At 42.7% G+C, this 131,551-nt stretch overlaps 1 protein-coding gene and 1 long non-coding RNA gene across 4 annotated transcripts; one reads left to right on the forward strand and one right to left on the reverse strand.

The window, feature by feature from the left end:
• Positions 1-19,769: 19,769 nt before the first annotated feature.
• On the reverse strand, positions 19,770-121,645 carry RASEF (RAS and EF-hand domain containing). The gene is made up of 17 exons (XM_075852286.1): positions 121,076-121,645; positions 96,493-96,639; positions 93,060-93,150; positions 64,764-64,859; positions 62,988-63,065; positions 62,525-62,640; positions 62,374-62,442; positions 55,593-55,677; positions 53,771-53,850; positions 49,385-49,619; positions 45,654-45,800; positions 43,339-43,489; positions 37,188-37,269; positions 30,064-30,178; positions 29,260-29,379; positions 20,624-20,700; positions 19,770-20,310 (listed from the first exon to the last, which is right to left on the reverse strand). The coding sequence occupies exons 1-17, from the start codon at positions 121,447-121,449 to the stop codon at positions 20,202-20,204; spliced, it is 2,172 nt and encodes a 723-aa protein (XP_075708401.1). The 5' UTR covers positions 121,450-121,645; the 3' UTR covers positions 19,770-20,201.
• Positions 68,239-94,576, forward strand: LOC142742498 (uncharacterized). 3 transcript variants are annotated; one of them, XR_012881400.1, is made up of 4 exons: positions 68,239-68,352; positions 68,553-68,707; positions 93,083-93,340; positions 94,391-94,576. It is a non-coding gene; the product is annotated as an uncharacterized LOC142742498 (long non-coding RNA). The 3 variants fall into 3 exon arrangements; XR_012881396.1 differs by lacking the exon at positions 68,239-68,352 and adding an exon at positions 70,499-70,611 and having other exon boundaries at positions 68,363-68,707; XR_012881395.1 differs by lacking the exon at positions 68,239-68,352 and having other exon boundaries at positions 68,363-68,707.
• Positions 121,646-131,551: the final 9,906 nt, after the last annotated feature.

Here is a 131,551-nt window from a genome sequence, read left to right on the forward strand (position 1 = left end):
GTTCGGGTACGCGACGTCAGGAGACAGTCACTGTCCACGGTGCTGAAAGCGTTAAACTGGTTCAGCACCATGGACAGTGACTTCCGCTCCGAAAATCCATGAACCTGTAAAAAAAAAAAGACGTTCTGACTTACCGATAACTCCGGTCCGACCTCCCGGGATGACAGTTCAGTCCAAGTGACAGCTGCAGCCAATCACAGGCCAAGCACAGGCTGCAGCCAATCACAGGCTGCAGCGGTCTCATGGACTGCGGCGTCATCCTGGGAGGTGGGGCCGGATGACAAGAGAGGGACGCGTCACCAAGGCAACGGCCGGGAGCCCGGACTGGGGGAAGCAGGAAGTTCTTGGTAAGTATGAAAGTCTTTTTTTATTCACAGGTTGGTGTATATTGTGTTCGGCATTCACTGTCGAGGGTGCTGAAAGAGTTACTGCCGATCAGTTAGCTCTTTCAGCACCTTGGACAGTGACGGGCGTCGACTAGCCTCATCTCTATGATGGCGGCTGCGCGAAAATCACGCAGCCGCGCATCATACACGGATGACACACGGAGCTGCCAAGTGCCTTTTGCGCGCGCAAAACGCAGCGTTTTTTACGCGCGCAAAACGCACACGCTCGTGTAAATGAGGCCTTTCACTGTGTCACTGAAAAGTATTTTCTCCAATTTAGAAATACCAGGAAAAATGGTGGTGATAAGACATTAACATTACAAAAGTAGAAGACTTCATTTAGACTCGACAAAACCCAGCAGTCCGTCTTATTCTTCTTTCCAAACAGTTTCTTTTCCACAAAGATAGTTTGAGAGATAAGTGAGAGCATAACAAAGAATGATAAACTTACATAGGAAGAATTCAGAAAACGGCATATGTGCCCCTAGTTCAGATCATCTAGGCATGGTTTTGAATACTTATGAAGTATTAGTAGCTGAAAGAGACATCAAGTTTGGGAGTGTAAATCTCTGACTCAGACTCCCGAAAAAGAACAAAAAAAAACTGAATCACCAAATTAAAAAAAATAAAGAAATGACAGGTGTAATGTTATTGTCCTTGTTCAGTTTATGTTTTTAATTTGCTTAATGCTAATACCATTCTGATAAAATTATATCGGATATCAAATCCTCTGCCGCCCAACGGTTTCCAGGTCTATCTGTATTTGTTTACACTATTGCAGTGATGATGTCATCCTGGCACATGACCACGACAGTCAATCACTGACCACAGGAGTAATGTCAGTATGGACGACACCAGTGACTTGCTACAATGTATGTGTCGCGACTTAAAACCAAAAGGTTTTCTGTTTCATTGTGTGAACGTGATTTGGCCTCAATAATGGCATCTTAGGATGCAAAATGGCCATTGGCCATATACAAGTCACCTACTTGTATATGTCATCTTTCATATTCTCCACTTACGATTAAATACACTATCGTACAGCAGCTGATGCTTCTTCTATCTTCTGAATGTATTTTTTTGCAGTTTGAAAGATGAAGAGGACAGAAGATAGTTATAGTATAAGTCATAGTATAGATAGATAGTATAGTATAAGCCATTCCACTGTGTGTCTTAATCCTTTCTGCCTTTAATATTGGGGAAACCTCCGATACTCTTGGCAGAACTCAGAGTTACCTGGCTGGACACCTTGTTTAAAAAACCCTACTTCATAAGTTTGCTCTTCGTTTCACATTAGACAACACATTAACCAAGTACCATCACCTTGTACTACTTTCTGTTCTTAACCTCTTGAAACTTGGCCTCATAACAGCTAAAATTCAGCCATGTGTAAGTCAATTACACTGTCTGCATGAGGTCTACTGCTCCCAAAGATACTGTCCTGTATGGCACAATTTGGATATCCACTGTTAAGTTTTATCAACCTCCTCCCTTTACTGATTATATTCGGGAATAAAACAGATCATTTAGCAGATCCAGGCTTGAAGCGCCAAAAAAGTTGCTTATTTTACAAGATTGAATCAATGGCATATGGAATGAGGAAGAATTTATTACAGCAATTTAGGACCTTCACGAGACAAAACACAAGCAAGTAATCATGGCAGTATAATGACAGCCTTTCACTTACATTTTGCTGCAAGTTATACTGGTAATAGAGATGAACAACATCCAATCAAGGTTGTGTCCCAGTATTAAATGTTATAGTAATATAATTCAGCATTAAAAAAAATAATTACTTTTGTAATTTACCTTATGTTACAAAAAAGATCCAGTTGCGAGATATTCCCTTTACTTCATTATAATGGCGCCCCTTAGTGTTCAACCTGTTTGGTAATGTGTACGTCCTCCTACTGAGCTGAATAAGGGAGGACACCCATGCTTAGCTACACTCCGCAACTGCCACCAGCCAATAGAAAATGCCTCCTCTGCTTGTCAGTAAAGAAGTAGAGAAGACGTGTTATTCAGAAACACAGCTTGTAGTGTGGATTGAGACTCTCACAGGAGAGCCAGTAGTTTGCTTAGATGGAGAGCGCCTGCATACAGCACTGCTTACATACAGCATTGCGCTCTCCCTCTCCCGCTTTTCCTCATTGTGTGTAAGCTGCAGGCTCTCCCTCTTCTTCAGTTATATAGGGCTGGGCTCTCCCTCTAAAAAGACATGTACTAGGATAATTTGTAAAGCTTCTCCTAGAGAGGAGGCAGATCCAGTGAAACACAATTATCTGGCTATAGAAGCTATGACAGGAAGGGGGAGGAGCTGCAGCAGAAAGGACACGCCCCCTGAGCTACCAGCCTGATAAAAATTTAGCATAGCAATTGGAGCAATGAATTGGGAGAACTCTGGATCCATGTGAGATACTGGGCAGGTTCTAGCTTTGTTATAAAGAGAGCGTCACAAACTATATTATGTCTGATTCGTTTTTTTATTAATTGTGGGAGAACCCATTTAACACTGACATGTCTTCAACCCTGCAAACAGGATTTCATGTGAATCAGGTATGGTGGCCGTGACGTAAATAAATAATAGCCCGTCCCTGGCACCAACCATTAGCGCTACACATGTGAGACTGGCCTTGGCCTTCATAACTGTTTCATCTGTATTGTTTTCTTTCTGCTTTGTGTACTTCAAACCATCCTGAACCAGAACGGATTTCTCTCAGGAATCATCTGCTTCAGAACCATACACTCATCTCCTGACCTGCAGGCAAATTAAGCCATCCAAATATTTGCTTATCTTGTCATCTGTTCTCATCAGACCTTGCAATTCCTGTCATGCCCCACATGTCAGTTTAAAGCATAACGTCATTAATACCTCCAGTACTCTAATGGATGCTTCACACATGAATGCATTAATGAAATGTGTTATTGTTTCCCTTCACAGGACATTAACAATCTCACTCACGCTGAGCCCCTGAAACCCTGCAGTGCAGCTAGAAACCGCTAGCTATCAAATGAACCCTCAGTTCCGCCTCAGTAAATTTAAGTTCAAGTTTATCACTGAATTGTCATTCATGTGAGGAGAAGATACAAGCCTCAGAGGCCTTTTGGGCCCAGCTTCAATTACCATAAAGAGTAACGAGAGGCAATCGCTGCAGGGAAAAAAACACCATGCTATAAACGAATTCCTGTCAAGATAAAATAAGAGAGATTTCAGCGTCACTGTAATGATTTGTTTTGGGGTTTTTTCCTTGTTGCCTACTGACTTACAGCTTAAATTCTGAAGTCTCTATTGGTTTTTGCTCGCAGTTTGCAAGCATGGGTGTCCTTATTTCCTCACGGTGGGCACATAGGTTAAATGGGGCTTACATTTTGCTGCAGGGTCTATGATTATATCAGTTCTGTAAAATCAAAGGTAAATTGTTTTGAGCCATATAGCAGTGAAAAGCGGACGGCCTGCGACGGATTCAGAGATGTTCCATTTGCTTACAGATCTTGTTAAGAACTTTGATTAAATACAGCGGTTGCAGACGGAATTAATTTACTCAGTCATTTAGAAATTAATAAAATTAGATGAACCAGTCACAATGTGCAGGCATGATTACTTGCTAAAATGCATCTGATTAAATGTTTCTCCTTCCTTAGTCATACTCAATAGCACCGGAGACGAAGGGTAAAAACCAAACACAATCTCTATTCATAACACTTGTAAGATCACTGAAACTAACGTCTGTCTGGTCTCAAGTTAGGCTTCGTTCACATCTGCGTCAGGGCTCCGTTCCGAAGTTCCGTCAGAGCTTTCCGTCGGAACAAAGCCATGACTGACACAAACTGATACCAAAGGTTTCCGTTTACATCACCATTGATTTCAATGGTGATGAATCCGGTGACAATGGTTTCAGTTTGTCTCCGTTGTACAAGGGTTCCGACGTTTTGACGGGATGAATACCATAGTCGACTATGCTATTGATTCCGTCAAAATGATGGAACCCTTGCATAACAGAGACAAATGGAAACCATTGCACAATCGTAAAAAGGAGACCCTGGTAGTTGGCGGGCAATTAAACAACATATATACTGAATGGATGCCAACCGGCGGAAGAAACCCTATTTCCCAACTACCATAACAGTGATTACTATCTTTATTAGGCTATGAAAGCAACTAAACGAACCACATAAATGATTAAAAATGACCATGCGCGCTGCTGGAATGTAACACTATAAGACTATGCTTGTATTGAAAGTGGTGCAGAGCACTGATTGACAACTATCTGGGAGGCCAGCGGCTGCAGAACGCTGAGCTATATCGACAGCTGAGTGAGAATAAAACCAGCAACAAGGCACGTTTAAAAAAATCAAAGGAGCCCCCCCCCCCCCCCCCCCCGAGATGTTTAGAGTATTCAGGGGTGCTGGGGCTAAAGGAAACCATTGGCACCGGATCCGTCACCATTGAAATCAATGGTGATGGAAACGGAAACCTTTGGTTTCAGTTTGTGACGGTCAGGGCTCCGTTCCGACGGAAAGCTCCGACGCAATTGAGCCCTGACGCAGATGTGAACGAAGCCTTTACTGTCTCATCTTTCAAAAGTCTAATCAACATTTCCTTTCACAACAAAATAAAGTTATAATCAAAAATATTTATCTTATGAAACACAGCTGTAGTGGGCAGCATTTGTCTAAAAAATTCTCCTCCAAATGGTCGCGATCTATACCTGAATACCTATAGATGTATCTCATATCACTGGTTGTACATGTGACAAAAAGGAATAATCTCAATGAGCGGACCTAACATAAAACACCAACAAAAACATAAAAACTAGCCATCCTGCTTGGATTAACCAGATATCACCAGGATTTGCTCCCATCTGTATGATGCCCTATCAAAGCTGAACTAAACTGATTTCATTATGCCCACTAACAAGGGGAGCAAAGGCTAAAAAGTAACCATATGGACCATAGTAGCTATGCCCACTAACCCTTCAAGTGTAAATCAGGAGGTCAAATGTACCTACTTTGCCACCCATTCACTGACTTAAAAACAGAGGCCTGATTAGTGCCAAATGACACTTCCCCCAATAGACGATAAATATTGGCAAAGGTGCCACCAAATTTAGGGGAAATGTGGAGGGTGGTTGGTGAACATTAGCATTTAGCTACTGGTCTAGGATATTCACGAGTGGCAGTTGTTTATGGGTGGATGTCATAGTTTAAGAATGTTGTCGCTTTATGAGAGTCATTTCAAATAGGAAACAGCATAAAACAATATGACAACATAAACACAATATCATTGGAAAATAAATCCATACCAAATCACAGTATACATCACAAATGTATAATATTGCTAGCGCATTGGCATCATAATAAATCTGCATATTACATTGATATGCCAATTTATTGCTATAAACCACTTTCATTATGCATTATAAACAATTTATATGTAAAAATAATTGTTTCAACCAAAAAGTTTCTTGACAATTTCATTTATAAATATTTAAATACCTAGAATAGACTGCAATATTTTGACTGTATCGTATCAGGAAATCACTGAGGCGCGAGGGCTGTATAATCATTGAAGCAGAAGGCCATACTATTACATGGATAAATGCTCGGGAGTTACTGAAGCAACACAAAACAATCATATGAACATGACTTTCTAAAGCAGACTTTAAAAAACGAATTCTTTCAGAAGGACCATAAAGCAGACAAAAACATTAAGGACATAGCGCTTGCCTTATCAAATCCAAACATACATGCTGCACATATATCACGCATGGAAGCTTATTTCATATTATGGAGAAAATAAACACAAATGTGATATCTCCTAGAAACCAATATAGGCCCAATGCATATTACACAATTAATGTAATGATCTGATTGGCTGTCACGTGATAAAGTGCATCTTATTTTACATTCAAGATGTGACCAGTATAAAATAATAACCAGTTCATCTAAGCCACGACGATAGATTGTTCTCTGATCATATAATACAGGGACAATATACATTATAAACATGTACATGCAGTGGAGTGGATTACAGTCTTGTCATTAACATGGAGATCCATTTAGAAGCACACAAAAGTAAATCATACCCAAAGGAAAGTGTCAATTACGGAAGAAGATGCATATAATTACCATCCGCTGTGTAATCATTTATTTACAATTAGGATCATAGCTCACAATCTCTTGTCAGTGATAATACAGAACCCGCCGCATCGGCACATGTAGTAAAAAAAAATGATGATAATAATAATTAAGACATATCTGTCATATATTTGGTCAGTATGGCTTGAGATATTACTGTTTCTATTATTACCGGTATGTAATAAAATAATAGAAACAAATCAAGTGTTCTGGACACAGGAAAGGCCCTGACAAATGAAGTGGTGAAAATTGGTAATCAAAGTCTAGATCAAAGGACAAGTTTTGCTATGGGGTGTGTATTGCAATTTGGGTGGCATTAATAATTTTACTGGGCGTGTAATAACATATAAGGGGTATGTCCAATTGTTCCTGCTGCTGAATTCAGGAAATCTGACAGTTATGCACAAATATTTAACTTTTTGCTTCCATTGTGACTTGTAAAAAATTACTAAAACAACAAAATAGGTTAATCCAGGTTGAAGAGGATCTGTCACTCGTTTAGTAATGCCCAATCTCCTAGCTAATCTAATAGGCGCTGTCGTGCTGATAATACCAGTGAAAATTGTGTACCAAAATGTTAATTATTTTAAAAGTTTAGCTTTTTTCTAAATATGCAAATGAGGCTATACTAGACAAGTGGTGTCAACACCAGTGTTTCTCCTGAGGTGGAGCGACGTCACAGCCTCTGACGCTGACCTATCAGCATGAAGCTGCTTCACACAGTGTGAGAGACTGGAGGGAAGGGGAATCACTTCAAATAGCCATATCTCCTGCTGCGGACCACCTAGAACAGTGCTTATGGTGGCATATGAAAGATGAGATTCTAATTTATGGCACCAGGATCACAGTTCTAGCTGTGAAACAACTGGAGGAATTACCAGTTAAAAACAGTCGGGAATGTAAGCTGTATACTATATGATCACACTGTGTTTCTGGGCTGGAAAGAGGAGAACTGTATGACTCTGATTGGACAGCGTCATACAGAAAACATTACACCGCCCAGAGTGAAAAGAAAGTTAACTCCCATTTGGCTATTAGAGCCACATTAACATATTTAGAAAAATGCTCATAACTTTGCAAATAATAAAAGTTTTAAAAAAAATCACACTGTAGTTATCAGCAGAAAAACGCCTATTAGATTAGTTATGGGATAGGGAATGAATAAACTAGTGACAGATTCTGTTGTGAATATATTGACCGGGTAAACTGCGAGAAATGTGGGTAAAGTAGGAAGCCATATAGAACTATATACTACAAATATGGAGTAAATAATACACTAACATTATAATAAATGTCTATATGTCCATCTAGAATGATTCCTGCAAAGTCATAAGATATGAGTGTATTAGCTACATATGCCATAGACAAATAATTGCACACGTACTTGTTAGAGACAGTCAGTACCTTCATTATAAACTGAACAAATAATGTCATCATACAGTGCATGTAGATTGTGATGCCACCACTCAGTACACATGACTAACACTGGCATGATGTACATATAAATAATGCCCCTATATAGTGCACAAATAACATATAACAAAAGCCATCACACCCAAGATGACTGCGCAACCAGAATATCTATATTATCGCCATCTGAGTGCTGTATGAACAGTGCCAACTGAATTCCACCCATACACAATAGTACCAGCATAGTGTTGCAGTATGCAACAGATGCAGTATCAACTTAGATGTGATTGTTATTAGCTGGATACTGCATTTCAGACACCCGCAGGACCAGCTTTCAGACGAGCCATCAGTTCAGCTGAACTGACGGAATCAGCTGAAATAGAACAATACAGCTTGTATGTGTACTGGACACATAAAAGCTGTATCTGACGGCCGTGGCTTTGACAGAATGATACATCTTCTATGTATACAGGATACATAGAAGCTGTATCTAAAAAAGTACAAAAAAAAGTTTCATTAAAGTAAATTTAAATGTTGTTTTTAATCGCTTAAAACATTGATTTATTTAAAAGAAAAAAATGTTGGGTTCAAAGGTGTGCATAGCCTTTAAGTTTCACACAAGTATTGTTCAGGATTATGCAATATAGCGGTTATCTTGTTTCTCTCCAATGTGAGAGCAAGAAGAGCAAGGGGAAATCGCCCATAGAGCCCTCTGCCTCCGTATTTAACCCTTCATTCACTATTTTTCAAAATCATTTGAATTAGATTAGAATAATGTCACTGAGCCCTCTGTGTAAATCCTAACTGTTCACTATGATACTATGCTATTGAATTGCAATCTCTCCCTAAACATACACTGTAGGGTTAACAGTGTTAAGTATAAATATCAGGTAGGTTTGAACATAGTACAGTAAGTGCAAATCCCTAGTGATATAGAAAGTCATCAATAAAACATGGAATACATAATAAGATCGAACATTATATATTTTTGCTGAATCTTAGAGAAATACCCCAGGCAAAATATATAATGTTCACTGTGTTATGTTTAATGCAGGGCCTAAGGGGGCGGTGCATGACACGGGTATTCAAAGAACAGCAAGCAGAGTATTCTTGTTCATACACCTCCCTCTCAGGCTTTGCATTAGGCATAAAACAGTGAATCAGTTTTACCCGGAGTATTCCTTTAATGACTATATCCTAAATATAATCTGCCATCAGATTGACGTCTGGGAGCGTGTGAGCTGGCAGCCAGTTAAGCACCAAGAGAGCTTACATGACTATGTTTTCCCATTCCTAGACTCTTTAGAACTCGATGAGTAGTAAGATGCTCCACAGCACCCTGCCTTTTAATAAAAAAACAACTCATCGCTTAATGTTTACACCTAGTGACTTAAAACCTCACTGGATCCATGCTTCATAAGTGATGACAAATATTTTACACTGGCATATTGCTTCTTTATGGCTTTGTAACATTTGTAATATATTTTTACATTAGTTTTTCATTTACTGTCTATGCAGTCATTCAAACATTATCCAGAGCACATTTCATCAGCATAGTCGCCCTGATTGATTTGACTAATATATATCCCACGCTTTAAATACTGTCTGACAGTCACATTATACCATTACAGAGTATAATCTGCAAGAAGAAAGGAAGCTACTTTGTTTAGACATTGCTGCCCTCTGGTGGCTGTCTATGGCCTCACAGTCTATTGACAATCTTAAATAGTGTCAGGAAGTTCACTCTGATCAAATACTAAATAAATATATTTCAAATGTGCTGTTGTTTTATGTCAGCTGCTTAGGATCTTAAAAAAAATATGCAATGTTCAAGTAATTAGGCAAAATATTTCCATTCCCTTGAAAGATTAATAAATTCAGCACCATATCATGCTTCCGTGCCTCTTTTCATTAAGCGTTCAAGGTCAGATTTGATTTGCAGCTTGAATGACAATGACACAAAATCATTTCCAATTGATTAGTGCACAGGACGAACATTGCACAGGATGTGACCTATAAAAAAAAAAATTCTCGCTAATCTGATATAGATGTAGAATTGTAAAAAACAAATCTGGAAAAACTTATGATGAGAACTGTAAAAGACTAATGAGAATTGTAGAAGAATTTCTAAATAATTATACAGCAAGGAGAATGAAAGGTTAAAAAAAAAAAAAAAGTGAAAGATGGATTTAATAGAGTTACCATTTAAAATGCATTACCCTCACAGGCGAGTGTCCTTAGCTGCCAAGCTGGGTGTTTGATTATTTCTGGTTCCATTGTGTTATTAATGGGCAGGCGTACGCTCATAAATAACAATCTGAAGCCACCTGTGCCGCGCCGTCCTCATCAGCCGCAGTAAATGTGCAAACACAACCTTGTTAAAGCTCAGATAGGAAAGTGAGGCACGGGATTGGAAGCAAATAGCCCTTAACCGAGCATGATAAAGTGATGTTATCAGAGTATGCAATTTGAAAAATAACATGAAAAATGAGGGCCAATCCGAACTTGCTTGTTAAGGACTCCATATTCTCCAGGCAGCCTGAATAAACTATTTACTCTTGCATAAAAAAAACGAAAAAAACTAGCAATGCAATTTATGGACTGTATTTACTTATTTATTTTGCTGAGCTGTATATTATTTGTGCTATAAGAGACTTTCCATTTCCGGTATGGCTGCCCCCTTTAGCTGTAATATACAGCATCTGTTTTATCTTCTAATTGTTTCATGACGGAATGCATCAGACATTACAATAAGATAGTCGGAAAGAGAAGAAAGGGCAAATATAAATGTGTGAGGCTTGCGGAGGAGGCTCGCACGATGAAGAGCTAGGTAATAATGCTCAGGTATTGGAACAATTGATCACTCCCGTCATTATTTGTTTTGATGGACATATAGCGGATAGTGACACACTGATCATTTATCTCTATGGGAAGATGTATTGTCTACGCAGGAATAAAAGTGTTCCTATGCCATCCATATTTTATACAGCTAGTGCCCAGGTCTTCAATCTTACCACAGAAATGAATGATGTCTGCCCCTGCTCTGATTTCTGGTTTCTTTCTCTGCTAGACGTGTCTTATTGGGTTCTCATATAATACAGCAGAATCCACAGCACTCAATAAATGGAATATTTGATCGTTTGATGCATAAATGGGTTATAGATTTATTCTGACATACATGAAGGTAAACAGATATCAGCGTTTGCAACGTTTCGATCTGGGTAAGATTTTTTTCAAGAATATCTGAAAATAAAATACATAGCGTAAGTACATGGTAAAAAGACAACAACAAAGCACAGAGTAGTGTATGTCACAAATCATATATACGGTACATATAAAGATATATAGATTCTAATTAGGAGATATTTTAGCAAGTAGTGTTATGTGTGGCATTAACACACTAGAAAAATCCTATAAGACACCAGGAGGCAGGAATATACAGTAAGAGGACGATGCCTTATATATTGAGGGAAGTCTGGGGCTATTAGCCTGAAGTAGCAGTAAAGGAAGGAGCTAAAGGCAAGATACATATAAGAAAATGCAGGCAGCTGTATAATGAAGTCGGCAGGGGAATCAGCGGTGTGGTGAAGTGTGTAGCGGCATATAGCAGCATGTGTCTGAGATCTAAGGGTATGTTCACATGGAGTGTTTTCAGCTGTTTTTCGGGCAGTAAACGTCCCAAAAAACGGCTGAAAAATCGGAAGTAGAACGCCTCCAAAGATCTGCCCATTGTTTTCAATGGGAAAAACGGCGTTCTGTTCCAACGGAGCGTTTCTTATGTGGCCGTGACTGCCAAGTAAAAAAACGGCCGTGAAAAATAAGTGCATGTCACTTCTTCAGCCATTTTTGGAGCCGTTTTCATAGACTCTATAGAAAAGCAGCTCCAAAAACGGGCATTAAAAACGTAGCGAAAAACGCGACTTTGTTTAAAAAAACGTCTGAAAATCAGGAGCTGTTTTCCCTTGAAAAGAGCTCCATATTTTGAGACGTTTTTTAATTTTGTGTGTGCACATAGCCTAAGTCACAGGTCGAGAAGACTCGAGATAGGAGGAGGGAAATCTGACAGTGTAGCTATGTGCGCATGCGCCAGCTCAGGAGACTGTAGAGGGGAGAGGCTGGGCACAATATCCAGAATGGACTAAAGATGGCATCAGTCATACCCACATCATGTGACCACTGACATTCAGGTAAGTGTCCAGGTATATAACAGGTAAATAATAGGTTATAGAGGAGCATAATATAGAAAGTCTCTACATGTCTGTCAGTGTCTGTAGGAGCAGGACTGTATGCATATAGCAACCTATGTACCCCTACTAGTCTCCTCCCCATTATCTCAAATAAATTAACCACCGACACATAAATCCCTTTGAAAGTGGGGTTGATCCGGGGGTCGGCCACAGCTTTATTAATACAATATAAAATTAAATAACATTTTCCAAAAAATTATAACTCTAAATGACCTTAACAAAGGTCAATAACCAACCCGTATGCCTGCCTATCCCAAGGACATGTAGGTAAATCCCCTTCTAATACCGCCATAAGGTGACCGTGTACTCCTCAACTACACGGCTCACCGACCCGCAACAAAAACAGAGCCTGCTCAACCCCAACTTGCAACCCCGACAAGAAAATATCCAGTCCAATGTCCGTCAGGTGCACCCCGTCTGGCAGCAACTATCCCCTGTTGTCACTTTCCAACTCCCGATGATGAACCACCACTCCACCTCTCGCTCGGACAAACCGAGACACCCTGGTATTCAATAGGCGCCTCGCCCGCTCAATGGCATTCACATCCCTCGCGCCATGCCACACCAACCAAGGAATAATTTCTGACCACACTAAGACCAACCGGGGGAAAAAAGAAGCAAACCTTTCCAAGTCCAACTGGATCAGCGATATCAACTCTCCCAACCTCCCGAACACAAATTATTTCCTCCCAAATGCACAACCAAAACAGTTGGTACCAGCCGATGCCGGCTGATGTCGACCACCTCGGGCAGTGTCTGCAACCAGCGCAGGCCCCGGAGACCTCTCCAGTAGACTTCGGCACTTCCAAAGCCCAACGCTCTTCCACCAGGGCGTATAGCAACCCGACGCTCAGCCCAGAACACATAGGAATGCCCGACAATCCACACCGATGGTCTTGGACCTAAAACAAAAACCGAATTAATGCAAAATAAGATCATGGCGAACATAACCAGCAAAACAATCCGACTTCCACCTACCGATGCGCCTCACTGCCGCATCAGATAACCCCAATTCACTGGCCATAGTGGCTGCCCCAATACGGAAAGAATGAGTCCCATACTCCCCTGGAGGCTTACCAACCTGAACAAGAGCCTTACGGAAAATCGATGCAAACTGGAACCTAGTAAGAGGCCTACCATCCAAATGAGCTAAAAATTGAACCCCCAATCTACGCACCCCCAAGAAAGCCGACACCGCCGTAACCGGACAAGCCGTGCCCGGGACAGGCCGAAGCGAAACCCGACAACCCCGTCCAAACACATCCGTCTTAGAACGCCGTATACGCAAACGAACCCCCACCGAAGAAACCACTACATCCTACAAAAGTAGAACCCGAACGAGCCGCCCCCATCGGAACTAGCTCCGAAATACGCAGAGCCCCAAAAAAACACAACGAAAACGCCACGGAAAATAAAATGGATTCATAAGGGGAAGAACAAACCGATGGCAGCGCCGCTATAAGTTCCTGCAATAAAGAAAAGGACGACGCGACTCCCTCCTGGAGGCCAACTTCTTCCAACCCTTCAATGCTTGTAAAATAAAAAAGGACATAGCTACATCCGACCACCCCCTTAACTTAGAAAAGAATGCAACCCTGGCCAGACGCCGTTGCGCCACCACCCCTGAAACACCACGCTCGCGCAAAGCTGTTAAATATTCGAGCGTCACGGTCGTACGCAGCACCAGATCCTTCCCAACCAGTCTATCCCCCGCAGTGCACAACCATTCCTTCCACGCATTACCATAAGTAGCCCAGGTAGAGGGCGCAAGGGACGACTTCACCAATGGCACTAACTCCGCTCCAGCAGCCTCCACAAGAACTCCGGGCAGCTGGCCCCCTCCAGCTCCGCCTGCAGGCAAATGGAGCGAAAAACCTGCCAATGGAAATGAGATAAGGCATCAGCAACAACATTGTGAACCCCTGGAATATGGCGAACTCGAAAACGGATGTTACACTGCAAGCAACGCAACACCAGGTGACGCAGCAAAGCCAAAACCGGACCTGAGGAAGAAGTAAGTTGGTTAACAGCAAAAACAACACTCATATTATCAGACCAAAACCCCACAGACCTGTTGGAGAGGCGGACCCCCCACAATTCAACGGCGACAACTATGGGAAAGAGCTCCAACAATGTCAAATTTGCACACCAACCCTTGTCCCGCCAGGAATCGGGCCAGGCTTCAGCGCACCAGCAATGCCCCAAATCCCACCGCACCAGCCGCGTCCGTAAACAACTCCAGGTCTACGCTAGAAATCGCCGGCGCCCTCCAACACGTACGCCCATTGTAATCTTCCAAGAAAGTGCACCAGACGCGCAAATCCGCCTTAACAGAACTAGAAATCCGAACATGATGAGAAGGCACCGAAACGCCCACTGTAGCTAAGGACAACCTCCTGGCAAACGCCCTCCCATGGGCATAACACGACCCGCGAAGAACAACAATCCCAACAAAGATTGAATCTGCCGCAACTCCAACTTCCGAGCAGCCAACGCCCTATCTAATGCGGCACGCAATTTCACCACCTTCTCCTCCGGGAGGCGATAGACCATAGCAACAGAATCTATTTCAATGCCCAGAAAACACAATACCGTCACCGGACCCTCCGTTTTTTCCTCAGAAAGGGGGACCCCAAAACGCTGAGCAAGAAATTGAAAGGACCTCAACAAAAACCGACACTGCCCCGAAGAAGCAGGCCCTACAAACAACAAATCATCCAGGTAATGTGTCACTGACACAGAACCGGTGATATCCCGCACCGCCCAGTCCAGAAATGAGCTGAACACCTCGAAATAAGAACAAGAAATCAAACAGTCCATAGGCAAACACATGTCATAATAGAAAAACCCCTCCAAAGCACAGCCCAACAAATGAAAACAATCCGAATGAACGGGCAACAAACGAAAAGCGGAAGCAATATCTGACTTGGCCATAAGGGCACCCGCCCCCACCAGACACACCAAGTCGACTGCCCGGTCAAACGAAACATAGGAGACCGTCGCCAAGTCACTGTCAGTCCAGTCATTCACCGTCCGCCCCTTAGGATGGGACAGATGGTGAATCAGACAGAACTTACAAGGCTCTTTCTTAGGAACCACCCCCAGGGGCGACACCCGAAGATTAGGAAAGGGCAAAGCAGAAAATGGGCCGGCCATCCGGCCAAGCTCAACTTCCATTTCCACCTTCTCCCTAATGGCAGCTGGAAACTCCTCAGCCGACTTCAGATTTCGTGACATAACCGGGTCCGCCTTCGCAGTAAACGGAATAAAGAAGCAAAAACAAAAACCAACTCTAAGCAGGGCGACTTCCGCCATCTTTGGATACCGGTCTAGCCACGGGAGCAGACAATAAATCAATGGCAGACATGTTATCAGCATTCCAAGCCCGAAGGCAGGCATACTCACCGTGTCCAGCAGCAGATGCACCTCCTGGCGCGGACGGACCCACTTCGGCCGGTGTGGCAACTGGGACCACCGAAACCACATCTGGCGTAGGGGGCGTGACCCCTGGTGCTCCAACCGAGGAACGGCGACTCCGAGTCCCCCGGTCGGACGCAGCGCGAATACTCCTGCTACCGCTCCGTGCGGCCCGCCAACTATCCTGGGAGACGTCTGACGACGACGAGTCAGATGGGGACCGCCTATACCTCTGCGAGTGACGACGCCGATGCCGCTGCGACCGACTTCGACCGGAACCATGGCGCCGACCCGATCCAGACCTACTAGCCCCATGTCTGCTATGGGAGCGCTGCGAGCGAATTGAATTGGGCCGCAAAGAAGAGCCCGTGGCCACCGCCGAAGGCCCGGGCAGGATGGGCACCACATCAGCGGGAGGGGCCGCCGCCTGACGGGCCACCCGCCTAAGCGACCGGCCAAAAAAAAATAACTCTAAGCCATCTTGGGAGCCCTCGTCCTCATTCCCCGGGTAGTCTTGCCACTCTTCATCAGGCCCCCCCTCCTCACCTCCCAACTCTCCTGCTCTCACCTCTGAGGCCAGGAGCAGTGGAACGCTCCCTGCTGGAGAAGCAGCCGCCGCTGCTAAAATTGAGGCAGAGGCTAAGGCATGTCCTACGGAGCCCCGCGCATCCAGTGGGCGGGGCCTCAGACCCACCACACCCGTGGATCCCTTGGTCCCCTGTGTCGGGGGAACCACGTCGCCCACAACGGCCCCCGGCACCCCCTCTTGCAGAAGCATCAGCGCCGGAGGAGGAAGATTTGACAGCGGTGGAGGGACAGCATCTCGTGCGGCGCCGTAAGCCATTGCCGGCCGCCGCAACCTCCCGGCATTGGAGGGAGAGAGCCGGACCGGCAGACGAGAGGCCCTGGCAGAGCATCGCCGACCGTCCACCTGGGAGGGAGCCGAAGCAGTCGTCTCCCGCAGCAGGGACTGCAGCCACTCACTCCCCTCCGTGGCGATAGTGGCCGGCAGCGCTTGAAGGAGCTACTGACGATCCATGTCCAGGAAGAGAATTTCTGGCAAAGAGGTCGCACCACAAGGTAAGAGGCCCTATATAACCTATACCATTACCCTAAACACACCCCCTTTCCTGCCCTAACGCCCCTACCTACTGACTCATCCCCCAGGGAAGGGGAGGGGGAGGGAGACTCGCCCTACCATTAACTCCTTACCCGCAACAGTCCCTGGCTCATCGGTTATACACCTGTGAGCCTCCATCTCTTATATTCTTCTTACTGACTTCTCTGTGTGTTTTTGTTTTTTTAATTTAACTTTACTAACAACATGACAACATTCCCCTAGAGACAGGCAGACATTTTATGAATCCTCTAGAGACAGTAAATACGCGCACAGTGAAGTAGTTGTTGATCATTAAACTATTTCCTATTTGGCGATCAGTTTTTTGCCCAAAACACCGGGACCTCTATGTGGCACCCCCTTATGCTAACACCTACATGGCAAGAATTGAGGACACCTATGTATACATCCATGTACTCTTCTATCAACATGCCACTAGATCCATTTTGCCATAAGTAAACATGTTAGATATTCCATAGCAAACAGCTCTATCAACTTATAGTTGGATACTGTGCTAAAGAAAAGGAGTTTGTTATTAATCAGTAACAAGTTCTGTTTGGCCATGGAGTGTGACAGCAAAGACTCCATGTTGTCATCAGTAGGATATATATAAGTATCTATTTCAACCTAGGACTATATGACGTCATTTAAAGTTTATAAGATGGTACTCTGTAGCCAAATATAATGATAGATGGGTGAAAATTTGTTCTGGACATGGCGCTATTCAGGTCACTATCACCATAAGTTAAGTAAATAAGTTGTCTATTTCTTTGACTGTTCCCAGCATCTTCTATTTCTGAGAAACACTAGAACAGTAGTCAGCAAATGTGAAAACTTTGTAATATATCATAATTTTTTTTTTCACTTATGTTTGAGCTTCTGTAATGTAGAAATGTCGCTACCAGGAAACCATGAGGAAGGGGGTGGATTTCTCCGCGATATTGCATGATTAGGTGTAGCGTGGAGAGGCTTATCGTTCTCACATGAATATGTAATCTACTACAAAATTACGGGTTCAAAATTTACTGAACTTAAATACTGTCGAGTATTGCGGGGAGCTTGTTTCCTATTCTGCCTAAAAAAGTTGTTACCCTGCTGAACCTCATAAATGAGATTATGTTAAAGTGGAGCATAGTGAAGCTTCTGAGCAGGTCCGGTGGTATATATAAATTGCAATTGCCGCAGAAATTTATTGTGATATAGACTGCTACCAGGAAACCATCAACAATCTGTTGTTGACTGATCTCTTATTCTTATTACCGTATTTTTTGGACTATAAGATGGAGTTTTCATCTTAGAATCTGAGCTGTAACCTTCTGCTGCGTCTTATCTCCTGAAGGCAAACAGATGCCAGGAGCAGGAGACTGAGTTCCGAGCTTCAAAGGTCCTTGCAGTGCAGTGTAATGGAAGCAGCATGTCCTGTGCTGTGTATAAAAGATATTTGTGTTATCTCCTCACTGAACAGTCACATCTTACACACAGAATTCTGTCATCTCATTGTTCAGTGATCAAATAACACAGACATTAGTACACCCAGCACAGTAAATCTGTGCAGGTACTGATCTGCAAGGACCTTCTAGCCACGCCCACTCCTATGTACAAAAAGAGCAGTTTCAACACCATTAAGCCCTGCCACTCCACACTACTGATGTCTGGTGAGTTTAGGGGAGGGTGAGAGCACTATAGCTGCCAATATCTTGTATTTCTGTGTCTGAAATGGTTATGGGTGTAACGTCCGTGGTCGCTGACCACAAACTCCTTCCATCCAGTCGACGCCCTTCTCTCAAGAGATGTCTTCACATACGGCCGTCCTGCTCCACAGTGACCACCAGGGTGTGCTCACGAGCTCAGTCCAGACTTAAGAAGCCAGAGCGCACGCATGTTGGTGATCAAGCTAATTGGTCCAAAGCACCCTGGATTATAAGAAGGTCCCAGCCCCATTCTCCCACGCCTAAGCTTTGATGTTGTATTCCTAGTCTGTTTTGCAAATGGTCCCCTAGTGTTTCCAGCTCCCAGTGTTTCCTGTTCCTGTATCCTGTAACCTGTATCCTGATCTAGTGCCGTGCTTAGCTGTAACCGTGCTGTGCTGTATACCACGCCTGTCCTGCTTCTCCACGCCTGATGTCTACCTGCTGCCTAGTTCCTGCCAAGCCTGCCTTGCTACTGTCCGAGCTGCCACAGGTACCCTATATAAACTATAGACTCAGACCTGCGCCCTGTTGGCCAGCTGCCATACCGCCAAGGTGGTACGGCCCAGTGTGTCCACGAACCCTACGTGACAGTGGGGCACTGTGGCTGGCATTGTATTGGGGCAGTGTGGTACCCTATTGTTTCAATATTACCGAGGAAATGTAGTTAAAGGCAAAACCTTTTTTTTCTCCTCTTTAATGCCACAATTTATGGGTGCGTCTTATGGTCCAGTGCGTCCTATAGTCCGTAAAATACGTTATGTGTCTTAATTTAATACCTTGAGCGTAATGCTATTAATGGGTTGTTGCCTGACAAGGACATTACCCCTACAGCCCTTCTCATTAACTTGTGTATATCCAATTCACATGATAGGTATTTAGATGCTAATGAGAATATGTGGGTGTTTACATATTAATGTACAGAGCTGTAGGATATATAAGGCAAACATGTCATAATAAGAATAAAGAAAAAAAAGATTATTATTACATTTGTTATATACCTGCTTGTTGATAATTTCCAGGGGGCAACATATTATTTTCTAAACTCTATATAGCAATGTAATTAAAAATAAAATTAAAACAATAAACAAATATTGAGTTGCATTGGATCCCATGCAAAAAAAAAGATGTGTAAAATAGGAAATTATGTACGTTCAATGCAATTCTAGGTATGGAGAAGGAAGGAAAAAAAAACGATTCCTTAACAGATCGGAGAACTGTGCAATTTCATTCATGTTTAATATTCCATCTGTTGTGCTGATGGACTATACCAAAATTCTGTATTTTACACCACATTCTATATAACACCTGCTTAGAATTAAATATATATAAAAAAAAGACAGCACAACCACATTTTTGGCATCGATTTTTTTTAATAAATTATGAATAAAAGCAATAGTGTAATTGAGGACAACTACAGGGACATTCACATAGTGCTTAAGAGGCGGTTTTCAGAAAACCAAAAAGGCATAAAAAGTCACATTTATAAATAAATGTACAAAAACAGATCAATTACATGCCTTCTAAACATCTTCAATACATAGACTAAAGAACACATTTATTAGCAAAAGGACTGTTGAGCTCTAATAATCTTTTATGTCAATTATTCATATTTTAACCTGTACATGTACTGATGAATAAGTAACAATATCTCAGTTGCCAGATGCAATGTGCATGACAGGAGGAAGCAATGGGGAACAATAGACATGCCACATAGTATCACTTATGTACAATCCTTTGTCCAAAACAACTTATAAAAAGTAGCATTGTACGATAGGAAGGGGCTTGTTAGAAAAGTTTAGACATTACAGCAGTTTTTCATTTGTGTCGGCTTTTTGGTAATGGCTCCCGAAAGATTGGTTACAGATCCTCTGTCATCTTCATTATCGCTGCGCTTTCTCACTTCCCTAAACAAGCAAAGACAATAGAGAGTAAATCTTAAAGCGCACACGGCTACCCTGCTTTGCACACAGTCCCAATGGTCAGAGCACAGCAATGGCCTCAATGACTCAACAGTCCATATTATTTCAAATCAATATGGAGGCTTACATCATAAAAAATACCTATTCCCAATATTGCACATGCGGACAGCTCCAGCAGTCAAGTGTCATTTTTTCGCTTTGTTTTTAGCATAAACACTATTACAACTTGGGCATTTTAAGTGGTTTATTTTAGATCCAGCTATCTTTTAGTTGACTTATTTGTAAATAATATAAATACCGTGCAAGATGAAGGACAGCCTCCACAATATTCGATCCCTCTTTAGCACTAGTTTCACAGAATAAAGCTCCATATGTCTATAGGGGAAAAAAGTGAATTTGGAGTTTGAATTTTGAAATGAGATTGCAATGTAGTTAGTAGAACTGTGGCTATACCTGATATCTACAATAATGCAACATGCAACCAACAAGCAACATCAACACAACAAAGTAGATCCTAAACTGTAGATTTTTTAGTGGAGTCTAAAATCACATTATCTACTGCTCCAACTCTATGAAGAATACGTTTTCAATGACTGCCATAGCTTATGACATTACTACAATTGTATGCATAAGGCTCTGTACCCACTGGCGACAGTGGGTCCAGAGACGTTTATGGCGTATAAATTATGGTATAAAAGTCTGATCATGTGCTGGAACTCCCACAAATCCCATTACAGAGGTACCCAGGCCCCATTCTCAGCAGAGAAATAGCCATGCAGAGCAGGATTGAAAATGAGAGAAGGTATCTTAAATGGGCCCTTTTTGTTAGAATCTCTTCATGCTAGACTAAATTTGAGAAATATTAGAACAGGAAATCATGAAATTACCACATTACTACAACTGGGGGTTTGGCTCTATAATTTCAAGCACCAAAATCTTAGCATAGAAGTAACATTAAATATTATTTTCACATTTGTAATGATTTCAAATATTACATTTTCGTTAACATTTAATGAATTAATGAATTTAGATTATTGCATTTTTATTTCATTTAAACTAGCATGACAATAGTATAAAACCTAATAGTCATTTATAAATTCAAATAATGCAGCCGATTCATCCATCACCTTTCCTGAAAACATATACATAAATATAAAATAAAGGTACTGCACTTATGCCCAAAAAATGTTGGTTTTCCTTTTAATTATCTGGTCTTCTTCCTCATCCCAACTTAAAGAAGTACTCTAGCGTTTTTTTTATTTTTGCCTATATAGTGCAAGATAGGCTTTTATTAAAGTATAACGCAGAGGCTCTTGTGTATCATATATAAGTGCAGCAAGTGATAGATCATTATCCCCTTCCCGCCCAATCACATACAGTTACGTCGTCAGCGCTAATGTGTTAGCGCCTTCTCACATAACTGCACGTGATGGTGATGGAGGCTGAGCCAGCGCCATCACCAGAGGGTGTCAGCTGTATATTACAGCTGACATCCCGCTGTAATGGCCAGGACCGGAGCTAGCCTCCGATCCGACCGATTAACCCCTTAGATGCAGCGAACAAAAGCGATCGCTGCAACTAGGTGGTTAGATCGCACCTGATGGTTGCTATGGCAACGATCAGAACCCGCGGAGGTGTCGATGGATGGTATTGCAACCGGTGGCCTAACAATGGCCACCTGGTCTGCCTAGTACGGAAGCCTATTAGGCCCCGCCCGCAGGAGAAAGCCTAATAGGCTTGCTGTCAGTGAATAACTGACAGCTCTAACACACTGAACTATGTAGGAAGTGCAGTGCATTAGAATAGCGATCAGGGTTTCATGCCTTCAAGTCCCCTAGTGGGACAAAAAAAAAAGTTAAAAGAAAGTTAATAAAAATGTAAAAAAGTTTCAAGTTAAACAATAACTGCCTTTTTTCCCGTAATAAGTCTTTTATTATAGGAAAAAACTGAAAACATTAAAAAACAGCACACATATTTGGTATCGCCGCGTCCGTAACGACCCAAACTATAAAGATATCACGCTATTTTCCTTGCACAGTGAACACCGTAACAAAATAAAAATAAAAAACATTTCCAGAATTGCTGTTTTTTGTTCACCACTGCTCCCAAAACATGGAATAAATAGTGATCAAAATGTTGCATGGTCACAAAATTGTACCAATACAAACTACAGCCCGTTCTGCCAAAAACAAGCCCTCCCACAGCTTTTTTGACGGAAAAAGAAAAAACATATGGCTCTCAGAATATAGTGATACAAAAAATAAATGATTTAAAAAACAAGTGATTTTATTGTGCAAACGCTGCAAAACGTAAAAAAATTGTATCGACCCGCAGAATAAATGTCATTTATAGCGTACAGTGAACGCCATAAAAAAAAGAATAAAAAACATGGTCAGGATTGCTTGTTTTTGGTCACTTGCTTGCCAAAAAATTGAATAACAAGTGAAAAAAAAATCGCATGTACCCCAAAATGGTACCAATAAAAACTACAGATTGTCCAGCAACATCAAAAGCCCTCACACAGCTCTGGTGGAGAAAAAATAAAAAAAATTCTGCCTCTCAGAGCGTTCTAAAAGCGGATAAGATTGGGTACCATTTATCAGTGCGACACTGGCCACATATCTGCAGATTATTATTTATTTACCACATTATTATAGCCTCTTATTATACCCTGATGTACTCCGAACAGCTTACATATGCCCCCACATTATAAACTAAAATACCAGTAAAACCCCAAACAGAACAACTGCCAATCAAAATTTGCGCTCCAAAAGCCAAATGGTGCTCCCTCCATTCTGAGCCCTACAGCATGCCCAAACAGCAGTTTAGGTCCACATATATGGCATCGCCATACCCGGGAGAACCCGCTTAACAGTTTATGAGATATTTGTCTGCAGTGATGCAAACTGAGCACCACATATTGGGCACTAAAATGGCATTTCAGTGGAAAATTGCCATTTTCACTTTGCACCATCCCCTGAGTGTTCATTTCTAATAAATAAGAAAAAACCCTTGGGGGTCAAAATGCTCACTACACCCCTTAAAAAAATGCCTTGAGGGGTGCAGTTTCCAAAATAGAGGTCACTACTTGGGGGTTTGTTTTACTATTTGACCTCAGAGTCCTGCAATTGTGGGTCAATGCTGTGAAAATCCCCAAAATAGGCCTCAAATGTGCATGGAGCTTTTCAATTCTGAGCCCTGTCATATGTCCAGGAAAATGATAATTGCCTTGAGGGGTGCAGTTTCCAAAATGGGGTCACTTCTCATGGGTTTCTACTGTACTGTGGTACCTCAGGGGCTCTGCAAACGCGACATGGAGCCTGTACACCAATCCAGCAAAATCTGCGCTCTAAAAGTCAAATGGCGCTCCTACCATTTTGAGCTCTGCCATGTGCCCAAACAGCAGTTTACGGCCACACACGGGGTATTGCGATACTCGGGAAAAATTAAGTAACAAATTTGGTTTTGTGGTGTTTTTTCTCCTATTACCCTCTTGTGAAAATAAAAAATTGGGAGCTAAAACGAAAAATTTTTGGAAAAAATAAAATTTTTCATTTTCACTGCCTAATTCTAATAAAATCTATGAAACACCTGTGGGGTCAAAATGCTCTCTACACCCCTACATGAATGCCCTGAGAGGTGTAGTTTCCCAAATGGAGTCACTTCTCAGGGTTTCCTACTGCACTGGTACCTCAGGGGCTCTGCAAAAGTGACATGGCACCTAAAAACCAATCAAGCAAAGTCTGCATGCCAATTCTGAGCCATATCGTGTGTCCAAACAGACGTTAATGACCACATATCGGGTATTGCCGTACTTGGGCGAAGTTGCTTTACAAATGTTGGGGTTCTTTTTTCTCCTTTATTCCTTGTAAAAATGTGAAAATTCTATGTTATTTCAGCAAAAAAGTAGATCATCTTCACAGACGAATTCCAATAAATTCAGCAAAAAACCTGTGAGGTCAAAATGCTAACTATACCTCTTGAGGGGTGTTGTTTTCAAAATGGGGTCACTTTCGGGGAGTTCTCTGTTTTGGTCCCTGCAGTGCATTGCAAACGCAACATGGCACAGAAAACCATTCCAGCAAAATCTGCGCTCCAAAATCCAAATCGCGCTCCTTCCTTTCTGAGCTCTGCCATGTGTCCAAACAGAGGTTAATTACCACATATAGGGTATTGCCGTACTTGGGAGAAATTGCTTTACAAATGTTGGGGTGCTTTTTCTCCTTTATTCCTCGTAAAAATTAGAAAATTCTAAAAAGTAGATCTTCATCTTCACATACGAATTCCAATAAATTCAGCAAAAATTTAATTTGTAAATTTCACCTTTACTTTGCTTTAATTCCTGTGAAACGCCTGAAGGGTTAAAACACTTTCTGAATGCTGTTTTAAATACTTTGAGGGGTGCAGTTTTTAAAATGGGGTGTTTTATAAGGGTTTCAAATATATGGGCCCCTCAAAGCTACTTCAGAACTGAACTAGTTCCTGACAAAATAGCCTTTTGAAAATTTTCTTGAAAATGTGAGAAATTGCTGCTAAAGTTCTAAGCTTGGTAACGTACGTCCTGGAAAAATAAAAGGACGTTCAAAAAACGATGCAAACATAAAGTAGACATATGGTCAATGTTAATTAGTAACTATTTTGGGTGGCATTACTAGCAGATACATTAAAATTTAGAAATGAATTTATCGACCACATTTTTCCACTAACATAAAGTCCAATATGTCATGAGAAAACAATCTCAGAATCTCTTGGATAGGTAAAATCATTTCAAAGTTATTACCACATAAAGTGACACATATCAGGAAAAAATAGGAGAAATCCTCCAGCTCACCTTGGTGTAGACCTATACTGCTTGCAGCGCTCGGGTCCTTGTGTCGGCACACGGTATGAATGGAGAGAGAAAAATGAAAGTTGGATCCAGCGCTGATGGATGTAAAAAAGGAAACTTCTTCCAAGTTTTATTGTAAGTTTAAAAGTAGAAACAGTAGGGTATATTCCTCTGTACAAGGGGTGATCAGAAAATAATGCCTATGCGTTTCGGACGCTTCCTGCGTCCTTACTTCATTACCAGCCATGAGTAAGGACGCAGGAAGCGTCCGAAACGTGTAGGCATGATTTTCTGATCACCCCTTGTACGGAGGAATATACCATGCTGTTTCTACTTTTAAACTTACAATAAAACTTGGAAGAAGTTTCCTTTTTTACATCCATCAGCGCTGGATCCAACTTTCGTTTTTCTCTCTGACACATATCAGATTTGAAAAAATGGGGCTGGTCCTGAAGGTCAAAATGAGCTTGGTCCTGAAGGGGTTAACAGAGAACTTTTGTACTCACACTGTAGAGTCTGTGTATCCTATGTGATGCAGCTTCACACTGCTCTCCCTGACTCCTGCTTGTGATAGATCAGTGACATATTGTAGAACTGCTGTACTCTAACACTGTAGAGTCTCGGTGTATCCTATGTGATGCAGCTTCAGCCAGTCTCCCCTGCCTCCTGCTAGTGGTAGATCAGCAGCATATATCAAAACTGCTGTGCCCTAACACTGCAGTCGTGTATTCGTATGTAACGCAGCTTCACATTGCTCTCTCTCTGCCTCCTGCTTGTGATAAATCAGTGACATACTGTAAAACTTCTGTCCCATAACACTGCAGAGTCCCAGTGTATCCTATGTATAAGGCAGTTTTAGCCTGTCACCTCTGCCACCTGCTAGTGATAGATTTCTCCATGTCAGCTTTTACACAAGAGGCAATGAGGAGCTGCATCTCATAGAAATACACTGGAGATTCTGCACACAGCACTCACACATAGTAGAGACCGTTAGTGTGTGTCAGGGGAGTTTTATAACTGTGCAGCTAATCATTGTAGGAACTCACATATTATACCACTGCACTCCTGGTCTGTTAGATATGGCAGAAATTATCGATTCATCAGCACTATATGCATGGAGTGTGTGTTTTTACCAGCCTGAGGAAGAAATCGGTACGATTTTGAAACGCGTAGCTGTTTACCATTTGTTATACTTTTAATAAACACATTTATCCCTACTTAGATTTACATAGTTTACTCCTGAGGATTCCTCTCTCTCCTACCAAAAGCTATCTCTCTAAATGAGAAATACTTTGTGAGAATAGATACCTGGGACAGAACTGACCATAAAGGATATCAGATTTTTATTCTTTCGCTGCATATACATATATACAGAGAAACAAGGAGGGTGGAGCTGGGTGGACAGGGGAGGTTTCTCCAAGTTTCAATGAGAGATTTAATAGGCGATGATGTAATCCTGTAGTTCACAGGAAGTCAGCTGCACATTAGAGACTTATTTCCTGTCTACGCATGATAACATGGTCTATACATGCTCTGTCTGCTTTATCTTTTCAGTTATTTCAGATGATATATTGCCTCTTTGTATATATTGCATTCAAAATATCAGAGGATCCAAAGGGACATTTAAGTTCTAGATACTCTTCATAAGGCCGGATTGACACGAGCGTTGTGCGTCTCGGACGTGAAATGCTTCCGTTTTCACATCTGAGGTGCATCCATGATCAAGAAATGTGATAGAGCAAGTGCTTGACTCAGGGAAAGGGTCACCGAAACACACATTGGGGTGCATTTCTGGGCTGTTTTTGCTTCCACCACGTGGGTATTATTCCATAGTTATTTGGTATATGTTTAGTGTACATTTACACTTAATATGTTACTCTATTTGTATATCTAGTATTTACCTATCACACATGTGGTATAGTTGTATGTTATATTGTGGACCGTAGTTATATGACACTTGTCACATTACTGCTAATAATATCAGTGTAGTTATGGCTCTAGGTTTGTTTTTTTCATTTTACGTAATGACTATTATGTTTATACATAGGCGGCTTTATGTTTTTATATGCTGTGGTTCACTAATTCCTGAGTAGTATTTTTTTAAAATTTGTATTGTATTAATAAAGATATGGATATTGTATCATGGTCTCATGCAGCTCTTTTTGTGTAAATTGAGCTGGGACTGTTTAGTCAATCGTTATATAAATATTGACTAGATTAGTCGCTATCGGTGTATAAACCTAAATAAGCGAAAATACGTTTTCACGTGAAATGCTTCTAGACTTAGAGCTCTTGTATTCTATGATCCTCTACAAGGTGACCATCACAACAACAAAACTACTCTCCGTTAGTTTCTAAAGTGTCGAATCTGTTGGGGAAGCTTTCCACTCCATTTATTTCCTGGGGTGGTAGAATAGCGTTAAATAAAATGATGGTTCTCCCAATCATTCTATATACTTTCCGGACAGTTTCCATACCCTTACCGTCCTCCTTTATTCCAAGATTACAAAGGGAACTGTCCCAATTTATTTGGAGGACAAAGCCTCCCAGAGTTAGGGGGAGATGGGAGTTCCTGACTTACATAAATATTATATGGTGACTATTCTAGAGCAGTTTGGCAGCTGGTAGATGTCTTATAGCAGGAAGCGATGGGTGAGCATAGAAAGGAGTGCGGTAGGTTTACCCCTTTTAGCGTGCTTGAGAAAATCCTTTTCCCATGGTGCCTCTTCGAGGGTTAAGCTACTGGGGATACAAGCCTCAATTCAAGCATGGTCCTATCTGCTTCGCTGTCATATAGGTAAGGATGGTGGGTCACTGAAAGCCCTGCCCCTTAGATACCTGCACTCTATGAAGATGATGATGACTATTTCGTCTCTCTATAGAGAATCTACCTTTCGTTCGTTTGAGGATTTAACTTCTTGTTATGGTATCCCTAGAACAGATTTCTATATATACCTATGTATCAAACACGCGTTTTTGTCAGTGGATACAGTCACCCCGCTTCTACCACGTCAGGCTGTACTCTTTTTTGCTAATAAGCTCCCTAAGGTTAAAGGCATCTCTTTATTTTACGGCCGATTTCTACCTATACCCCTACTGGCAAACTCTCATACATGTCCACATGGGATATGGATTTGGGGCTAGATATCTCCTTCCAAGATTGGTTTAAAGCATTGGCTTGGGTGAGAAAATCTTCTAAAAGTTCGATCTATTGGGAAATGTCCCGTAAAATTGCTTTCCGTTGGTACCTTACACCTGTACGTGTCGCTAAAATGTCGAGCTTGGCTTCAGAGTCATGTTGGAGGGGATGTGGAGCAAAGGGTACTTATATGCATATGTGGTGGGAATGTCCAATTGTCACTTGCCTATGGTTGATTGCTTTTCAGCTTATCTCAAAAATTTTAAAATCTAAGATAACGGTTTCACCTGGATTGGCTTTATGCTTTCTAGGTGTGGACCTCCTTCCCCCCTCTGGGCGCATTGTTGCATCACACATTATTATGGCTGCGAGACTTATGATAGCTCGCCAATGGAAACTGGCTGACCCTTTGACTAAAGCGGAGTTAGTTAACCAAATTCAATTCTCTTATCATATGGAGAAGTTGTGGGCCTTTAAGACCCTCTCTCTATATGACTTCCCTCCCTCTCTCTACATGACTCTGCAGCCAGAATTAGTAATTTGTCGATTGCCCCTATACCTTATACTGTCCTATCCTTTACCCCTATAATTGGCTACATGTAAATCTATGTAAATCAACGCAGCTCTTTTCTCCTGTTTCTATTCTTTGTATATTATACCATAAATCCCTGTGATGTTTGTTGTCTTTTGTACGTTTTGTAAATGATATTCTATGTCTATGTGCGACGAGGAGATCCTCATGTTGAGAACCCTCCCCGTCTACTTCTGTTTGTTTTTCTTTAAAAAAAAAAGTAAACAAAAACTTAAGTAAAAAAAAAAAAAAGTGATAGAGGAAGTGGTTAACAATGTCATATTTCATTATACACTCATATCTCCATACGCTGGATCCTTTGCTAATACAATATCCTTCCAAGCATCTCAGTAAATTATAATCAATGTAGTTTGTTGTTTTGCTTTTGTCACTTACCATGGATAACTTCTCTCCATAACTGGTTGGCACACATTTATGGCCTTGTTCTGACAGTGTTTGTCGGAGATCAGCTTTATTCCCAACCATCATGATAGGTATACTGATATTTGTTGAATCCTGCAAAATTACATTATACCTTAAAAAAACATGCTTGCCTATTGTGGTGAATATATTTATTGTGTGTTTTAGTTACATTTTCTGAAGTTATGAACTTTAAAATTTTATCAGTTTTAATATGAATATACTGTGTGCACATTTAGGCCCCATGCACACGCCGTAATTACAGCCCCATTCAGTTCTATTGGCCGCGGACACCTTTCCGTATCGCTACGGATGGGTGTCCGGGCCGTAGAACTGTGCCGGGAATTATGGAGCATGTCAGTTTTTTCGTGTTTTACGTGTCTTTCTGCTCCCATACCTTGTATGGGAACACGACCCGAAAATGTCGGTGGCACGGCCGTGTGCATGCAGCCTTACTGTGTGAGCAAATATGAGAAGAAAAATAGATCTTGTGAAGGCAGAAAGAATGTCCATACAACCAAAAATTATCTAGTACTACAGCACGCAGGAAGGTCTAAAGAATAGGGGCAATAAGTGACCACCGAACCTACTATAGTCGACAACACTATTGTGGAAATGTTGTCAATTCCATAATTAGTTAAATAATACGTGTCTTACAATTCCCGGATGATCTAGAACAAAACCAAAGTCCCCACACAGAAGTTTAACACTCTCATATGGGCCAACATGCCAATATATTTTGTGATATTCATGAAGAATTTCAAGATAGGTTGCATTTACCTCAATCATATCTATCCATTCCCTCACATTCAAGAAGCTCTTCTCACAAGTCACGTCATAGAGAAGCAAAACTCCATCTGCTCTTCTAAAGTAAGACTTTGCAATGCTCCTAAATCTGAAACAAAAGTCAGGCGTCAGTTGTTCTAGTATTTTAAAAATGTGCGTAAGACCAAATTTTTTAGCATTATATGTTCTGTAATAAAAATAGAATATATATATATATTAGGGTTGCACGATGCATCAAAATATCGATACTATTTCGATGCTGTCATGCCCATGGCCACGGGCCGTCAGGCTTACTCACCTCCTGACGCCCGCAGCCATGGAACTGTGAACGCTGGTCCCCATCTCCTCCTCAGGAGACGTCAGCGCTCACTTCCGCTTCTCCCGGCCGGGTCCCGTACCCGTTCCTAAAGGGCCAGCGCGTGCACCTGAAATTAGTACTAAATTAGCCCATGAGCACCCTGGACTATAAGAAGGGCCCAGCCCCTTCCTGCAATGCCTGAGCACTGTTGTCGTACCCTAAGTCTGTCTAAGCAAATGGTCTCCTAGTGTTTCCCAGTTCCCAGTGTTCCCGTTCCTGCTACCTGTATCCCATGCTATCCTGGTCTAGTGCCGTGCTGAGCTGAAGTCGTGCTGTATACTACGCCTGTCCTCCTACACCACGCCTGGCGCCTGCCTGCTGCCTAGTCCCAGCCGAGCCTGTCTTGCTACTGTCTGAGCTACCACAGGTACACTATACGAACTATAGACTGTGACCTGTGTCCTGTTGGCCAGCTGCCATACCGTCAAGTCTGTACGGTCCAGTGGGTTCACGTACCCAACGTGACAGTATGCTTAGGCCATGGACCCCGCTGGTCAATCCAAGATCATGATGACGTCACAAGAGATGCGGGCGGATATTAGGATATTATTGCACGGCGGCTGGAGGTGCAAACTGTCGACCCTCCTACTACACCTCCTGGCAGTACTGATCCTCTGACTACACCTTCTGACAGTGTTGATCCCCGATTTTCTTTGCCACTTCCTGACCGCTATGATGGAGACGCAAGGACCTGCTGTGGATTTTTGAACCAGTGCCAGATCCACTTTAGCCTGTATGCAAGGGCATTTCCGTCTGATGGTGCAAGGGTCACTTTCATCATCTCTCTCTTCACTGGCAGAGCCCTTGCATGGGCGAATCCTATTTTGGAAAGACAAGGACCAGAGACCAGTGACTTCCAGGGATTCCTCCGGACATTTCGCATGGTGTTTGAGGAGCCTGGCCGAATCTCGTTTGCAGCCGCCTCCTTGCTGAACCTACGGCAGGGAGACACCTCCGTGGGTGAGTACTCCATCCACTTCCGCACCCTGGCGGGAGAATAGTTTTGAAACAATGAGGCCCTGGTGGCTGCATTCTGGCAGGGACTGTCTCCTAAGATTAAGGACGAGCTTGCCGCCCTTGATCTACCGTCTACCCTGGATGACCTCATCCTTCTGGCCCCCCTATTGATATAAGGATCCAAGAACGGCTCCAAGAAGCTCGTTGGGGGAAAGGACTCCCTAGTCCGGTCCCTACTTTGCAGAAACCCCTGCTGTCCTCAGATGCCGATCCTCCTAAGGAGTCGGTGAGGACGGACCAGTTTAAGCTATCTACCCAGGAGAGACAACGCAGACGCATCTCGGGCCTCGGAAGCAATCTTGTGTGCCTGTGTCCCCAAAAGCCCCAGAGCTTAGGGTTGGTGGGAGAGACAACATTGGGTAAAGAACGACTTTCGTCTAAATTGTCCATTCCCGTGACCATAGTGTCCGGCGAGAAAACGCATCGGATCTCTGCGTATCTGGACTCTGGATCCGCTGCTAATTTCATTCGTTGAGACCTGGTGGATCTTCTCCTTTTGCCCACTACCCCTCTGTAGAGGCCGTTGATTATTGCATCTGTAAATGGACTACCTCTGCCAGACCCAATTATAGCTATGACCAAGCCGCTGAGGCTCCAAGTGGGAGCCCTCCACTCCGAGCTCCTCTCGTTCTTTTTCCTGCCCCAGGCCGTCAACCCCGTGCTGCTGGATCTGCCTTGGCTCCGACTACATGCCCCAGTCATGGACTTGAATTCTGTAGAGGTTCTCCAGTGGGGCTCCGAGTGTCTCAACCGTTGCCTGGTACAGATTCGTTCGGCTCAGCCTCCACTGCCTCGGTCCTTGGAAGGATTGCCTCGTCATTTTTCTGCATTTTCGGACGTCTTCAGCAAGAAAGAGGCAGAGACGCTACCCCCACACCAGGCGTATTACTGTCCTATCGACCTAGGTCCTGGTGCTTCCCTTCCCCATGGTAGGGTAGATCCTTTCTCCTTGCCAGAGTCTCTGTCCATGTCCACCTATGTTAAAGAGAACTTGGAGAGGGGCTTCATATGGAAGTCTTTCTCCCCGGCAGGAGCGGGGTTCTTCTTCGTCAAGAAAAAGGATGGTTCTCTGCGTCCTTGCATCGACCACCGGGGTCTCAACCAGATCACGGTGAAAAATAGGTATCCGTTGCCATTGATCTCTGAACTGTTTGATCGCATACGTGGTGCCAAGATTTTTTCTAAACTAGACCTGCATGGGGCTTACAACCTAATCCGTATTCGCCAGGGTGACGAATGGAAGACTGCATTTAACACCCATGACGGACACTATGAATATCTAGTAATGCCCTTCAGCCTGTGTAATGCTCCCGCGGTCTTCCAGGAGTTCGTTAATGAGATCTCCCGTAACCTCCTCTATGTTTGTGTTTGCAGGTAAGTAGCTACATCGACTTACCTGCAAACGCCGATGCTGCTGCAGAATCAAATGTAGCCTCTGGCGCCGATGTGTCCTCGCTGGTCCGACGCGATGCAGGACCTGGAGCAGGAAGTGAGTGACGTCACATCATGATCTCTCGAGAACACGCTGTGTGTCTGCACTGCCAGAAGCTGGGCGTTGTGAAGAGAAATGGATGATACTTCTATACACAACGCGCAGCTAGTAAAAGAAGTAAAAACGCCCAGATGTAACGAACAGAATACATGCCCAGTTGTACTTTTAATTTAAACACGCCCAGTTGTACTTTAGAAAGCCTCATTTACATAAATATAAAAATGGTCATAACTTGGCCAAAAATGCTAGTTTTAAAAAAAACAAAACCTTACTATTATCTCCATTGCAGCGCCGATCTGCTGCAATAGGAGATAGGGGTTGCAAAATCTGGTGACAGAGCCTCTTTAATAGCCTGAAGAGCGCCTTCACGTCAGCCTCTATCCTCCATCATCTAGATGTTTCTCGACAGTTCTCGTTGGAGGTGGATGCCTCATCCGTCAGTGCTGGTGCACTCCTGTTCCAGAGAGGTTCCAAGGGCAAGTCAATGGTATGTGGCTATTACTCTAAGCTCTTCTTTTCCGCAGAACACAACTATTCGATTGGGGATCGGGAGTTACTGGCCATCAAATTGGCTCTGGAGGAGTGGAGAAATCTATTAGAGGGCGCAGTTCATCCCATCTTGATATTTACGGACCACAAGAACCTCACTTATCTCCAGACGGCCCAGCGACTGAGTCCTCGTCAGGCCAGGTGGTCGCTGTTCTTTGCCAGGTTCCAGTTTGAGCTCCACTACCATCCGGCCTACAAGAATGTGAGGGCCGATGCCTTGTCCAGGTCATTCGAGACAGAGGACACTATGGAGTCTCCACAGAGTATGATTAACCCATCCTGCATCATTCCTGTCATCCCTCTGCAAGTTGGAGACATTCCCCTGGGGAGGACTTTTGTGCGTCTGGCGGACAGAAGAAAAAATACTTCGCTGGGGACACAGTTCCAAATTAGCAGGTCACGTGGGTATCCGGAAGACCCGAGACCTGATCGCTCGTCAGTTCTGGTGGCCCACACTGCCCAAAGACATCACAGACTTTGTCTCCTCCTGCACGGTGTGCGCAGCAAATAAGGTTGCCCACTCCAAACCGGCGGGCCTGCTACAGCCATTGTCTGTGCCTGATGCCCCCTGGCAACATATTGCTATGGACTTTGTCACGAACCTTCCTCTCTTTGCTGGTTGCAGTATGGTCTGGGTGGTGGTGGACCGATTCTCAAAAAATAGCTCATTTGGTTCCACTGACAGGCCTACCGTCTGCTTCCTGACTGGCCAATCTCTTCGGCCAACACATCTTCCGTCTGCACGGCTTGTCTCTACATATTGTATGTGTGAAGTTCTGGAGAGCCCTCTGCGTACTCCTTGGTGTGAAGTTGGAATTTTCCTCTGCCTACCATCTCCAGTCCAATGGTCAAGTCGAGAGAATAAACCAAATTATGGAGAACTATCTACGACACGTTATCTCCAGGCAGCATGATGACTGGGTGCAGCTGCTTCCCTGGGCTGAGTTCTCCTACAATAACCATACTAGTGAGTCCACCGCTAAGAGTCCATTCTTCATTGTCTATGGCCAACACCCTCGTATACCTCTTCTTGTTTCCACTACGTCCCAGGTGCATTCAGCTGACTCTGCATTCAGGGACTTTCTACAGATCAGGCAGCAGACTCGATCTTCTATTCTGCTGGCGGTCGACCGCATGAAGAGAAAGGCAGACAAAAGAGGACGAGTGCCTCCCCAGTTCCTTCCAGGTACTAAGGTCTGGCTGTCCTCTTGGAATATCCGGCTGAGGGTGCCATTGTACAAATTTGCTCCCAGGTTCCTTGGACCCTTTGAGATTTTGCAACAAATCAACCCTTTTTCCTACAAGCTTCGGCTGCCTCCTACCATCAAGATCCCCAACTCCTTCCATGTCTCCCCGCTGAAGCTGGTGATCTTGAACCGCTACTTCAAGACTTCCACTCCTGCGGTAAAGGAGATCCTGCACACCAAGAGAGTGGGTGGAAGAACCTTTTATTTGGTGGATTGGAAGGGGTTTGCGCTATCAGACAAAAATGCACTTGCATACAGAGTGAAGTGGATCTGGCACTGGTTCAAAAAACCACGACGGGTATCTGCGTCTCCATCATAGCGGTCAGGAAGTGGCAAAGAAAAACGGGGATCAACACTGCCAGGAGGTGTAGTCTGAGGATCAACACTGCCAGGAGGTGTAGTAGGAGGAACGGCAGCAAGCGCCTCCTGCCGACGTGCAATACTGTTCAAGGCCTGGAGGAGTTGGTCCTGTCGAGACCGGAGATCTAGCAAATCCGTCCGCATCTCTTGTGACGTCATCTTGGTCTTGGATCGACCAGCGGGGTCCATGGCCTGAGCGTACTGTCACATTAGGTTCGTGGACCCACTGGGCCGTACCGCCTTGACGGTATGGCAGCTGGCCAACAGGGCGCAGGTCACAGTCTATAGTACATATAGTGTACCTGTGGCAGCTCGGCCAGTAGCAGGGCAGGCTCGGCTGGGACTAGGCAGCAGACAGACGGCACTTGACCAGGCTAGCATGGGATACAGGTACGGGGAACACTGGGAACTGGAAAACACTAGGAGACCATTTGGGTACGACAACAACGCTCAGGCATGGGTGGAAGGGGCTGGGCCCTTCTTATAGTCCAGGGTACTCATGGGCTAATTTTACATTAAACTCTGGGGACTCAGCCGAGGTAAACGGAAGTGAGCGCTGGGGCCAGCGCTCGCAGACCCATGGCTGCGGCCGTCAGGAGGTGAGTGAACCTGACGGCTGGCGGCCATGACACATTAATAGTAATTAATCCCATCATGTTTCTCAGTCGAAATAGACAACATTGGGTTAATGTGTGAGGTATATAATGAAGTTAATTACTATTAATGTGATGCACATGGAGGTTCAAAATATATAATACCATGTGCCTCACATTAATAAATCAAAGAAAGCAGTTTTTATTTCCTTTTTTACAGCATACACATCATAAATTACGCTATAAATTTGTTGTGCAGGTTATTACGGTCGCGACAATACCAAATAGGTCTATTTTTTATGAGACTTTTATTTTAATGTTTATTGTAAAAAATGTGTATGAATATTTACATTTTTTTATTGAACATGATTTTTTTTTTTTACTTTTCTATTTTAAACTCTAAATGTACTAGCATATATCTATATGCCAGTACATTAGCCTGTGTACTGATAGTACACAGGCAGTTGTTAGGACATACCTAAGTATGCCCTAACAACAGGAAATATTCTCAGACAGCCCTGGGGTCCTTCAATGGACCCTGTTATGTCTGCCCATATATGGTATGTACCCCATCTCATGTTCCCCTTGAATGATGTGGACAGCTTTGATTGCGGCAGTCAAGGGAAAAGCGGCGGAGATCAGAGGTTTCTCTGATCTTCTCCGTTAGAGTGGGGCTGCGGCTGTGTAATACAGCCGTGCCCACTCCTGATCGCGTGCGCACATTTGTTTTGCCCGCGCGGTAAGCATGATGTGATGTGACCGGTGCTGCACTAATGAGCGGCAGACACTGAAGACAGAACATGGGGCTGAAGACATAATGTGAGGCACATGGAGGTTGAAAATTAATCACACCTCGCGCCTCCCATGAGAAAATGGAAGAACTTTTTTCTTTTTTTTTATTGTTCCCGAAGTATCCTTTTGGTATCGAGAATCGCAATATTACACATATTAAGTATCTATATTCTTGTATCGTAACAACTCTAATATATATATATATATATATATATATATATATATATATATATATACCTGTGTATTAATTAAATGGATTGGTCAAAATGAAATATTAACTAGAGACTGGTTGGTCCTTGACAAACAATCACAAATAACACATCAGAAAACCTCTTATGCTTAAGGCTGGGTTCACACGACCTATTTTCAGGCGTAAACGAGGCGTATTATGCCTCGATTTACGCCTGAAAATACGGCTCCAATACGTACTGTGCAGACGACCTGTCATTTACGCATCGTCGTTTGACAGCTGTCAAACGACGACGCGTAAAATGACTGCCTCGTCAAAGAAGTGCAGGACACTTCTTTGGACGTTTTTGGAGCCGTTTTCTCATAGACTTCAATGAAAACAGCTCCAAAAACGGATGTTAAAAACGCCACGAAAAACGCGAGTTGCTCAAAAAACTTCTGAAAATCAGGGGCTGTTTTTCCTTGAAAACAGCTCCGTATTTTCAGACGTAATTGCAGTTATCGTGTGCACATACCCTTACCTTTCTTGACCTGCTGTATCCCATAGTTGTAATAAGGCTGGTTCCCCATCCACCACCAATGTCTTCATTTGAAAATCCACTCCTATTTTTAAAAACAACAAAAAACAGAAGTTATTTTTCATGACCATTTTATGCTTGTAAATATTATAATAATTGTAGAACAGTAAAAATCTAAAATTTACTACAGGTTTGTAAAGAAATAGCCGGACACATCATGAAGTGATTGGGGGAGGCAAACATGACCAGGGTTGCAGGGGAGAAGGAATGAGGTGAAAAGTTCAAAGGGAGGAGGGGGAGGAAGGTGGAGGGGAGGGGGCGAGGTTAACAAAGGGCATATAGGAAGGGTGAGAGACAGGTTCGCGCCATTCACGCCCCAGGAAAGCAGTTAGCCTTGTCCCGCCCGCCCTCCCTTAAGATAGGGTTATGTGTTGTTTAGCAATGTGGATTCTTTGTTGCTGCTGGTGTTTTTTCTTTTACAGGAGTCGGCTGGTGCTGACTGGTAGGAGTGGAGTCACGGTGGCATTGTTGGCGGATTGGGGGGTCCTTGGAGTTGGTGGTAATTTGAAGTGGGGGATTCATCAGAGGTATGGTCCCTAACAAATACATAGTTGCTCATAGATATGGGCGTATTTTGGACTCCTGCTGGGTGGTGTCCCGGGGAGTGGTTTTACATACTTGGCAAGCCAACTGCGGAGTAGAAAGGTGCCTCAGAGCTTGTAGGGAGACGGCTGGGGGTAAGTAGCTATACAGGGGGCAGTTAGGCGCCAAAGTTTTGGAGCTCCAAGGACTTCCCCTTTCCTAGTAATGTTATTTATAAAGTTATGTTTATGTTCATGTAAATTTGTTAATAAAATGGTTGCTGTGGCCGAAATTTTCCAACCCACTGTCTCGTGTGTCTCACTGGGGAGGGGAGAGTGGCAGGGGAGGTAGGGAAAAGGCCTGGAAGCAGAAAAGGGGGTGGACAGTATGGAAGGTTAAGCAAAAGGGGTTCGAAATGGGGCGAGCTCTGTAATCCCATGGTCATGACTATTGTGATTCTTGAACAATAAAACAGGAGATGGATGCACCCGTGGGAAAACACTTCTCTGGACAAGACCACAGATTGGCAGATTTAAAGGAACGACAGAGAAAGAAAAATTTGGGAATTCAAGCTAATGATAAAATTCCAGTCATTGACACAATGCCTCAAGCTAACACTTGGATTTATCACCCCTATAACCTCAGTTTTATGGGCCCGGCTTATCTTAATGATGTATCACCTCATGTACTAATTGTCTTTGTGTAACATCTTAAATGTTGCGCTTTTTTTTCTAACTCATTCACTTGTAAACTTGCCTGAAGAAGGAGCCTGTGTGCTCTGAAAGCTTGCATATAAACCTTTTATGGTTAGCCAATAAAGGTATCATACCTACTATACTTTTGTCTTTTTTTACACAAATGTATTTAACATTGCATATTATTACTGGCTAACATGGTACTACACTATTTTGTACTGTACTTCGTGTTCAACAGATGAAATAAATGTAAAGAATGGGATTTCAGGATGGGATTTAGGCAAAACAGTAAATTTCTAATGCTACTGCTAGTTTTATATTATTTTTCAGAACTACAGTAAAACATATCTATTTGGATATATATTAGGTTATTAGGTTTTGCTCATACTTTATTTTTAGATAATAAAACAAAACAAATATTGTTGTCAATAATGCAACAGGTGTGGATTTCAAAAAATGAACCCACTTTGATTACTTTTTTGAAACGGTAAAGACAATGTAAAACATGCCAAATGTAGAACACCAAAGACAAAAACATATCAAAATGCATTGGTTTAAATTGTGTCATCTCTGATGTGTTCCTGCTAAGAAGCAATTTTTGGATCATAACCTGCAAATGCCCAGAGAAAGGAGTGTGTACTTGTACAATGTTTGGGTAGGTGGTACCTGTCAAAGTATCCACATGATTGCCAGGACTCAAGGTGTTAAGGATCTGCCAGGCACAGCTTCTGTATCTACGCCCATAGGTAATCAGTCTGCACCTGCTTCTATGTCTGTGAGACTGACTCCATCTTCCACCACTCAGGATGGCAGGCTTAGGAGTGGGAGAGCCTATCACAGCCTGGCCAGACGGAGCTAGCTCCCGCCCTCTGTCTATTTATACCTGCCTTTCCTGTTCCTCCTTGCTTGTGATTCTTCTCGTTTGGTTTCCTGGCCCTGCTGCAGCTTCTTGAACTATTTGACCCTGCTTCATATTGACCCTGGCTTACTGACTACTCTCCTGCTCTGCGTTTTGTACCTCGTACACTCCTGGTTTGACTCGGCTTGTTTACTACTTTCCTGCTCTGCGTTTGGTACCTCGTACACTCCTGGTTTGACTCGGCTCGTTCACCACTCTTGTTGCTCACAGTGTTGCCGTGGGCAACTGCCCCTTTTCCCTTGCTTCTGTGTACCCTTGTCTGTTTGTCTGTCGTGCACTTATTGAGTGTAGGGACTGTCGCCCAGTTGTACCCCGTCGGCTAGGGCGGCTCATTGCAAGTAGGCAGGGACTGAGTGGCGGGTAGATTAGGGCTCACTTGTCTGTTTCCTTACCCCCATCGTTACATAATCACAAGCACTATACCTAGTCTACCCTGGTCCCTCACACTACTATGGACCCCCTTGAGACCCTGGCTCAGCAAATGCAGGGTCTCTCCCTACAGGTCAAGGCCCTGGCTCAGAGGGTCAACCAGCCTGATGCTACCATGGTAGTGCCCCTCACCTCACCTCTTGAACCCCACCTCAAGTTGCCTGACCGGTTCTCAGGGGACCGGAAGACTTTTCTCTCCTTTCGGAAGAGTTGTAGGCTCTATTTTCGCCTAAAGCCCCACTCCTCAGGTTCTGAGAGCCAGCGGGTGGGCATAATTATGTCCCGGCTCCAGGAAGGGACCCAAGAATGGGCCTTCTCCTTGGCTCCTGACGCCCCTGAACTTTCCTCCGTTGATCTTTTCTTTTCTGCTCTCAGACTCATTTATGACGAGACTGACAGGACTGCCTTTGCCGAGAGTCAGCTGGTGACCTTACGTCAGGGTAAGAGACCTGTTGAGGAGTATTGCTCTGACTTTAGGAAGTGGTGCGTAGCTTCTCGGTGGAATGACCCTGCCTTAAGGTGCCAGTTTAGGTTGGGTCTGTCGAACGCCCTGAAAGACCTGATAGTTAGCTATCCCTCTTCTGACTCCCTAGACCAGGTTATGGCTTTAGCGGTACGACTTGACCGACGTCTCAGGGAACGACAACGTGAACGTTTTTGTGTTTTCTCCTCTGACTCCCCCATGATGCCTCCCGAGGTTCCGTTGCTTCGTTCTTCCACGGAAGACTTGGAGGTACCTATGCAACTCGGGGCCTCCGTGTCCCCCCAACAACGTAGAGAGTTCCGCAGGAAGAATGGTCTCTGCTTCTATTGTGGGGATGACAAGCATCAAGTGAACACCTGTCCTAGGCGTAAGAATAAGCAGCCGGAAAACTTCCGCGCCTAAGTGATCATCGGGGAGGTCACTTGGGCGCACAGGTATTTCCCGTAAATATAAAACGTAATAGAATCTTGCTTCCCTTTCAGGTCTCTTTTGGTGGTAGGTCTGCTACCGGCAGTGCCTTCGTGGATTCAGGGTCGTCTGCTAATATCATGTCTGTGGAATTTGCTATGTCTCTAGCTATGCCTTTGATTGATTTGCATAAACCTGTCCCGGTAGTGGGTATCGACTCCACTCCTCTTGCTAATGGTTATTTTACACAGCATACCCCTGTTTTTGAACTCCTTGTTGGCTCCATGCATTTGGAGCAGTGCTCTGTACTGTTGATGCAGGGATTATCGTCCGATTTGGTTTTAGGCCTTCCCTGGTTGCAGTTGCATAATCCCACGTTTGACTGGAATACTGGGGATCTTACCAAATGGGGTAATGAATGCTTGACGTCACGTTTTTCTGTTAATTCTATTTCTCTCCCTGAGGAGGTGAACACGCTACCTGAGTTTGCTCAGGACTTCGCTGATGTTTTCTCTAAGGAGGCCTCCGAAGTGTTACCTCCTCATAGAGAATACGATAGCGCTATCGATTTGGTACCAGGAGCTAAGCTCCCTAAGGGTAGGATATTTAATCTCTCTTGTCCCGAACGTGAAGCCATGAGAGAGTATATCCCGGAATGCCTGGCCAAGGGTTACATTCGCCCCTCTACTTCTCCGGTAGGTGCTGGCTTCTTCTTCGTAGGGAAGAAGGATGGTGGTCTTAGGCCATGCATTGACTACCGTAACTTGAATAAGGTCACTGTAAGGAACCAGTATCCCCTTCCTTTGATTCCTGATCTCTTTAATCAGGTTCAGGGGGCCCAGTGGTTCTCTAAGTTTGATCTACGGGGGGCGTATAACCTTATCCGCATCAAAGAGGGGGATGAGTGGAAGACTGCGTTTAACACGCCCGAAGGTCATTTCGAATACCTCGTCATGCCCTTTGGGTTGTGTAATGCTCCCGCGGTCTTCCAGAATTTCATAAATGAGATTTTAAGAGATTACCTGGGGGTATTTCTTGTAGTGTACCTTGATGACATACTTGTGTTTTCCAAGGACTGGTCCTCCCACATTGAGCATGTCAGGAAGGTGCTCCAGGTCCTTCGGGAAAACAAATTGTTTGCGAAGACCGAAAAATGTGTGTTTGGGGTGCAGGAGATACAATTTTTGGGTCAAATCCTCACTCCTCATGAATTCCGCATGGACCCTGCCAAGGTCCAGGCTGTGGCAGAATGGGTCCAACCTGCCTCCCTGAAGGCGTTACAGTGCTTCCTGGGGTTCGCTAATTATTACAGGAGATTTATTGCTAACTTCTCGGTCATCGCTAAGCCTCTTACGGATCTCACTCGCAAAGGTGCTGATCTCCTCCACTGGCCTGCTGAGGCTGTCCAGGCTTTTGAGGTCCTTAAGAAGTGCTTTATCTCGGCCCCGGTGCTGGTTCAGCCGAACCAAATGGAGCCGTTTATCGTGGGGGTTGACGCGTCCGAGGTGGGAGTGGGGGCTGTCTTGTCCCAGGGTACCAGGTCCCTCACCCATCTCCGTCCCTGTGCCTACTTCTCCAGGAAGTTTTCGCCCACTGAGAGTAACTATGATATTGGCAACCGCAAACTCTTAGCCATTAAATGGGCATTTGAAAAGTGGCGCCACTTCCTGGAGGGCGCTAGGCACCAGGTAACGGTCCTTACCGACCACAAGAATCTGGCTTTCCTAGAAACATTGCCCAGAGTATCAGACTGTCTCCGCCGGCTTGCGTTCCTACCATAGTGGAACCATCCTGGAACCATGTATTCCTCAGGTAAATAACGTACACGCTCCCAGCCATCAGAATGATGTAAAAGAAAATGTCATTCATCAGACCAGGCCACCTTCTTCCATTGCTCCATGATGCGGTTCTGATGCTCACATGCTCATTGTAGGCATTTTCGACGTTGGACATGCGTTAGCATGTGCACTCTGACCGTTCTGCGGCTACGCAGAAAGCTGCAATGCACTGTTTTCTATCATAGCTAGCCTTCATTTTTTTCAGCAGCTTGTGCTACAGTTGGTCTTTTGTGGGATGGGTCCACAACGGCTAGCCTTTGCTCCCTATGCGAGTTAATGAGCTGTGGGTGCCCATAATCCTGTAAACGGTTCACCGGTTGTCCTTCCTTGGACTACTTTTGGTAGGTACTTACCACGGCATACCAGGAACACCCCACAAGTCCTGCCGTTTTAGACATGTCCTGACCTAGTCGTCTAGCCATCAAAATCTGGCCCTTGTCAAAGTTGCTAAGATCCTTACGCTTGCTCATTTTTTCTGCTTCTAACACATCAACTTCGAGAACTTACTATTCACTTGCTGCTTAATATATCTCAGCCCTTGACCGTCACCATTGTAACAATATAATCAATGTTATTCACCTCACCTGTCAGTGATTTAAATGTTATGGCTGACCGATATATATGTATGTATATATATATATATATATATATATATATAGATATATATCTTTTGGAACCAACTGGCCGACATTGCTTGTTGCCGAGGGCCTCATTTTTTATAAAACTGACCCTAAATACCACACTCCAGTCTTGTGCTAACTTTACTACTACAATACTTGATCTCAGTGTTTTAACATACCTAAAGTTGCACTAGTGTTGCCTCGAAATTCATTTTTACAAAGTCTCATGAGAAAGCTAGATTTCCCAACAGCAGCATCTCCAGCTAGGACGATCTTGTATGCTTTGTCTGTGCTGGAAATTTTACTCACATGGTCTGTAGTAGTATCTGCCTAAAAGGAAAGATAACATTTTATTCACTTTTAAAATAGATAAAAATACAAGAAAAATGTGGTGTCAAATGCAGCTTTAAGCGATTCAAGCTTTAGGCCTTATTCACACGAACGTGTCCGTTTTGCGCGCGTAAAAAACGCAGCGTTTTTTCCTGCATTGCAGTTTCGTGGGACATCCGTGTCTGATGCGCGTCTGCATTTTTTATGCACGTATTTCATCCGTATGTCATGCGTTTTTTACGTCAGCAAAAAAAACTGAAGGAGGTGTTTTTCTTGTTCTCATTTCTTTAGCAACTGTTGCATGAATCACGGACAGCACACGGATGACGTCTGTGTGCTGTCCGTCATTTTCACACACCCATTGACTTCAATGGGTGTGTGTGTGCAAAAAGCGCACAAGAACAGGACATGCAGTGAGTTTCACGCAGCGGACACACACTGCATGAAAAACACTGAATGTCTGAATGGCCCCATTGAATTTCATAGGTCCGTGTCACACATCCGTTGTTTTAATGCGCGGAACACGGACATGAAATACGCTCATGTGAATGAGGCCTTATATGTCAAACTAAGGCAAGGTTCACATCACATTTTGCCCCTACGTTCTAAGTATACGCCAATATATTCTAACAATGTATATGTGCACATAGCTTATCTTTAGACAACCATCCCCCAAAAGAATATCCTACATTGGTATACATTTTTACGTTTTCAATTCATGTAAAAAACTTAATTATTGTACGCCACAAACACAGTGTAAACAGGGCCTTACAATTATAGCTGCTTACAGAGAGGACATGTACTGTATGATGCAAGTTTACAATTTGGAACACATTGAATATCTCTCAGTTAATGACATAATTTGTGTTATAAATATTGATGCCACAATATAATTATTGAAGAGGTTATTGGATAATATTCTTTTATGACTTATTTCAATCTCAGAGCTTTTCTCAACTTCATTTTCAGAGAAGGGGCAGCCATGTCTGTGCTTACAATTCTGCATTAAAATAAGTGTTGTCCATTCTTGACTTTAGTGGGGATTTCAGCAGCCAGGTTCCCACCGATGTTGTTCTTAGGGTATGGGCACACGATAGCAGGCATTTACGTCTGAAAAGACAGACTGTTTTCAGGAGAAAACAGTTGCCTCGTTTCAGACGTAATTGCTCCTCCTCGCATTTTGCGAGGCTTCTCTGACAGCCGTAAATTTTGAGCTGTGCTTCATTGAGTTCAATGAAGAACGGCTCAAATTACGTCTGAAAGAAGTGTCCTGCACTTCTTTTGACGAGGCTGTATTTTTACGCGTCGTCTTTTGACAGCTGTCAAACGACAACGCGTAAATGACAGGTCGTCTGCACAATACGTCGGCAAACCCATTCAAATGAATGGGCAGATGTTTGCCGACGTATTGTAGCCCTATTTTCAGACATAAAACGAGGCATAATACGCCTCGTTTACGTCTGAAAATAGGTCGTGTGAACCCAGCCTAATGGTTCTTATGACATTTCTGGTTAACATGTCATAAAAGCCTATTCACTGGAAGCCCCTATAAATTGCTACTAGGAATCTCTCTTTTGTATACATAACAATAAATATAGAATATGAACTTACATCTCTCTTTAACTCTAATTTGTAAATTGAAGTGCTGTAAGTGTAGATGCCACATTTGCTGTAACAAGTAAACGTTCTTTAAACTTTGCAATATGTTGGAACTTGTATGCAAAGAGAGGACGAGTCATTTCTGATTTCTCACCCATCCCTTGCTTGTGGTTTGGGAAGTTGCAGTTGGTCACCTGTTATTGTACCCCTAAAGTATAGGAGCACGGTCCGTAAATTCCAAAAATCGGACATGTCCCATTTTTTTGCGTGTCATTTCTACGGCCTGGACACCTTCCCGTAAATATGTCCATGGGCCATAGAAATGAATGGATCAGTATTTTGATCCGCAATTACGGAAGGGAATCGTCATACTCCCATTGGGTACACGTCTATGGATAGACAAATGCCTCACCTAGTTTAAGATACCTGGATCGTGCATTGCAGCATTTAAGGCAAGAATGGTTCAACCATACACTTTCATTACTGTGTATTTTGATATGATTAGATAAAATACAGTCAATGTAAAGCATTAATCTTAGTCTGAAGACATGTAAGCCCTGCTTACATTTGTCACATGTGCAGGCAATGCTGAGATACATTTTCTTGATGATGCACCTGAGCTGCTCCTGCTAACTGGTCGTGATGTTTTCCAATCTAGAAATGAGCCACCAGATTCAGGAGCATAAGATTCTTCATCCCGAATTTCAGGAACCTGCAGAAAGTTAATAAAGGTGACATCCCAAATTAGTACGCCTTCATATGGCATCAACCAAATATGTAAAATTTAAAAATAGATTTAATTAAAAATAGAAATTCATAAGTTTGTGCTGAATGAAATTATTTTGGAACTAAAAAAGTTTTCTAAACCAAACCTTAAAGTTTCAGTCCAGTTATACTCTCCCACCTAACACCGGGCATGGAGTGACGATCTGCACGCTGGGCGGAACTGGTGGCGGGGCAATCATATGACACACGGAGAGTATCCAATTAGAATTGGACCCGTGCATGATACTCCCGGGTGTCCTACAGTTGCCACAGCAACTGTACCACCCAGCAATGGCTGATTTCTGTCTGCCAAAAATGTTATTGCCAGGTTGCAAAATTTCGGCTTTAAAATAGTCGGCCAAAACTAGAATTGTGTGGCATGATCAGCCAAACTCGACTGATCATTTGCCACTTTGTGCTGGACCCAGGGAGTCAGTTTTGGTAAAAAAAACTGACTCCCTGATGAGCCAATTTACTCTGTAATGTTGTTGATGAGATCGTTCATACGATCCCAGGGATGATTGACCGGCTGTATTCTGGACGATCAAAGTCCTATGTCTATAGCCAGTTTTAGTTGCCAGAGTGAAAACGGCAAGATTTCAGGATTTTATTTAAAATAAACTGTATATAGTGACATGGAAAAAAAAACTACGTTTAATATAAAAATAACTTGATTAAAACAGTAGGTCATTTTCTGATGACACATTCACTTTAATTTTATAAATTTTCTGATGACATACATCACTTTAGTTTTTTGGGATCATTCAATTTATTTAAACACAATGACAAATATTTTACAAATTTCAAATTGAGAATAAGCAATCAATAGAGTTTACAATAGTCGAGGGAGGAACCAATATGTATATGAATAGTGTAAGCCAATGTGGACCAAGACCAGAAAAACCTCTACCCCTAGCCTGCAGAATGGATTTTGCAAGAAAAGCTTTTCCAGTTGGGCTCACTCTAAGGGTTTGTCCACATTTAACGGAATTGCTGCAGAAAATTTCAGCAACATTTCTGCAAAAAAATAGCAGACATTCCGCTGCGGAAAAAACACACCATGCGTTTTTTTACTGCAGAAAATGGTTCAGATTTTGCTGCGTTGTTTTCAAGTCTGTAAGATGGTGATATCTCCTCTGAAAAACACAATCCAGTCCACTTTTCGCAGCAGCAATTGACATGCTGCGGAATGGAAAAAACGCACCACAGGTGAATTTCGGGACTGAAATTTTATGCAGCGTGTGGGTGGGATTTGTTAAATCTCACCCACTATGCTGCTACTGTATTCTGCGACGTATTTTCCGTTATGTGTGGACAAGCCCTTACAGAAGTAAGAAAGGCACTTCACTCAATATGGCCCATGGGTTCAGGTAAGAAAAAGAACCCCAACCGATTAACAATATAGAAGGACAACTAAAGAGCAGTATAAGAAGAGAACAACAGAGAGAGGGAGAAGAAATGGGCTGGTGGGGGAGTTAAAAGTTAAATTTGAGCTCAGCCTAGGCAGATCTATTAGTATATAATATATTAAATTAATCAACTTTGGCTTTGAAAACAGTAAATTTATCTCCCTATCTCCTGATAACCATTATTCTGTGTATACGGGTTTCATCCGGGCCTCTGCAGTGTGCGGGCTCCTATGGTCCAACCAAAGTAATCTGCTCGTACGTTGGCAATTTATGACTCTCGTCTCTCTCACAAGACGTCGTCCTCAGAGGCTTCAGGTCTAAGCAGGCAGTGAGGTGCACGGTCCCAAGTCCGACCGCAATGTATTGTGGGAACTGAGGGCAGCGGCACCAGCAGACATTGTACCGGCAGTTGCTTCTGTGTGGTCCCGCCCCATTAGCCAGCAGCAGCACAGATTTTGCACATTACAACGGCGCCTAGACAGGCGGAAAATGAACAAAAACCGAGGGGTTGCAGATAACAGATGCAGTCAATATTTATTTCGGTAACATTGTGGCACAATTCGGTTTTTATAATTTTTGGGTTAAATGAGAGGTACACTTTAAAGAAAGTTTTCAGGGAGTTAATGCATGTCATTTTATTTTTTTAGGATTTTCTTAAATATGTGACTGGTACAACATTGTTAACAATATTTCAGCCTCTACACTATGATCAGATATGCATTTTTAATATAAAGTGCAACCACACTTTCAAGGGGGCACAGGGGCTCTGCTTAGGTGGGTCTCTCCTAAAAGCACCAAATAGAATATATTCTGTGTCCAGAATATCCATTTATTATATGTCAATACATTATATATATATATATACACACACACACATGGTCATCGGTGCTAGACTAGTTAGGGCCAGTATTTCAAAAACTGCCAACGGTGTTTGGAGTATACCGAGAATGGTGTGATCGAGGAAAAACATCCAGGCAGTGCACAGTCATGCAAATAGAAGCCGAATACAATACTGGTGCTCCAACTAACGTTGAAGATACAACTTGTCGTTCCATAGCACGAATGGGCTATAACAGCAGATGACCAGTTTGAGTGCCATTGCTATCTAAGGCCCTGTTCACACAGAGTTTTTTTTACATGTTTTTGATGTGGAAACCACGTCGGAAAACACGCCAAAAAAATGGCTGAAAACTTCTCCCATTGATTTCAGTGGGAGGTGTAGGCGTTTTCTTCCCGCGACCGGTAAAAGCGGCTCGCAGGAAAAAGAAGCGACATGCCCTATCTTCGGCATTTACGTCTCTGACCTCCCAATGACAACAATGGGAGGCAGAGAAAGCGTTTTTCACCTCGTTTTTGCCCGCGGTCGAAAAACGCCATTAAAAACACGGCAAACGGCGTGCAGGCAGAGGCAGAATCTTCAAAAAAACAAGTGTGAACAGGGCCTAAGGGCACGTCCAGACGTGGCGGAGTTTTTCCCCTGCAAATGTTGGTGCAGATTTGGGGCAATTACGCAACGAATCTGCACCAACATTTGCATATTTGACAGGTAATTCAGACGTTGCAGAAAACACAGCGGACTTGCCATAGATTTCAGTTTTTGCATTGCAAAGGCTGAAATCCGCAGTGATATTCCGCTTCTTCTCCGCAACAGACAGTGCATGCTGCGGACTGAAAATTCCGCACCGCAGCCTATTGTCCGCAGCTGAGTTTTCCGTAACGTCTGAACTAACTTTCCTAAAATTTAATAGAAACAAATGTGAAAAACGGCCGCTGGAGAATTCGACTGCGGACTGTCCGCAGTGGAATTCCACAGCAATTCCGCCACGTGTGAACCTGCCCTTAGGGAAACAAAAAGGCAAGACTCCAGTGGGCAAAAAAATGCCAAATTTTAACAACTTACATATTATCAACACAGATGGAAAATAGTTTTAGGTGAAGTTGAGGAAGTAAATTTAAATATTACAGCTATAAACAATCTTTCTTTATCATTCTCTTAGCTAACTATTTAAACCTAGGTGACTCCTGTGGAAATGTTCAGCGACAAACTCTATAAATATGTCCTTAACATGGAGAAAGTAATAAGTCTCTAGAGAGAATCATCCGTTCAGGTGTAGGTACTCACATCTGTATCTGAAGCATCACCACCATAACCTTCATGAGCAAATCGTGACCGCTGAAAGCTTCTAGGAGCCCTGTATTCCACCTCTGAATCATATTCATTGGAGTCCCTCAAAGTTGACAGTCCGCTGTCTATACAACTTTCAGGAAGGCTGTCAACCTCACAGTTCATTCTCTGCATTGGATCACATACTGCCAAAGTGTCGTAGTCCTCATCTAAGAAGGATGATCGAGGAGACCTTGCAAAAGAAAAGGGTTAAGATTTTAAGTCAATGACATTCATTTAATATATTTTAAAGTATTATAGCGTTAAAGTTTTAAAATGTACCTATCAATTTTTATTTATCTTATTTATATCTAAGGCTGGATTTACACAGGACGCAAATGCTGCAGATTTTCCATGCAGAATTTCTGCGCGGAAAATCCACAGCTGATTACAGTCCCAGCCATGTGGATAAGATTTTAACAAATGTCATCTACATGCTGCTGAACATTTTCCGGATGGAAATAGAAGCATGCTGAAGATTTTCAAGATCGCAGCATGCTCATTCTGCTCTAGATGTTCACTGCAGATTTCAATCTTTTCAAGGGGTGAAATCTGCAGCAAAATCCGCACATAAAATATGCACATTTTGCTGCAGAAACGCTGTGGAAATGATAGTTGAGTATAAATTTATACAGTCCACATTGAGCTCCACCATTGACCTCTTTTGAAAATACATACAACATACATGAAAAATTCCACCCAGGGTTAATTTTATAGAAAATAGAGCTCTGGGCACGTAAGGCCCTACTGCTCATCATTTTTTTCTCACATTTAAAAAACAAACCAAAACTGCATAGATAAAATAATGCCTCCATACAGTGCCTAAATAATACTTCCACACAGTATCCAAACAGATATATCATATAGTGTCCACATAACACTGCCATATATTGACCACACAATACTGCTATTCAATGCCCAAATAAAACTGCCATAGTGTTCAAATAATACCACTATACAATGCCTAGATAATACTCCAATACAGGCTCCAAATAATACCACCATACAATGCCTTAATACTACTCTTATACAGTGTCCAAATAATACACCATACAATGCCTAAATAATACTCTTATACAGTGTCCAAATAATACAACCATACAATGCCTAAATAATACTCCTATACAGGGCCCAAATAGCAACACCATACAATGCCTTAAAACTACTCTTATACAGTGTCCAAATAATACACCATACAATGCCTATATAATACTACTATACAGTGTCCAAATAATAACACCATACAATGCCTTAATAATACTCCTATACAGTGTCCAAATAATAACACTATACAATGCCTAGATAATACTCCTATACAGTGTCCAAATAATACCACCATACAATGCCTTAAAACTACTCTTATAGTGTCCAAATAATAACACCATACAATGCCTAGATAATACTCATATACAGTGTCCAAATATTACCACCATACAATGCCTTAATAATACTCCTATACAGTGTCCAAATAATATCAGCATACAATGCCTAAATACTACTCTTATACAATGACCAAATAATACCACCATACAATGCCTAAATATTACTCCTATACGGTGTCCAAATAATACACCATACATAGCCTAAATAATTTTCCTAAACAGTGTCCAAATAATACACCATACAATGCCTTAATAATACTCCTATATAGGGTCCAAATAATACCACCATACAATGCCTTAATAATACTCCTATACAGTGTCCAAATATTACCACCATACAATGCCTTTATAATACTACTATACAGTGTCAAAATAATACCACCATACAATGCCTAAATATTACTCCTATACAGTGTCCAAATAATACCAACATACAATGCCTAAATAATACCACCATACAATGGCTAAATAATACTCTTATACAATGACCAAATAATACCACCATACAATGCCTAAATACTACTCCTATAGTGTCCAAATAATACCACCACACAATGCCTAAATATTACTCCTATACAGTGTCCAAATAAGAACACCATACAATGCCTTAATAATACTCCTATACAGTGTCCAAATAATAACACCATACAATTCCTTAATAATACTCCTATACAGTGTCCAAATATTACCACCATACAATGCCTTAATAATACTCCTATACAGTGTCCAAATAATACCACCATACAATGCCTTTTAATAATACTCCTATACAGTGTCCAAATAATACCACCATACAATGCCTAAATGCTACCCTTATACAATGTCCAAATAATAACACCATACAATGCCTAAATATCACTCCTATACAGTGTCCAAATAATAACACCATACAATGCCTTAATAATATTCCTGTACAGTGTCCAAATAATACCACCATACAATGCCTAAATAATACTCCTGTACAGGGTCCAAATAATACCACCATACAATGCCTTAATAATACTCCTATCCAGTGTCCAAATATTGCCACCATACAATGCCTTAATAACACTCCTCTAGAGTGTCCAAATAATATCACCATACAATGCCTAAATATTACTCTTATACAGTGTCCAAATAATACCACCATACAATGCCTAAATATTACTCCTATACAATGTCCAAATAATACCACCATACAATGCCTTAAAAATATTCCTATACAGTGTCCAAATAATAACACCATACAATGCCTACATAATATTCCTATACAGTGTCCAAATAATACCACCATACAATGCCTAGAAAATACTCCTATACAGTGTCCAAATTATAAGACCATACAATGCCTTAATAATACTCCTATATACAGTGTCCAAATAATACCACCATACAATGCCTAAATACTACTCCTATACAGTGTCCAAATAATAACACCATACAATGCCTTAATAATATTCCTGTACAGTGTCCAAATAATACCACCATACAATGCCTAAATAATACTCCTGTACAGGGTCCAAATAATACCACCATAGAATGCCTTAACAATACTCCTATACAGTGTCCAAATATTACCACCATACAATGCCTAGATAATACTCCTTTACAGTGTCCATATAAGACCACCATACAATGCCTTAATAATACTTCTATACAGTGTCCAAATAATACCACCAAACAATGCCTAAATACTATTCTTATACAGTGTCCAAATAATACCACCATACAATGTCTAAATATTACTCCTATACAGTGTCCAAGTAATACACCATACAATGCCTTAATAATACTCCTATAACAGTGTCCAAATATTACCACCATAAATGCCTTAATAATACTCCTATACAGTGTCCAAATAATACCACCATACAATGCCTAAATACTACTCTTATACAGTGTCCTAATAATACCACCATACAATGCCTAAATATTACTCCTATACATTGTCCAAATAATAATACTATACAATGCCTTAATAATACTCCTATACAATGTCCAATTAATAACACCATAAAATTCCTAAATAATACTCCTATACAGTGTCCAAATAATAACACCATACAATGACTTAATAATACTCCTATATACAGTGTCCAAATAATACCACCATACAATGCCTAAATACTACTCTTATACAATGTCCAAATAATACCACCATACAATGCCTAAATATTACTCCTATACAGTGTCCAAATAATAACACCATACAATGCCTAAATAATATTGCTATACAGTGTCCAAATAATAACACCATACAATGACTAAAGAATACTCCTATACAGTGTCCAAATAATAATACCAAACAATGCCTTAATAATATTCCTATACAGTGTTCAAATAATACCACCATACAATGCCTTAATAATACTCCTATACAGTGTCCAAATAATACCACCATACAATGCCTAAATACTACTCTTATACAATGTCCAAATAATACCACCATAGAATGCCTAAATATTACTCCTATACAGTGTCCAAATAATACCACCAAACAATGCCTAAATACTACTCTTATACAGTGTCCAAATAATACCACCATACAATGCCTAAATAATACTCCTATACAGTGTGCAAATAATACCACCATACAATGCCTAAATATTACTCCTATACAGTGTCCAAATAATACGACTATACAATGCCTAAATAATACTCCAATACAGTGTCCAAATAATAATCCTATACAGTGTCCAAATAATACCACCATACAATGCATTAATAATATTCCTATATAGTGTCCAAATACCACCATACAATGCCTAAATAATACTCCTATACAGTGTCCAAATAATACTGCATATGCAGCCCACATAATATTGACATATCTGCTTCAAGACTAATGAAACTGACAGTGGAGCAGTTTGTTTTTTTGCTCCCCTCCCAGGTTGCTCCTGGGGTTACCCCCCTAAAACCAGCCCTGATATAACCACAATATAATGGTAATACACAAGAGACATCATTATTAGCCATACTGTACCGGTCATAGGGAGAATTACATCTGTTGAGCTTGGGACTGTTTCTAGAAATTGTACTTCCTGGTGAAGTGTTGTTTGCACGCTGAAAAGACAAACAAAATTCTTTAGAACCGTCATAGGAACTGAGCTGAAAAATCTACAGTAAAATACCTCAATGGGATGTCCTGATCTAGTGAACTGTTGGACATATACACAGTCGAGTCACATTATTATGACCACCTCCTACTTTTGACATTGGCAGCGTGGAACCCATGGAGAAAGTGATGTGTCGTGGATTGACTTGGTGGGTATATAAAGTGTGCGATAGGCTGTCTGAACACATATCACTCATTGTTGCTATGGGTAAAAGGGGCGATTTATCAGAGTTGCAAAAAGGGATGATTATTGGCTTTCGAGCTAAGGGTGGCAATATTTCTCAAACAATACGTTGACTCTGGACTTGATATAACACAGTGGACCAACACTGTTGCTTAATGGTCCAAAGTCCTGTTTTCAGATTAAAGTAAATTTTGCATTTCATTTGGAAATCAAGGTCCTAGACTGTAGAGGAAGAGTGGAGAGGCATCAATTCAAGTTGCTTGCAGTCCAGTGTGAAGTTTCCACTAATGGTTTGGGGAGCCACGTCATCTGCTGGTGTTGGTCCACTGCGTCATATTAAGTCCAGAGACAACGCAGCCGTCTACCAGGAAATTTTAGAGCACTTCATGCTTCCCTCTGCTGACAAGCTTTATGGAGATGCTGATTTAATTTTCCAGCAGGACTTGGCACCTGCCCACACTGTCAAAAGTACCAATACCTGGTTTAATAACAACAGTATCACTGTGCTTGATTGGCCCGCAAACTCGCCTGACCTAAACCCCATAGAGAATCTATGAGGTATTGTCAAGAGGAAGATGAGAGACACCAGACCCAACAATGCAGACGAGCTGAAGGCCGCTATCAAAGCAACCTGGGCTTCCATAACACCTCAGTAGTGCCACAGGCTGATCGCCTCCAGGCCACGCCACATTGATGCAGTAATTCATGCAAAAGGAGCCCTGAGCAAGTATTGAGTGCAGATACTGTACATGCTTTTCAGTAGGCCAGCATTTCTGTATTAAAAATCATTTCTGAAATTGGGCTTATATAATATTCACATTTTCTGAGACACAAAATTTTGGGCTTTCATTAACTGTTAGCCAAAATCAGCAACAAGAAAAAAATGCTGGAAATAGATCACTCTGCGTAATGAATCTATAGAATACAGGAGATTCACTTTTTGAATTGAATTACCGAAATAAATTAAATTTTGATGATATTCTAATTAATTGAGAAGGACTAGTATATATATATATATATATATATATATATATATATATATATATATATATATATATAAAAATTGATAAAGAAGCAGCACTGTTATCCAAATAGTAAGAGGGTACAAAAGAAATCCTATATATATCATTTTTCTATGTTCCCTTGCATCCAGAAAGTGAAAATTTGACAGCTTGAAGGTTTCATGAATGCCAGATTAAAAGAGTAATATTTCTGTATTTTTCTATATTAAATTTGTAATAGTAATGATTAGGCACCATGTAAAAAGTGCGAGACAGAATTGTGTGGCAAAGGTATAAATGTCTTTGAAGATTAATTTGTTCTTCATATAATGATATTTTTCTTTCTGCTGGGAGAAACCAGGAGAAAAGATTAAACTTTAATAAAGATGTCTGTGCCCTGAGCCATGCTCATATCCACACTGCAGTGCAGATATCCTAGCAGGGAGCAAGCATATCATTACTCGCGCAAGAGGAACAGCAACCAGTCTCGGGAACATGAACGTACTAGTGATCTGTTGTACTTGATCAGACTGTTCTCCAGCACACTCCGCAGTCCATCATTACTGTCATGCAGCTTTCTATTAGCTGTTCTGTAATCAAAAGGTATAAAATGTGAACTTAAGAAATGTTGAAGGCGCTTTCTCTTTCAATATAAATAGTGTAAAAATGAATGATAAAACCTAATTAGTACCTTATAATCAAACATATAATATAATATAGAAGAATGCAGCAAATCCGTCTTCATTGCAAGTCAAAAATCTCAGGACTCGATTAAACACAATATAAATTATTTTATTATTTTATATTTTCACTTCGCCATCAGATAAATGTATATTTGTGTCCTGGATGATTTCATTATGTTCTTGTTAGAATTGACACAAAATCATTATTTTAAAAATTCTGTTATAGTTCTATGTCACAATTAGGGATGCACGATGCATCGAAACTTCGATACTGTTTTGAAACCGTGCACCCTCAAACGGTTCAATACCGTTATTTCATGTATTTCGATACTAAGCTATGCGGCCGCACAGCTCAGTATAGTAACACATGAATGTATCAGAGCAGGGCTGCGGCTGTGTAACACAGCCATTGCCCCGCTCCTGATAAGTGCGCGCGGTCAGCATGAGGTGATGCGACCAGCGCTGCACTAATGAGCGGCGGCACTGAAGACAGAACATGGCGGGCGAACTACAAAACACCCCCACGTTCTGTCTTCGGTGCTGCCCCGCCGCTCATTAGTGCAACGCTGGCCGCATCACCTCATGCTGACTGCGCGCACACTTGTTGTCAGGAGCGGGGCAATGCCTGTATTACACAGCCACAGTCCTGCTGTAACGGCGGAGATGAGAGAAACCACTCATCTCTGCCGCTACTTCCCTGAATGCTGCGATGAAAGCTGACTGCAGCATTCAGAGGAAAATGAGAAGGGGGGATGCCCTTTGGATCGCGTCACAGGGAATTCCTGTGACCTGATCGAGGGCCACACCATATATGGGCAGACAGCCCAGGGTCCATATTTCCTGTTAGGGAATACTGAGGTTTGTCCTAACAACTGCCTGTGTACTATCAGTACACAGGCTAATGTACTGGCATATAGATATATTAAAGTTCAAAAATAAAAAAGTAAAAAAGAAATAAAGTAATGTTAAATAAAAAATAAAAAAACACACACATTACCATAAACATTAAAATAAGTCTTGATACACATATTGGTATCATCGCAACTGTAATAACACATTTATAGCGTCATTCATGTTTACGCTGTTATAAAATTAAATAAAAACAGCTTTCTTTCACTTATTAATGTGAGGCACGAGGTATTATGAATTTTGAACCTCCATGTGCCTCACATTAATAGTAATTAACCCCATCATGTACCTCACACATTAACCCAATGTTGTCCATTATGACTGAGGAACATGATGGGGTTCATCATACTTTGTTTTTTATTATTATTGTTGGCAAAAGTATTGTTTTGGTATCAAAATTGCAATACTACACGAAGTATTGGTATCGAAGTCCAAATTCTGGTATCGTGACATCCCTAGTCACGATTAATCTATTTAGTGTCCATGCAAGGTGGCATACAAAGTGGCTGTGGGTCTGTATTACCTGCGGTCTGTGTGCAGCCATATAATGGCAATGCATCTGGGGGAGAACATTTTCATAGCACAGCATACAATAGAGCAATTTTTTTCTTGCAGAATTGTATGGAATCCATAACAGAAAAAATCATTGGTTTGCCTCAGGGTGAAGTTGAAGGTACTCATGGGAACAGTATGGGCCTATAGAATTCTATGGGCACTGTATTATTGATCTGTACAACACGGATACATGTAACAGCTGTGGGCATGAACCCTTACATCAACTTTATATGATATTCCTCCTCATTCATAAGTAACACATGGGACTAGCCCCTAAGGAATGTTCCTAATCTGTGCTGCTGGGGGTAGGGCTCAGAGCAGAATCAGTCTCCTCCCCCCTCTGGCAGCAGACTATATTCTTACTTCCCCTGCAGAAGGAGTCTTCTCAGCTATACTTCCATGCTGCTGCAGCGGCTCTGCATCTTCCCTGACAAGCAGGGCAGAAAGCTTTTTCTATTGGATGTTCTGCAGTGAACGGAGAATCACTATGCAGAGACCTGGCTGTGGGGAGAGTAGTGGAGCATGCGTGTTCACCAGCACTAAGCTCATGGTAGATTGCTTTTCACTTTGAACACCAGGTGGCGCCATACTATGTAAGTAAACGTCATAACTCTTCACTGAATCGTTTTGTTAATAGCATGTAAATGGAAAACATTGTTCATGTTTTATGATCTATACAAGCAATATGATATTTAATGGTTGAACAACCTCTTTAAGAAGCAATCTGATTGGTTGCCATGGGCAACAACTCCACTTTTCCTTTTCACCTGTTTTGATAAATCTCCCCAAACTATTTGTCTGTGTATTTAATTTTTTCAATAAAAAAAGTAAAATAGTTAAAAAATTACCAATACTTTGGTATCACAGTAAAGATTGTTTCAGTAAATTGCATAAGCATCCACTTCCTAACACGTTACAATTAGAAATATTCAACTTAGCCTCAAGGACTCATCAGCAGTCTGTTCCCTGTCAAAAGATGACATACTCAGGCTAATGTAAAACACTCTGCGTCTGCTAATGGCTTTTACATCGTATGGATTTCATTATGTTTTGGGTTTATAGCTTGTCACTATCTCTGAGTGCCTATACACCAGGGGTCTCAAACTCGGCCGGGTAAGTGGGCCACATATAGAAAAAAATGTAAAGTTGTTGGGCCGCATTACTTTCAAATTTGATACATTACAAAATTATTGTTAATTAATTCGTTATTAGAACTACTATAACAATACTACATTACTATAATACTACATTACTATAATAATAGCGCTAGGTTTAAACTTACCGGAAATTTGCGAGATTTCTCCACGTGATTATTTCAACAATCCAGTTTTACAGTTTAAGTGTCGCTAAATGAGGTCCGGAAGCTCAGTTGGCAGCGTTTGGCAGACAAACAAATGTCAAAATTAGGCAGCCCCTTTTTAGATAATGCCACAGAGCCCTCTATAGATAATGCCACAGTTCCCTCTGTAGCTGCTGCCACAGTGTCCTCTGTAGATGCTGCCACAGAGCCCTCTATAGATACTGCCACAGTGCCCTCTGTAGATACTGTCACAGTGCCCTCTGTAGATACTGCCACAGTGCCCTCTGTAGATGTTACGTCTATGGCCGGGGGTCGTCGTTCAGACTTACCCCTTGACGATCCCGGCCATGGACGTCTCTCTTCTCGGCGTCCGCTCCCTCCTGGGAGACACCGGCACTCTCTTCAGGGTCCTCGGACTGTTTCTCGCAGGGCGCGCGCCCGCGCGTGCAAGGCCTTAAAGGGCCAGTACGCGTCCAGCTGTCTAACATCAATTATCAGCCCAAATGGCTGCTGGACAATAATAAGGGGCCCTGCCCACTGGTTCCTTGCCTGAGAGTTGTTGTATACCCTAGTTTGTCTTGCAAAAGGTCTCCCAGTGTTTTCCAGTTCCCAGTGTTACCCGTTCCTGCTGCCTGTACCCTGTATCCTGTGCTATTGTATCTACAAGTGAGAGTCAAGTCGTGCCTTCCCGCTGCATCCACGGTGTCACCTGCTGTGAAAGTCAAGTCGTGCCTTCCCGCTGCATCCGCAACGTCACCTGCTGTGAAAGTCAAGTCGTGCCTTCCCGCTGCATCCGCGGTGTCACCTGCTGTGAAAGTTAAGTCGTGCTCCCGCTACTGTCTACATTGCCTCAGGTACCCGTTCTGAACTATAGACATTGTTTTGTACCTTGTTGGCCAGCTGCTACTCCACTACGCAGTACGGCCCAGTGGGTCCACACCCCGCGTCGTGACAGTAGATGCCACAGTGCCCTCTGTAGTTACTGCCACAGTGCCCTCTGTAGATACTGCCACAGTGCCCTCTGTAGATAATGCCACAGTGCCCTCTGTAGATAATGCCACAGTGCCCTCTGTAGATAATGCCACAGTGCACTCTTTAGATAATGCCACAGTCCCCTCTGTAGATACTGCCACAGTGCCCTCTGTAGATAATGCCACCATGTCCTCTGTAGATGCTGCCACAGTGCCCTCTGTAGATGCTGCCACAGTGCCCTCTGTAGATGCTGCCACAGTGCCCTCTGTAGATGCTGCCACAGTGCCCTCTGTAGATGCTGTCACAGTGCCCTCTGTAGATGCTCCCACAGTGCCCTCTGTAGATAATGCCACATACACCCCTTGTAGATAGTGCCACAGACAACCCCAGTAGATAGCTCCATTGGGGCTCCCTCTAGGAGTGGAATCCCCAGCCAGAGCGTTGCCGACGCTTTGGCCAGGGATTCCTCTGCTGGAGGAGCCCTTGATGTCACTGTTCATACACAGTGACGTCATAGGATCCTCCTGGACCGGAATGTGATGTCAGGGGCAACCCCAGAGGCGGTGTCCCAGAGCGGAGCACTAGTATAGGCCCTGCTCCGGAACTCTGGGGATGCAACTGATATCAGTGTATATGGACCGTGATGTCAGGGGCTTGCCCAGAGCTGGAGTCCCGGAACAGAGCCGCTTCTAGAACCCTGCCTGGGATTCCACCTTTGCTCCTGACATCACTCTTCATATATGGACAGAGATGTCAGGGGCAACCCCAGCTACTAGCGCCACTACTGGGACTCCATCTGTGCTCCTGACATCACTGTCCAGCTCTGGGGAAGCCCTAGACATCGCTGTCCACATGTGGACAGCGATGTCAGGGGATTCCAGAGTCCTGGAGCAGAGTCTGTGCTAGGGCTCTGCCCGAGACTCCGCTCTGGGAAAGACCCTGACAAAACTGTCCATATATGGACAGCGATGTCAGGGAATTCCACAGAGTCCCAGAGCAGAACCTATACTAGCTCTCTGCCCGGGACTCAGGCTCTGATGAAGCCCCAGACATCGTGTGTTCATTCGATGTCAGGGGATTCCACAGTCCCGGAGCAGAGTCTATGCTAGCGCTCTGCCCAGGACTCCGCTCTTGGGAAGACCCTGACAAAAACCGTCCATATATGGACAGCGATGTCAGGGAATTCCACAGAGTCCCGGAGCAGAGCCTATACTAGCGCTCTGCCCGGGACTCCTCCGCTCTGGGGGAATACCCTGACAAAACTGGCCATATATGATAATATGATGTCTAAAATAATAAAAAGATATTTGACAAAAAAAAAAACTGGCCATATATGGACAGCGATGTCAGGGATTTCCACAGAGTCCCGGAGCAGAACCTATGCTAGCGCTCTGCTTGGAACTACGCTCCGGGGAAGACCCTGACATCGCGTGTCCATTCATGGACAGCGATGTCAGGGATTTCACAGAGTACTACAGTAGAGCTGATACTAGCGGCTCTGTGTCCCGCGGGTTGCTGATGACAGCCTCAGGGGTTGCATGCAGGCCGCGTGCTTGAGACTCCTGCTATACACTGATATTCCTTTATTGGACTGGATTCTCAGTTCCCCATGGTTACCTTTTCCATCAGTAAGGTGGTGGGAGAAACACCATCTCCTATTAGAAAATGATAACCACTTCCTTAGCCTCCAAAACTTTTATTTTTCTCTTAATCCACTTATTTTTTCCCCCTTCTATTACATTTTCCCTCTCTTTTCCCTCTTCCTTCCTTATTTTCTTCATTCCGTGCTCCATATGTTGCTTTCTACAGTAATGTTTTAGCTAGTTTATGTGTCCGGCAGTTAGGCTCTATTCACACGACAGGGTCCGAGTGTCGGCCGATAAAAATGGACGTTTTTGTCAGTTTTTCTCGGCCGTCTTGCATCCGTTTTGCATCTGTTGTTTTTTAATTTAATTTGTACATTTTCTGCCACACACTTCCCTTTGTAGATAATGCCACACCATGCCCTCTGTAGATAATGCCACATACTGCCCTCTGTAGATAATGCCACACACTGCCCTCTGTAGATACTGCCACAGCCCCCCTGTAGGTAATGCCACACATCCCCCCTCTAGGTAGTGCCACACAGCCCCCTGTAGGTAGTGCCACACAGCCCCCCTGTAAGTAATGCCACACAGCCCCCCTGTAGGTAGTGCTACACAGCACCCTTGTACATAGCCACACCTCATAGATACATATATGAACAGTGAAGTCAGGGACTTCTCCTGGATCGGAATCACCAGCCACAGCACCGGGGATTCCGCTTCAGAAGTCCCTGACGTCACTGTCCATATATAACCCGTGAAGTCAGGGTCTTCGCCTGTAGCGGAATCCCCAGCCACAGCCTCGACAACGCTGTGGCTGGGGATTAAGGATTCCGCTCCTACAGGGAGCAACAAAATAGCCTCCTCCTCCTCCTCACATGCACTTCGCACTGTGAGGAGGCGAAGAGAGCGAGCGATAGGCAGAATATACGGCCGTCACTCGGATCACCTCCGAGTGACAGCCCGTGCTTTACACGGCCCCATAGATTTCTATGGGAGCTGTGCGGCCAGGAGAATGACCCAAAATAGGGCATGTCCCATTTTTTGACGACCATCAAAAAACCGGCCGAGAATCCCTGTCGTGTGAATAGGGCCCTAAGTATAATATATCATCTTATCAATATTGTTATTTTAGATTGACATTGTGCTTCTCTGCTACATACGAATTTGCTAGTTAGATCTTAGGCTAGTTAGGTCTTAGGCATTTTTAGGAACTCAAGTGAGTGCATAAAAATGTTGCTGAACTGTATGATTTAAGCAAAATCCTGAAAAAAATATACGTACTGCAGTATTTCAATTTGGTGTGCCAAATTCTCCTGTTCATCTGTATATTCCCTGATAATTTCCATATCTCTAAAAGGGAGAATAAATCAGTATTACATTCCATCCATAAACTTTATTGAAAATTTTTCAAGGAGTTACACTTGCTATATACCTTTCAGAGCTCAGGCTTTGATCTGCATAATCACTTTTCAGAGCATCAAGTTCACTCTGGAGGAAAGAGATGCTGGTTTGAGCCTCTAGGAGATCCTTTTTAAGTTTCTGATTTTCCTGGTAGAAAAATATAGTGAAGTTTTTAATGCTCAGCAAGAAACTTGAAGATACCGTACATTACCGCGGACTATGAAAGCGCTGGTAATATTTAACATTCCATCAGTAGTCATCCAGATATGACTACTAGACTACTCAAAACCGCAAAATGCCAGTTTTAATAGGACTTCTTTGATTAAAAATAGTTTGCCCTAAAAATAGCTAGAATGTGGAAGCCTGAAGCACTGAATGCAGTACATTGTGTCTGTTGTATGGTGTCATACATTTATAGCGATTCATATTAAAACACAGCAAAGCACTCCGGTCAGATGACAACGTATTTAGCTCCTCCAGTAGCGATAACTTACCATAGTCAATTCATGCAGTCGTTTCTTCAGGGCAGCCACATCTTCCTTTAGGCTTATGTTCTTTGACTGTTCTTCAAGCTAGGTGAATGACACAAAACAACACCACTAAATAGGTGATCCAGGCTTATATTATAGAGCTCTTGTATCACAAAATTGGTTACACATCATAGCAATAATATTACTTAGAATAACAAAGAGTGCGCCTAATTGCTTAAACATTAATGCAAACAAAAAGTACAGCGGTTGTCCATAGCAACCTATCACATCCTTGGTAGAAGGGACCTATTGTATTAAATATATATCATATATATGAAATACGTCCATTTATCTATGTATGTAGCTATGTATTTTTTTTATCCAATGTTGATGTTTTTATTAATTAGTGAAAACACTATATAGTAAGGGCTCATTCAGGCGAGCGTGTTCCTCGTCCGTGTGCTGTCCGCTGAAATAACTGACAGCACATGGACCCATTCATTTTAATGGGGCTATGCACACATGCCTGAGTTTTCACGCAGCGAGAGCCCATTGTGTGAAAATTACTGCATGTCCAACTGTATATTGGTGCATTTTTGCGGACGTTGTCGCCCATTGAAGTCTGTGGGTACGTGAAAACCACGGACAGCACACGGACAACATGCATGTGCTGTCTATGTTTCACGCAACAGTTGTAAAGAAATGTAGAGGAATAAGAAACAACGGATACCACACACAAAGTACGCTGATGCCATAGGCAACGCACACTGATGGCACATGGACATGAAAAGCAGGAAATACGCTCCGTTATTTGAGCACCCAAATTGGACACGCTCGTGTGAATGGAGCCTTAGTGTTCAACCTGCTATAGAAAAAAAAAAGATAAGTCTATATATGGCCAAGAAGTAATGTTCATGGAGAGATGATAGATCACTGGAGCACTGTTCACAGTTAAAGGCACACATTTTTATTTTATTTTATGCCTAAAAATGGAAAGAGGGAATGAAAAAGCGAAATTTCCCTTTGTTCACAGCGTTTATTTGAAATGTTTTTGCCGTGTTTTACTCGCCGGAAAACGCTTCAAAAACGCATGCTTTAAGCCACCGATAGACATCAATGGAAAAACACATTGCAGTGCATACGACGTGTTTTTTTCTATGCACGTGTTTAAAAAATGCGTAGTGTAAAAAAAAGCATAAATTCTTGGCACGTAAAATGCGTGTAAAACGCGCCTAAATCCCATAGTCAATGGGAGTCCTAATTACGTACCCAAAAATGCTCAGAAAAAGCGTACAAAAAACTGTCAAAAAAGCGTCAAAATGCCTGTACTTTAAAAAGCGCTTTGCTTTGTTTTTAAACGCCGTGTAAACAAAGCCTTATAACCACTAGATTAAGTCTTCTGTGTCTTTCCAGGGACAAAGGTTAGACTAAGAAGTAGCAAACTAACGTTAAACTAGATGACCTTGAGTCTTTTCCTAACTTTTAAGAACCTGCACTCCTACACCTTTACTTGGCCTTTACGTGACATAGTTCTAACAAAAAAAGAAAAAACACCAGATGAGTAGATTGTAAAGCTGTCTGGGTACATATTGCCTTGAGGAGGGAGCAGTTAGCTCTATAAATATCTGCAATAATAACGTTGACATGATGATTCCATTATCCAAACATTTGGCAGCCAACTGCCTTCCCAAAAGACCGATCATCTACAAGAATGTTGTGTTCACTTTGTGCCCTGCTAATTTCACATGACTACATGTCAGCGCTATCCACACTGCTATCTCCTCCTAATATTGCCCTTACCTTTTTAAGCTTTTTAATTGCGACCTGGAGTTCAGCAACTTCAGATTCATGTTGACGCTTCAAGTCATTGAGCGCTTCCTCTGCCTTTCTCTTCTCCTGGAACAGCAAAAAATAATGGAATGTGTTCAAGTTAAGGATTTGCTGCATAGTAAGTGAGAAGTGAACATGTTTTAATTTGTCTGTCTCCGAGTCTCATTGTGTCATACTGTAATATAGATTTTTTTTTTATAAATAGAAGTGGAGCCGGAAATGCATGTTTCCTTTTTCTTGTGGTAGGGGATACAAAGCGTCTTGGCGTGTGCTCTATAAAATCGATTTGTGGTGCCCGCCTTTATAGTTTGTTGTGTCCCAATTTTCTACCAAATCATCTCAAACGATATGGCCAAAACAGCAAGCTAGTAGGGCCCTCTCTCCCTATGTTCATATTGTAACATTGTATCGGATTGTATTTGTAGGTCTCTGCACCCCTATGTCATTTACTGTACAACATTGTGGGAAATGTTGACGATTAATAAATAAATTCATTATTATTATATCGGATAACTCCACTGTAAATAATAAAAATATTAAAAGCGCATATAAAAATGCAAGAGGGGTACAATATTCCTTACACATCACACCACGGCTGCTGCAGAACCTCTTTTTTAAAAGGAAACTGGAGCTTGATTGAATAACAGATCTACTCCCTTTAGACAAGCTATACAGCAGCTTAGCTGTGTATAAAAAAAAATGGGGAGGTTAAAGGGGTTGATAAGAAAAGAAGGCGCTTTCGTGCATTATTTGATGTGCAAGGCAAGTAGATGTATGGTTCTAATAATTGTGCTCACTTTCCAATGCTATGCTAGTGGGCACAACTCCATAGTAAGCCCCAAGTGCAGTCTATCATATGCACATGGGACTCATAACTATGAATGGCAGCTCCTTTTATGGTCATTCCTGGGGCAGGGTCATGATCCTGGTGGGAGATTTCGCTGCGAGTCTGTACACGTTCTAAGGTTACTACACTATAAAGCCCTTTGTATTTTTATGTGTTTGTCGCAGCAAAATCTCCAATACTCTACCAGTGCAGGTCACAGTTCCCCTAGTGCTACCGTCAGTGCGGCAAAACAGCGCTAACCACAAATGTCCTTCTTACAGCATCAGCCACAAATGCCTCATGTCCTAAAAACAGGGCACCAAGCCAGAAGGAGGATAGTAGCCTTTTTTTCAGCATTATTTCAGTCCTCTTCTGAGTTACAAGTCAGCAGCCACTCATGTGTAACTTTCTCTCCAAGAGTCTTAGAACAGGGCGAGGAAGAGAAATTCATGGCAGAAATAGTCTGTGTTAGATCTGTCGGAGAAAGATATAAGGCATCTATGTAGCGCCATGTCTCTATAATCGCAGCATTCTGTCAGAAAGTGACAACTAAACATGTATTAGGCCAGATGCACACGGCTGTTCATTTTAGGACCTGTTCACATCACGTTTTGGCCTTACGTTTAATGTGCACGTTGGGAAAGCACCCTACATGCACGCTAAATGTGCCCATAGAGCTCCATTAGCCTGACGGACTCCAAGAGAGTGTCCCTTTGGCGTTCATCAAACTGGTATATATCGGTATAGCTTTTTTTTTGAGGATGGAATAACGTAGTATACTACGCTGTTTTATCCTGAGGGATCCCACAGAAAAAAGTATACAGCGTCTATACGTTTTTTTACATGGGATCCTATGTGTGAAAGATGCTACTGTATGGCATTCGTCACAGGTATACGTTATACATACACCTTGGGGAGCTTTCCTGGAGCCGGAATTCTTGGGCAAGCATCAGGCTGAGCCCTGCGTAAGTCCCTGACGTCACTGTCCATGTATGGACAGTGATGTCAGGGGCTTTCAACTACGGAGTCCCCGGCCAGAGCATCGGTATCGCTGTGGCCAAGGACTCTGGGACTGAAAAAGCCCCTGACGTTACTGTCCATATACGGACAGTGACATCAAGGGCTTCTGCAGGGGCGGAATCCTCAGCCAGAGCGTTGCCGACAATCTGTCAGGGGATTCTGGCATGTCAAAGCTCCTAACGTCACTGTCCATATATGGACAGTGACGTCAAGGCCTTTTCCGGGACAAAAGTTCCCGGCCAGAACGCTTGCAATGCTCGGGCCGGGCACTCCATAGTTGAAAGCCCCTGACAGTGACGTTAGGGGCCTCCCCGGGCTTCGCACTTAAAGTACCACTGTTCCCAGGGAGTTCGGGCGACGTATCCCTCTGTATATCTATACAGTCAAATATGTCGGGGCCTTCCGCCGGAGGGATACGTTGGGACTCTTCCTGACGTATACCTTCGACGGAAGTAAATAATGTGATGTGAACAGGCCCTTAGTCTGCAAAACATATGGTTGTTAATACTGTTCAGTACTGGGTATTCTGTATTGTACTGATATTTTTCTTCTAGGGGAGGATACAGTGTAAAATACAGGCTCTGATGGAGAATGCAGTGATATTATTTTATGCAAACTGCATAAAAAAAAACACAACTGTCTGCAAATATAGGGGTATGCATGTCCCCATTGAAATGCTTAGGCGCACATATTCGAGATCCTTATGACACGAATCCAGAATAACCCAATGTCTATGAGACATTCTGTTTCAGAAAAAGAACAGTACTTTGTGTAACTTCACAAATCCTTGAGTTTACACTAGATATACTACTTACCACTAGGGGGTGCCAAAGGTGCATTTTAGCGTTTTATTACTATCATGAAGGCAGATATACAGTACATAGTAAGCATAATAATGGAAGCTGCCTTTACGGAAAACTGCAGTACCACAACAACCTGTTTTACACACATTTATTTAGCTTGCAAAATCAATGAGGGGAAAAAATAAAATAACTCAACAAAACCAACAGGTGTAGGACCCGTATTTAAAACTTCAGCACGTACAAAAAGTTTGTGTTTTACATCCAGACTGCGAACAGCAATTTTTTTAAAATATACTACAATTCAAGATTTACTAAAACATTGCTAAAAAGGAAGAACCATGGTATGTGTGAATGTATCTTGTATAGTAATAGGGTAAGGGTACATTTATAAAAAAAAAAAAGACGTTTTAATTACGGATTTGTCAGCAAAAATGGTGGAATTTTTTGTGACATGCACCAAGCTCATAGAAATGTTGCATGGACATATGTCAATTTGGTCCATGTACTATACCAAATCTTTTTACAGTGTATGACTAGTGTAATCTGATGGTAACTGATGGAGGCAGGTTGACAATTTTCTATTAGACGTAGGTCAAAATGTTGTCACTGGCTTTAGTGGAAATAATACAAGTCTAAAAACGTCACTTTTATTGATAGTTAAAAATATTTACCAATACAAGTGAAGTTTTAGACTAATATTATATAAGTCAGTGATAGGAAATCAAGCCACACCCCAAACAGGAAACTGTCAGACATAAGGGAAATATGCAAAAACGGAAGGCCGGATGTGTTATAAATGTCTCACATGCTTACACTGTCTGAATGGTCTTTATACATTTTCCCCATAATGCTCTAAATTGCTATATTACCGCCGTTCAGCTCTTCCTGCTCTGTAATAAGCTACTCGCAGGTAAAGCAATATGTTCAACATGATAAATTCCTTTTAATAAGTAGATCTCTGCATTATATTAAAGGTCCTGTTCATATGCCCTATATGGGTATATGGACGTTACAGAAAGAGGACCCCCACTCGTGGCCCCCTTTATGAGCCAGAACAGAGAGCTACTCTTACAGAAACTGACCGTCTCGACCTCTCCATGTGTTATGCAGCAGGATACCAGTCTGCCTGGCCATGGCTTCCCCCGGTAACATCTGCTGTTTGCCGCTGGTGTCGTGCCAGCTCGCTTATGAAATAGGTCTGTGATGAGACAAGCCCTTTATGTTGGAACACCCATTTCTAGTGATGTGGAGAAAATGAATTTAAGGTATTACTTGTAACAAATAGTAGCCATATATACTATACCAGGGTAAATGCTCTGGTCTGCCTGATATATACACTATATGGACAAAAGTATTGGGACACACCACTTAATCATTGAATTCAGGTGTTTCATTCAGTCCCATAGCCACAGGGGTATAAAATCCAGCACCCAGCCATGCAGTCCACCTTTATAACATTTGTGTTAGAATGGGTCATTCTATGAAGCTCACTGAATTACAGTGCGGTAATGTAATAGGATGCCACAATTGCAAGTCAGTTTGTGACATTTCTTCCCTCCTAGATATACCACCATCGACTGTGACTGGTATTATTGCAAAGTGGAAGTGTTTAGGAGCCACAGCAACGAAGTATCAGACCACTTAACATTACAGAGCAGGGTCGCCGAATGCTGAGGCACATGAAAGCCGCGACCGCTCTGCTGACTCAATAACTGCAGAGCTCCAAACCTCCACTGGCATTAAAACTGTGCGTCAGGAGCTTCATGGCATGGGTTTCCATGGCCGAGCAGCTGCATGCAAGTCTTACATCACCAAGCACAATGCCAAGTGTCGGATTGAGTGGTGTATAGCGCGCCGCCACTGGACTCTAGAGCAGTGGAGACGTGTTCTGTGGAGTGAAGACTCGCCCTTCTCTATCTGGCAGTCTGATGGATGAGTCTAGGATTGTTGAATCCCAGGAGAATGTTACCAGCCTGACTGCATTGTGCCAACTGTAAAGGGATAATGCTATGGGGTTGTTTTCAGGGGTTGGCCTAGGCCCGTTAGTTCCAGTGAAGAGAAATCTAAATAATTCAGCATACCAAGACATTTTGGACAATTGTAGCTTCCAACTTTGTGGGAACAGTTTGGGGTTCGTCCCTTTTCTGATCCAGCATGACTGTGCCCCAGTGCACAAAGCGAGGTCCATAAAGACATGGTTGGGGGAGTTTGGTGTGGAAGAACTTGACTGGCCTGCACAGAGCGCTGACCTCAACCCCATCCAATACTTTTGGGAGGATCTAGAACGGAGATTGCAAGCCAGGACCTCTCGTCCAACATCAGTGTCTGACCTCACAAATGCCCTTCTGGATGAATGGGCAAAAATACCCACAGACACACTCAAAAATCTTGTAGAAGCCTTCCCAGAAGAGTGGAAGCGGTTTTATCTGCACAGAGGGGACCAACTCCATATTAATAACTATGGATTTACTATGGGATGTCATAAAAGCCTCTGTAGGTGTAATGTGTACGTACCCCAATACTTTTGTCAATATAATGTATATGCCTTATGGAAAAACAAACCATTGGTAATTGTTCATGTTTTACACTTTACACACATTAATTCAATAATGTCTCAGCACAGATAAGGGGTTTGGGAGAGAGTTCTCATACTGTGACTGCCTGCCAGAGAGACCTGAGAGAGGGGACGGGACTCTATTGATAACTGAATGACAACCTCTTGGCTAATATGGCTGGCAATGCTAGCTAACAAACAGCGACTTCCTGTCCTAGAACCTGAAGGAAGTGCTCGGGAGGTACAATGTATAATGCACAATGCCTTTTCTTAATTGAGAATATGCATTGGGGCATTATTATATAAAGATTTGCCAATATTCATCCTAGTTATCTTCTGTCCATTGAATACACTAGGTAGCAAGTAAGGTTGAGTTATAAGGGAGTAGTGGGGGTGCATCGTATTTTATCAGAACTTTCCTTTGACAAAACTTTACTTCTACGCTGTAAATGGTTTAACTTAACACTTTAAAGTGGTTTATATAGCATCTTTCAATCTACAGTACCAGGCTCTGTGCAGCCGTTGGTCAGTAAGGGAGTGCCATACATAACTAAACCTATTCAAGTCACTTGTGACCAAAATAAAACCTGGAACAGTCTGCCTTTCCAAGGATAGGTAAGTACTGCTTTTTTTGGTCTATTTCTTTCATTTTAAGCTCCTAATATAAAAATGTCACATCACAGATAAGCCCTTTAAGTTATATCCATGGGATATGCCATAAATGTCTAATAGATAAGGCATCCACCTCTGGGACCCGCATCTATCTCCAGAACAGGGGCTCCCTGGCCCTGTCCCACTAGCCACTGCATCCAGGTGGAGAAAGAATGGAGAGGTGTCCGGGATAACGGAAACAGCCGAGCTCGCTGTGCTACGCTGTTTTTCTCAACTCCCATAGAAGAGAATGGAGGTTACGGAAACAGCATAGCACAGTGAGCTTGACTGTTTCCGTAAACCCAGCCACCTCTCCATTCCTTCTTCTTTTCTTCTTACCTAGTGCTGTTTTCTGGCTTATATATGTTTACTTCTATGCCAAGAATCTCTGAGCAGGTTGTAATCAGTTTGCCATCCCTATTGTAAGGCCAAATGCACACGTTGCGTATTACGTGCTGATTTGCCACGTGTATTTTCCGGCGGAAAATCTGCAGCGTAATACAGTAACAGCAGGGTGAATGAGATTTCAGAAATCTCATCTACATGTTGCAGAATTTTTATGCACGTAAATTCACCTGCGGTGCGTATTTTAAAATCCACAGCATGTCAATTTATCTTGCGTTCCTGTCTGCGAATTGTATCTGACAAGTTTATTTTAAAAAACGCACCATAAAACCACACCTATTTCCACATCAAAATGTAAAAAACGCACCTAAAAACGCATCACAAAACGCACTATTAGGTGCAGATTTTACAGTGTGCAATTGCCACTAGAGGGAGCTTACTGCGCACAAAACAGTATGCTCCTAAGCTCCCTCTAGAGGCAGCTGCAGGTAGCCATAATGTTATCTTTTAAAGTGGATCTGTCACTTCCTTATGATGCCCTGTCTGAGGGCAGCATAAAGAAGTGATAGGGACGCTAATTTCAGTGTGCTATCACTTATTTTGCCATTTTCAGTAGCTTAGGAGTATTTCAATTTTTTTCTTATGGTGCGCGGCCAGATCTGGAGGTGATGAGTCCGAGTATATTGATATATTCATACTCCCCCTGCATAGGGAAAAAAGTGTCAATCAACGGCTGGAGGGCATATATGAATATATGCAAAAACTTGAACTCAAATTCACTTTACATCTATTTATATGCCGGGGATTTGGAGCTCTGTATCAGAAAAACAGAGCTCCGACAGTTATAAGAAATTAATCAGCACAGAATTATGGACCAAAAAAGAACATAATGATACAAGGTGAACTTTATGCCAGTGACTGACTGCTCCTGTCAAAGATTTTTATGCTTGAACCAAGCCATGAACCAAGCTTCTACAAATCCGCTTGTGCACTTTTTATCATACAGAGAACAAATGCAGCTCACATACAATTAACGTGTACTAAAATGGAGCCTGAACCAGACCCAAACATTTCAGATGTTTGTGTGAAAACTCAAGACTAGATGAAGAGAGGAAAAGAAAAGAGCAGTTACCGACTATAAGCCGCTTAATGTATACAGTATATCTCTCCCGCAACTGTCTCTGGGCACGGCAGCTGCGCCTGTACACTTTATGCCTGTTAGCGCAGCTTCTATAAAATCGCTTCAGTCATTTCAGTCCTCTTTTTGTTTCATATGGAACTAAAATAAAATCATGTAATCCCCGTAACTAGATGTGGATTACAGTAAAGTTACACAGGTTGGAATAGAACATAAGTCAAATAGAATAAATAAAAAATAAAATGTATTTCCTAAAGCAAGGTAGAAAGAGTGCAGTTGGAGATAGCTTCTCATGAGGTATTTCTGGTTTAGCTTTGGAATCCATATGTAGTAAGCTCCCCCTAGTGATGGCAGAAGACAGACAATATTTTACAGTTTACTTTTATGTGAAGGTAAGCAGATGATTTCCGAGCCCTATATAAATAATTGTGCCGTTCCTGGGACCACAAAAAAACCAAACCACCAGCCTGAAAATATAAAGAAAAAGAAAACCTAGACAATTCTCAGTCTGCCCCCAACACAGTTCCTCTTGCAATACCACAATGCCCTAACACAGTGCTTATATTTATGCCACTTTGAGCTGAAAAGGGCATACAAAAACTCCTATGTGCCAGATCCGAACGAAAAAAAGAAGAGATGAAATTGTTCAACGCATTGTGCTTTCATATAGACACATCAGGAAAATAAAACATACACTGTTTCTTACGTAGTCTAGCAACTGTTCTTGTGTTTATGTGTAAGAGAGGAGTTTACTAGTCTCACACAGATGTGCATTGTGCTACCAGCCCACAAAGTAAAGACTAAGCAGGCACGCACAATTTGCCTTTTAGGTGTATTTGTTTACTTTAAATAAGAAGTGTATCTAGAAAAACCCACCTTATCTGAGCAAGACGCTTTGATATTTTTGTTCGATTACTGATCATACGTTATTTTCATCAACTAGAAATTGAAGCTGACCGGACATGACATGCCAACTGGCCATAAGATGGACGACTAATTGGTCATCTAATACTACTGTACTTTTGGTTGATAGCATTACAAACATACGCTGTTCAGCCATAACAATAAAACCAACTGCCTAATATTGTGTAGGTCCCCCTCATACCAACAAAACCGCTCTGAGCCATCGAGACATTGACTCCACAAGACCTCTGAGGGCGCCCTGTGGGATCTGGCACCAAGACATTAGCAGCAGATCCTTGAAGTCCTGTAAGTTGTGAGGTGGGGACTTCATGGATGGGACTTGATTTTCAGCACATCCCACAGAGGCTCAAATCAGATTGGGATCTGGGGAATTTGTAGGCCAAGTCAACACCTTAAACTCTTTGTCATGTTCCTCAAACCATTCCTGGACAATTTTTGCAGTGTGGCAGGGGGGCATTATCCTGCTGTAAAAGGCCACTGCTATTAGGGAATACCGTTGGCATGAAGGGGTACACTCTGCCTGCAACAACGTTTAGGTAGGTGTTACGTGTCAAAGTAACATCCACATGAATGCCAGGACCTGCACTGTGTGTTCTGACACCTCTCTATAAGGGTATGTTCACACGGCGGGGGTCCGTAACGGCTGAAATTACGGGGATGTTTCAGCCTGAAAACATCCCCGTAAATTCAGCCGTACCGGCATGTGCAGGCGCTTGAACGCCGCGTCAATTACGGCCGTAATTAGCGCTGCTATTCATTGGAGTCAATGAATAGCGGCTCCAAATACGGCCAAAGAAGTGACAGGTCACTTCTTCTACGCGGGCGTCTATTTACGCGCCGTCATTTGACAGCGGCGCGTAAATATACGCCTCGTGTGAACAGACAAACGTCTGCCCATTGCTTTCAATGGGCAGATGTTTGTCAGCGCTATTGAGGCGCTATTTTCAGACGTAATTCGGGGCAAAAACGCCCGAATTACGTCCGTAAATAGGCCGTGTGAACATACCCTAATAGTCAGTCTTAACTTTTTCAGAAATTTGTGCTACAGTAGATCCTCTGTAGGTTTGAACCAGACATTCATAAATGAGCCTTGGGTGCCCATGATGCTGTTCACCCATTTTCCTTCCTTTAAACTACATGCCAGGAACACCCCACACCCGCCATTATGGAGATGCTTTGACCCAGTCGTCTAGCCATCACAATTTAGTTCTTGTTAAGGGTAAGGCCACACGGAGCGGCCCTGACACGGTCGCAAAGCGGCCAACAACCACGCCAGCACCATTGTTGGCGCAGGTGTCAAATACCCTGTTAATGGCCACGCGTGATTGCAGGTAAGACGGCCCTTTACCTGCAAATCATGCGGCCATAAAGGGTATATTAATTAATAGCCGCACGATTTTGCAGATAAAGGGACGTTTTACCCGCATTAACGCGTGGCCATTAACAGGGTATTTGACAGCCGCGCCGAACATGGTGCCAGTGCAGTTGTTGGCCGTGTCGCGACCGTGTCAGGGCCGCTCCGTGTGGCCTTACGCTAAAGTCACTCAGCTCCTTACACTGCCCATTTTTTTTCTGTTTCCAGCACATCAACTTGAAGAACTGACTTACCACTTGATGCCTAAGGCTGGGTTCACATGTTGCAATAATGTTGCGTTTTTGTTAAATTTTGAACTTTTTGGCAGAAAAACGCACCTAAAATACACATGCGTTTTTGGTAAAAACGCGTCATTTTTTAATTACCCATGCGTTTTACAAAGTGTTTCAGCTGGAATACTATGTATTGTAAATTTAAAACTAGGTTACAACTGAAACATTTTGTAAAACACATGGGCAATTAATAAAAGGACTCACTTTTACCGAAAACATATGCGTATTTTAGATGCGTTTTTCTTCCCAAAAGTAAAAAAATGCAACATAAACGCAACATGTGAACCCAGTCTTATAAGGGCGGATTCACACGAACGTGAGCGTTTTGCGTGCGCAAAAAAAAGCTGCGTTTTGCAAAAGGCACTTGACAGCTCCGCGTGTCAGCCCCGTATGATGAGCGGCTGCATGCTTTTCGCGCAGCCGCCATCATTATGACACTCCGTTTGGATGTTTGTAAACAGAGAAGCACGTGGTGCTCTTCTGTTTACATTCATTCTTTTACTGCTGTTGCGCGAATCACGCACGTCCCACGGAAGTGCTTCCGTCTGGTGCGCGTGATTTTCACGCACCCATTGACTTCAATGGGTGCGTGATGCGCGAAAAACGCCGAAATATAGAACATGTCGTGAGTTTCCATGGGATGTCTATTCACAATCCCTGCACTTCGTTACTGTTTCTGTGGTAGTTACAGCAGAGGAAGCGTAATCTCGCGAGATCTCGCTGTAAATGACAGGTTACAACGAGATTACGCTTGCTCTGCTGTAACTACCACAGAAACAGTAACGAAGTGCAGGGATTGTGAATAGACATCCCGTGGAATGTCTATTCACTGTCTAAACACTTCAGTATTGTTAATGTGTTAGTATAAGACAGCACATAAGGATCTAAAAGGATCCCTATGCGCTGACTAAATGAATGGAGGGGAGTGCATGACGCTGATTGGTCAGCGTCATACACTCCTCTGTACAACGCCCACTTAATCTAAAGTAAAAACACGCCCACTTGGGCATTAAGCAACTAATTAGCATAAATCTAAAATCGCTAATAAAGTGGTGAAAACAGATAGTTTTTTTTAAATAACAAGCATTACTGTCACCTACATTACAGCGCCAATCTCCTTATGTAGGAGATAGGACACTTATAATGTGGTGACAGAGCCTCTTTAAAATAAGCAGAAAAAGTGTCAGTTATGTTGCTAAACCAGAGATTGTACAGCCAGAGAAAGGCCTGCGCAGAATATGATCACTTTTGTCAAAACTACCTCCTCAGCTGCGCCGCACCAATTAGGCGGCACTTCACCACCGATGCCCGCATACAGTACTGTGCTAGATAAATGACAGAAATATGTTTTATAAAAAAATGTTTGCAATACAATTATCTTATGTATATAGCCAGCTTAAGACCAGGATCACACACACACGCAGTTTTTGGTGCAGTTTTTTTGCTCCTTTTTTTAAGCCCGAATCACACACACAGTTTTTTTATGCAGTTTTTGTAGGAGTATTTGGCTCAGTTTTTTCCAAAAGGAAGGAAAGGTATAAAGAAAATAGTGATGCGTCTCCTTTCTTTTGTGTGCTCTCCTGTGTTTAGCTAAAAAAACAAACTGAGCCAAAAACTGAATCAAAACTGTGTGTGTCTTCCTGGCCTTAGTCAAACACAGGAACAATACAAAGGAGATGCATCAGTCTTTTCTTTATACCTTTCCTTCCTTTTGGATCCGCTTCTGGCTTTAGCATGAAACTCTGAGCCAAAAATTGCATCAAAAACTGCATCAAAACTACTGGAATCACATTTTGCAGTTTTTTGAGCCAAACACAGACATGGATCCAAAAAGAAGAAAAAATATAAGGCCAGGATCACAAACAGTTTTGATGCAGTTTTTGTGGCAGTTTTTAGCTCAATTTATTGAGCCAAAGCCAGAAGTGGATCCAAAAGGAAGGAAAGATATAAAGAAAATACGGAGTCATCTCCTTTCTTTTATGTCCACTCCTGTGTTTGGCTTAAAAAACTGTGCCAAATAGTGCCACAAAAACGGTGTAATCCTGGCCTAAAGGAAAGACTGATATGTCTCCTGCCACAAACTACACCAAAAACTGCATGCGTGATTCCGGCCATAGGTTTCCTTCACGCACAGATTTTTCTGTCAAATTAAACTTCATCAAACAGTTTTTTGCAGGCAGAAAATTCTGCCTGGAAAAATCAGCTCCGGTTTTTTTAAGTGGTTTTGCACTACACGCGTTTTTTTTTAGTTTTTTTTCAACAGAAAGATGGAATAACCGCGGGCAAAAATCGCGTAAAAAATCGTGGCGATAAAAGCATTAAAAAATGCATTTATTTCCGTCTCCCATTGATTTCAATGGGGTTTTTGAGGCGGAAAACGCCTCAAGATAGGGCAGGTCGCTTCTTTTTCGGCGAGCGTTTTTTTTTGCTCGCGGTAAAACAACGCCTCCATCTCCCATTGAAATCAATGGGAGTCAATTTCGGCCTTTCTTTGCAGCAAAAACCACGGCAAAAAAACTATTTTCCCTATTTTTTGCAAGTTGGGAGGGGGAGTTGTAAAACTGGTCAAGTCCCATTTTTAGCAGCGTTGTTAGGGTAAGGCCACACGGAGCGGCCCTGACACGGTCGCATCGCGGCTAACAACCGCGCCAGCGCCATGTTCGGTGCGGCTGTCAAACAGCCTGTTAGTGGCCGCACGTTTACGCGGGTAAACCGTCCCTTTTTCTGCAAAATCGTGCGGCCATGAATTAATACACCCTTTATGGCCGCACGATTTAGCAAATTACAACAACTTACCCCCTATTCATTCTCTATGGCAGCGCCGGAAAAAGCCGAACACTGCACTCGGCTATCTCCGACGCTCCCATAGAGAATGAATGGAGCGGCAGGGCACATGTGAATGTAACCAGAATACCCCTTAACGAGGTATTTGACAGCCGCTCCTACATAGTGCCAGCGCGGTCTTGGCCGCGTTGCGATGGTGTCAGGGCCGCTCCGTGTGGACTTATCCTTAGGCCTCATGCACATGACCGTAAAAACGCCCGTTATTACGGGTCGTAATCACGACCCGTAATAACGGGCTCATAGACTTCTATTGGCGACGGGTGCCTTCCCGTTTTCTCACGGGAAGGTGCCCGTGCCGTTGAAAAAGATAGAACATGTCCTATTTCAGGCCGTAATAACGGCACGGACAGTCCATAGAAGTCTATGGAGCTCTCGTAATGACGGGTGGCTACATGTGTGCACCCGTCATTACGGCAGCGTTGCTAAGCGACGTCAGTAAATAGTCACTGTCCAGGGAGCTGAAAGAGTTAACTGATCGGCAGTAACTCTTTCAGCACCCTGGAGAGTGACTACCGATCAGTATAAACCTGTAAAAAATAAAAATAAAAGACGTTCATACTTACCGACAACTTCCTGCTTCCTCCAGTCCGGTCTCCCGCCCGTTGCCTTGGTGACGCGTCCCTCTCGACATCCGGCCCGAAGTCCTGGATGACGTTCCAGGCCATGTGACCGCTGCAGCCAATCACAGGTCAATCACAGGCTGCAGCGGTCACATGGACTGCCGCGTCATCCAGGGATGTCGGGCTGGATGTGAAGAGAGGGACGCGTCACCAAGACAACGGCCGGTAAGTATGAATTTCTTTAACTTTTATTACAGAAAAGGCTGTCCCTTCTCTCTATCCTGCACTGATAGAGAGAAGGGGCTGCCGATTAGTGCAGTGCTATTTTTCCGCCAAAAACGTGCTCGTAAATACGGGTGGAATACGTGTGACACCGGACCCATATTTACGGGCACGGGTTCGTAAATACTGGTGCAAAACGGGTGGAATACGTGTGACACCGGACCCGTATTTACGCCAGTATTTACGGGTGGGAAAAAATACGGTCGCGTGCATGAGGCCTAATGGTGTTTTTAATTTAGTGTCATGTACATGCGTTTGTTCTGCCATTTTTTAGGTACTATAGAGAAGCCTATGGAAAAAAATGCCTGAAAAAAGGCCATACATAGAGCATGCTGCATTTGGGAAAAAAACACCACTGACCACAAAATTGCGTAAAAAACACCACAATCCAAAATACAGTTATACGTAGTGCATTTTACTATAGACTTTAATGTAACATCTAGCCGCACTAAAAACCTGTAAAAAAAAAACGCTGTAACGCAAAAAAACACAATACGAAAAACGCAACAAACGCTGTGTGTGAATCCAGCCTCATAGAGATCAAGGTACAAAGCCCCTCCTTACAGCTAGGTATACAAAAGCAGATATGTAAATACACCCTGTTCCCCTTCAGTCCTCATTTAGTGCTTCAACCCTTTATTATATGCAGCAGTCTGCTATATATAGATATACGACTTGTCTCTGCAGAATTTGACACACAGACATCTTTGTTTCCTTGCTTTTCCAACATACTTCGCACCTCTACACCAACTCCCCATTCCCCATTTTGTAGTGGCCACGACAGTAATAATGCCACCCTTGGTGCCCAGAGTTATAGTACCACTGTTTTTTGCCACCTATAGGCCCCACACAGTAAGTGACGCTTTTAGTTCCCGCACACAGTAATAGTGCTCCTCTGCTCGTTTTAGTGTCCCAAAAGTAATAGTGCCCCCACTCAGTAATAATAGCCCCTTTTTATGCCCCCACTCAGTAATAATGGCCACTTTTATGCCTCACTCAGTAATAATGCCCCCTTTATGGCCAAAACACTAATACTTCCATCATTGTGCCCCCACTCATTAATAATGCCCCCTTTTATGCCCCACTCAGTACTAGTACCCCTTTTATACCCCACTTAGTAATAATGCCTCCTCTTATGCCCCACTTAGTAATAATACCCCCTTTGATGACCAACTTAATTATAATGCCCCCTTTTATGCCCTAACTTACAAATAATGCCGCCTTGTATGCCCCACAGTCATAACGCCCCCTTTTATTCCCCACTAAGTAATAATGGCCCCTTTTATCCCCCAATCACTAATAATGCTATTTTTTTATGCCAACAATCAATAATAATCCCCCCTAAAGAAGTAGTGTCCCCCTCCATTAATAGTGCCTCCTTTGCGCCCCTCACTTAACCCCATTGCCACAACAAGTTTGCACTTCTTCCGATCAGACGTAGGTGGCGGGATGTAGTGAAGTCATTGCGGCGGACCGCTGACGTCTCCATCTTGTGGCCTAAGAGAGTAAATAGCAGGACAGGGAGCCAATGGCTTTCTGCACCACCAAAGTTTACAGCATCTGGGTGCTGACGCCGGCCCTGAGCGGTGGTAGTTGGGTGGTAAAACCCGCAACAAATAGCAGATGTTGCGATTTTTGCAGGTGGAAAAGCTGCGATTCCACCGCTAAAATCGCAACTCAGAAAAAAATGTTATACTTACGCTTCATGGTGACGTGTCCCTCTTGACGTCCTGCAGCCTGGCCTCCTGTGATAACGTTTCATCCCATGTGCCTGCTAGGTTGGGCTGCAGGACGTCAGAGGAACATGTCACCATGACTACAAGTATAAGCTTTTTTCTTTTAAACCTGCTGTTTTCCACAGTGGACATACTGCCCGAAAAACTGCACCACGATTTGGTGAAGTTTTTTGTCCGTAATTCCCTGCGGGCACCAGGGCGCATACGCTGTGTACTTTTATGCAGCGTATCTGCCCTGTGTGAACATAGGCCTTATTCACACGAGCGTATTTCACGTCCGTGTTACGCGCATTAAAACAACGGACGTCACACGGACCTATGCAATTCAATGGAGCCATTCAGACATTCAGTGTTTTTCACGCAGCGTGTGTCCGCTTGCGTGAAACTCACTGCATGTCCTATACTTGTGCGTTTTTTGCGCATCACGCACCCATTGAAGTCAATGGGTGCGTGAAAATCACGGACAGCACACGGACGCACATCGGTGTCCCATGCGTTTTTCACGTAACAGTTGCTAAAGAAATGAAGAGGAAAATAAAAAACACCTCCTTCAGTTTATTTTGCTGACGTAAAAAACGTGTGACATACGAATGAGATACGCGCGTAAAAAACACAGACACAGGGCTTATTCAGATGAACGTGATATAGGTCCGTACAACGCGTCGCACGGACCTATATTAGTCTATGGGGACGTGCAGACATGTCCGTTCTTTGTGCGTATTTCGCGCATCACGCACCCATTGAAGTCAATGGGTGCGTGAAAATCTTGCATGCCACGCGGAAGCACTTCCGTGGGACGTGCGTGATTCTCGCAACAGCAGTGAAAAATATGAATGAAAACAGAAAAGCACCACGTGCTTTTCTGTTTACAAACATACAGCGTGGCATAATGACGGTGGCAGCGAGAAAATCACGCAGCCGCGCATCATACGGGGCTGACACACGGAGCTGTTAAGTGCCTTTTGCGCATGCAAAATGCCACGTTTTTTGCGTGCGCAAAACGCACATACTCGTGTGAATCCCGCCACACACTGTACACAGATTTCACACGGAGCAGTAACACAAGAAAAACGCTGCATTTTTTACGCGCGCGAAATGGACACGTTCGTGTGAATAAGGCCTTAGGCTGATATGCCACAGTGTGTTTTGATCGCGTTTTTACTGTAGTTTTGTAGTGACTTTCATGTGCTTCTTGATTGCTAAAAACTGCATGTATTTTACTGCGAATCACCAAGGTTTTGCCATGTCATTTTTGGCTGTAAAGTTATTACAGGTGAAGCACATTGAAACTATGTGCTTCACCTGTAATAAAAACACAGCCAAGCTATGTAAGTATCAAACTTTTTTTTAGCCCTTTGGTTAAAATCAGAAATTCAGAAATGATGAGAAAAAAACCCGTGAGATACGGATGACATATGCGCGTAAAAAATCGCAACGCAACGTTTGAGGTTAAAAAATCATATTATTTTTATGTTTTCAACTTACTTTTGAACCTTTGAAACATTTTACCCTTTTTGCTGTACTAGAACTGTGTAAGGGTATGTGCACACACAAAACAAAAAAACTTCTGAAAATACGAAGCTGTTTTCAAGGGAAAACAGCTCCTGATTTTCAGACGTTTTTTATTCAAAGTCGCGTTTTTCGCTGCATTTTTAGCGGACGTTTTTGGAGCTGTATTTGTACACCAAATTATTATGCACATTGGATTTAAGTGTCATAAACATTTAATTATTAGATTTTCAATTAGGCTGGGTTCACACACACTATTTACGGACGTAATTCCGGCGTTTTAGCCCCGAATTTCGTCCGAAAATGTGGCTCAAAAGCGTCGGCAAACATCTGCCCACTCATTTGAATGGGCTTTACGATGTTCTGTGCCGACGGTCATTTTTTTTACGCGCCGCTATCAAAAGGCGGCCGCGTCAAAGAAGTGCCTGTCACTTCAGACGTAAATGGAGCCGTTTTCCATTGACACCATGGAAAAACAGCTCCAATTACGTCCGTAATTGATGCAGCGAAAGACGCCTGCACATGCCATTACGGCTGAAATTACGGAGCTGTTTTCTCCTGAAAACAGTACCGTAATTTCAGCCGTAACGGACGCTGCCGTGTGAATATAGCCTTAAACTCATGGATGGTATTGTGTCTTAGGGTATGTGCACACGAGAAGTGGCTTTTACGTCTGAAAAGACAGACTGTTTTTAGGAGAAAACAGCTGCGTCGTTTCAGACGTAAAAGCTCCTCCTCGCATTTTGCGAGGCATCTTTGACGCCTGTAATCTTGAGCTGTTCTTCATTGACTTCAATGAAGAACGGCTCAAATTACGTTGCAAAGAAGTGTCCTGCACTTCTTTGCCGAGGCAGTCATTTTATGCGTCGTCGTTTGACAGCTGTCAAACGACAACGCGTAAATTACTGGTCGTCGGCACAGTACGTCGGCAAACCCATTCAAATGAATGGGCAGATGTTTGCCGACGTATTGTAGCCGTATTTTCAGACGTAAAACGAGGCATAATACGCCTCGTTTACACCTGAAAATAGGTCGTGTGAACCCAGCCTAAGGGTATGTTCACACGAGGGCGTCCGTAACGGCTGAAATTACGGGGATGTTTCAGCCTGAAAACATCCCCATAATATCAGCCGTAACGGCATGTGCAGGCGCTTGAACGCCGCGTCAATTACGGGCGTAATTGGAACTGCTATTCATTGGAGTCAATGAATAACGGCTCCAATTACGGCCAAAGAAGTGACAGGTCACTTCTTTGACGCGGGCGTCTATTTACGCGCCGTCTTTTGACAGCGGCGCGTAAATTACGCCTCGTGTGAACAGACAAACGTCTGCCCATTGCTTTCAATGGGCAGATGTTTGTCAGCGCTATTGAGGCGCTATTTTTGGACGTAATTCGGGGCAAAAACGCCCGAATTACGTCCGTAAATAGGCCGTGTGAACATACCCTAAGGGCTCTTTGGATCATTGTAATCAATCTCAGACACCTGTGATAATTAGTTTGCCAGGTGTGCCCAATCAAAGGAAAACTACTTAAGAAGGACGTTCCACATTACTAAGCATGCCACAGGTTTCAAGCAATATGGGAAAGGAAAAGGATCTCTCTGCTGCCGAAAAGCGTGAAATCGTGCAATACCTTGGACAAGGTATAAAAACATGGGATATTTCAAGAAAACTTAAGCGTGATCATCGTACTGTGAAAAGATTTGTGGCTGATTCAGAGCACAGACGGGTTCGTTCAGATAAAGGCATAATGAGGAAGGTTTCTGCCAGACAAATTAATAGGATTAGGAGAGCAGCTGCTAAAATGCCATTGCAAAGCAGCAAACGGCACAAAAAACGGCCGAAAATAAGCCGTGTGAACATACCCTTAATGTAAAAAATAACTGGAAAAATTTAGGTGTTTTAAAACTTTTCACTGGTAGTGTGTGTGTGTATATATATATTTATTGTAGAGGTTGCCCTCCCACCTTGTACTTCTATATACAACAAAGCTGATAAGTGAGCTACAGAGAACAGGAAATATCGGTTTATTGTGACTGCCCTAGTGGCCGGTATGAAAACTGTCATATTTCAAGATTTTGTGTTCGGGCACGTTCAGACGTGGCGGAATTGCTGTGGAATTCCGCTGCGGACACTCCGCAGTGGAAATCCGCAGCAGACAGTTTGTCCATTGGTTTCCACACCTTTTGGGCATGGTCACACTTGGTGTATTTCTGCAGAGACTGTCCGCATTAATGACGCACATAATCTGCAGATGCCTTTGCCTAAAATGTGCAGTAAAATGCTGCGGATTAGTCGTTGCGGATTCAGGTGCAGATCACACCCTGCTCTCTTTTAAAACATTCCATCTCAGTCTGGCTATAGCCCTCGAAACACATAGGTCCAGCCAGAATGATGAAATATCCTGTTCATAAAACCAATACGCAACGCAACACACAACATCTGCGGATTTCATTGCAGAATTTTGCAACTCCATTGAAGTCAATGGAGAAATTCCGCCACAAGTCTGCATCAAGTCTGCAACAGCCAGTGTATGCTGCGGACACCAAATTCCGCACCACAGTGGAGTTGTCCACAACGTCTGCACGAAGACCACTTAAAAGGTGTGGAAACCAATGGACGACTGTCTGCTGCGGATTTCCAGTGCGGACTGTCCGCAGCGGAATTCCACAGCAATTCCACCACGTGTGAACATGCCCTTTTAGTTATCTTCAGGCAGACGTTGCGGAAAACTCCGCTGCGGACCATAGGCTGCGGTGCGGAATTTTCTGTCCGCAGCATGCACTGTCTGTTGCGGGCTTGATGCGTACTTGTGGCAGAATTTCTCCATTGACTTCAATGGAGTTTTAAAATTACACAATGACATCCACAGATGTAATGTGTGTTGCGTTGCGGATTTCTTTCAGGAACAGGATATTTCATCATTCTGGCTGGACCTATGTGTGTCGAGGTCTATAGCCAGACTAGGATGGAATGTTTGAAAGCGAGCAGGAAGTACTCTTCACCTGAATCCTGAACATTTTAGCCAAATCCGCAACGGAATCTGCAAGGCAGATTATGTGCGGCATTGATGCGGACAGTGTCTGCAGAATTCCGCCACGTCTGAACGTGCCCTTATGGGGATAGTTCAATAAAAAATTTAAAAAGCACCACTAAAAATGAAACTGATATATGTGTATAATAAACATGTGATTTGTATGTCAGTTGCTGATATATTTAAAAAAAGCAGAGGATTGGAGCAGCACTGTGAACAAATGCCTGACTAGGCTGGTGCAAAGCTTCAAAAATAAATAAAGTTATTTTATTCATTTTTTTTTTAGAAAATGTATTACCAAAGTGATGGTCTTGACGTATAATACAACAATTTCAGTGTGAATGGGATTTGATTTTGAACAAAACATCTATAATTCTACTTTAGATTGGTCCATTTTGATATTATATGCTTTGTCCATGTTCACACTAGGGATCGGTGGCGTTTATGACCATTTTGATGAAGGTATAAATATATATATATAATTTTTTTTTTTTGTTTTAACAAATAATATATATGCAACTAATGGATCCCTGAATTAATTGTGTCCATCATAATCTGTCCGGGGTGGGGAACCATCACCTGACGATATGGTAGATACTTTTTGACATTTATTGTTCCCTTACGGATATGAGGGTTACAGTCCGTGTCTAGGGACAGAATGTTCTTTTGATCTGTACCTACACAAGCTATCTACATAAACGTTTTTCGCTATATTGGCGAATTGACCGTTAATATCCCTAGGTGTGATGAGGGACTAAGCAATAAAAACTGAGCGTTTTTTCGCTTTTAAACTTGATTGTAATCTCGAATCCCATTTACCTTATTGCCTTCCCTTCTTAAAGATGGCGTCTTCACACCCGAATGGGCAGTGACGTATATGCACAGTCACGTCCATTATGATGGATGACTCATGCTGTGTCATCTGATGTTGCTTCCTTGTTCCCTTGACGACTATTGATCACATGTGCATTTTGACCCAATTGATGGGTTAGTTAGAGGCATGCTCAGTCTAAGATTCTACATGCTGTTAAACCCCTTAGTGACCACTAATACGCCTTTTTACGTCGGTCACTAATGGGCTTTAGGCTAGGCTGACGCCTTTTCACGTCAGCCTAGTCTAAGGCTGGGTTCACACGTGGCGGAATTTCACTTAAATTCCGCTGCGGACACTCCGCAGCGTTAATCCGCAGCGGAGCCGTTTGTCCATTGACTTCCACTTTAATTTAGCAGTGTTCGTTTAGACGATGCGTAAAATTCCGCTGCGGAGCATAGGCTGCGGAGCGGAATTTGGTGTCCGCAGCATGCTCTGTCTGTTGCGGAGCAGTGGCGGACTCATGGCGGAATTTCTCCATTGACTTCAATGGAGATTCTAATTTCCGCAATGAAGTCCGCAGCTGTCATGCAGATGTTATGTGTGCTGCGGAGCGTATTGGTTTTACTACCATGACATTTCTTCATTCTGGCTGGACCTATGTATTTCTAGGTCTACAGCCAGACTGAGGAAGTCAATGGGGCTCCCGTAATGACGGGAGCGTTGCTAGGAGACGTCTGTAAATAGTCACTGTCCAGGGTGCTGAAAGAGTTAAGCGATCGGCAGTAACTGTTTCTGCACCCGGGACAGTGACTACCGATCCCAATATACAGCAACCTGTAAAAAAATATAAGTTCATACTTACCGAGAACTCCCTGCTTCTGTCTCCAGTCCGGCCTCCCAGGATGACGTTTCAGTCTAAGTGACGGCTGCAGCCAATCACAGGCCAAGCACAGGCTGCAGCGGTCACAAGGACTGGCGCGTCATCCAGGGAGGTCGGGCTGGATGCCGAAAGAGGGACGCGTGACCAAGACAACGGCCGGTAAGTATGAAATTCGTTTACTTTCACTAGGGAAAGTGCTGTCCCTTCTCTCTATCCTGCACTGATAGGGAGAAGGGAAGCACTTTTCCCGCAGTCCGCAGCAGCTAGTCCGCATCAATTTTGGGCAGATCCGCCGCAGAATCTGCAACGCAGATTCTGTGCGGCATTGATGCGGACAGTTGCGGAGGAAATCCGCCACGTGTGGCCATGCCCTAAGTCCTGCACGGGTCTCCCGTGCAGGCTGGAGCCGGGGCTCTGCTGTCTGATGACAGATGAGCTCCTGCTCCAACGCCCGCGATCGAAGTTTACTTCGATCGCGGCCGTTTAACCCGTTAAATGCCGCCGTCAATAGCGACGGCGGCATTTAACTTTGTTTACAGAGGGAGTGCGCTCCCTCTGTCACCCATCGGCGGCCCGCGAATGAAATCGCGGGTCTCCGATGGGGTGTCATGGCAGCCGGGGGCCTGATAAAGGCCCCAGGTCTGCCTTGGACATATGCCTGTTAGGACGCGCCGGAGGCACGTCCTAACAGATTGCCTGTCAGATTTACACTGACAGGCAATAATGCTCTGGTATACGAAGTATACCAGAGCATTATAGCAGCGATCGGAATATCGCACAGTAAAGTCCCCTAGAGGGACTAATAAAATAAGTCATCAAAGTGAAATAAAGATGATTAATAAAAAGTACAGTAAAAAAATAAATACATTTTTTTCCATAAAAAGTGGTTTTATTTAGTAAAAGTGTAAAAAAAAAAAAAAGTACACATATATGGTATCGCCGCGACCGTAATGACTCCATTAATAAAGTTAATATGTAATTTAAACCGCAAAGTGAACACCGTAAAAAAAAACGCAAAAAACCATGGCGAAATTGCATTTTTTTTCCATTGCCCCCCAAAAAAGTCATAATAAAAATGAATCCATAAGTCCCATGCACCCCAAAACAGTACCAATCAAAACTACGTCTTGTCCCACAGAAAACAAGCCCAAAAAATCACTACATTGATGGAAAAATAAAAAAATTACGGCTCTTGGAAAGCGACGATGCAAAAACAAATAATTTTAGTTCAAAAGTGTTTTTATTGTGCAAAAGTCGTAAAACATAAAAAAACCTCTACATATGTGGTATCGCCGTAATCGTACCGACCCATAGAATAAAGGTAACATGTTATTTACGTCGCATAGTGAACGGCGTCAATTTAAAAACGCATAGAACAATGGCGGAATTTCAGTTTTTTTTTATAATCCCCCCCCCCCCAAAAGGGTTAATAAAAGTTAATATAAAAATTATATGTACCCTAAAATGGTGCTATTAAAAAGCTCAACTAATCCCGCAAAAAACAAGTCCTCATACAGCTATGTAGATGAAAAAATAAAAACGTTATAGCTCTTTGAATGCGACTATAGAAAAACGAATAAAATAGCTTGGTCATTAGGGGCTAAAATGGGCTGGTCACTAAGGGGTTAATGGAGGATGTAGAATACATATGAGTCCAGCTACAATGATTCCTCTCTTTCTAGATTGGTGAGTGCCAGCTGTTGATGTGTTTAATAATTACATTGCTTATATTTAACTTTTGAACACTTTTAGTAACACGAGGATATTACACTTTATGAAAAGCAATATATTATATCATGTTTTATCTTTTGCACCATTGATACTTATGTCACTAGTCACTTTATATCATTGTATGATGACAAAATCCTTTTATTGTATACTGATTGATTGTTTTGGGTTGTACCCCTTATATATACGTATGTATTCCTAACACACACTACTTGAAAATGCCTTCATAGAGGAGGTGAAACGTTGTGGTTCCATGTTGGATGAATAAATTCACTTTATTTGTTTAATGTATGTACATGTTATGCATATAAATGGGACACTAAAAACTATAGCAAAAGAGGAACAACTGTATGAAGTAAAGTAGCGAAGCCACTACACTCAGCAAATAATAACTTGTGAATTGTACGTGTTCAAGAAGGAGGTAACGAAACTTTCAACTCTGCAAATGCTGTCAAGCAGGAACTCCACTATCAGAAATGTTTACCTTCTAGGCAGATTTCTGTATGCTTATTCCCCTTGGATATACCAGAAGTTACTCATCTGGGTGAAGTTGACACTACTCTATCTATGCTACAAATGAATTGAATGGCAATAATAATAATACATGTATAAGGAACTTAGATTAAAAATTATTTTTCAAGGGGTTATCCAGGAGTTTTCAAGTTTTGTACAGGTCCTCACTCTGGTCCAGCACTGATACCCAGCTGTTCCGGTCCCGGAGGTTCTTGCAGCAGCCATATGCTGTTTAATGGTCACGTGCAGCGGCAGCCTATCGCTGGCATCAGCAGTCACATGCCGTTCATGGCAGCATCACCGCTGAGGCCAGCGATTGGCTGGAGCGACACGTGACCGATAAAAGGCACGTGACTACTCCAGGATCTTCTGGAACGGGGTGTCAGCGCTGGAAGGGGGGGGGGGGGTGTTTGAAAAGGTGAGTACCTGTTAACTATTTTATATCCTCCCCTACTCTGCTGCAAAATGTGAAAACCCCTTTGACTAAGGCCTTATTTACACGAACATGTGCGTATCAGTTCCGTGTGTCATCGGTGCGTGGCTGCATGTTTTTTGCGCATATGGCATCGTTATAACATGTGGTTTTGATGTTTATAAACAAATGAAGGAGGTAGTTTTATTATTCCCTTCATTTCTTCAACAACTGTAGCGCGAATCACGCACGGCCCATGGATGTGCGTCCGTGTACCGTGCGCAGTTTTCACGCAACCATTGACTTCAATGGGTGTGTGATGCGCGAAAAACGCTAAAGTATAGGACATGCTGTGAGTTTCACGCAGCGGACATACGCTGCGTGGAAAAACACGGAATGTCTGAACGGCCCCATTCAATAACATAGGTCCGTGCGATGTGCGTGATTTTCACGCGCGTATCATGGACGTGAACTACGCTCGTGTAAATAAGGCCTTATTGAGTCTATTTTCACCATACAGGAGCAGACATAATGTACTATATATGCAGTCTGTGCAGTAGCAAAGGGTTCCATGTAGGTAAAAGGGCTCACCACCATCTTAACTCCCTAAGGACCAGGGATATTTAAGTTATTTCATTTTAATTTTTTTTCTTACCTGCGTTCAAAGTGCCATAACTTTTCTATTTTTCCGTCAACATCGCCATATGAGGGCGTGTTGTAATTTTTTATACCACTATTTAAAGTAAGTTTCTCTTTATACATTCCACTAATATACCCCTTTCCCATAGGTAAATCTACTCTTTATTTTTTGACTGGGGTAGTTTAACCCCTTAATGACCAGCCTATTTTTTATGTTTGTCCATCGTCTCATTCCAAGAGCTATACGTTTTTTATTTTTGCGTTGACATAGCTGTATAAGGTCTTGCTTTTTGCGGGACAAGTTGTATTTTTTAATAGCACCATTTTGGGGTACATATAATTTATTTAACTTTTATGAACTTTTTTGGGGGGGAAATAGAAAAAAAACAGAAATTTCGCCACTTTTTTTTTTTTGCGTCCTAAATCGACGCCATTTACAGTGTAGTATAAATAACACTAACTTTATTCAGCGGGTTGTTACGATTGCAACGATACCAAATTTATATAGATTTTGTATGTTTTTTACTACTTTTACACAGTGAACTCAATTTTTTTTATTTTTTTTTTTAATTATTTGTTTTTGTGTCTCCATATTTGAAGAGCAATAACTTTTTTTATTTTTGCGCTGATGCAGTTGTAGGAGGGCTTTTTTTTTGCGGGACGACTTGTAGTTTTTATTGGTACCATTTTGGAGTAGATGCGACTTTTTGATCACTTTTTATCACTTTTTTTTTAAAGCAGGATTCAAAGAAAACAGCAATTTTTCCATTGTTTTTTATATTTTTTTTTTACGGTGTTCACCATGCGGGTTAAATAATGTAATAGCTTTATAGTCGGGGTCGTTATGGACGCGGCGATACCAAATATGTGTGAGGGAATGTTCACACGGCCTATTTTCGGGCCGTAAACACCCGAAAAATTGGGTCTGTTCCGACGGGCCATTTTTTTACGCAGCTGTTATGAAAAACGGCCGCGTAAAAAGACGCCTGCGAAAAAGAAGTGCATGTCATTTCTTGGGATGTTTTTGGAGGTGTTTTTCATTGACTCCATTGAAAAACAGCTCCAAAAACTGCCGTAAAATACGCCGCAAAAAACACGAGTTGCTACAAAAACGTCTGAAAATCAGGAGCTGTTATCGCCTGAAATCAGCTCCGTATTTTCAGATGGTTTTTGGTCACTGCGTGTGAACATACCCTAACTTTTTAACTTTATTTTGTTTTTTTAATAGTAAAGCATTTTTTAAGGGGAGAAAGTGGTTTTTCATTTTTTTTTAATTAACTTTATTAAATTAATTTATTTTTTTTTATTTTTTTTTACTAGTCCCATTAGGGGACTTTAATATGCGATCATCTGATCGCTTTTATAATACACTGCAATACTATTGTATTGCAGTGTATTACTGCCTGTCCGTCTAAAACGGACAGGCATCTGCAAGGCCATGCCTCTGGCATGACCTTACAGGCAGACCTGGGGGCCTTTATTAGGCCCACGGCTGCCATCGGAGACACAGACACTCGGCAATCTTATTGCCAGGTGTCAGTGGGATGAGAGGGAGCTCCCTCCCTCTCTCCAAAACAACTCAGACGCGGCGCTCACTATTGAGCGCCGCATCTGAGGGGTTAAACGGCTGAGATAGATACTGATATCGATCTCACCTGTTTGAGCAGGGATGCCCCCCCCCCCCCCCCCCCAGCCCTCAGCTACCTCTGGCAGCAGGGAGATTTAACGACTCCCTGCTCTATTTATTTATTCTGATGCAGCGCCAGGAAAAGGCGTATGCATCAGAATAAATCTCATTAGTGGCCGCCGTGAAAAGGCGTATTGGCGGTCACTAACAGGTTAAGAAAATGTAGTATAAAAACCTATAACATCTTTTCTAGAGGTGCAGAGTAAAATGATTTTAATGTTAATACAAACCTAAAAGTATAGAAAACGCATGTGAGGCTGCATTCACATCTGCGTCAGGGCTCCGTTCCGTCTGAACTTTCCATCAGAGCGGAGCCCTGACAGACACAAACGGAAACCATAGGTTTCCGTTTCTATCACCATTGATTTCAATGGTGCCGGATCCGATGCCAATGGTTTCTGTTTGTCTCTGTTGTGCAAGGGTTCCGTTGTTTTGACAATCAATACCGTAATCGACTGCGCTATTCATTCCGTCAAACTGACGGAACCCTTGCACAATGGAGACAAACGGAAACCATTGTTATAGGATCCGTCACCATTGAAATCAATGGTGATGGAAACGGAAACCTATGGTTTACGTTTGTGTCAGTCAGGACTCCATTCCTACAGAAAGCTCAGACGGAACGGAGCCCTGACGCAGATGTGAACGCAGCCTCACTATACTTTTAGGTTCGTATTAACATTAAAATCATTTTAATCTGCACCTCTAGAAAAGATGTTATAGGTTCCGGAACGTCGGAATGGAGTCCTGACGCAGATGTGAACGAAGCCTGACAGAGTACATTAAGTTTAGCAAGACTTTAAAAAATGAAGAGCAAGAAATGCCTCAGACATGCTCAGAAACCTGTATTACCACTACAGCTGCAAACCTATATATCAACTAGAAAAGTTACTTATGATAATATTAGGAAAATGTGAGTATCAGAAAAAGACTCCATTCAGAATGTAAATAATCATATAAATCACATACAATACAGCTTGTAAAAGTACAAGGTATACGGTATTTAACGTTTTTGGCGCTACTTTCCAAAGTGATTAGCAAACTGTAATATAGCAATATGTTAAAGGTATTTCTGTAATAATTCCTTTGCCTGAGAAAGTGGTCAAAATATGGACCTGCCCTTCAGGAGAATTCAACTAACCACACCACCGTCCAGAGAACGTAACTACTTAACCAGTCCTTAGCCCTACTGGCGCTTACTATCTAATTTCTCGGACAACATAAATACGCATACTTTGGTTTTTGGCTTGTTTTCCAGACTGTATTTGGAGAGTGGTAAACAAATGAAGTAACAAGTGGAGGCCGCCCATGCAAGAACAGAGGACATACAACGGAATACAGATGCTGCTTTGGTTTACTGTGATATGAGTAATTTTTTACAAACGTTATTGTATTTTTTGCGCCGATTTTCATAAACGCTAGATTAAAAATAAATAAAACACTGCAGCTCTGCAATTACAAAAAAAATTAATGCACAGATTATCCATTAAAATGAAAACATACAAATGTAATAGAAATATATTGGGCAGCCCTTTGGCAAACTTTCTGAAATGTATCATGTTCATGGCTGTTTTCTTTCCATTATGTGTGTCCTCAGACGTTCTCCAGTACACAAGTCTATTGCACCTATAGTAATAGACGTGTGCTCAAGTGTCATGCTTAATCAAACACATGGACAATGAATATCTATGGTAAAAGATACAATAAAGGAACGACTAACCTCTTTCTTTATTCTGTTCTCAGCGACCTGTATCCGATGATCCATCTCCTCTTCTAGCTCGCTCAGCTGCATAGATGCTTTGTCCTGGGCTCTGCAAATGAAAATGAAAACCATCAGCAAACAAAAACTGTCAAATTCTTCCCCTACATTCGTTCCATACACGGAAAGGAGGATTTGAGAACTGCAGGAAAGTCTTTCTTGCAGTGTAATGGGATATGATTTTCTCAATGTTTGCACTGCCCAATATGATGGCATTCGTGTAAATCCAAGGATTTGCTCAGGTAATTCCGCGAGCAATAATAGTTGACTCATGGTATTATGGACCTTATTTTGCATAGACAAATCATATCCACAGGTTTACTCAAAAATAGATTGTACCTTAAGGCTGGATTCACACGAGCACATTACGTCCGTAATTGACGGACGTATTTCGGCCGCACGTCCCGGACCGAACACAGTGCAGGGAGCCGGGCTCCTAGCATCATAGTTATGTACGATGATAGGAGTCCCTGCCTCTCCGTGGAACTACTGTCCCGTACTGAAAACATGATTACAGTACAGGACAGTTGTCCGGCAGCGAGGCAGGGACTCCTAGCATCGTACATAACTATGATGCTAGGAGCCCGGCTCCCTGCACTGTGTTCGGTCCGGTACTTGCGGCCGAAATACGTCCGTCAATTACGGACGTAATGTGCTCGTGTGAATCCAGCCTAATAGTTCTAGTAAATGGCTCCTACCTTTGTTATTATGGGTGGCTGCAAAATATATTATATAATTATCCACCCTTAGGGCTCATGCACCCAGCAAGGGCAGATAACATCTAGTTGTCAATTTATTCATACATTTCCAGTAGGAATAATAGAGGAACGGCACATTGTAGAGTTCTAAGAAAAGCTCAATAATTGTGGAATGCAAGTATTTACTAAACCAGTCATGTCAAGAAATCTAAGGGTATGTTCACACAGGCTATTTTCGGCCGTTTTTTGGGCCGAAAAACAGCCGAAAAAATCGGAAGCAGAACGCCTCCAAACATCTGCTCATTGTAGGCAATGAATCGTGTAGGGAAAGTGCCAAGGACTGCCAGGGATGGAGGAGGAGAGGTGAAAAGTTAATGAAATGCCCAGGGATCCAGGATTGGTTACAGGGTGGTGCGAGGGGTGTGGTAAAGTTAATAAGTGTGAAGGTTCAAGTGCAGTTCCCCCTCTCACCTTCTGCTCCAACGAGAAGTACACCCACCCACCCTCCCTCCCTCCCCTGTGGTTATGATGGTTTTGAATGATCATGAGTACTGTGGTTTCGGCATTTTTCTTTGGCTCTTTTTCTTGTTGCAGATGTCACAGCTGGCGGAGTTTAGCTAAGTAGGCGGTTTGGTACCCTACATGCCCACTGGAATAGCGATTTGATGGCATCTCAGGCTTTGGAACAAACAACATTAAAAAGGATAAAGCCTTCAAGATGAATTTAAGTGTTAAATTATTCAAATAAAGTGTTTTGAAAATAAAGCTGTGGCCACTCCACTTCCCAATAAAGCGTGTCCTGGTTTTATTATAGAATAAAGAGTAATGGACCCTGGGCGGTGTGATGGTATGAAGGTGGATATCCATGAGGTCTTGATTTCAATGGGAAATACGGCGTTCTGTTCCGATGGGCCGTAAATGTACATATAATTTATTGATTCACTTTTAAAAACTTTTTTGAGGGGGGGAATGGAAAAAAACCTGACATTTCGCCACACTTTTTTGCGTCCTAAATCTATCCCGTTTACCGTGTCTTATAAATAACACTAACTTTATTCAGCGGGTTGTTACGATTGCAACGATACCAAATTTGTACAGATTTTGTATGTTTTACTACTTTTACACAGTAAACACCTTTTTTTTTTTTTTTTTCAAAATTATTTGTTTTTGTGCCTCCATATTTGAAGAGCAATAACTTTTATTATTTTTCCGCCGATGCAGTTGTATTTTTTTTTTGCAGGACGACTTGTAGTTTTTATTGGTACCATTTTGGTGTATATGCAACTTTTTGATCACTTTATCCTATTTTTGTTTTAGGCAGGATTCAGCAATTTTTCCATTGTTTTTTTTATATTTTTTACGGTGTTCACCGTGCGGGTTAAATAATGTTATAACTTTATAGTCAGGGTCGTTACGGACACGGCGATACCAAATATGTGTGAGGGTATGTTCACACGGCCTATTTTCGGAAATGCCCGAAAAAGCCAGAAAAATCGGAAGCAGAACGCCTCCAAACATCTGCCCATTGATTTAAATGGGAAAAACGGCGTTCTGTTCCGACAGGCCATTTTTTTACGCAGCTGTTATGATTTAAAGGTCTTGATTTCAATGGGAAATACGGCGTTCTGCTCCGATGGGCCGTAAATGCCTGCGAAAAAGAAGTGCATGTCACTTCTTGGGCCGTTTTTGGAGCCGTTTTTCATTTACTCTCTCCAAAAACGGCCATGAAAAACGCGAGTTTGCTTAAAAAATGTCCGGAGCTGTTTAACAAGGGGAACCAGCCTCTGATTTTCAGATGTTTTTGGCTAAGTGTGTGAACATAGCCTTAACAAAAAACAGTTGAAAATACAGAGCTGTTTTCAAGGGGAAACAGCCAATGATTTTCAGTCGTTTTTTAAGTAACTTGCTTTTTTTGCAACGTTTTTACGGCCGTTTTTAGAGCTGTTTTTCTATTGAGTCAATGAGAAACGGCTCCAAAAACGTCTCGAAGTGACATGCACTTCTTTTTACGAGGCGTTTTTTTTACGCGCCCATTTAAAAAAAAAAAAATGGGAACACCGTTTTTCCCATTGGGCAGATGTTTGAAGGGTCATTTACGGCCCGAAAAACGGCTGAAAATAGGCCGTGTGAACATACCCTTCCAGTTCCTCATTAAACGTTTTCAGAAATTGTCATACATTATAGCACAGATCTAGGTCAGCTCATAGCTGGCGGCGTAGATTTGACTTTTTGGGCAGATATGCGCCTAATTTATTAGATGACATGCGCCTCTTAATATAAGCGCATCTTATTCCAGCGCTTTTTAGATTAAAACTGACGTATGAAAGCCCAGTCTTAATAAATTCCCCCTATGTGTTTAAATTTATCTTTATTTTCATGTGTTGAAATGTGTTTGCTTTCAGTGAATAAAAACATATTTGTTTACATTCAGAGGCTGCAAAACTGTACATATCTAGTCCTGCTGTCAGCTGAGAAGTGGATACAATGGCTAGGCAATGCTCTGTGAGCTAAACACAGCAGAAGCCCCAATCTCATTGATAGTTTGGTACAATGTAGCAGTCTGAAGTCTAATGTTGGCCAATGTTTACCAAGTAAAGACGGAAATAGCACTATGTTGGAGGTCCATAACTTTTAAAGTAGCTGGAAAGTACAATGGAACTTTTCATATAACGCATGTAAGAAGGAGATAAAAGTACCTTTTCACCGCAATAGCCAAATTTTCCATTTCTGTGCTTTGAAGTCTGATCTCCCGAACAAAGTTTCTGATGACATGCTCATATTGCTGGATTAAGAGTGGTTCCACTATGGTGATGTTCTGGTACAGTATGTTGGCTTGTTCTTTCCTGCAGAGTAACGGAAGCCATAAATAATAGCTACATATGTTCAGTCATATACACACATTCTATAGAAAGTAATAATCTGATCCAACACACTGATCCTGCGTAGGCGTAGAATTTCTAAGACTTTGAGGAGCTCTTACAAGACAGGTAATGACTTTGGATAGTGGTCAAACAGGAACGATCGCATACAGTAGGCTATGTGTGAATTCCCAATATATCGGCAACGGATCTATCAGCAAAAAATATTTTAGGCAGAAGTAAACAGAACTTTAAATATTCAACTGTGGTCCCGCCACCTATAGTTGTGTCCAGTCCAAGATACATGCATATCAGCTACGATTTGGAGTCAAGACCAGACCACTAATACATCCAGGAAAAAGAAAACATCAGAAAACCATTTAGCTAACCAAGATTTCAATGTGTTGGATATCACTGGGACACCGCAGCTAATGAATATTCCGAAATACTGTCTAATTCCATTTCATGGCTACAGACCAAGAGATGTTGGCTGGTACTAGGTTTATCTTGTATCATTCATATATATATATATATATATATTAGAATAAAGTCCCACAGCACTCCGTAATAGTAACTATTACGGAGTGCTGTGGTACTTTCTTCTATATTTATCTACATCCCTTGGATCGGGATTACCCGCTTGCGCCATTGTGGAATTGAAATTTGAGTGCTGCTCCCTCTTTACTTTATATATACATTTTTAATGACAGCCACTCCAAACTTATTTCATATTCATTATTCTGTTCCAAACCACCATATGAAGTTTTAGGCACAGCTTCACCAACCCAATAAAGTTAGAGCTAGAGTATCAATATTGGCAGATTGGCATGACACGGACATTATCAAAACACCTGATGATACTACAGCCAATTACAAGTACATGTGATGGTATCTCAAATGAGCAAACAGGTCCACATTCCAATGTAGCATCAAAGTCGAAATTACACAACATCGATGGGACATCCACTGGTAAAAACCAAAAGGTGACTGGTCCTGTAAATCAATGCTGGATGGCAAGAGTAACCACATTAGGCCCCATGCACATGATCGTGGAATTAGTCCGTAATTACGGACCCATTCACTCCTATTGACCACGGACACATTCCTGTATATTTACGGAAAGGTGTAAGTGCCATAGAAACGCTCCGCAAAAATAGGACATGTTCTATTTTTTGCTTTTTACAGACCGTGCTCCCATACTTTATATGGGAGCACGACCCGCAAATGCAGGCGACTGCCAGCAGCCGGCCGTGCCTGTAATCACGGACCATGATTACGGGCACGGTCGTATTGAGGACCTTATTGAGAACATAAGTGACACACACTTTAAGACACCCAAACTAAGGTCTCCAGTTAATGAATTCCTGTATCTAAATTGGCTCTAAAAATGTTCTGTATCCTAGAAATGCTTCATACCACAACTGAACTGTCCGCTTTACAATCAGAGATTACATAGATAAACTAGTTCTAATCATAATGTTAGAAAATGTATTTCAATGGTGACGGATCATGATCAGATGGTATCCGTTTGTCACCGTTGTGTAAGGGTTCCATCGTTTTGACGGAATGAATAGTGCAGTCGACTACGCTATTCATTCCGTCAACATGACGGAACCCTTAGACAACGGTGACAAACACAAACCATTTCCACCGGATCCATCACCATTGAAATAAATGGTGATGCAAATGGAAACCTATGGTTTCCGTTTGTTTCAATTTGGATTCCTTTTATGGGTTCCACTGACGGAAAGGTCTGACGGAACTCATGAATGATACAGATGTGAATGAGTTTATTCATCTTTACAGCACACGTGTCATTTATATGTATTTGTTATAAGTAGATTGTTAAAAAAATAAACAGATTTTGCCATTGTGTTTACTTGTGCCAAAATATTCTGATGACTGATAATTCAGCATTCTGCCTCTTTATATAGCTTCCCATATGTATTGCTACTGTATAAATAGTATATGTCAGATTAAACAGCAATTCCATAAACCTGTGGAATGAAATGAATTACGACATACTATTTCAGTGTCGGATCTGTCTTGTTACCATTCTCTACACAATACCTCTATAGTATTAGAAATTGATACATATTTCCCTTTTCTCTTTATTTTACCTTTTCATCAACAAGCAATAAGATGCTCTGAGACGAACCCCAAATCAGGGTGTTTTTATCGCCTTTTTTTTAACGTTCTTATTGCAGTTTCAAAGTGTTTCACCTGTAATAGCCGAAGAGCCGGAAACTGGTTTGAAAAAGTTTTTCAAAGCAATTGAGAAGCACATAAAAATGCGAGAAAAAAAAAAGCGGATAAGAACGTCCTAGCCTAAACGTAAAAATGTGATTTCCTTTCACTGCAATGTCACTATTGTAGTATTATGTGTTTTGGCTCCTGTGCAAGAATCACACTCCACTTACGTCATGTAGTATTATCAGGTACTAAGCATGATTGTCTGTTATCAGGTTACTGTAATTGCTCTGGAACGACAGGGTCGCTGCTAAGTGCTTATTGTAATAATCTGTGAAAATACCTGCACAGGAAGCATGCTCATGTAGTATTACACAAGACTATATAGAACTAGAGTGTGCAGACTTATATACTGTATAGAGTTCAGGTTTGGGAGCCCACTTCCTGCACCTCTGCTTATTCTTCCCCCATATGACCACAGATGCCTAAGGTTGTCCAGAAAAGTTAGACGGCTAGTTAGCCAACAGCTATCACCCTCAATTTCCCCAATAATATGTATCACAGAGGGGCAGACTTAGGGCGGGTTCACACATGGCGGAATTTCACTTAAATTCCGCTGCGGACACTCCGCAGCGTTAATCCGCAGCGGAGCCGTTTCTCCATTGACTTTCACTTTAATTTAGCAGTGTTCGTTTACACGATGCGTACAATTCCGCTGCGGAGCATAGGCTGCGGAGCGGAATTTGGTGTCCGCAGCATGCTCTGTCTGTTGCGGAGCAGTGGCGGACTGGTTGCGGACTCATGGCGGAATTTCTCCATTGACTTCAATGGAGAGTCAAAATTCCGCAATGAAGTCCGCAGATCTTATGTGTGCTGCGGAGCGTATTGTTTTTACTACCATGACATTTCTTCATTCTGGCTGGACCTATGTATTTCTAGGTCTACAGCCAGACTGAGGAAGTCAATGGGGCTCCCGTAATGACGGGAGCGTTGCTAGGAGACGTCTGTAAATAGTCACTGTCCAGGGTGCTGAAAGAGTTACGCGATCGGCAGTAACTGTTTCTGCACCCGGGACAGTGACTACCGATCTCAATATACATGTATCTGTAAAAAAAAATATAAGTTCATACTTACCGAGAACTCCCTGCGTCTGTCTCCAGTCCGGCCTCCCAGGATGACGTTTCAGTGTAAGTGACGGCTGCAGCCAATCACAGGCCAAGCACAGGCTGCAGCGGTCACATGGACTGGAGCGTCATCCAGGGAGGTCGGGCTGGATGCCGAAAGAGGGACGCGTCACCAAGACAACGGGCGGTAAGTATGAATTTCTTTGACTTTCACTAGGGAAAGTGCTGTCCCTTCTCTCTATCCTGCACTGAATAGGGAGAAGAGAAGCACTTTTCCTGCAGTCCGCAGCGGCCAGTCCGCATCAATTTTCTGCACATTTTGTGCAGATCCGCTGCAGAATCTGCAACGCAGATTCTGTGCGGCATTGATGCGGACAGTTGCGGAGGAATTCCGCCATGTGTGGTCATGCCCTTACTTAGACTGGCTTGAATACTTTATTAAGGAGCATGCCTCTTAGTAAATTTGTTGCATCTTCTGCTGTCCGTGCACCAGAAAGGGAAATCTCCTCCGGCTACGAGCTGGCATAGGTTTCCGTTATAATTTACGCCAGCTTCTGACGTAAATTATAGTGAATTTGTCAGGCCAGGAGTGACACCGTCCCCTTACACTAAGCCAAGCCCCCTTTTGAAAAGTTTCAGGGTTGGCAGAAACAGGTAAAACGTCACAAATTATTGCGCAAATATGACACTAAAGTGGCTTTACCTTTCTATAAATTCCCCCCCCCCCCCAGAGCATTTCAACAAACTGGAGGACAGAAGATGCTGCCAGACACCTCTGGCAATAATTGTCTTTTGAAAAAACAAATGTAAAAATGTTATCTGTTGGAACGTTGTTTCTCTACAGAAGTGATGCTCAAGGATGCTGCACACAGCTGGGCAACATAATGAAAATGAAAAATAACTACTTCTGAGCTATTGTGGCATCATCTGGTGACCATTCAGACACATATATAGGTACCTTTCTGTTTTTTTCATAAGCTAGGAAAACAACTTCAAGGGTTGCAGTAATTCAACTTTAGTTATAGGCTGTGTTTAAGTTTAGTTATAGGCTGAGTTCACACTGGGCGGATACGCTACGTAAAAGCAGACAGCGTACCCGCCCTGTGCGCCACAGGGAATTGCAGGCGAAAAACCGCACCAAATTGTGCTGCAGTTTTTCACTCGGAATGTCTAGCTAGCAGGCCGGCCTCCTGGGATGACGTTTTTGATTGGCTGCAGCAGTGGTCACATGGGATGAAACGTCATCCCAGGAGGCTGGCCTGGAGGAAGAAACACAGACTTCTGGGTAAGTATGAGAATTTTTTTTTTTCCTGAGTTGCGTTTTTTGCGGCAGAATTCAATGGGGAAAACCTGCAACAAATAAGCAGCGTTTATGCAAATACAATTGACATGCTGCGGAATAAAATTCCATACCGCATGTCAATTTCTGAGCGGTTTTTCCGCACAGTATTTATGCAGCGTGTGAAAGGGATTTGTTCAAATCTCATCTACTCTGCTGCTACTGAAAATCTGCATTATTTACGCAACGTATGAACTGACCCACAGTGGATTCTGCAGCAGCCGTTTTTTACATTTGTTTCTATACATTTTTAGGAAACTTAGGTCAGACATTGCAGAAAATAACGGTGCAGAATTTAGGCTGCGGTGCAGAATTTTCCCTCCGCAGCATGCACTGTCTGTTGCGGAGAAGCAGCGGAATTTCACTGCGTATTTCAGCCTTTGCAATGCAAAAACTGAAATCTGTTACAAGTCCGCTGTGATATCTGCAACGTCTGAATTACCTGTCAAATATGCAAATGTTGCTGCAGATTCGTAGCGTAATTGCCCCGAATCTGCACCAACATTTGCAGAGGAAAAATTCTGCCACGTCTGAACGTGGCCTAAGCCTTCGTTCACATCTGCGTCGGGACTCCGTTCATGGTTTCCGTCTGAGCTTTACGTAAGGGGAACCCATGAACGGAATCCAAACTGAAACAAACAGAGACTATACGTTTCATAACCATTGATTTCAAGGGTGACAGATCTGATGCAAATGGTTTCCATTTGTCACCGTTGTGTAAGGGTTCCAACGTTTTGACGGAATCAATACCGTAGTCGACGACGCTATTCATTCCGTCAAAATGATGGAACCCTTACACAACGGTGGTGCAAACGGAAACCTATGGTTTCTGTTTGTTTCAGTTTGGATTCCTTTCATGGATTCCCCTGATAGAAAGCTCCAACGGAACCCATGAACGGAGTCTCGACCTAGATGTGAATGAAGCCCAACTCTGCTCAATACTAAAATGAATGGAGTGTGTAGCCTGCAAGTGAATAAACAGCATAGAGCACTTATTAGGATAAGTTCACACAGGCAGATTTGTTGCAGAAATTTCTGCGACTGAAAATTATTATTCAACTGAATGGAACTTGCAGAAACCTATGCACCTGCTGCAGAAACTAGGGATGTCCCAATACCAGAATTTGGACTTCGATACCGATACTGTGTGTAGCATTGCGATTTCGATACCAATTCGATACTTTGCCAACAGTAATAAAAAAAAAAAACTTCTTCCATTTTGAGATGTGAGGCGCGAGGTGTGATGATGAATTTTGAATGTGCCTCACATTAATAGTAATTAACCCCATCATGTTTCTCAGTCATAATAGGTTAATGTGTAAGGTACATGATGGGGTTAATTACTATTAGGGTATGTTCACACGGCAGCGTCCGTAACGGCTGAAATTATGGTGCTGTTTTCAGGAGAAAACAGCACCGTAATTTCAGCGGTAATGGCATGTGCAGGCGTCTTTTGCTGCGTCCATTACGGACGTAATTGGAGCTGTTTTTCCATGGAGTCCATGGAAAACGGCTCCATTTACGTCTGAAGAAGTGACAGGCACTTCTTTGACGCGGGCGTCTTTTTTTAGGCGCCGCCTTTTGACAGCGGCGCGTAAAAAAAATGACCGTCGGCACAGAACATCGTAAGACCTATTCAAATGAATGGGCAGATGTTTGCCGCCGCTTTTGAGCCGCATTTTGGGACGTAATTCGGGGCTAAAATGCCCGAATTACGTCCGTAAATAGTGTGTGTGAACCCAGCCTTAATGTGAGGCACATGGAGGTTCAATTTATCGCACCTCGTGCCTCACATTAATAAGTGATAGAAAGCAGTTTTTATTTTATTTTTTACTGCGCACACATCATTGTTGTGCAGGTTATTACAGCCGCGCCAATACCCAATATGTGTATTTTATGTATTGAGACTTATTTTAATGTTTATTGTAAAAAAGGTGTATGTGTATTTTTTAAAATGTAATATTACTTTATGTTTTTACTTTATTTTTAAACTTTAATGTACTGGCATATATCTATATACCAGTACATAAGCCTGTGTACGTATAGTACACAGGCAGTTGTTAGGACATACCACAGTATGCCCTAACAGGAAATATGGTAAGACAGCCCTGGGGTCCTTCAATGGACCCTGGGCTGTCTGCCCATATATGGTATGTCCCTCAATCGCGTCACAGGGATTCCTGTGACGCGATCCAGGGGTATCCCCCCTTCTCATTTTCTCCTGAATGCTGCGTTCAGCTTTGATCACAGCATTCAGGGGAATAGCGGCGGAGATGAGGGGTTTCTCTGATCTCCGCCGTTATAGAGCGGGGCTGCGGCTGTGTAATACAGCCATTGCCCCGCTCCTGACATGAAGTGTGCGTGCGGTCAGCAGGAGGTAATACGGCTGGCGCTGAACTAATGAGCGGCGGTCCAGGCACTGAAGACAGAACATGGGGGTGTTTTGCAAGGCGCCTGCCATGTTCTGTCTTCAGTGCCGCCGCAAATTAGTGCAGCGCTGGCCGCATCGTATCATCCTAACGGCGCGCACTTGTCAGGACTCAGGAGCGCGGCAATGACTGTATTACACAGCCGCAGCCCCGCTCTCATACATTCATGTGTTACTATACTGAGCTGTGTTTAGTATCGAAATACATGAAATAACGGTATCGAACCGTTTGGGAATGCAGAGTATCGAAACAGTATCGAAGTTTCGATGCATCGTGCATCCCTAGCAGAAACAACCCCATTCAAATGAACAGAACCGATTTTCAGTTGCAGTTCGGTTGTTTAGAATGTGGTGTCAGATTTTCAGTAAGGGTATGTTCACGCGCAAACTCAAAAACGTCTGAAAATAGGCCGTGTGAACATACCCTAAGGGTATGTTCACACGGCTTAGCAAAATACGTCTGAAATTACGGAGCTGTTTTCGCCTGAAAACAGCTCCATGATTTTCAGACGTTTTTTAACAACTCGCGTTTTTCGCGGCATATTTTACGGACGTTATTGGAGCTGTTTTTCAATGGAGTCAATGAAAACCGGCTCCAAAAACGTCCCAAGAAGTGACATGCACTTCTTTTTCGTGGGCGCCTTTTTACGCGCTGTATTTTGACAGCGACGCGTAAAATAACACCTCGTGGGAACGGAACATCGTAAAACCCATTGCAAGCAATAGGCAGATGTTTGTAGGCGTAACGGAGCCGTTTTTTCAGGCGTAATTCGAGGCGTAAAACGCCTGAATTACATCTGGAAACAGTGCGTGTGAACCCAGCCTCACAGTAATCTCTAAGCCAGGGGTCTCAAACTCGGCCGGGTAAGTGGGCCGCATATAGAAAAAATGGGAAGTTGACGGGCCGCATTACTTTCAAATTTGATACAATACAAAATTATTGTTAATCAATTAGTTATTTGAACTACTATAACACTATATTACTAGAATAATAATACTACATTACTATAATAATAGAGCTAGGTTTAAAAATTGAGATATTTCTCTACGTGCTTATTTCAACAATCCAGCTTTCCAGTTTAAGTGTCGCTAAATGCAGTCCGGCGGCTCAGTTAGCACACATGTCAAGATTGGGCAGCCCCTTTTTAGATAGTGCCGCAGTGCCCTCTGTGGATGCTGCAGCAGTGCCCTCTGTGGATGCTGCCGCAGTACCCTCTGTGGATGCTGCCGCAGTGCCCTCTGTGGATGCTGCCGCAGTGCCCTCTGTGGATGCTGCCGCAGTGCCCTCTGTAGATAATGCAACACACCCCTAGATAAGGCCACAGTGCCCTCTGTAGATAAGGCCACAGTGCCCTCTGTAGATAAGGCCACAGTGCCCTCTGTAGATAATGCAACACACCCCTAGATAATGCCAGTGTCCTCTTCAGATACTGCCACACACCCACTTGTAGATAATGCCACAGTGCCCTCTGTAGAGGCTGCCACAGTGCCCTCTGTAGAGGCTGCCACAGTGCCCTCTGTACATTCTGCCACAGTGCCCTCTGTAGATGCTGCCACAGTGATGTCAGGGGCTTGCCCAGAGCTGGAGTCCCGGAGCAGAGCCGCTTCTGGCACTCTGTCTGGGATTCCAGCTCTGCTCCTGACATCACTGTCCATATATGGACAGAGATGTCAGGGGCAACCCCAGAGCTGGAGTCCCAGGCAGAGCGCTAGTAGGCTCTTCCTGGGACTCCAGCTGTGCTCCTGGCATCACTGGGACTCCTGCTCTGGGGAAGCCCCTGACATCATTGTCGATGTATGGACAGCGATGTCAGAGGCTCCCCAGAGTCCCGGAGCAGAGCCGATAATAGCGCTCTGCCCGGGACTTCGCTCTGGGGAAGACCCTGACACACTGTCTATATATGGGCAGCGATGTCAGGGAATTCCACAGAGTCCCGGAGCAGAGCCTGTACTAGCGCTCTGCCCAGGACTCCGGCTCTGGGGAAGCCCCAGACATCGCTGTTCATATGTGGACAGCGATGTCAGGGAATTCCACAGAGTCCCGGAGCAGAGCCGACACCAGCGCTCTGCTCTGCTCTGGGCAAGACCCTGACACACTGTCCATATATGGGCAGCAATGTCAGGGAATTCCACAGAGTCCCGGAGCAGAGCCTGTACTAGCGCTCTGCCCGGGACTCCGGCTCTGGGGTAGCCCCAGACATCGCTGTTCATATGTGGACAGCGATGTCAGGGAATTCCACAGAGTCCAGGAGCAGAGCCGACACCAGCGCTCTGCTCCGCTCTGGGCAAGACCCTGACACACTGTCCATATATGGGCAGCGATGTCAGGGAATTCCACAGAGTCCCGGAGCAGAGCCGACACCAGCGCTCTGCTCCGCTCTGGGTAAAATCCTGACACACTGTCCATATATGGGCAGCGATATCAGGGAATCCCACAGAGTCCCAGAGCAGAGCTTGCACTAGCGCTCTGCCCGGGACTCCGGCTCTGGGGAAGCCCAAGACATCGCTGTTCATATGTGGACAGCGATGTCAGGGAATCCCACAGAGTCCCGGAGCAGAGCCTGTACTAGCGCTCTGCCCGGGACTCCGGCTCTGGGGAAGCCCCAGACATCGCTGTTCATATGTGGACAGCGATGTCAGGGAATTCCAGAGTCTCGGAGCAGAGCCGATACTAGCGGCTCTGTGTCCCGCGGGCCGCAGATGAAAGCCCCAGGGGCCGCGTGCCTGAGACCCCTGCTCTAAGCAGTGCTAAAGGTATTTTTTCTCTCTATAGAGACCATTCATTCTGGAAAACAGTTGTGGTCCGTGATCAGATCTCACCAACCATTCCTTATAACATCCCTACTTTTGACCCAAATTTCTCTGTTGCTCTGTGCTCCTTTTTCTTTAAAGGGAACCTGTCACATTGAACATGCAGTCTGATCTGCAGGTGGTATGCTATAAAGCCGGAGGAGCTGAGCAGATTGATATGTAGATTATATATTCAGTATAAGGGCTTATTCAGACAAATGGGATATACGTCCGTGCAATTAGTCTATGGGGCCGTGCAGACAGTTGCGTGATTTTTACGCAGCGTGAGTCCGCTGTGAAAAACTCACGACATGTCCGTTTTTTGTGCGTATTTCGCGCATCACGCACCCGTTGAAGTCAATGGGTGCGTGAAAATAACGCATGCCACATGGAACCACGTGATTCGCGCAACAGCAGTAAAAGAATGAATGAAAAAAGAAAAACACCACGTGCTTTTCTGTTTACAAACATACAAACGGAGTGTCATAATGATGGCGGCTGCGAAAAGCACGCAGCCGCGCATCATATGGTGATGACACATGGAGCTGTTAAGTGCCTTTTGCGCGCACAAAATGCCACGTTTTTTGCGTGCGCAAAACGCACACGCTCGTGTCAATCCGGCCTAACTTGTATTTTAGAGATTTCAATCTCTGATCCCTGTGGGCGAGAGTCCGGTGGGTGGTCCTGCTCAGTGATTGACAGCCTTCCCTGCATTAGTGTGCATACAAAAATAGGGTAGAACCACCCACTGGACTCTTTAGCCCATGTTGAGCAGGGATCTAAATCAATAGATTATAAACTCTACTGAATCTTTTTCCACAAAACTATATATCAATCTACTCAGCTGTTTCTGCTCTGAAAAAAAGATTCTGCCTGCAGATCAGAGAGCATGTCCAACATGACAGGTTCAGTTTAACTGATAAATATATCTGCATGAATACATTTAGTATATTTCCACAGAAAGCATCTGTCTGGTTTTCAGCTGCATATTACACCCTAAGGGCATGACCAGACGTGGCGGAATTGCTCTGGAATTCCGCTGCGGACAGTCCGCAGCGGAAATCCGCAGCGTACACGTTTCTCCATTGCCTTCCACAGCTTTGTGGTTGGGTTCGTTTACACGTTGCGGACGATTCCGCTGCGGAGCATAGGCTGCGGTGCGGAAATTGGTGTCCGCAGCATACACTGACTGTTGCGGACGTGTAGCGGACTTGTTGCGGACTCATTGCGGAATTTCTCCATTGACTTCAATGGAGAGTCAAAATTCCGCAATAAAGTCCGCAGATGTTATGTGTGCTGCGGAGCGTATTGGTTTTACTACCATGACATTTCTTCATTCCGGCTGGACCTATGTATTTCTAGGTCTACAGCCAGACTGAGGAAGCCAATGGGGCTCCCGTAATTACGGGTGACTATGTGTGTGCACCCATAATTACGGGTGACTACGTGTGTGCACCCGTAATTACGGGAGCGTTGCTAGGCGACGTCAGTAAATAGTCACTGTCCAGGGTGCTGAAAGAGTTAAGCGATCGGCAGTAACTGTTTCAGCACTCTGGACAGTGACTACCGATCACAATATACAGCAACCTGTAAAAAAAATAGAAGTTCATACCTACCGAGAACTCCCTGCTTCTTCCTCCAATCCGGCCTCCCGGGATGACGTTTCAGTCCAAGTGACGGCTGCAGCCAATCACAGGCTGCAGCGGTCACATGGACTGCCGCGTCATCCAGGGAGGTCGGGCTGGATGTCGAAAGAGGGACGCGTCACCAAGACAACGGCCGGGTAAGTATGAATTTCTTTTACTTTTACTAGGGAAAGGGCTGTCCCTTCTCTCTATCCTGCACTGATAGAGAGAAGGGAAGCCATCTTCCCCTCAATACGCAACGGGTAGTCCGCATCAATTTAATGCTCATTTTAGGCAAAGCCGCAACAGAATCTGCAACTCAGATTCTGTGCGGCATTGATGCAGACAGTGGCGGAAGAACTCCGCCACGTCTGGGCATGCCCTAAGGGTACGTTCAGACGTAGCGGAATTGCTGTGGAATTCTGCTGTGGACAGTCCGCACTGGAAATCCGCAGCAGACAGTTTGTCCATTGGTTTCCACAACATTTTAGTTGCCTTCGTGCAGACGTTGCGGACAACTTCGCTGCGGACCATAGGCTGCGGTGCGGAATTTGGTGTCTGCAGCATAGACTGGCTGTTGCGGACTTGAATTTCTCGATTTACTTCAATGGAGTTTCAAAATTATGCAATGAAATCCGCAGATGTAATGTGTGTTGCGTTGCGGATTGCTTTCAGGAACAGGATATTTCATCATTCTGGCTGGACCTATGTGTGTTGAGGTCTATAGCCAGACTGAGATGAAATGTTTGAAAGAGAGCAGGGTGTGATCTGCACCTGAATCTGCAACGACAAATCCGCAGCATTTTACATGACATTTCAGCCAAATCCGCAACGGAATCTGCAACGCGGATTATGTGCGGCATTGATCCGGACAGTGTCTGCAGAATTCCGCCACGTCTGAACATGCCCTTACGTGTATATTATTTAGTAATTTGATGCAATTTAAACCACCATTTCTATATACAGATGCTTTTTGTTATAATGTATAAACCTAAAACTATTCAAGCATGTAGCTATGCTCCAAAAACATACAAATAGAGAATTTACATAGGGAATTTAGATGGTGATCCCCACTGGGGACAGTGAGTGATGACAAATTCCGTATAGTGCTGTGGAATATGTTGGCGCTATATAATTAACAGAAATAAATAATTAAGATATGAATTTAAAAATAAAAGTGTCCCTCCTGATAATTTTTTATCAGAATGTCAATAAATTTGCGAACTTTTATATTAGAAAATATCTAAGAGTAAACTGTGAAATGATGTTAAAAGTTATGTCTTTACTACTCTGATAAAACAGTGCAGCACTAGTGCTTTCTTCCGTTCTACGGTATTTAGAAAAGGTTGCATCAGCCAACAGAAAGCTGCTGGGAGTGAAGCCTTATAACTGACTTTTATCAGACAGAGATAAGTTAATATTTGCGTGCGGAAAAACAGACCATATTAAAGATCACCTCTAATGCCAGTGATACGTTTCACCAGTTTCTCATATACCACATGCTTTTCATGGTAGAATAAGTATAAACTTAGGGAGCAATACGATAACTACTGAGAACATGAACAAAAGGTTCCGTCAGACCTTTCCGTCAGGGGAACCCATGAACGGAACCCAAACTGAAACAAACGGAAACCATAGCTTTCCGTTTGCATTACCATTGATTTCAATGGTGATGGATCTGATGCAAATGCTTTCCTTTTGTCCCCGTTCTGTAAGGGTTCCGTTGTTTTGACGGAATCAAAAGCGCAGTCGACTACACTATTGATTCTATCAAAACAACGGAAACGTTACATAATGGTGACAAACGGATTGACATCAATGGTAATGCAAACGGAAAGCTATGGTTTCCGTTTGTTTCAGTTTGGGTTCCGTTCATGGGTTCCCCTGACGGAAAGGTCCGACGGAACCCATGAACGGAGTCCTGATGCAGATGTGAACGAAGCCTTATACAGCCAAGCAGCTGCAAGTGATGGCGTAGGTACAGCTCCTGTGTCCGCACCATCACCATTATGTACTATTACGTCAATTAACGGAAACTTGTTAGTTTCCATGACTTACTATTACATCATAAGGCAGGAAGGGGTTAAAGTGTCCCCACAGTGATTCCTTCAGGTTTCTAATCTAGAAAAAGGCCCCATGCCCACGACCGTAGAATTCACCCGTAATTACGGTCCGTAATTGCGGTCCTTAATTACAGACCTATTCACTTCTATTGTCCATGGACACCTTCCTGTATATTTACGGGAAGGTGTCCATGCCCAAGTCCATGCCATAGAAAGGCTCCGCAAGAGATAGGACATGTCCTATTTTTTGCTTTTTTTGGACTGTGCTTCCATACTTTATATGGGAGGACGGCCTACAAATGCGGGTGGCTGTCCGCAGCTGCCAGCGGCCAGCTGTGCCCGTAATCATGGACAGTGATTACGTGCACGGTCGTTTGCAGGGGGCCTATAATAATGAGTGTTCTATGCTGATTAGTAGCTTCATTCACTCGCAAGCAGCACAATCCATTTATTTTAATATGGGACAGAGTAGAAGAGAACTTAAATTACTGCAGCCCTTTACTTTCTACCTGCTGATGTCCGCTGCAGGAGATATAGATAGAATAACTTGGAAGAAAAAGGGAGTTACAAGCTGTCTGTTTGTCTGTATAGAGAACTTTTAACCTGCCGACGCAACCATTTTGTATTTTTTCATTTTCATTTTTTTTCACCCCGGTTTTCAAAAGCTGTATTTATTTTTTACATCTACATAGCCGTAAGAAGGCTTGTTTTTTTTGCGGGACGAGTTGTAGTTTTTAATGGCACCATTAAATTTACCATATAATGTACAGGGGAAATGAAAAAAAATACTTTGTCTTTGGAAAAAAAACTTTGATTCTTCCATTATTTTTTGGGTTTCGTTTTTACGGCATTCACTGTGCGGTATAAACAACATGTTAACTTTATTCTGCGTGTCAATACGATTACGGCGATACCACATTTTTATAGTTCTTTTATGATGTACCACTTTTACAAAAAAACAACCCAAAAAAATATTCTGTGTCGCTATATTCTGAAAGCCTTAACTTTTTTTTTCTAGGAATGGAGCAGTGTGAGGGCTTGTACATATGACTTTTTATTCACAATGTTTAAAGTTAGCTCAGGTGCCTAAAGAAAAGTAATTCTGGGTTTTGTTTTGTTTTTTGCTATGGTGTTTACCCTGCATGAAATTACATTCTATCAGAATAGTTTGGACTTTTATGGACGTCAGTATATTCTAATTTTTACCTCTGGCAGGGTTTAATGGAAGCAAAGAGATGGCAGATATGAGGGACTTCATTAGGCCCCCAGGTTGCCATGACAGCCATCGGCACCTGGCTATCGCATTTCGGGGGGTCAAATGATAGGCTCCCCTTTTTCTTTTGTTTGGATCCCAGTCACTATTGACCACGGCATCTAAGGGATTAAACTGCCAAGATCAGAGTGATCTTTGATCCCGGCAGTTACAATGAAGTGTCGGCTATAACATATGGCCGACACCCGCTAAGTATGGTGCGGGCTCTGTCCATGAGCCTGCGCCATACTCCCCCTTCCTGGCCATAACGTACTGTCACAACAAATGTCGGGAAGGTGTTAGTAAAGTCCTGTGATTACAGCAGTGTGTTCTAACAGGGAAGATGGGAGGAAAGAGGAGTGTCTAGTGTAATGTGAACTAGCAGGTTTGTAGAAAAAGAGACCGTGACCGGACTGCAGTTTTACCGAATCTTTAGCATGGCAGACAATGATAAAAACTTCCTGTTAGTGAATTACCAGGAGAGGTCTGCAGCATAAACAGCTGAGCTATGAAGGGAAAGGATTTTAAAAAAGTACGTACTGTACATGAGGGTTTAAGAGCACTGTGAAGTTTTCACTTTCACTGTATGTACGCTTTAACCCGTTAGTGACCGGCCCATCGTGTTTTTACGTCGGGCCTTATTCCGATGCCATAGACTTTTTACGTCGCGGCATCGGAATAAGTAAACAGAGCAGGGAGCTGTCAAATCTCTCTGCTCTCAGCTGCTAGAGGCAGCTGAGGGCTGGGGGCATCCCTGCTCTGCCGGGTGAGATCGATATTAGTATCGATCTCACCCGTTTAACCCCTCAGATGCGGTGCTCAATAGCAAGCACCGAATCAGAGTGGTTTTGGAGAGAGGGAGGGAGCTCCCTCTCTCCCCCACCGACACCCGGTGATACGATCGCCGAGTGTCAGTGTCTCTAATGGCAGCCGGGGGCCTAATAAAGGCCCCCAGGTCTGCCTGGAGTGAATGCCTGCTAGATCATGCCGCAGGCATGACCTAGCAGATGCCTGTCCGTTTTAAACGGACAGGCATAATACACTGCAATACAGAAGTATTGCAGTGTATTATAATAGCGATCGCAGAATCGCATATTAAAGTCCCCTAGTGGGACTAGTAAAAAAGTTTAAAAAAAAGTTTAATAAAGTTAATAAAAAAAAAATGTGAAAAAAAAATGAAAAATCCACTTTTTCCCCTTACAAAATGCTTTACTATTAAAAAACCAAAATAAAGTAAAAAAGTTACACATATTTGGTATCGCCGCATCCGTAACGACCCCGACTATAAATCTATTACATTATTTAACCCGCACGGCGAACGCCGTAAAAAATTCAATAAAAACGACAGAAAAATTGCTGTTTTCTGTGAATCCTGACTTTAAAAAAATGTGATTAAAAAGTGATCAAAAAGTCGCATCTACTCCAAAATGGTGCCAAGAAAAACTACAAGTCGTCCCGCAAAAAAAAAGCCCTCATACAACTGCATCGGCGAAAAAAGAAAAACGTTACGGCTCTTCAAATATGGAGACACAAAAACAAATAATTTTGAAAAAAAAGCGTTTTTACTGTGTAAAAGTAGTAAAACATACAAAAACTATACAAATTTGGTATCGTTGCAATCGTAACAACCCGCTGAATAAAGTTATTGTGTTATTTATACCACACGGTAAACGGCGTAGATTTAGGACGCAAAAAAGTGTGGCGAAGTTTCAGATTTTTTTCTATTCCCCCCCCAAAAAAAGTTAATAAATGTTAATCAATAAATAATATGTCCCTCAAAATGGTGCTATTAAAACATACAACTTGTCCCGCAAAAAAACAAGACCTTATACAGCTATGTCGACGCAAAAATAAAAGAGTTATAGCTCTTGGAATGCGACGATTGAAAAACGTAAAAAATAGCTTGGTCATTAAGGTCCAAAATAGGCTGGTCATTAAGGCGTTAACTCTAATTGGAAAAAAAATAAATAAATAACAATAATAATAATAAAAGAAGTGAAGTGAATGTATGACCTGTAGGGGTAGTCTTTCCTATGCTATATATAAATAGAGAAATTGATCATAGTTGTAAATTAATGAGCAGCAAAACATTTACTGACTTCCCTCAGAAGACTGCCATAAACACACCTAGTGCCCTCATTAACCGTGCCTGTCATAGTGCCACCATTACCAGTTCCATAATGCCCTTACAAACAGTACTTGCCAGAGAGTGCGCCTATATGCGCATGCTATCTTCACCTCTGTAACTCTTTCCTCAAGAAATAAACCAGAACGTGCTAAAGAAATAAACTTGATCTTTTTAGAGCTTCCATAATAACTTCAATGTATACTAAAGTGTAAAGTCAAGACTTGTGACTGCTAAAGAAGTTTGAAAAAACAGAGCTAACCAATGTGGGAAATCAAAGGGAGCACTGGGCTGCTCTGCCAAAGAGGTTTAGAGGAATTATCTGTTTTAGACAGCCCTCCACCCAAGACTGTGTTCACATTGTGCGTTTTTGTTTTCAAAATAAACGCATCTGGTTATTTTAGTTCCACTCCACCTGGGTCTACACCAGTGATCCTTAAAGGAACCAGTGGAAATGTGAACAAAACCTCTCTTGTTTTTTTAGGAACAGATAGAGGAAAGAATATTTCAACCTTTTACAAGGGTGCAGATAGTGGCTAGAGCATAAACTACACCTTCAATTTTGGGATTTGGTTCTAGTCAAAGACCAGCAAGAACACTGCATCGAATGGCCAGTGGGTCTAATTGCTAAAGACATCACCAGTGAGGACGGTGAGATTCGTAACGTGGAAGTAAGTGCTGCAAGGCAAGGAGTTGCAAAGACTTTCATCAGGCCTATCACAGATATGGTCCTACTGCAACCTCAAAGCAGCAATACCAGTCCACTGTCACCCGTTCTGTAACCTGATGTCTGATCTGAGATTATAGACTGGCGACTCTGCAAGAAGTGCCCCTATCTTTATACTATATATTTTCATTAGTTCATGCTCATTGTGTTTTTTTGTTCTCTTTCTTTTTATATAACATGTAAATAAAATTCTTTATATGTTTATGTTTACCAGTATTTCTTCAGGCGACTTTTCAGAATAAGTTTTAATATGTGTGTACATAAGAAATAACACTATTTCTGGCCATTATATGACTTGTATTCTGCATTATTTAGCAGTTTTCCCCTCTGCAGTCTCTATCTCTAATTCTCAGTTGCCTCTGATCTAGTGTGCGGAGCCTAACTGCAATCATGTCTTTCTCTATCTATCACATATATATGGAAGCTTCAGCAGCATGGAGGAGATTATACAGCAATAATGAGCAGTGTAGCTGAGAATCCAGCACTGGGGTGAGAAATAACACTTGCAGGGAAGATGCAGCACGTCTGTGTGTGTGTCTTTTTTACTCTGCCTACTCCTCCTGCTTCCCCCTATGCTCTCCATAGACTTGTATGTAGCATGTCTGTGTCTCTTTCTCTGTTTGCTCCCGCCTCCCCTCTCCATAGACTTGTATGGACAGGCAGTGAAGAGACACAACCCCACCTTCTGCAGCTAGTCTGTAACTAGGGATGAATTTTGCTTGACAACAGCGGGAGGACAGCAGATTACAAGAAGGGAGACACCTAGTTGTAGTAACTTCACACAGAATTTGCATGGATAAAACAACTACATTTTAACAGTAAGTAATATACAAAGTTGATATATATCAGCTATACTATTAGATTAGCAGAAGTTGTTTGAACAGTTAGTGTCCACTTAAGTGTAAGTAAGGACAACCAGGCTGTACAAGAAAACATTTTGGACCTTCAGGAAACACAGTTCATCCAATGTTTTGCCAAATAAACAAGTTTTGGACCTCTATCATCCTGGTGAGCTCAGCTATCTGCGGAGCTGATCAATTTATCAAGGCTGCACATGCTCTATACAGACGGGGTCTTGAGGGGTCTACTTTTGCATAAAACAGTTATTGAAACAGAATAACATTTCTGCAACAGTTTCATTCATCTGAATGGATCTTGCAGAACTCCATGAATATGATTCAGAAATAAACCCATTAGGATGAATGGAGATGACATTTCTGCAACACATCTGCTGTGTGTGAATTCACCCTGCAGAGGAGAAAACCAACTGCTGGCAAACCATGAAGGAGCGGATTCTCAGGTTGTTTGTTTTTAGAAAAAACGGTGTTACCCTTTTTAGGAAGGATCCCCACAGCCCATGACCTATGGTACACTTAATCTGCCACTGGTAATATACGTCCTGGTCATAACAGTACCACACATCACTGTCATTTCATTATAATAGCAGGATTTGGAGCGGTAATCTCTCTGGACTAGCTGTGGCTCTCAGCAAACATGCCACCAGATTCCACTACACAAGGAAAAGCTCCTGTTACTAGGCACATTTCTTTATCCTTATTTATGGACTTTGGACATAACAAAAAAGGGGTTTACCAGTTTAATTCAAATAAAGCTTAATTACTGGATAATGAAAAGTTATTTAACTTTTCATGATATTTTGTACATTTTCAAGATCTCTGCTTGCTGATAGTGAATGGAAGCATTGTCCTGTACTGATGATGTCCAACTGACAAGGGGGCCCAAAGGAAATGTGTCACCAGGAAAGGTTCTGTATGATGCCTTATCAAAGCTGAACTAGTAAAAACACGCCCAGTTGTCTATTAAAAAACTAATTAGCATAAATCTAAAATTGTTTATAACTTGGTCAGAATTGATCGTTTTTCAAAATAAAAACCACTGCTGTTATCTACATTACAGCGCTGATCACATTATGTAAGAGATAGGGCATTTATAATCTGGTGACAGAGCCTCTTTAAGGCCCTTTTACATGGGCCAATGATCGGGAAAACGAGCGTTCATATGTGTAAACAGGGCAATGATCCACTTGTTCATCGGTTGATCGTATCGTTTATGCAGCACAAAATATTATTGTTGTCGGAAGAACATCTTTGTGTAAACAGGGAGACACGCTGCCGACATGATGGAAATGTATGGGGATGAGCGATCAGTGTAACAAGCGCTCGTTCCCATACATTACTTAACATAGCTCATGAGCTCATAAGCAAATAAGCGCCGAGCAACAAGCTGCCTCGTCGACCGCCACTTGTTTTCATGACCCATATTGGCCGGTGTAATGGACCCGTACAGAGAGAAGGACCATATGTACGGCAACTATTATCCCAGCCCTAATCGATGCTTTAGGGCAGAGGCAGACACATGACAGTAAAGGGGAGCAGGAATATATGAATATACTTGGGGTGCTAGCCATGCGCAGCAAGTTCTAAATATTTAATAACCACTGAACATTACCTAATAAGTGACAGACCGCTGAAATCTGCACCTCTGTCACTTTTTTATGCTGCCCACGGACAGGGCAGCATAAATATCTGACCAATCCACTTTAACAATCCTCTAGATAGGCAGTCCTATAGATAGGCAGATATCTCATCATTCTCAACTGAGCAAGACAGCTGCCTGGACGTAGTCATGGCAACCAGAATGAAAACATGCACTGGTTATATGACCGGCTGCATTCAGAGAACTGTAAAGCAGTGCACTTTAGAAACTTTACTAAGTTCCTACTTTTCATATTGACAGAAACGCTTATTTACATAGTCTAGAACCCCTTAATTTCATACTGGTGACCTATACACAGGATAGGTCATCAGGATATAATCGGTGGGAGTCCGGCACCCCGCACCAATCACCTATTCCAGCTGCCTCCGGGCACGAAAAGCTATGCAGTAGTTGTGCCGGAAGCAGAAGACTCTGACTACTGTATGGCGGTCGTGCTGCAGTGAATAGAAGCAGAGCTGCAGTAACCCAGCATGGCCGCTATACTGCGACCGCAGCCCTCTTCTTCCGGCACCAACCACTGTATAACTTCTGGTGCCCGGAGGCAGACGGCACAGGTGATTAGTGTGGGGTCCGGGGTGTCGGACTCCCACCGATCATATACTGATGACCTACCCTGTGGATTGCTCATGAGTATGAAAACTTTCCCCCTGCCTGGATGACCCCTTAAAAGGGTTGTCCAGTTTCAACAAATTATTATTTTATTTTTTTTGATAATTAAAAGTTATACAAGTTTCCAATATACTTTCTGTATTAATTCTTCACTGTTTTCAAGATCTCTGCTTGTTGTTATTCAGTAGGAACGTTCATTGTTTACTTCCAGTGGATACAATTCTGCCCATGATCATGTGATGGAATCGGAAAACCTCTTTAACACCTTCCCGACCGCCCACTGTCTTTTGACATCAGGCGGTGCAGGTGCTTAGTCTACAGAGACGTCTTTTGGCGTCGCTGCAGATCAGGCTGATGAGCGCTCGTGTGAGCGCTCGTCCTCTAAGCAGGAGCTGTTACTAACAGCTCCTGACCTTAGAGCAGCCTCCTGAACACAGCTGGAGTCGGCAAACATTCGGACCCCAGCTGTGTAACCCTTTGATTACCGCGGTCCGTGACCGCGGCATGATCAAAGGGAATTCCCCTCTTTGATCGCATCACCGGGATTCCAGTGATGCAATCAAACACCGGGGAATCACTCTGCAGTCAGCCCTGGGGACCTACAAAGGACCCCAGGGCTGTCTGTTCCGTGTGCCTGCTGTTCGGGCACACTATGTGCTGCCCGATCAGCAGCCTGTTTCATAGTGACACAGTGTAATGTATTAGCGTACAGAAGTATGCTAATACATTGCAAGTAAAAAATAAAGTTACAAATAAAGTTATCCCTTGATGGGATTAAAAAAAAAAAAAGTAACAAAACAAATAAATAAATAAAAAAAGTGCCAAAAAGAGTCTTTATTTTGCATTAAATACATTTTATTGCCCCTACACTAAATAAAAACAAAAAACCTACGCATATTAGGTATCTACACGACCGTAATAACCTGAAGAATTAATCTAATGGGTTATTTAGCGTGAAACTTGAACGGGATAAAAAATAAACAAAAAAAACTATTCCGAGAATCGCTTTTTCCTATATTCACGCCGTGAAATTTTTTTTTTACCCCCAAACTGTGGGAAAAATAAAATACTATTTCTCTCGCATAAAACAAGGCCTCATACAGCCACGTCAATGAAAAAATAAAAAAGTTATGGCTGCTGAAACGCAGAGAAGGAAAAACAGAAAAATTGAGCTGGTCATTAAGGTCTTTTCAGGCCCGGTCATTAAGGGGTTAACCAAGTAAACTCTGATGTAAATAAGTGACTTTCTCATGATTACTACTGTGATAGGTCTCTATTAATATCAGTGATCGGTCATGCATGTAGCTGCACAAAGAACCTTGTTGTGTTACTGCCCGGGCAGTTGGTGACGTGTGTACAATATGTGTCCAAATACAGGAGCTGTAACCTATAAAGTTGACTTGACAACTTCAGACCCAGCATAGGTTGCCTGTCTGCTGCGGACAGGTATGCTGGATTAGGGCTGTAGAGACGTTGGTAATAACAGTAAGCTAATACAGGGAGCTACTACTTCCATTACACCCACATTTGTGGGGCAGCGCCGTGTATACACAAGAGTATGTCTCTCCATACTGACTGCTTCCATATTACTGGTCATGTGATCTCTCTTGGCCAATCTGCGACGGACGTGCTTTTAACATGAAATGCGCACGGAAAGTTCAAGGGGGTTGGACAATGCGAAAAATAAAGGCATCACTCAAATGAGTTAAGAAAGCACTCCGGGGAAATCTTTTGCAAGCCAATGAAGAACCTCTATATGAGTCTCATAGGCTTGCAAAAAGAGATTGACCTCCGTTCCACCCAGCAGACGTAGGATTGAGGGTATGTTCACACGGCCTATTTACGGACGTAAATCGGGCGTTTTTGCCCCGAATTACGCCCGAAAATAGCGCCTCAATAGCGCTGACAAACATCTGCCCATTGAAAGCAATGGGCAGACGTTTGTCTGTTCACACGAGGCGTATATTTACGCGCCGCTGTCAAATGACGGCGCGTAAATAGACGCCCGCGTAGAAGAAGTGACCTGTCACTTCTTTGGGCGTAATTAGAGCCGTTATTATTGACTCCAATGAATAGCAGCGCTAATTACGGCCGTAATTGACGCGGCGTTCAAGCGCCTGCACATGCCGGTACGGCTGAAATTACGGGGATGTTTTCAGGCTGAAACATCCCCATAATTTCAGCCGTTACGGACCCCCGCCGTGTGAACATACCCTGAGGGTATGTTCACACGTCGTCAACAAAAACGTCTGAAAATCCAGAGCTGTTTTCAAGAGAAAACAGACCCTGCTTTTCAGACGTTTTTTTACCAACTCGCATTTTTCGCAGCGTTTTTCGCGCCGTTTTCGCGGCGTTTTTTACGTCCGTTTTTTGGAGCTGTTTTCATTGGAGTCTATAAACAGCTCCAAAAACGTCCAAAGAAGTGTCCTGCACTTCTTTTGACGAGGCTGTATTTTTACGCGTCGTCGTTTGACAGCTGTCAAACGACGACGCGTAAATAACAGGTCGTCTGCACAGTACGTCGGCAAACCCATTCAAATGAATGGGCAGATGTTTGCCGACGTATTGGAGCCGTATTTTCAGACGTAAAACGAGGCATAATACGCCTCGTATACGTCTGAAATTTGGCCGTGTGAACATACCCTTAAGGGTGTCAGAGTGCCAGTCACGTTATTAAACGGCGGCCCAGTAGAGCGCGGATAACTTTACAATAAAGCAATAGAATGACTTTGACTACATTTCACCTAACCTACTTTACAAACGGATAGAAAAAAAAAATCCCCCCGGAGTGATTCAGATCACCATCTTTACACCCCTCCAAAACTGAGTTTGGGGGTGCTATAAAATACCTCTGCAGCCAAGACATGTCAGTCATGGACTCTTCTCCAATAAGTGACAGCTGCTTTAGACTTTTATAGGACGTGTTACCCTTATCCATTATATTGCAGTCACACACGGCAGATTTGCTGCCAAAAATTCTCTGAGTGAAAATACATTCCAAACATTCTGCAGCAAGTGAACTCATTTCTGCAACAAATCTGCCAGTTGTGAACAGACAACACAGCACCCGGGACGGAAATGCTGCGGATATTCCTTGCAGAATTTCCATGTGTAAAATCGGCATCATTTCTGTACCGTGTGAACAGTCTGGTGATAATTTCTCATTAAAGCCATAAGAACAGGCAAATATTCCAAAGGAAAATGACTCGGATTCTAGCAATAAGTCATGACACATTTGCCTATCAATAACATGGCCCAGTCTCAGATGCCATGATAGTGGCTATAAACCCTAGCGGACAAGTAACGACAATGTCTGGTGTGCAGTGACTGGTCATACTGGATGGATGGCAATACAAGGAGAATCACCAGTAAAGGTCCTTGGCTTGTCCTTTCCTGTTGTTACAATAGCCATTCGTATGTTTTATCTGTTTCTGGGAAAGCTGGGTGACGACCTGTGTGGCAGTAATGACTGACATCCTAGGTGGCACTCAGCTTTCCCAGAAACAGATGTAACGAGGAGAATGGAAGATTCTGAGGAGAAGAAATCAGGCGCTTCTACAGTATCTATGGGGATTGGCATTGTAAGCTTGGTATAAGCGATAGAGCCTGGCAGGCTGGCAGCTGGCACTGACCTTGGGATGTAGTTGGACTCTTCTCCCAGCCGGAGTTGGAAGTCTTTCCAGGCTGGGCTGAAGTTCTCTTCTTCCAGGACTTCACTCTCAGAGATCCGGGGACACCTTTTTGGCACCACGGTGGACAGATCCTGGTTCCCTTCTGGCACCTGAAGACCCTGAGTCCCCCGGAAACCCATGATAAAATCCTGAAAGGTAATGGAGCCGTCCCTATCTCTGTCCAGGCGCCTAAAGATGTTCTCCACCTCAGACGGAGTTACCCGGAGCTCTGCACACAAGGAAGAGAAGTCTTCTCTCCCCAGGCGCCCGGAGCGCTTGGCGTCATAGGAGAGGAAGAGGGCGCGGAGCCTGGACAAGTCTTCCTTCTCTTCCATTCAGAGCTGAGGGGTCCGAGAATGAGCAGCCGCGGACGGACACTCACTTATGCAGGGAAGTCCCGGTGCCGGTCCACAGCTGGTGACTATACGAGGGCAGGACCTAGCACTCCTCCCTGTGCCAGTCTGGACAGGTGCCTTGCAGCCTCCTCCCCCGGCTGGTGGGTCAGGTGCGCACAACACTGTGTGGCGTCCCCTCCTCACAGCCGGTGCATGGCAATGTCGGAGCGGGCCGGGCTATAGACATGGCGTAACCGCCCTCCAGTCCGCAGGCACCGCTCATAGCCAGATGTGTGTCCATATAGTGTGGAGCAGAGAGAGAGAGAATAGATACATATGAGAGGGATAGATAGATAGATAGATAGATAGATAGATAGATAGATAGATAGATAGATAGATAGATAGATAGATAGATAGATAGATAGATAGATAGATAGATAGATAGATAGATAGATAGATAGATAGATAGATAGATTAGATGAGAGAGAGAGAGAGAGATGGATAGATAGATAGATAGATAGATAGATAGATAGATAGATAGATAGATAGATAGATAGATAGATAGATAGATAGATAGATAGATAGATAGATAGATAGATAGATAGATATGAGATAGATAGATAGATAGATAGATAGATAGATAGATAGATAGATAGATAGATAGATAGATAGATAGATAGATAGATAGATGGATGGATAGATAGATAGATAGATAGATAGATAGATAGATAGATAGATAGATAGATAGATAGATAGATAGATGGATGGATAGATAGATAGATAGTCGATTTCTAGCCTAAACCATAAGTGCCTACTGTAGGTGCCTTCCACTAACGCTTACCAAAACCTCCTTCCTCTGATGCCCCCAGACACCTGCCTCTGATGACTTCATATAATGCCTGCCTCCAATGCCCCCAAAGGTACTTTCTACTAAGGCCCCCAAATTAATCTTCCACTGACGTCCCCATAATGTACTTGCCCATTATGCCACCATGTGTGCATGGAACAAATACCCCCAGAAAGTGCCTTCCCCCTTATTTCCCCATAAAGTAACTGCCTCATATGCCTCTATATATGCCTGCCATAGATGCCACTATAAAGTACCCTGCTTGGACTTTGCAGTTGCAGGATAGATGCATTCATAGGTCATACTTTCCATGCAACCTTAATAAATCTACACCATTGAGATACATGTGATGGACACACAGGTGCTCGGCTTGTTAGGCTGTGTTCACATCAGCGTTGGGCTGCCGTTCATGTGTTCCGTTTGACCTTTCCGTCAGAGGAACCGATAAACGGAAGGCAAATGGAAACCATAACTTCCGTTAGCATTACCATTGGTTTCAATGGTAATGCTTCAGTTGCAATCGGTTTCCGTTTGTTTCCTTTCTGTAAGGTTTCCGCTGTTAATGTGGAAACAATAGTGCAGTCGACTACGCTATTGTTTCCGCTGAAAAACGGGAAACCTTACTGAACGGAAACAAACGGAAACCGATTGCAACTGAAGCATTACCATTGAAACCAATGGTAATGCTAACGGAAGTTATGGTTTCCATTTGCCTTCCGTTTATTAATTCCTCAGACGGAAAGGTCGAACATAACCCATGAACGGAAGCCCAACGCTGATGTGAACAGGCCCTTACAGTTACAGTAAGGCCTCATGCACACGACCGTATTTTTTCCCACCCGTAAATACTGGCGTAAATACGGGTCCGGTGTCACACGTATTCTACCCGTTTTGCACCAGTATTTACGAACCCGTGCCCGTAAATATGGGTCCGGGTTCACCCGTATTCCACCCGTATTTACGGGCACGTTTTTGGCGGCAAAATAGCACTGCACTAATCGGCAGCCCCTTCTATATATCAGTGCAGGATAGAGAGAAGGGACAGCCTTTTCTGTAATAAAAGTTAAAGAAATTCATACTTACCCGGCCGTTGTCTTGGTGACGCGTCCCTCTCTTCACATCCAGCCCGACATCCCTGGATGACGCGGCAGTCCATGTGACCGCTGCAGCCTGTGATTGACCTGTGATTGGCTGCAGCGGTCACATGGCCTGAAACGTCATCCAGGACGTCGGGCCGGATGTCGAGAGGGACGCGTCACCAAGGCAACGGGCGGGAGACCGGACTGGAGGAAGCAGGAAGTTGTCGGTAAGTATGAACGTCTTTTATTTTTATTTTTTACAGGTTTATACTGATCGGTAGTCACTGTCCAGGGTTCTTAAAGAGTTACTGCCGATCAGTTAACTCTTTCAGCTCCCTGGACAGTGACTATTTACTGACGTCGCTTAGCAACGCTGCCGTAATGACGGGTGCACACATGTAGCCACCCGTCATTACGAGAGCTCCATAGACTTCTATGGGCTGCCCGTGCCGTTATTACGGCCTGAAATAGGGCATGTTCTATCTTTTTCAACGGCACGGGCACCTTCCCGTGAGAAAACGGGAAGGCACCCGTCACCAATAGAAGTCTATGAGCCCGTTATTACGGGTCGTAATTACGACCCGTAATAACGGGAGTTTTTACGGTCGTGTGCATGAGGCCTAAGTGTATCAGAGTTGTGTCTTCAGCACCTATGTGTCCATCCAGGGGCGGATTAAGGGTACCATGGGCCCCGGGCACTTTTTCAAGTCTGCCCCCCCCCCAACTCCGAAGACAGAACTCTGAAGACACTGTACCGTATATATTTGCAGATTTCTGTTTTGGCGGACACAGATCTGGGACGGTTTTAAATTAGCTGTAAAAGCAGAATGAGCCATACAGAAGAGAAAAAGCAGAATACTTTGAGACACTGAACTGGTCAGGAGCTTTATAACTTTTTTATTTTTACGTCAATGGAGTGGTGTGTGAAGGATTGTTTTTTTGCAGGAGAAGTTGTAGTTTTTATTGACACCATGTAAATTACCATATAATGGGTGAATTGGAAAAAACTGAGATTCCTCCATGGTTTTTTAGGGTTTAGCTTTTACTATACATATTTACCTTCTCTTAAGGTAAAAGTAGATTTAACATATACTTTTACCTTAAGAGAAGGAAAATATATACAGACCCAGAATCAAGCTCAGTACAAATATACAGACCCAGAACCAAGCTCAGTACATATATACAGCACTAGAACCAAGCTCAGTACATATATACAGCACCAGAACAAAGCGCAGTACATATATATCAAGCACAGTAGAAGGAAGTCGGCACCACTCTCAATCTTCACAGCATGGAACAGGCAGATAGATGCAAGTGGAGTCAGGGTTTCCTCATTTAAGCAAACTTCGGGCGGTGCTCAGCATAAAAACAGACAGTCTTGTAGTATAATATAGATGAAAGAAATGAAAATGCGGCACTCACCCGACATATATATATCTCCAGAACCAAGCTCAGTACATATATACAACGCCAGAACAAAGCTCAGTACATATATATAACTCCAGAACCAAGCTCCGTATATATATACAGAACCAAGCTCAGTACAAATATACAGCACCAGAACAAATACAGTTCAGTACAGAGATAATTTGCAAATTCACTTTAACCCCTGCTGTATAAATTTGTACGACATAAAACGACAGCTCCCAGTATAGCCTGAACAATGGTTAGGATATGCTGGGAGTTGCTGTTTAACAAAGAAGAATGCTACCATTCGCCATCTCGCTGCAGATCATACAGTGACTGATCAGTCACAGAGTGAATAAACATTTACATTGACTCACAGCTGACGTCTCAGATTCTTTTTCGTTCTTTTTCTCTTTTCTTCTCCGTCCGGTCCATACCTCTATGATGACTTCTCTCGGGCACGACCCATTTCTGCAGTTCACAGCTCAGATGTCTTCGGCTCTTTACTTTTCCAACATTTCCGCACCTGTAAACGAAGATAAAATTCTCATGATGCCACACTCTATGCTTCTAAATATAATAGTATCATACAATGAATATAATATTACTATACACTGTACACCTGAATATAATAATACTATACACTGTGCTCATGAATATAATAGCACTATACACTGTACTCCTGAATATACTAGTATTATACACTGTACTCCTGAATATAATAGTACTATACACTGCGCCCCTGAATATAATAGTACTATACACTGTACCCCTGAATATAATAGTACTATACACCGTACTCCTGAATATAATAGTACTATACACTGCGCCCCAGAATATAATAGTACTATACACTGCTCCCCTGAATATAATAGTACTATACACTGCACCCCAGAATATAATAGTACTATACACTGTGCTCCTGAATATAATAGTACTATACACTGTGCCCCTGAATATAATAGTACCATGCACTGTGCCCCTGAATATAATAGTACTATACACTGCTCCCCTGAATATAATAGTACTATACACTGTACTCCTGAATATAATAGTGCTATACACTGTACTCCTGAATATAATAGTACTATACACTGTACTCCTGAATATAATAGTACTATACACTGTTCCCCTGAATATAATAGTACTATACACTGTGCCCCTGAATATAATACTACCATACACTGCACCCCTGAATATAATAGTATTATACACTGTACTCCTGAATATAATAGTACTATACACAGTGCCCCTGAATATAATAGTATTATACACTGCAGTCCTGAATATAATAGTACTATACACAGTGCCCCTGAATATAATAGTATTATACACTGCAGTCCTGAATATAATAGTACTATACACTGTACTCCTGAATATAATAGTACTATACACTGTGCTCCTGAATATAATAGTACTATACACTGTGCTCCTGAATATAATAGTACTATACACTGCGCCCCTGAATATAATAGTATTATACACTGCGCCCCTGAATATAATAGTACTATACACTGTGTTCCCGAATATAATAGTACTATACACTGTGCTCCTGAATATAATAGTACTATACACTGTACTCCTGAATATAATAGTACTATACACTGTACTCCTGAATATAATAGTACTATACACTGTACTCCTGAATATAATAGTACTATACACTGTACTCCTGAATATACTAGTATTATACACTGTACTCCTGAATATAATAGTACTATACACTGCGCCCCTGAATATAATAGTACTATACACTGTACCCCATAATATAATAGTACTATACACCGTACTCCTGAATATAATAGTACTATACACTGCGCCCCAGAATATAATAGTACTATACACTGCTCCCCTGAATATAATAGTACTATACACTGCTCCCCTGAATATAATAGTACTATACACTGCACCCCAGAATATAATAGTACTATACACTCTGCTCCTGAATATAATAGTACTATACACTGTGCCCCTGAATATAATAGTACCATGCACTGCGCCCCTGAATATAATAGTACTATACACTGCTCCCCTGAATATAATAGTACTATACACTGTACTCCTGAATATAATAGTACTATACACTGTGCTCCTGAATATAATAGTACTATACACTACTCCTGAATATAATAGTACTATACACTGTTCCCCTGAATATAATAGTACTATACACTGCGCCCCTGACTATAATAGTACTATACACTGTGCCCCTGAATATAATAGTACTATACACAGTGCCCCTGAATATAATAGTATTATACACTGCACTCCTGAATATAATAGTATTATACACTGCACTCCTGAATATAATAGTATTATACACTGTGCTCCTGAATATAATAGTACTATACACTGTGCTCCTGAATATAATAGTACTATACACTGTGCCCCTGAATATAATAGTATTATACACTGCGCCCCTGAATATAATAGTACTATACACTGTGTTCCCGAATATAATAGTACTATACACTGTGCTCCTGAATATAATAGTACTATACACTGTACTCCTGAATATAATAGTACTATACACTGTACTCCTGAATATAACAGTACTATACACTGTACTCCTGAATATAATAGTACTATACACTGTGTTCCCGAATATAATAGTACTATACACTGCGCCCCTGAATATAATAGTACTATACACTGTACTCCTGAATATAATAGTACTATACACTGTACTCCTGAATATAATAGTACTATACACTGTACTCCTGAATATAATAGTATTATACACTGCGCCCCTGAATATAATAGAAGTATACACTGTGCTCCTGAATATAATAGTATTATACACTGCGCTCCTGAATATAATAGTACTATACACTGTGCTCCTGAATATAATAGTATTATACACTGCGCCCCTGAATATAATAGTATTATACACTGCGCCCCTGAATATAATAGTACTATACACTGTGTTCCCGAATATAATAGTACTATACACTGTGCTCCTGAATATAATAGTACTATACACTGTACTCCTGAATATAATAGTACTATACACTGTACTCCTGAATATAACAGTACTATACACTGTACTCCTGAATATAATAGTACTATACACTGTGTTCCCGAATATAATAGTACTATACACTGTACTCCTGAATATAATAGTACTATACACTGTACTCCTGAATATAATAGTACTATACACTGTACTCCTGAATATAATAGTATTATACACTGCGCCCCTGAATATAATAGTATTATACACTGCGCCCCTGAATATAATAGAAGTATACACTGTGCTCCTGAATATAATAGTATTATACACTGCGCTCCTGAATATAATAGTACTATACACTGTGCTCCTGAATATAATAGTACTATACACTGTGCCCCTGAATATAATAGTATTATACACTGTGCCCCTGAATATAATAGTACCATACAGTGTGCCCCTGAATATAATAGTATTATACACTGCGCTCCTGAATATAATAGTACTATACACTGTACTCCTGAATATAATAGTACTATACACTGTACTCCTGAATATAATAGTACTATACACTGCGCCCCTGAATATAATAGTATTATACACTGCGCCCCTGAATATAATAGTACTATACACTGTACTCCTGAATATAATAGTATTATACACAGTGCCCCTGAATATAATAGTACTATACACTGTACTCCTGAATATAATAGTATTATACACTGCGCCCCTGAATATAATAGTATTATACACTGCGCCCCTGAATATAATAGTACTATACACTGTACTCCTGAATATAATAGTATTATACACAGTGCCCCTGAATATAATAGTACTATACACTGCGCCCCTGAATATAATAGTACTATACACTGTACCCCTGAATATAATAGTACTATACACTGTACTCCTGAATATAATAGTACTATACACTGCGCCCCTGAATATAATAGTACTATACACTGTACCCCTGAATATAATAGTACTATACACTGCGCCCCTGAATATAATAGTACTATACACTGTGCTCCTGAATATAATAGTATTATACACTGCGCCCCTGAATATAATAGTACTATACACTGTGTTCCCGAATATAATAGTACTATACACTGTACTCCTGAATATAATAGTACTATACACTGTACTCCTGAATATAACAGTACTATACACTGTACTCCTGAATATAATAGTACTATACACTGTACTCCTGAATATAATAGTACTATACACTGTACTCCTGAATATAATAGTATTATACACTGCGCCCCTGAATATAATAGAAGTATACACTGTGCTCCTGAATATAATAGTATTATACACTGCGCTCCTGAATATAATAGTACTATACACTGTGCTCCTGAATATAATAGTACTATACACTGTGCCCCTGAATATAATAGTATTATACACTGTGCCCCTGAATATAATAGTACCATACAGTGTGCCCCTGAATATAATAGTATTATACACTGCGCTCCTGAATATAATAGTACTATACACTGTACTCCTGAATATAATAGTACTATACACTGTACTCCTGAATATAATAGTACTATACACTGTACTCCTGTATATAATAGTATTATACACTGCGCCCCTGAATATAATAGTATTATACACTGCGCCCCTGAATATAATAGTACTATACACTGTACTCCTGAATATAATAGTATTATACACAGTGCCCCTGAATATAATAGTACTATACACTGCGCCCCTGAATATAATAGTACTATACACTGTACCCCTGAATATAATAGTACTATACACTGTACTCCTGAATATAATAGTACTATACACTGCGCCCCTGAATATAATAGTACTATACACTGTACCCCTGAATATAATAGTACTATACACTGCGCCCCTGAATATAATAGTACTATACACTGTACCCCTGAATATAATAGTACTATACACCGTACTCCTGAATATAATAGTACTATACACTGTACTCCTGTATATAATAGTACTATACACTGCGCCCCTGAATATAATAGTATTATACACTGTACTCCTGAATATAATAGTACCATACACTGTGCCCAGGAATTAAATTGTCAAACACTGTAAAGTAGAACAACACACACTAACAATGCCCCCTGTACATTGCACCAGTCACAATGCCCCCTGTAGATAGCATCAGTTACAATGCCCTCTGTAGATAATGCCCCTTGTAGATGGTGCCCGTCACAATGCCCCCTGGAGATAGCGCCAGTCACAATGCCTCCTGTAGATAGCGGCAGTCACAATGCCCTCTGTAGATAATGTCCCCTGTAGATAGCGCCAGTTACAATGCCCACTGTAGATAATGTCCCCTGTAGATAGCGCCAGTTAAAATGCCCTCTATAGATAATGTCCCCTATAGCTATTGCCCCGAACGCTGCCCAGAAAAAAAAAAAACATTCTCACCTGTCCTTGTTCCTGCGTCTTCCTCCAGCGACGCAGGAGTGGTCAGAGACCAGACGGCGTCATCCGTCGTAACGCCGCAGCCGAATGGGAGGAAGCGAACGGATAGTTCTCTTTCTCGCCAGCACTAATGTAAGCAATTGTATCCGCATCCTAAGGATGTCGATACAATTGGGTGCAGGGGCGTAGCTAAAGGCTCATGGGCCCCGATGCAAAAGTTCTTATTGGGCCCCCCCTGCAAACTTCTCATGGCCAATGGCCCGCAGCTTTCAGTTGCATCGCTAGGTCTCCTAAGTGACCCAACAATGCAGCACTAGCAACCAGGGGCGTCACTAAGGACTTAAAATGTCAGGGAAAATAGCCCCAATACATATACCCCCCCAAAAAAATGTGTGTGTGTGTGTTTGTGTGTGTGTATATATATATATATGTGTGTGTATGTGTGTGTGTCCATGGCCGGCCTTAGGTACGTGCGACCAGTGCGGTCGCACAGGGCGCCGCCCGCCGCACTGTAAGGGGGGCGCCACCGGGAGTACATGCCCCGCGCCATGGCCACTACTCGGGACGCCAGCGGGTCAGGTGCCACTCACTTACTGCACCGACCTCATACTGGCTGTCCCGCGCCCTGGCCACCGCTCATCCGCTCACCCTGTCCTGCGTCCTGAATGACGAGACAGACGTGATGACATTATTCAGGACACAAGACAGGGAGGAGACACCGCTCTTCCTGTGCGTTTCCAGGGCTGGTGGAGACACCGAGGGAACGTTTTCTCCAGAGCGGCTCCAGCTCCAGCAGGCAGTGTTTGCCAGAAGCCCAGCAGGTAAGTCACTGACTGGACTTTGTTTGAATGTGGGAACTGATGGGGTTCTAAAAAGGGCAATAATGGCAAATGGACAGCGGATTCAGTGCCACCTTGGTGCCCATTTGCTTCTTATTGCCCCTTTCGCATCCTTCTATTCAGTGCCCCCTTGATGCCCATTTGCCATTTTGTTGCCCCGTTATTGTTCTTCTGTGACAAAAGATGCTAAAGGCTACAGGGGCAGTAAATGGCAAATCGGCATCAAGGGGCCACCAAACAGAAGGGGCAATAAGTGGCAAATGGGCACCATGGTGGCACTAAAGTTTTAAGAAATATCAAATGGGCACAGAATTCAGTGCCTTCATAGTGCACATTTACCATTTGTTGCCCTTTTAAACCCTCTTCAGATTACGTGAAAAGCTATGTACACCTTTGAATTTTTTTTTTTTTTTTTCTATAAAAATCAGTGTGTTTGGTGCAACTTTGTAATTACATTTAAGGCTTTGTTCACATCTGCGTCAGGGCTCCGTTCAGGCGTTCCATCTTAGCTTTCCGTCAGAACGGAGCCATGACTGAAACAAACGGAAACCATAGGTTTCCGTTTGCA

This window comes from Rhinoderma darwinii, chromosome 1 (genome assembly GCF_050947455.1).
Source record: "Rhinoderma darwinii isolate aRhiDar2 chromosome 1, aRhiDar2.hap1, whole genome shotgun sequence".
Classification (NCBI taxonomy): Eukaryota; Metazoa; Chordata; class Amphibia; order Anura; family Rhinodermatidae; genus Rhinoderma; species Rhinoderma darwinii.

Bases quoted from the DNA above. Each gene is read 5' to 3' on its own strand.
- RASEF (XM_075852286.1), bottom strand. From the start codon at position 121,449: ATGGAAGAGAAGGAAGACTTGTCCAGGCTCCGCGCCCTCTTCCTCTCC. The intron at 49,620-53,770 runs GTACAGTATGGC...TTCTTTTGCAAG, and splicing joins TGTAATTCTCCCTATGACCG to GTCTCCTCGATCATCCTTCT. The intron at 30,179-37,187 runs GTAAGGGTATGT...CTTTTGTTTCAG, and splicing joins GATACAGCAGGTCAAGAAAG to ATTTAGGAGCATTGCAAAGT.